At 41.3% G+C, this 106,518-nt stretch overlaps 2 protein-coding genes across 2 annotated transcripts; both read left to right on the forward strand.

Moving 5' to 3' along the window:
• Positions 1 to 6,853: 6,853 nt before the first annotated feature.
• Positions 6,854 to 25,362, forward strand: LOC117496444 (NACHT, LRR and PYD domains-containing protein 12-like; the record flags this gene model as incomplete). Its single annotated transcript, XM_034148114.1, has 8 exons — positions 6,854 to 7,696; positions 8,298 to 8,422; positions 8,868 to 9,052; positions 9,354 to 9,405; positions 19,936 to 20,109; positions 20,899 to 21,072; positions 24,487 to 24,660; positions 25,200 to 25,362. Coding segments are annotated over exons 1-8 (1,245 nt in total), but the record flags the coding sequence as incomplete, so codon positions are not given.
• A 2,088-nt stretch (positions 25,363 to 27,450) lies between these two features.
• Positions 27,451 to 90,888, forward strand: LOC117496464. The gene is made up of 7 exons (XM_034148139.1): positions 27,451 to 27,474; positions 31,380 to 31,426; positions 64,405 to 64,622; positions 65,436 to 65,695; positions 72,614 to 72,730; positions 89,308 to 89,449; positions 90,176 to 90,888. The coding sequence occupies exons 3-7, from the start codon at positions 64,463 to 64,465 to the stop codon at positions 90,583 to 90,585; spliced, it is 1,089 nt and encodes a 362-aa protein (XP_034004030.1). The 5' UTR covers positions 27,451 to 27,474; positions 31,380 to 31,426; positions 64,405 to 64,462; the 3' UTR covers positions 90,586 to 90,888.
• The last annotated feature ends 15,630 nt before the right edge of the window (positions 90,889 to 106,518 follow it).

Here is a 106,518-nt window from a genome sequence, read left to right on the forward strand (position 1 = left end):
TTCACGTAAAGCACGGTTAATGTATTATATTATTGAGGGAGAATTGTCCGGGGCTACAGAAAAAACATTCGGGGCTAAAGCCCCGGATGCCCAGGCCAGGCGACGCCACTGGTTGATACAGAGTTGGGAGTTTATTCACACGTCACAAACTACAGTGGGTAATGTTTTCAAGAAACATTGAACAGTGCTGCCACATATGACACAGGAAAAAAAGAAAAGACTGAACCCTTTCTTTGTCATTATATAAAAATAGTGTTGCTACAAAAGTATAAATTAGTTTTACTAATAAGACAACTCAGATCTGAAGCTACACAGGAATCTGCTGCCAGAGTGCAATAAAAAAGACAAAATTAATAGAATCAAACCCTTTTCTTTTTTTTGCATTTTAGTAGAGTATAAAAAGAAATGCCTTTAAAATAGGATGCAAGCAACACTAGTTTCTTAACCTGAATTGATAATAGACTATAATCAATTTAAACAGAACAGATCTTAAAGTTTGCATTCTTATACCATTTTGTACAATAATTATAATGAATAAGTTCAAACAAACTAAAACTTACAGCTGATTAATAACGGTATCTAACTTGAGTTTTTATTATATCAAAAACCTGTTGAAATGCTACTGTTATTTTTACTGTCCCCAAAAAGCGCGTCGGCAGCCTCCAGGAATGCTTCTTTCACAACCTCGCCGTCTTTGAAAGACTTCATGTGTTTTGCAAGAACGTGACTGACACGATAAGATGCTTTGGTAGCAGCCTTGCTCTTGTTGTTGGGCCTGGTGAAGATGGACTGCTGTGCATTTAGCTGTCCTTTCAGGTCCCTCACCTTTTGGGAGCGTAGGGCAGAATTAGGAGGGAACTCCGTCTCGTAGCGTTTGTGAACTGTTTTGAAATGCCGCTCCTAAATTACCCTTCTTCGATAAAGCCACGCTCGCATTGCAGATGAGACAGATGGACTTTGAATTGGAATAGATACAAAAATAATCATCCTCCCCACTCGGAGTGAAAATTATATATTTTGGGCTCTTTTGCTTCTGCCATAATTGTGGTCTTGTGTATGCGGACTGCACAGCAAACTAGTGCCCACTGCCTACCAGCCACGCCCCGATAAATCACAAAGCTTTGATGCGTTCAAGTGCATTATTCTGGCACAGGAAGATTATGTTATAGGACATTAACGATAAAACAGAATATTGTCGTTCTATTTTTAGACACATCTCGCGATCGACTGAAACACAGAGGACTGTTTGTATGATGGGATCACAGACACGCTGCAAACGGTGTCCGCCAAAAGTCGAGTCCAGTGTCTATGTAGTGTCATTTTTATTTGTTATAGTTTGGGAAGATTGAAAATCGGTAGGGAGAGTCAGCTAAGTCGGTAGGCGGTAGAAACATGTCAAAAGCGGTAGACTACCGCCCAAATCGGTAGGGTTGGCAGGTATGCATTAGTTGTATTTCCTTTAACTGGTGGATTATGGATATATAGTTGCTGATCGACAGCTGGAACACAAACCACCAAATACAACAACATAATTCAGATCCAGTCGTCATGACCAGTGGCGTTTTTATATGTACAAAAGTGGTGGGGCACAAAAAACTTAGATGTCTATATATAAGCTTCTGCAGTGACGTGCAGTGAGGTTCATGGCTGGTGAGGCACTGGCACTGACTCTTCAGGTTTACAAATATTATATTTTGACCTAAACCAAAATATAATATTATTTTCAAAAGCTTTTTTTGTCTGATGCTTCAATTAATTTTAAACAGACAGTTCAACAAAAGGATACCCAAAAAATGTCATTTTATCATTTAAATATTGAATTGTTCTCTCTTAGTAAGATCCCATTTTCAATAAAATGGCGGTCTTACCTTGACTTGAAGATGAAGTCCATTTGCCTATCCTTCTGGACAAACATTTCTATTACTTTTTTGTAAAAGTCCTCCTTATGTTCTTGTAGTTTCAAAAGTCTATCATAAATCTAATCCATAGATTTATGATAAAAAAATTATATAAGTAGGGTAGACATGTGGATGTTATCCGGCTAATCAAAACGTGCATTTATCTAACAGGTACGTTTCCCACAGATCTTATTTCGAGCTATTTTCTAAAATCCTCTGGAGAAATCTCATTGCTTTTTTGTGCTTACTTCCTGGTTTTAGGACGCGCCACTGCAGCTCTCTCGTCTCCTCTTCACACAGCACACTTTTCGCGGCACACGTACTTACAGCCAATCAGCTCTGAATAATTTGAGATGACGTATGGTGGGGATGGTAGCTCCATGCCCCTCTGGTCATTATTTTTTTGCCACACACATTTCATTACAAAATACTCTGAGCATGCGCAGTGAAGTTTTTACAGTCACCGTTGACTTCACAGCGAGAGGAAGGGGCATAATCAGGTTTTGTCCCACATGGCTCTAAACAGCTCAATAGGCACACACTGTGACTGTAGACACACTAATTAGAAGAACACAGACTAAAACAGCAATGTACAGACGAATCAGATGATTAAACATGATCTTAAAATATATTTTATATATTTTTTTATTTATTTTTTTGCATTTTTGTAATCATTATTTGTAATACTTTCTGCTGACACTAGGTGGGGCTGTGCCCCACCTGCCCCTAATGACCAGTTGCCACTGGTCATGACTCCACTCCGGAGGGATCCCCCCATCATTTCTTAGAGTTTCTCATCAAGCGGGTGTCTCCTGTCCCCGGGACAAACACAGTAGGCTTGTTTGAGACGAGCTGCGGCTCGCCTCGAAAGTAGACGAGAATAGCCGATCGCAGCCGGGGGAGGTCTCAAAAAGCTCGCCTGAAGTCGGACAGCTCGGAGTCGGCTTCTTCTTCTTCTTCTTCTTCTCTCGGTTTTTTGGCGGATTTCAAACAACTTTAAGGTGCATACTGCCACCTCCGGAGTCGGCTTGACTCGGTTTGCATTTATAAATGCACACGGCATCTATTGCACGTCTGTCCGTCCCAAGCAAGCCCCCAGGAAGTGCGCCGGACTCTGATGAAAATATTCGTGCTGGCCAAACGGCGGTACTACACTTCCTTTTGGTTGCCAGGCCCGGAAACACTTTTTCCCATTGACTTACATGGGGAAAGAGTGGTCTGTAACTCGTTGGATAATTTTTTTTAAACTAAATAAACTACCCAGTATGAACACTTGTATAGCCCTTATTAAAAACATTCGTTCCTTAAGTTGTAAAAATGTGCTAATAACGTTATTCTGAGAGTTATTTCCCTCCCTGTATTATGAACGCGCATCTAACCCATGGGACCGCGCCGCCCGGCACGTTCATGTTACGTGTTCAGCACTACATGCGTTTATCTTTACCCATGGATGTACAATAAGCACGGACCCATATCGCCTTACTGCCAGCCCACGGAGCTGTAATAATGGATATATTGCACATGTTTGCTGTAATTCATTTGTAAAATATTATACTACATGGGCTGTGTAGAGTATTCGCATTTGGTCTCTGTTGTCCTTCTGCAGACACCGTACCGGTGGTAGGGATCTACAGGCGGGGTTCGTGTATTGTGATGATAACAGCCATGTGGATATAATGTTGCTCCGTCACTAATAGGTTATTAAACCAAGTTCTATGATAAACATGACTCGTTTATAAGAACATCAAACAGGCTGTATGATTAAATCTTGTACCGTAAATGTTGTATTAAATAAAATTAATATTACCGACGTAGATTAACGTCCCTGTAGCTTCTTATTGCACTAAGAAGCTTTTTGCACTGTATATATATATACAGTGCAATAATTCTTTCATGCTAAATGAAGCTCTGTTGCTTGGATATCACTAGATCCTGTTACAGCGTAATATAAAAGTACATAACGATTGATGTGTAAATTAGCATAATTACTAGCTAACCGCTAGCTGCTAACTGCCGCCTCGTTAATATCAAATCTATCATAATAACAAACCATTACCATGCTGTCATGAACGTGCAGTGCTGTTACGTGTACGCAAATTGACGTGCTTGATGTGAACGAGCATTTTGGGAGGCATGGTTAAAGTTGCGCATGCGCTATGAGCGCACATACGGGTACTTCTCAGGCATGCCGGGTAATCTGTGACGTTTCGCTCTCTCAAAAGTTGGGCCATTTTATCATCATGCGCGAATGAGCAACTCTCATAGGAATGAATGAGGCCCCGCCTCCCACGCTGTATCCAGTTCTTATTATACATCCATGGTCCGTCCTGGGAGAGGGATCCCTCCTCTGTTGCTCTCCCTGAGGTTTCTCCCATTTCCCCTTTAAACTGTGGGTTTTTCTCTGGAAGTGTTTCCTTGTATGATGTGAAACGTAAGGACAGAAGGTGTCGTATTGTCATTCTGATATTCTGTACAAACTGTGAAGTCCACTGAGACAAATGTAACATTTGTGATATTGGGCTATATAAATAAACATTGATTGATTGATTGATAAAGATTGGACAAATGTGTTTAATCGTTAATGTCAGATATGTACTAAGTAAATATATTTGTTCCTGCTCAAGATTAGATTCAACTTTATTGTTATTGCACAGATTACAGGTACTGAGACAACGAAATGCAGTTTAGCTTCTAACCAGGAGTGCATAAAGCAGTAAAGTGAAAAGTAATGTACACAATCTACAGAATAAAATATAGAATGAATTGAATGATGAATAAACAGTGAGGGGTATGAATACACTATATACACAGTAGCCTAGCCTAGTATTAACAGTGTGTTGTATGAATATGCTAAGATATATAAAGTATGACAACGGTAAGCAGTGCAAGTATATACAAATATATAGATATTAATTTCATGATGATAAACATTGTGGAACAATGATGAAAAATGTGAATGGAAGTGGCGACGTAAAACTGACACAAAACAACAACACACTTTTGCCGAGCCAATGGAGAGTTTCATCCCCAGCACGGGGTAAAACCCACCAATGAGCGCTCAGCTCGAGATACCAGCAAGTCGTTTCCCATCAAGCATTTCGCTTCCGCAGCCCGTGGAGAGAAACTGCGCCGCCTCGCTCTCAAGTCTGCGGGCGTCTTTGTCCCGCGAGATTTCAACGTCTCATGTAGGCGAGCCTCCAGAGCAAGTCGGACAAAATGACTAACCGGGTGTTTCTCAATCGCGAGTACGCTTGCTTGGTAGCACATGTCTGCCGAGCATCTTGCTTCAGAAGCGAGTCAAGAATACTTCCTGGCATTCGGAAAACGAAGTGTGGAACACGCTAGCAAGTGTGCAGGTGTGCGTCATATGAGAGGCCCCGCCTTACATCTTCCGCCACAGATTTGGGGAAATTGGTCCGTGCGCAAAGCATTGTGGGGATTTTAAGACCGCGAAGTCTACTCATGTGCAGACTCGATATTTCTCCAAACGGAGTACGCCGGGCTCGGTAGATTTCCAAGTATACTGGAGATTGGAACAGTACTTCGGCGGCACTCGATGACGTCGTATGCTTGAAATAGTGGCTCTGAAGCAGCTTTACTCTCGATTGAGAAACACCCCCAATCATGCAACGCACTAGCAAGATGTTGATCGCAATTGCGCAGGTCTGCGCAGGTCTCGCTTGTCTCAAACAAGCCTACTGCCTGAGGAAGGTTATGTGTATTTTTTTTGTCATTAACTTTTTTCGGACCACTTTATTTATTTTGGTGACGATCCGACCTCCATGCTGCTACTCTGGTTCAAACTGCATCCACCAAACAATATGATTTATCTCGACCTCCCCACAAGAACCTAAATCTGACGCGGTGTGAGATGTCTTTTTTAGCTGTTCTATCGTCATTTCCTGCGATCTTCTTCATGCAGTCAGTCAGAATGAATGAATGAATGGGCGTTTCTTTGACTATTTATAGGCAAATATGGGCATTACGAGTCGATTGTGATTTATAAAGGGAAACAGGCGTAGGAAGTGCCGTACGCACTTCCCTCGTCGGTACGCAATGTTTTGTGAATCGGAAAATGGCGGAAAATGTATGTACCTATTTTTTTACTTTGTACTACGTAAGCAACCTTCCCACGTCAATCCTACGCAAGGCGTTATAAATGAGGCCCCAGGTGAGTGAGAAATAAACCTATCGATATAAAGAGAAAGTATTTATATTGACATTCAGAGTAATTATTGATATGTTCTGAGATATATTTGTCAATATTGACTTTTTTTAAATGTGTTAATATTGATTGAAACATTGTATTCGGGTCAAAGTTTAACCGTTGGTCAGTTAATGGTTATTTAGTTCAGCTAAAGTTTATTAGCAGTTTTATTAGCCTGTTTACTGTCAGGTTACTTTGATAATAGTTGTATTTTACAATGAATAGAGTTACTGACACCGGGCTTTTGTATTTCTCCAGACCTCGAAGTGCTTGTTAGTAATTTAATCATCTTTGAATCCTCGGAGCCGTTAGTATTTCTTGTTGGAGTTTAACGGTTTTTAAAACAGGCTGTCGGCTTTCGATCAAACTCCCGGATGTGCGCACTGCGCCGGCCGTTGAAGCCCATATTTGGAATGTCCGTTGCGGCCAAACGGTGGTATTACAGCGTCAGTTACGTCGGTAAATCAGCATATCATTTATTTTTTGAGCTAAATAAACTACCCAGCACGAACACTTCTGTAGTCCTTATTTAAATCATGAGGGGCTAAAAGCTGTAAAATGTTCTAAAATCTGAATCTGAGTTATTTTCTCTCTCCGTTCATCTGACTGACAGAGAGCGGGAGATCAGAGGCGGGGCTTTAAGGGATACTCCACTGCGCATGCTCTATGGGCCCACGTCCGGGTACTTTCTGAAGCTACAGTCGCTCCACTTCGGGCTTCATTCGCCACTGAGAAACTTTCACAGGAATGAACGGAGTATCCAGTTCTCTTTAATACATATTTAACAGGGTTACTATCCACTATTGTACTCCACTACATCTCAAAGGTAAGTATTGTATTCTTTTTACTTACATACATTTTCAGATTCCATTTTCTCATTCCCTTCCTGTCCAGTGAAAAACACTTATCTCCAGAGGACTTTGAATGGTTGTGATTAATTTAAGAATTATGTATTCATTCATGTGCTGTGAAAATGCTCCTTCTTCTTAATCTAAGTAAATTCTTTAAAAAGCCTCTTGGATCAGCTGGAAAATGCATCACAACAAAGCTGGAAAAAAAATGCATTTTCTTCTGAAATAATTGTGAGATGTTCTCACAAGACAGAGCTACAAACATTTGATGATTTTATATAATATGATGCATTGCTGTAGATTAAACAAGCCAATGGTTATCTTAAAAATAAAAACATCTAGAGCAATAAAATGCATCATACACATTAACGCAGCAGTAACATGAATCCACAAACATTATATAAAATATGAACCATACTGCACAGGGTTTGAATGCAGGATGTTTACTTGTACTGGGATGTTTTCATTCTGTGGTATTATGTTTATTTAAATAACTTCGTTGTGCTTGTTTTTAGCTGCATGTCTATTTCTGTTTTACTGACATGTGTACTTGGAACTGTTTTACTCTGAGAGCAGCTGAACATAAAAATAAAATCCCTGTATATGTACACATTCAGGTGACGAGGCTGGTTATGAAACAAGGGAGGAGCTGCAGACAGGTGAGGGTGTGGTGTGAAAGTAGGAAGTCAGACTGCCAGACTCCATTTTACACTTCGTCAGAGCAGGAGGAGAAAAACAGGGTGAGTGTCAAAATCAGGCTCTGCTGTTCTTTTTTAACACATGAACTATTTATTCTGTTGAACTGTATGTCAGAAAATACATATTCTATAAAATCTTCTATAAAAACCTTGGCGTCCAAGGTGATATCTTCAAATGTTGTAAACTTTTGCATTTCCTGGTTTGTGAGTCATCAAAGCAACATAACATGTTACATGTAGCAGCACAACGCAGTCAAAATGGAGAGCAGCCTGTCTGAAGTCTGACGGATTTGTTGTATTGTTACCAAAGTTTATCATTATGATGATTTTGATTGAAAAGTGTGTGTGTGTGTGTGTGTGTGTGTGTGTGTGTGTGTGTGTGTGTGTGTGTGTGGGTGGTGTGTGTGTGTGTGTGTGTTGTGTGTTGTGTGTGTGTGTGTGTGTGTGTGGTGTGTGTGGTGTGTGTGTGTGTGTGTGTGTGTGTGTGTGTGTGTGTGTGTGTGTGTGTGTGGGTGTGGTGTGTGTGTGTGTGTGTGTGTGTGTGTGTGTGTGTGTGTGTGTGTGTGTGTGTGTGGTGTGTGTGTGTGTGTGTGTGTGTGTGTGTGTGTGTGTGTGTGTGTGTGAGACCTGTTTTTTCTCTCAGACTGGAGTGATGAGTGATTTAAAAGACGAGGAAGAGGACAAATTCTCAGTCTCCAGCTGTCTGAGTGAGCGGTCTAAAAGGAAACCTCCAGACTTCAGAGATGAAGCTGGACCCTCAGAGAGGAAGTAAGAGTTTCTACTGTAACCTGACCTGAAGAGGATTCAGCTTTTATGTTATCTGATAATCTGAACTGTTCTTTAATAACAACATTCTTACAGTAAAGTAAACACTGTAGAGTACAATAAAGAAACACAGTTGATTACAGTAAAGAAGTTGAATTGATCTATTGCTGTGCTCAATGGTTTTACCAGCGATAGTAAATAATCTACTTTGGTAAAATCATTTTCACATTTGACATTTAAGACTTTGTGTTAAATCTGTTAAGCACGTCTCAAAAACAGAAAGTTCAGAGCAAGTCCAAAATTCGGTTAAACAGACATTAGACTAACAATATATTCCCAAAGATCTTGATTCTGTGATTAGAATCCTAAATACATAGCTATAATGTGGATTTTAGCAATTAGGGAAAACTAATGTAAAGTGCTTTAAAGGATGTGTTCATCTCCACAGAAGGAAGAGGAAGAGTCCTGTTCCTGTGGAGCAGCAGCTGTCCAGCTGTGCTCTGTGTCAGGACGTCCTGAAGGATCCAGTCTCTACCAGCTGTGGACACGGGTTCTGCAGACAGTGCATCACCTCATACTGGGAGCAGCTACCTCCATCACGAGACTCCTGCTGTCCCCAGTGCATTGTACAAAGTAAGAGGCCGAACACGTTCAGCATCTTTACCGCCGTCTGGGCGCTGGGTGTCTGCATTGTGGCAACTTTTATGAATGCATCGAACCATCGAATCTTCTTCTTGTTGTCTTTTTTTAAATTTTGTGTTAAAATAATTTTTGAGGAACAGCAATATTTTTTCATAGAAAGTGCTGTTTCTGGACGGAAGATGTCAGGCTCCTACTAGTGTCTTCACGTCCAGGATTTTTCTTGTTGAATTTTTTGTTGGGTTTAATATTTTGTTGAAAAGCATAGACATTAGAATATTTTATTTCATTTCAGATGAGGGACGACGGAGACTGATTCTAGCTGTGAGGAACTGCAGGAAGGCTGTGTGAGTCCAAATGTTATTAACTTTATAAACTCATTTAGATCAGAAGTTTATTTCTTCAAATAAACACTTTCAAATGTTTTAAATACTTTTTAGAGAAAAATAAAATGAACACAGTTGTATTTATTTATAATATTTGTTACCTTTTATAGTTTCTTCCCTTTGTATTACTTTGGATGGTGGCGGTGACACCGAGGCATGTCAAACTAATGAAGTACAGGGACTTCCGGGAACATCTTGAAAAAAGCAGCAGCTTAGAAGTGGAGCTCCGTCAGAAGTTATACAAAAATAGAGACAACTAGAGATATTATACGTTTTTAATGCAAAAAAGAGCACTCCTACATGATGAGCTCGTCAACCAGAAACAAAGGTCCCTGCAAACGGGACGTTTCGAAGGAAAAAAGTGATAAACAGTGGAGACCAGCTAGCCCAGCTAACGTTAGCTTAAAAAGTGATAGCAACATTTGCGAGCCGGACCATGAAGTAACGTTGCTGGAGGTATTCGGGAAACTACGTAAGGAGAACCTACCATAATCAAACAAAAAGAACTCTTTGGCGATAAGAACAGGCTGGACTGGATATAAAAGTCCAAATGGGCGAACATGAAGGGAGGATCGGAAAGTTGGAGGACAGAGTTGGCATGGCGGAAGATGTAGCGGGGCGGCAACACAGGGCGCTACGATACCTGCTACACTGTGACATTGCCTTTACAGCCGCCTGCAACGATCTCCAAAATAGACTGAGAAGGAACAACGTGAGAATCTTTAAGGTACCAGAGGGGAGTGAGGGAGGAAACATGGTTGAATTCATTAAAGAACTATTACACAAGGTGCTTAAAATACAGCCACAAATGGACATTAAGATTGAGAGAGAACACCGGTCACCCTTGTCTACACGCAGAGACCCACAGCCCCTCCCAGACCCATCATCGTGAGATTTTTAGATGCAGCGATTAAAGATATGGTGATAAGACAGGCATGGAGTCAGGGACAGGTCTTCTTCCAAGATAAGAGGATATATTTTGACCAGGACTACTCTCCTGAGTTACACAAGAAGAGGGCTAAAGTACATGCAGTCATCAAGCTTAAAAGGAAGGAAATACAGGCAAAGTGCTAATACCCAGCGCAGTTAAAACTCAAGCTGAGCACGGGGGAGAATACCTACTCCACGCTGGCGAGCGCTGCAGCGCTGCCGAAAGACCTGGGAATCGAGGTGCGCATGGAGAAAAGGAATGCACTGAGGAGGAGTTAAAGGAAGGATGGAGGAGCAGCGGGAAGACGAAGAAAGTCAGAGTTAGCTCTGTTGTACATACAGTAATGGTAACAAATATATAGTGAATATAAGATATTGTCACAATCTTATGAAGGACCCAAATGCAGCACTCGAGAAACCAAGGAGTATTAGTAATGTACTTTATTGGTAATAATACCAGAGCAGAGGAATACCAGCAGAACAGTATCAGCCGGATGATGTGCAGGCCGACGAACCAGAGGACAGCGGGCAGAAGGTGAGTCAGGGCCGGGCAGAGGGTCAGGGAGCAGGCAAGGCGGTCAACGTAGGTACAGGCAGGGTCAGACAGCAGGCAAGGCAGGATAGTCCAAGGACAGACAGGATCAGGGAACAGGCAGAGCAGGCAGGTCAGGGACAGGCAGGGTCGGAACCGGGTGGGCAATCTGGGAACAAACGCGTGAAAGACTAGCATGAAGGCAAAGTACGATCTGGCAATGGGTGTGTGTCTGGTGAGGGTTTAAATACTGGCAGTAAAGCTAATGGGTGCAGAAGAGAAAGAGAGTGAGCAAAAACGTGGGTGTGGTTAACAGGTGAGACGGGTGAATGGAAAACTACTGGTGAATGATGGAGCAGACTGTGACAGATATATAAGGTAGTTGTTCCTTATATAAATACTACAAAATAGGTTGTTCTCATAGGTTATTCTAAAATACTATAAACCATTTCTTAAGTTCTGGCGGTTGAGTTCGGAATGAGTGGATTAATGTGTTTTTGGTCATGTTTGCACTTATGTGCTTTTTCCCACTGAGAGGGTAGGTCACACCTCTCTGCCAAAAAGCCAACGGGGATCGGGCACAGCTGAGGTTCAACTGCTGTGGCTGATTGGACAGGTGGAAGTTCAGTTCAATATATATATACAGGAAAAATATCCTGGGACAATTAAAGAAGCTGGAATGTTCTGTAGCTCTGATTCAGGAAGCTCACCTAACCGAAATAGAGCACTTAAAGTTAAAGAGAGAGTGGGTTGACCAGGTCTATAGTGCATCATGTGGGAACAGGAAAAAAAAGGGGAGTAGCCATCTTATTTAAAGGGCCCATGTCATGCTTTTCCGGTTATTACCCGCCCCCTTTGTGTTATGAAGGTTTTTATGCATGTAAACGGTGTGCAGAGTCAAAACCCTCAAAGTACACCCTGTAGCGAGTAAAACTCTAACACAGAAAATACCTCCCCAAAACGCCTCGTTGGAGATACGCAGAGTTGGGTGTAACGCGTTACTGTAATAATATTACTTTTGTCGGTAACGGAGTAGTGTAACGCGTTACTTTTATAATTCAGTAATCACACTACAGTTACTAACATTGCCCCGACACGCGTTACTTCGTTACTTTTATAAAATCAGTCATCACACTGACAGACAAGAGGGGTTTCCGCCGCAGGTTTATATGTACGTAATCTGCGCGACTTGCACATCTCCACGTGCAGTGCTGCATAAACATGGCTGAGTCAGCGATAACTTTCGAGGGGTGGAGGTATGCCCATTATTTTGAGTTTGTCCGAAGAATAGACAGGAATGTGACGGTGAGGTGCAAACTGTGTCCAGGCCAGAAGCTGTTATCCACTGCTGTAAACACCACGTCAAACCTCAACAAACACCTGCAAAGAACACATGCTAAGGTGAAGCTAATAGCTAAGGACCCCCGAACCCAGAGTGAGGATGTTGTGAGTGCGCCGCCGCCGACTCCGAAGCGGCACCAATTAGAATTTGGAGGACCGGTAACCAAAGCAGAGATGGACAGGCTTGTAGCATCCTTCATAGTAGAGGTAATGTTGCCCATTTGCACAGTGGAATCACCATCGCATCGTTCAGAGATATACTGCGCAAAATACAGATAGCAGGAGACAGAGGACAGCCATAGTCAGAGCTATCTGGATCAGTCTTATGCGACAATGGAAACTGAACTAAAGAGAACATTTGAAACTTTAGCAGTCTGCGTGATCTGCCTGTAGGGAGGGGCGGGCCGGCCCTGCAAGTAAAGTAACGAGTAAAGTAACGAGTAAAGTAACGAGTAAAGTAACGAGTTACTTTATGTAGAGAGTAACGAAGTAGTGTAATATATTACTTTTTTTTAAAGTAATATGTAATATGTAATATATTACTTTTTTTTAGTAACGACCCCATCTCTGGAGATACGTCACTGCCCATTTGATTCTTCCGGGTACCGCATGATGTCATGCGGTACCCGGAACAAAATGGACCAATCCGGAAGAGCTATGGCCACACCCAGCGGCGCTGGCCGCACCCTCTGCCAGCCTAACATTTACTGTTGGGAGCTCTGGTTCAGTTCACAATCGATCCAGTCATGCCAATGCCAAGGACCTGTTTCCTGAAATGTGAGGAGAAATCTGAGCTGTTTGTCCTACTGACGGAAGAACCACGACGAAGTCAGTGGTTGAAATGTCTTTTTAACACTGTTCCTTCAGAGGTTCGAAGAACGTTACTGTGTGCGCGGCATTTCACAGACGAAAGCTTCCAAAACATTGCCCAGTTTGAGGCCGGATATGCACAGCATTTGAAACTGAAGGACGATGCTATTCCTAGTTTGTTTGGACCGTTTGGAGCAGGGGAAGATTCGGGTACACAACCTGTAAGTTTGCATTGTTATTTGTGTATTTATCAAACAAGACTGTTTAAATGTGTAAACTGTGTCGGACTGCTAAGCCATTGACACAGTGCTAACTGTGCTAACTAAGTTGCTAGCGTTTCCATATATCAACTCTAATATCAGCAGATGGCCTTGCATACATGTATCTCATAGCAGGAGAATGTCTGCATTCACACACGAAATACTCATAGACAGTATACTCCGGGTGATTTGCCGTACGGTCAGTCGCGAAACGTAATTACATTATAGCTGGCGTAGCGTGTATGCTACCGAGCTAACCAACGGAGCTAGACATGGGTTTGCTCGTGAAAACATTTTTGTTATGCCAGCTACAATGAATGTAGCAGACTACCCGTATAAGATTGCAATTGTAAACACGTTCTTGCTAACCTAATATGAATCACTAGCTTTTGTTCATAGTGGTTTTATTACACTAAACAAGCCCAGCTTACTGGGCTAACGACGTTGCTAGCGTTTAAATATATCAACTACAATGTCAGCAGATGGCCTTACATGTTTGTCATGGCAGGAGAATGTCTGCAGTCACACACGGAATACTCATACAGTATACTCCGGGTGATTAACGTACATTGTGACAGTACATGTACATACTGCATGTATAGCTAACAAGGCTAGCTATACATGCTAGCGGAATTTTTTTTATTCATGCCAGTTACAATGAATGACCGAACGTAGCAGACTACCCGTATAAGATTGCAATTATAAACACGTTATTGCTAGCCTAATATGAACCACTAGCTTTTGTTCATAGTAGTTTTATTACACTACATTATAGTTGCCGTTCCTCCGAGCTACCGTTCATATCGTGTTAGCTAAGGTAAACAAGAAAGCTAGGTTAGCATATTAGCTGGCAAGCTTACTGTGTTGATAAGATAGATGGATTAGATAGATCCACACTCCTACCACAACTACTACTAACGAATCTAAAACAACTAAGTTTCTCTAATATTTTGTGATTTGCATTTGATTTCGTCCAGCCAGATCCTGCCGGAAAATACATCACGGGGACGGGACTACCACACTGAGGCCTCGTCCTAAAAAGCCCCGGCTGCGATAGGCAAGATGCCGACAACGGGGAGGAATGGATGATATACCGTGTATATATGTATATTTATATTTATTTTGTACATTTCTAAAAATAAAGTTGAATGGAAATACTTAGTAGGCCTATCCTTTCTTCCCTGAATTATTTGCTCCTATAACAAATCATTCATATATAGCAAACCATGATTTGATTTCTCATCAAACAGTAGTAGTTTATTACAGGTAAAAATAACTTACTCTTTGTTATGACCGGCTCGTAGGCCACAACGGAAAGACGGAGACATACACGAGTTTACAAAACCACGGCACATTTATTGTGGTAAATGCAGAGATAGGTGGTCGAGGGGAGAGGATCGCCGAGTTCGTCCTTCTGCAGCCGCTTTGGAGAGAGACAGGGGCCGCCGTGTGACTCCGTGCAGCTGGGCTTAATAGCACCTCGGCTCCGGCCAGGTGATCGCGCTGATTAGCCTCTTCAGCTCCACCCCATCGTAAGACCTGCAACACACCTGCACAAAGGCCCTGGGGCCGTCACACTCTTCTATAACAACAGTTGTAGGTACAGTTCGGTTAGTTAGCGTATAAAATATACGGCTGTACCGACGCCATTATAAGACTGATGTTCCGAGAGCGAGCCGAAAAAAGCACTGTTAGACATGGGCGGAGCCTCTCTGGTGGTTGACTAATCAGAACAGAGATGCCGAGCTGACCAATCGGAGCACACTAGGCTCACAGGGAGGGGGGGGGCAAGAGCTCCAACGAGTCGTTTAGTGGAGAGAGTGAATACTGCTGAATACACATACTTTACAGAGATGCTGTATGCGAAACCAATGTGAGTTTGGAAAATTGCACAGTATAAATCTATTTTAGTATACCTCAACAATGTAATTATGATCAGTGGAAATGGCCATGACATGGGCCCTTTAACAAATCAGTATACTACAACAATGAGAAAGTCTTACAGGACATTGAGGGTTGTTATGTTATGGTGATTGGAACGATAGCAGGTCTAAAAATAATCTTAAATGTGTATGCACCAAATGAAGAATGCCCACATTAAAAATAAAAAGATTGCAGCCCTAGTGGCAGATAATGGAGAGGGAATAATGATCATAGGGTTAGGGTTAGACTTCAATTGTATACTGAACAACGAAATGGATAGATTAGCTGTAACGATGAGACCCCTACCTAAAATGTCCAGAAATGTGCTAAACATGATGAGGGAGCTGGGATTAGTCGACATCTGGCGTCATTTGCATCCAAGCGACAGAGACTTCACGTTCATGTCCCACGTTCATGTCCCACGTTCATGTCCCACGTTCATGGAAGTTACTCGAGAATAGATTACTTTTTTGTATTAAAAAAGGACACATACCGAATAAAAGATAGCGTAATTGAACCAATCACAATTTCAAACCACAGTCCTGTCTCTATGAAAACTAATTTAGGGCTAGATAAATGTTTTAAGAACTGGAGACTCAACGTCTCACTACTGGCAGATAACCATATAAAACAGGAAATACAATTGTCTCTATCCAAAAACTTTGCCTTGAATGATAATGGTACTGTCTCTCCTTCGGGGATGCGGGTAAGGCCACAATTAGGGGTAAAATGACCTCTATAGGTTCTAGATTAAAGAAGCAAAGACTTGCGAAACCCTAACCCTAACCCTAACAAGAATTGGAAACAGAAATTAAAAGGTTAAAGAGGGAACATAAGCAAGAAAAGTACTTAAAAAATTGAAGGAATCTAGAATGAAACTGGATGAAGCATTAACATACAAAGCAGACGGAGCCCTCTGGTTCATATAGAAAATATTATGAAATGGGAAATAAGGCTAGTAGATAATTGGCATTTCAGTTTAGGAAAGCCCAGTCCAGCCGCATTATCTCTAAAATAAAAAATCCTGAAACAAACCAGACAGAAACAGACCCTAAAAAATTAGCAGATGCTTTTGCAAAATATTACGCACATTTTTATAAAGGGCAAGATCAGGAATTTAAGAAAGAAAGAATTTGTGATTTTTTAAAACCCCCTCAAAATAAAAAAACTGACAATTGACGAAGCATCTAAATTAGCAGAGCCTATCGGAGAATACTACAAATCCACATAACAAACAATCAAAAATGAAAAAGGGTCGCCACTTATTATTATTTTAATAAAAAAGTAAAATAAATATTTATTTTTTATTTTTTTGGGTACCTGGCTGGCGCCCCCTAGCAGCGGCGCGCATATTTCAGCAGCGGCGCGCATATTTCAGCAGCGGCGCTGCGCCGCCACTATTTGTATATAGGGAAAACACTGATGAGGTAACTGGGCTCGGGTGGAAACAATCAGGGCAGGGACACACACAAGGGTTGCAGTCGAATAGTCCATTTAGCTTAGGAACCTTCCTAATGGAGTGAAATGACCCGGAAGTCCCTCAGTGGCAGCCATGATAAGTACCGTTCGAATTCTCTAAATGAAAGGAAAGGAGGTTTCAAACTTCCTTTATAACCTCCTTTAGCTTAGGAACCACTGGACCTCCCTCACCGAAAGGAGAGGAGAAAATGCTGCCCCACAATGCCTTGCGGCCGCAGCATTTGCCGTCACACAACATTCGGCCGTTCACGGAAACAACCGATTATGAACGAGAAATTATATCATGATATTCAATTCCAACTTTGGTCATGAAGAATATGTTTCTCTGTTGTCCCCGTTCATAAAGCATAAAACAACAGCATCAGAGCACGGTGCAGAGTCTCTAGATGAGTTTACAGTAGTCCCCTCGTTCTTATTAAACATCCATGTTGTAGTCCGCTGTATAGAAAACTGTAGTTTCCATAGTTTCCCCACAGCAGCAGACGCACATTTATGACATCCGCTGGCGCATTTGTGTGTGCTTGCATGCAAGGCTGTGTGATGCGTAGTGCAGTAGATCTGTGGTAGTAGTGCTTGTAGTTAGTGCATGCTGCTTCTGCTTGCTACTCTGCTTTCAGCTACTGCCGCCGGCTAGCCCTCCTCGCGGAGGGTGAAAAGAGGAGCCGAGTGTGTAAGTCTCCTCCTGCTGGTACAAAGCCGCTCCACCGCCAAGACTTCTGCAGTGCCTCCTCGTGGCCACACACGGTAACTGGGTACCGTGAGGTCCCAGGCTAAACTGTAGGGGATCTCGGAGCAACAGTGGGCCCCAGAGGCAAGGCGCGCAGGCCCACCGGTGTGTGGACACGCCCTGGCGCCTGCCAACCACTGTCCCAGCTATGGGCAAATAGCAGGGGCAGATGGGGCTCATAGCCATGGAATGCAACCCATCTAGGAGAAGGACACTCTGAACTAAAACCAGGACTGAGAGGAGTTGCGCCCCCCAGTCCTTAATCAGCATAGTAAAGCCAGCCATGAAGAACAAAGTCATCCCAAATCCTATACTTCCAGCGGCGGCAGTCTGCAGGAACATCGCAGCGGATGGTGATGTATGGAGAATCGGGATGACTGGAGCGACGATGGAGGGCTCGTCTGAGGACGACCTAGAGAGAGAGAGAGCTGGCGCATCATAAACACGTCGGATAGTGAAAGTGCAGTCGGATTCTCTAAAGTACCGCAGTCTCTTCTCCTAAGTCCTTTTGAATTATCCTATCCACTATCCCTTAACCCCGTGACGTTTCACACAGAGGTCAAGGGATAGACGATAGGGATAGACGTTAGGAGCTGATTTTTGGACTATTCGACCGCAACCAAGGATAGGGAGTCAAGGGACCAGAGGCCTGTACTACGAAGCCGGATTTTCGCTTATCGAGGTAACTTCAGGGAAAACTCTGGGTTTCCGGTCCTACGATGCTGGTTCACTTCTTAGCGGGCTAGATCTCCATGGTAACTTATGCTGAACGGCTAACCTGGTCCGGAGCAGGTTTGCTTCCAGGATAAGAAATCAACTCAGTGAAAGCACCGCCTGCTGACCAATCAGAGCTCAGTGTGCGGAGTTTAAAGCATATTACAGGAGAAAGGAAATACAGAAAAACTGCCGTTGCAGGAAAGACGGCCGGCAAAAATCAACTGACTGTGTGAACGTGAAAATGAATAGAATATCCCCTCCCATCTTCAGAGCAATCTGACTATTATAACATTAGCGTTAAGAAAGCTTACTTAAATATCTGCCACAACACAAGTAACCGGATCAAAGTAACATTACGTACAGTCCGCGGCACTGTGAGTGCAGACGTCGATGTGTCCCATTATCATTCATATCATATCACATCATAATGTATCATATATTTCCTTATCTGAGTCAGCTTCTTGAGCCGTATCTGGCCGTGCAACACTCACAGTGTCACATACTGTATGCAGAAGTATTATTTTAAGCAACACATTAAGTTGACGAAACACTCGAGTCAAATGTAATTAAAGTCAGATCCTGTCTTAGACGGGGCAGTGATATCATAAACCTGTTAATGTACGCATTCAAACACTTTTTCTTTTACCAGCTGTATTCACCTTGCAGGTGCAGCTATGTGGCTTTTATCCTGGATAAAGTGTTTAAGTCATGGATGTTTAAAGTTTAACAATATAGAAGAATATTTTATTAGTATTGCAGAAAAGTGCTTCCCAACTAAAAAGCATGTCTCTCACTTATGTAAGAGGCTCTTGGCGGACGACTCCCAAAATACCTGGAATGTTAGAGAGAAATGGGAATTAGAAAATTAGGTTTTTTAACACTCCCTTTGACGGCAAGTCTACAAATGAGAATGGACTCCTTTATCAAAAGGTGGAACGGTGTTAAAAGATACCTAGATGTCTAGCTAGTTGAAAAGGTTTTTAACTTAATTGAGTTTCAAAAGAACATTATGGAAAATGTCCCCGTGTAACCGATCCTGCTAAAGATGTCACTCCTTGTGTAAAATGCTTTTATTTATTTGTATTTAATTTACTATTATAAATGTATTTGTTATAATTATCTTATTTATTCCTTATTTTAACTTGTAACTATTTTACTTTAATTTATTTTTACTTTATTTTATTTCATATTCTGTTTTACCATATTATTATTTGTCATTTGAATGGAAAAGTCCTATGTCTAATGAAGTACTTTAGAGGTTTTGGTTCAGGTTTCATCAACAGCATTTGATCACAACATACAGCAGTATTTTAGAGTAATCTGTGATTTTAGTTATTAATATCTTTGCAGTTTCTTCATCTTTAAATCAGAGACTCGGGTAATACCCGATTTGACCACAATGCTTATTATGGATCTTGCTGAAAGAGAAGAGCATTAGAGTCCTCAGTAGCTCGCCATCGGGACACCAGCTGGGGTCTGATCAGCCCCGGCTGGGTCACCTGGAGGAGGGTGTAGAGGTTGAAAAACCCGAAACCCCCGATGATTCCAGAAACACCACTGAAGATGTGTTCTGATGCATCAGTAGATGTATGTTGAGAGTTTATAATAAGCTCTAACAGGCTGGCAATGCATTTATCATATAAAAAAATCTATTAAATGGACTAACAGTGAATGTTAATCAGTCAAATGTTTTTTATCAAATGCTTGAAGGTATTAAAACGTTTCCTCTTTTTTTTATAATATCACATGTTGTACGATATCTGATATTATAGACTTTCTGGCTGTGGACTCTCAGAAACTGAATGTGAAGTTGTGGCCTCAGCTCTGAAGTCTGACCCCTCCCATCTGAGAGATCTGGACCTGAGTTACAACAAGCTGCAGGATTCAGGAGTGGAGCTGCTGAGTTCTGGACTAAAGAGTCCAAACTGCAGACTACAGACTCTCAGGTCAGTTCACTGACTGCAGTTCATACAGATTTGTTTGTGTTTATGATTTAGAACATTTAAATTATTTCATATTCTTTCTGTTTTGCTAATGGTGGAATATTTAGCAGAATAACAAACATTATAGAAGGTCAATGTGTGAGAAGAGAGTGTTTGAGCTTCCACAGACTCACACTGTGCTCCATGAGTCAGTGAAGATGCTTTCAGTACTGAGGAGCTGAGAGGGAGATGAATGATTTCAGGTTAGGTCAAAGATCTGATGACAGAGAGAAACTGCTGCAGAGAGTTTGAGCTCAGATTATCTTAGATTTATATCTACGTCATTGCTGAAAATAACACACTGTTCAGCTCTGAACAGATTATTAAACTGTTAGTTATTTAAAGAAAGTTACATCATGTATTCTTTATTCAGACTAGTGACTCTCAGTTCTCCATCTTTAACTTCTGTGCTGAGGTTAATATGTGAGAGTTGTGTTGACTCTGAGCTGCAGACATCAGGCTGATATTACTCTGATCCTCACTGAGTGTCTTAATGCTAAAGTCTATCTTCTTCTTCTGTGGTTTAGTTCTTTGACTGTGGCAGAGCAATGACGAGCGTTAGATTTAAGGAAACATTCTACACTGCGTAATTCACTCTGAACCTCTAACACCTGAAATTCAATTTATATTTTTCATCATGTTTTAATTAAATTATATAAAAAATACTTAAACATAATTACTCCCTAACAAATGTATTCAGTATACAAACAGGAACATTGTTTTCTAAAGTTATATCATGTTTTCTTTATTCAGATTGTGGAGCTGCAGTTTGTCAGAGATCAGCTGTTCTGCTCTGATCTCAGCTCTGAAGTCCAACCCCTCCCATCTGAGAGATCTGGACCTGAGTTTCAACTATCTGCAGGATTCAGGAGTGAAGCGGCTGAGAGATCTTCTGGAGAGTCCAGACTGCAGACTGGAGACTCTCAGGTCAGTTCTTCATCTTTAACTTCTGTGCTGAGATTAATATGTGAGAGTTGTGTTGACTCTGAGCTGCAGACATCAGGCTGATATTACTCTGATCCTCACTGAGTATCTTAATGCTCGAGTCTAATTTCTTCTACTCTGGTTTAGTTAATTGACTGTCTCAGAGCGATGTTGAGCTTTAGATTTAAATATAACAAGAAAAATACAACACTGCATTTCACTCTGAACCTCTTAAACATCTTATATATATTCATCTTGTATTCTCTATCATGATTTTTAATAAATTACATTAAAATACATGAATACAATCCCACCCTAACAAAGTATTCAGTATTTTTTGTTTCCAGAGGTGGAAGAAGTACTCAGATTATTTACTCAAGTAAAAGTAGCAATACTGCAGTGTAAAAATACTCAGTTACAAGTACAAGTCCTTTATGAGTAAAAAGTTATAACATCCTTTCTCTGCCACTACCTGCTTTGATGTCTCAACTGTAGGGACACCTGTTTCGTCAACATTATAAATCAAGTTTGGAGAGAATGTATGCCTGTAAAACAAACCTAGCTGAACTATTGAATCATGTGATCTCTTTCACAAGCACCTGCTGAACCCTTGTCTTGTTGTCCAGTTGTTTGGTACAGGAATGTTGTTTCTGTCTGTAATTCAAAGGCCAGTTCACAACATCTCTTTGGAGTAAGGCCATGGAACTGGTCAGACATTTTTTTGTTCTAGTCTGCAAGCTACTCTTCTCTGCTGTTGGCACTAAAGCAGGGGTCTCCAACACGTCGATTGCGAGCTACTGGTAGCTCGCAAGCCCTCAATTAGTCGCTCACCAAACAAATCCAAAATGTAAAAAATACACCAAAAATAAAGGAAATGTAATTAAAAGAATCTACCCTATGCATAAACGAAACCTCAATCATAGCTAACTCTATCTACTTACTACAACTCTATATCTATCTAACACCCCTCCTCCCCCCACCCCCACAATGAATATCGACCAATCACGTTCTTGCTTGATTTGCGGGACCAGCGTTGCAGTCTGGAAGATATATTGCATATTTATTGCACTTGACGCACACACACGCATGGCGTAATTTCCACTGGGGACAGTCCCCCCCACTTTTCGGACTGGGTTATCTAAAGCCAGTTGAGTAGCATTTGAAATGTTTTGGCTCTATGAGACCTGATGTACTTATATGATTCTGTTTTCTTCAAGTTTGTATCTTCTTGGTTGAATGCACTTATTGTAAGTCAGCTAAATGCAATGTAATGTAATGTAATGCTGTTCCACTGTACCCTACTATTTCCACTTCCTGTCCTCCTTCCTTTTTAAGTATCTACTCAGGGTTGACCTGTCAATATTTCTGTCTTTTGCCACTGCTCTGATGGATTCTCCAGCCTTGCCATGAGTGGCTGCTCTCTCTATCTCCTCACTCTTTCTCTTGGACTCTCTTGGCATGATGGGTTTGATACAATGTTTAAAACATAAAAAACACATCAGTTGTGTAAAACTACATTTAAATACAAGGTTATACTACCGAGACTTAACTTAAAGGGGACCTATCATGCAAAATGCACTTTTGTACGTCTTTTATACATGAATATGTGTCCCCGGTGTTCCAGGGAACTCACCAAGTGTCAGAAAACACAACCCTCTCTATTTTCCTCCATACCCAAATCTCTAAAAAAGGGGCTGCAACGGATCTGATAAAAACTGATCCAGATTTGAACACTGTCCTGACGTCAGGACGGTGTAGTATATATGCCAGGCCTCTAGATGGTGCTGTTCTCACAGAATCAGCCCTTGCAAAAACAGAGCTAACATTTTTCAAATTGAGCAAAATGAGGCATGGCTAAAATGAATGATCTGTTTGGTATTTTGAAAAAAAAAAAGTATAAATATGCCTTATATAGGTATGGTCCTACACTATATTATTCAAATATAGCATGACAGGTCCACTTTAACTCCAGTGACTCAATGGGGGATAAGTATACCCACTGTCTCAATTTACCCACAGCATTTGGCTCCCTTTTCCCCACAGCCACTTTTTGGGGAAAAATACTGTCTAGCTTAGTCAATTCTGCTAATCTTAAACTACATTATTCATATGATTTTACACCTTGCTCAATAATTATACCTGACATGTTGAAATGTTACTTTGAAAAGTAAAAAACTTGGTTTATTGTGTAAAAAAACATATTTACCACTTTAACATGTGCTTCTCTCCATCACAGTGAAATATAAATGATGAATTTATGGTCACATGACAACAAATGTGCACAGTTGCCTAGATACAGGGGTGGGTCAATTTACCCACTGGCTCATCTTACTCCACTCTCCCCTGCTGGGTAGTTTAACTTTTATAATAATGTGTGTCGATTTATATTTGTTATTAACTAAATCTGCAAAGTAACTAGTAACTAAATATATAAAATAAGTTTAGGGAGAGACAAGTACAACATTTGCCTACAAAATGTAGTGGAGTAAAATGATAAAGTAGCATTGTAGGAGCCAAAATGCTTGTTTTGCCATTGCTTATTATTTCTATTATTATCTTTATTTGTTTACACCATGTTTAATTCTTATTGGTTATCACTGGGAATTGTCCCATGGGTGTGGTTTATTGCCATTAGGTCACCTGTTGGATAGCGGTTTTGTGTATGACTAAGAAGACAGGCTGAATATCTCTGACACTTTCTGTTGACTGTGAGGTCCGGACTTGGATATTATTTATTTTGTTTCATTATGAAACATTGTAAAATCTAACTACAGTACGGACTCTTGTATGGAACGCATCACAGTGAAGAGCAAAGTTTAAGCCTCTCAGCGGCATAACTCATAGGGAGTTTTGCTGCTACTAGCATAATGTTAAAATACTGAAGTAAAGTATAGGTACATATATCTTTTACTAATAAACACTACTTGAGTAAATGTCCTTTGTATATTTAACCACTGGCTTTTTCCAACATTTTTATGAAGCTACATGATGCTGATACTGACTGAAGATTTCAAACTGAAGATGCTGTGATTTGATGACTCCACTATTTCTAAAATAAATAATGTTGATGTTTTTCTTCACATTTCTTTAAAATTCATCCTGGCATATTTGTGATCTTTGTAAACGTTGTGATCTTGAGTTGAATCAGTTTCTGTGGGTTTTTATTTGTCTGGCTGCACATCATGAGTTAGTGTAGATGGAGCAGAGTTTCAGATGTGAAGTCTTTTTATTGAAGTAGCAGCACGTTGTCTTTAATATTAATGAGAGCTCTTTTTCTCTTTTTGTATCTTACAGTTTTTAACCTGTTTTGAGTTTGCACTTTCTAAACTTTTTCAGCTCTGAACAGATTATTAAACCTGGAGTTATTTCAAACAGGAACTTTGTTTTCTAAAGTTACATCATGTTTTCTTTATTCAGACTGACGGACTGCAGCTTGTCAGAGATCAGCTGTGCTGCTCTGGCCTCAGCTCTGAAGTCCAACCCCTCCCATCTGAGAGATCTGGACCTGAGTTACAACAATCTGCTGGATTCAGGAGTGGAGCTGCTGAGTTCTGGACTAAAGAGTCCAGACTGCAGACTGAAGACTCTCAGGTGAGTTCTCTGACTCTCTTACTGCTGGATATCTCATGTGTTTCATTAACAATTGAACCTGATACTTGTACATGAATATACTACATCCATACAATTGTATACAGTATGTAGTTTATTTCATATTTGAATTTGTCTTACTTTAATAATCGTACTACATTTAGTCTGCAGTCATAAAGGTTGACTGTTCCTTCAAGGAAATACAGTATGTTAGTGATCCACTTTTGGTTGTTAAGCAACATTTAATTTTCAATCTTTAGAATAAAGACGGTAATCAGAATTTATATTATTTTTGAATTGATAAAGTTTACTTTCTGAAGTATACATGTTTTTCTTGCTTCCCATTCATTTCAATGTGTTTTCACAGATAATAAACAGAAGGCTGATATTATGATGATCCACAATAACAGAATGACAGTCACTGTAATTCAGGGGAAAGTTCATTGATTAGGACGCAGTAATGTTGAGCTACACATATTAAACCTGAACATCTGATTGGATTATAAACTGATTTTTATCCTCATCATGTTTTCTTTATTCAGACTGTATAACTGCAGGTTGTCAAAGATCAGCTGTTCTGCTCTGGCCTCAGCTCTGAAGTCCAACATCCATCTGAGAGATCTGAACCTGAGTTACAACGATCTGCAGGATTCAGGAGTGAAGCTGCTGAGAGATCTTCTGGAGAGTCCAGACTGCAGACTGAAGACTCTCGGGTCAGTTCACTGACTCTCTGTTACTGCTGGAGATCTCATGTGTTTCATTAACAGTTGAACCTAATGCTTGTACATTTATTTAGTGTATGTCATATTGTTCATATTTTTATTTTTATTGTACTACATTTAGTCTGCAGTCATAAAGGTTGACTGTTCCTTTAAAGGGGACCTATCATGCAAAATGCACTTTTGTACGTCTTTTATACATGAATATGTGTCCCCGGTGTTCCAGGGAACTCACCAAGTGTCAGAAAACACAACCCTCTCTATTTTCCTCCATACCCAAATCTCTAAAAAAGGGGCTGCAACGGATCTGATAAAAACTGATCCAGATTTGAACACTGTCCTGACGTCAGGAAGGTGGCGCTACGGCTATTGGGCCAACTCCACCAATCAGGAGGAGACAGCCACGGCCATTGCCGTTCGAAAGCTCTGGAGACGCTGTAGTACATATGCCAGGCCTGTAGATGGTGCTGTTCTCACAGAATCAGCCCTTGCAAAAACAGAGCTAAAAAATGTCAAATTGAGCAAAATGAGGCATGGCTAAAATGCATGATCTGTTTGGTATTTTGAAAAAAAAAAAGTATAAATATGCCTTATATAGGTATGGTCCTACACTATATTATTCAAATATAGCATGATAGGTCCACTTTAAGGAAACATTTTAGATATCCACTTTTAGTTTTTAATGTAAATGTAGTTTTTCAATCTTTAGTAAATGGCCTCGTCTAAATAAAGAAGGTAATCTGAACTAATATTAGTTTGACATTGATAAACTTTACTTTCTGAAGTATAAATGTTTTTCTTGCTTCCCATCCATTTCAATGTGTTTTCACAGATAATAAACAGCAGGCTGATATTATGATGATCAAAGTCCTTCAGTTATTGGATTGGATTATAAATTGATTTTTATCCTCATCATGTTTTCTTTATTCAGACTGAGGTACTGCAGGTTGTCAGAGATCAGCTGTGCTGCTCTGGCCTCAGCTCTGAAGTCCAACATCCATCTGAGAGATCTGGACCTGAGTCACAACGCTCTGCAGGATTCAGATGTGAAGCTGCTGAGAGATCTTCTGGAGAGGCCAGACTGCAGACTGGAGACCCTCAGGTCAGTAAGGGGTCTCTGCTGGTTCAGCAGTATTGTATGAAACACAGGGAGGTGTTTCTCTCACTGGGGAATCACAACAGATCAGTCATGTTACCCACTGACTGCAGCTTATTTATTTGTCATTATTCCACAAATAATATATTGTAAACTGACAATGCAAAGCCACATACGTATTCAGATTTTTAACGGATATAAAGGATTTAACAGAGGAGTGAACAAGTTAGTCTGTTTTGTTTCCTGTCATGTTTTTAGTTTCTAATGACTGTTACTTCCTGTAATGCAGCTGAGAGCTGTAGCAGTCGTACTGTTTGCAGAGAAGATATGATGGGATGTAAAGCATGAGATCAGGACTCTGAAGCTGACTCAAAGAACAAACACTTATTTTAAACTTGATCCAAAACTGTTGGGTTGTGTTCATCCCTACAGGATCAATGGTGAGACGATCAGAGCCAAGATCCAGAAGACCTGTGAGTACTGAAACCATATCCTCCATTCATCAAGATATTGTACATTTTAAATCTGATCTTAAAAGCATGCCCTCATAGAACAACAAAACATTTGTTTTAATTCCATTTTCATTTAGTTGTTTAAAGGTGGGGTAGGTTTTTTGGAGAAACCAGCTCGAGTGCGCTAGGATTTGAAAATACACAGCCGGAAAAAATCTGCCACTTCCTTACAGAGCCCCTCCTCCAACACACACGAACGCGCACATGACCAATGAGGGCACGAGATAAGTTTGGTCGTGCTTTTTACAGTACTACGGCTTCCACAGATGAATTTTTGTTATGGATTTTTCTTCAGATATTCATTGCTATCGGGATGTTAAGAGCATTCCATGGAATATAACAAAAAGTGTATCTCGAGCCGGTTTCTCAAACTTACCTACCCTACCTTTAAGATTTCCCTTTCTTTAAGTTTTATTATTATAATTTTTCTCTGTCACTTCTTCTCTCAGGTGACTCTGATGTGGAACAGGAAGTGAAGACCGACAGAAAGGTGAGCAGTTATACAGAGTGAAGTTTATTTATTATTGTTTCATCACTGAATCAAATGTAATTATTGCTCATTATTGTTTCCGGGATCCAGAGAAAAATGCGAGCTATTCATAAACATAGACTAGAAAACAGTACATTTTGTAAAATTAAGAAATATATTTAATTATGTACCATTATGTACTCATCTGCTGTCCTGCCACAAAGTGCTGTGATTGGCTGGTGGGCTACAGTGGTTGCTCAGCGCTATCTCACATGTTAACCCGTTAATGACCAAAAGATGAGAGGAGCAGTTGTTGAGTTTATAGAGGTTTCACCACTGAATAAAATGTCATAGCTGTTCATTGGGATCCAGACAAATCTCAGTCTCTGTTTTATTTTATATTTTCTACTTTCTTGTTTATTTCTAGTCTTTTAATTGTTATTGTAAAATGCCTTGTCTTTGTATGCTGCTGCAACACAAACATTTCCCAAATTGGGATCAATAAAGTACTTCCTATCTTTATTATCTTATCTTATCTTTTAAAGGGCCCATGTCATGCTTTTCCGGTTATTACCCGTCCCCTTGTGTGTTATGAAGGTTTTTATGCATGTAAACGGTGTGCAGAGTCAAAACCCTCAAAGTACACCCTGTAGCGAGTAAAACTCTAACACAGAAAATACCTCCCCAAAACGCCTCGTTGGAGATACGTCACTGCCCATTTGATTCTTCCGGGTACGGCATGATGTCATGCCGTCCCCGGAACAAAATGGACCAATCCGGAAGAGCTATGGCCACACCCAGCGGCGCTGGCCGCACCCTCTGCCAGCCTAACATTTACTGTTAGAAGCTCTGGTTCAGTTCACAATCGATCCAGTCATGCCAATGCCAAGGACCTGTTTCCTGAAATGTGAGGAGAAATCTGAGCTGTTTGTCCTACCGACGGAAGAACCACGACGAAGTCAGTGGTTGAAATTTCTGTTTAACACTGTTCCTTCAGAGGTTCGAAGAACGTTACTGTGTGCGCGGCATTTCACAGGCGAAAGCCTCCAAAACATTGCCCAGTTTGAGGCCGGATATGCACAGCATTTGAAACTGAAGGACGATGCTATTCCTAGTTTGTTTGGACCGTTTGGAGCAGGGGAAGATTCGGGTACACAACCTGTAAGTTTGCATTGTTATTTGTGTATTTATCAAACAAGGTATCTACCATGACTGTTTAAATGTGTAAACGTGTGTCGGACTGCTAGCGTTTCCATATATCAACTCTAGTATCAGCAGATGGCCTTACATACATGTATCTCATAGCAGGAGAATGTCTGCATTCACACACGAAATACTCATAGACAGTATACTCCGGGTGATTTACCGTACGGTCAGTCACGAAACGTAATTACATTATAGCTGACGTTCCTAGCGTGTATGCTACCGAGCTTACCAACGGAGCTAGACATGGGTTTGCTCGGGAAAACACTTGACACAGTGTTTACTGGGCTAACGACGTTGCTAGCGTTTAAATATATCAACTACAATGTCAGCAGATGGCCTTACATGTTTGTCATGGCAGGAGAATGTCTGCAGTCACACACGGAATACTCATACAGTATACTCCGGGTGATTTACCGTACGGTCAGTACATTACAGTTGGCTAGCTAACGAGGCTAGCTATACATGCTAGCGGAAAACATCGTATTCATGCCAGTTACAATGAATGACCGAACGTAGCAGAATACCCGTATAAGATTGCAATTATAAACACGTTATTGCTAGCCAAATATGAACCACTAGCTTTTGTTCATAGTAGTTTTATTACACTACATTATAGTTGCCGTTCCTCCGAGCTAACGTTCATATCGTGTTTGCTACCAAGGTAAACAAGAAAGCTAGGTTAGCATATTAGCTGGCAAGCTTACTGTGTTGATTAGATAGATGGATTAGATAGATACACACTCCTACCACAACTACTACTAACGAATCTAAAACAACTAAGTTTCTCTAATATTTTGTGATTTGCATTTGATTTCGTCCAGCCAGATCAGGAAACTCCTGGCGTATCTGGCGGACAACACACACACGGGATGACCCACTCTGATGCCTCGTCCTAAAAAGCCCCGGCAGCCGATCGACAGCCAAAGCTGCGATAGGCAAGATGCCGAAAACGCCTATAAGGGGAGGAATGGATGATATACCGTGTATATATGTATATTTACACATGTTCATTTTGTACATTTCTAAAAATAAAGTTTGATGGAAATACTTAGTAGGCCTATCCTTTCTTCCCTGAATTATTTGCTCCTATAACATATCATTCATATATAGCAAACCATGATTTGATTTCTCATCAAACAGTAGTAGTTTATTACAGGTAAAAATAACTTACTCTTCTATAACAACAGTTGTAGGTACCAGCGACATGCAGTCAGGGGAGGCAGGGGAGGCAGAGCCTCACCTGTCATACTCCAATGTAACGGAAAAACAACTAAAGAAAAACTAAATAGTAATAATAATAAAATGTCTCCACTGATCTGTGTTGTAAGTGTGATTTATGTATGATTCCAATCGCTTTTTATAGTCAAAATCAGCAAATTTGCCGAGCTCCGCTACGGGAGCGATGACAAGTGAGGCAGGGACGTGCTCTGCCTCTCGTAAGCCCACAGTAACTTGCTGGAGCACGGGCACTAATTTAGCGCGGGCACTTATTTTGTGAGCGCGCTCCAGCCAGTTACTGTGGGGTGAGGTGAGGCACAGATGAGATCTGCCTCACCTCAGAATGCGTCACCCCACAGAAACTGGCTGGAAAGCGGGCCCTAAGCGCATGCCTGTTACCATCTCACTGTAGGTCACCAATGTAATGTTTGTAGATCCCTTTATTACATTTATCCTCGCCATCCATAGTCTCTAAATAACTTATTTCACGTATATATGATATTTAGGCCCGCTGGTCTCATCATACAACGGCAATAAAAAAAGCACCAGGGGAGGCAGCCATAACCTCTGCCGCACTGAAGGGGGCACACGTGAGCCCACAGGTTCTTGTTGACAGTAGACGCAAACAATAAACTAGACTTTTGAAACTACAGGAAGATAAGGAGGACTTTTACAAAAAAGTAATAGAGATTGTTGTCCAGAAGGATAGCATGGACTTCATCTTCAAGTCAAGGTAAGACCACAATTGTAATGAAAATGGGATCTTACTAAGAAAGAACAATCCAATATTTAGATTTTGGGTATCCTTTTGTTGAACGGTCTGTTTAAAATGAATCGAAGCATCAGACTAAAAAAGCTTTTGAAAATAACCGAATATTTCGATTAAGGTCAAAATATAATATTTGTAAATCTGACTCAGTGAGTCAGTGCCTCACCAGCCATGAACCTCACCGCACGTCACTGGTAGGTACAGTTCGGTTAGTTAGCGTATAAAATATACGGCTGGACCGACGCCATTATAAGACTGATGTTCCGAGAGCGAGCCGAAAAGAGCACTGTTAGACATGGGCGGAGCCTCTCTGGTGGTTGACTAATCAGAACAGAATGGCCGAGCTGACCAATCGGAGCACACTAGGCTCACAGGGAGGGGGGGGGGGGGGCAAGAGCTCCAACGAGTCGTTTAGTGGAGAGAGTGAATACTGCTCAATACACATGCTTGACAGAGATGCTGTATGCGAAACCAATGTGAGTTTGGAAAATTGCACAGTATAAATCTATTTTAGTATACCTCAACAATGTAATTATGATCAGTGGAAATGGCCATGACATGGGCCCTTTAAAAACCTGTTTGAAATCAACAATGAACAGAGAGGAGGAGGATCTTTTTTACTCATTTCAATTTCTGATTTGGTTTTCCGATGTTATGCTCTGGAATTGTAGTTTATGTTCATTGAGTTGAACTTGATTTCTATTTAAAATAACCAACTTTGTGTCTATCATAGCTCCAGGCTCCAGTTTCCTTCTCACCTGAATCTGAATCTTCATACAGGTAATCCTATAATCTGTTCCTACTACTTTTTTTATGTAAGTATTTATATAATCATCTTTATTTGATGTCATGCCTTTTACCGTGAGGTATTGCATTCAATCTCTGTCCAGGAGACATATATCTTATAATGGCTCTATGCAGAGGTGGGAGTAAGTCCTACATGTGCACGTCATGAGCAAGTCTCAAGTCTTGACCTACAAGTATCAAGCAAGTCCCAAATCACTGTGGTGAGAGTCAAGTCAAGTCAAGTCATTGCTCAGGTCAAGCAAGTCAAGTCAAGTCAAGTCATACGAAATTCTGATGAATAAGCCCAGCTTCCGCATTTAAATCAGTTAAAAGACAGTGGTTATGAAAATGGATTCAACCCACACTATGATCTTCATTACATACACAGTTAATCATTTGAAATCTAATTTAGACCAATGACAATCATATTAGATTCATATTAACCCTAGAACTGCAGACAATATAGCGAGGACTCAGTCAAAAAGTCTGTTCAAAAAGGCAGAATTCCAGGTAAGAAAATCGTATATGGCATTTGCCATTACACATATTTAATTTAAATGTCTGTTAACACTAGAACCGCCAACAGCGTCAGCACCTACATAGATATCATTTTCAAATCATTTAATTTGTTCCTCTTCATAATTTCCTTATAAATTAAGTAGGACGATTTAAAATTCACTTAATTGGGTTAATTTAGAAATTGCTTCAGTTTATCATCATAACAGATCAAAAAGTTCAGATTCATTTTACAATAAATCAAGGAATGATGCACTTCTACAAACAAAAACAACATAATTAAAACATTTAAACAAACTACTAAAAGTAGATGAACTACATTATTCAACAGTTTACAGTAACTTCTGATAATAACACAGGGGAAATAAACGAGGCATCTCTTTCCCTCTCTCTCTCTCCCTCTCTCCTGACAGCCCGTCAGTATCAGGGTTAGTCAAAATGAATCCCTTGGCGGTTCTAGTGTTCATTTACCGTTTTGTCTTCTCTTTGCAATGCTTAATCGATTTGAAACCAAGTCTAACGTAGCTTAAACTTAACGTTAGCTTTCTAGCTAACACAACACATTCACGCACCTTTCTCTGTGGGGTTTTTTGTAGTGACGAATGAAGTTGGATGTTGTGGTGGTCGTGTCACTGATCTTTATGCTGCAGACCCTGCATACCGCTGTTCTCTTCTTATTAGCGTCATCGACAACATAATCCTTGAATCCAAACTTCACTATTTGTGGAGTAACGCTAGCCGCTGCCATGTTAACTGACTCTCCTGCCGTCTAGTGGGTTGCCAGGTTTGCGCGCACAGCGCTATAATCACCCAATCACGTTTCGAAAAAACTAAATGTAATATCTCACTACAAAAACAAACGCAAATATTTAATTTGAAAAAGTCAAGTCCTTTCAAGTCATCTGTCTCAAGCTTAAGTCAAGTCTCAAGTCATGAATACCAAGTCAAAGTCAAGTCAAGTCTTTTATCAATGTTAGTCAAGCAAGTCTCAAGTCCAAAAATATGCGACTCGAGTCCGACTCGAGTCAAGTCATGTGACTCGAGTCCCCACCTCTGGCTCTATGTGTAAGATGGTAAACAGCAGTGGTTCTCAACATTTTCCAGTCTCAACCCCTCAGAATAATCCGGTCGGTGACCTTTCTCCCCCCCCCCCTGTTTTTCAATCTTTAGTAAATGGCCTCGTCTAAATAAAGACGGTCATCTGAACTAATATTAGTTTGACATTGAAAAAGTTTACTTTCTGAAGTATAAATGTTTTTCTTGCTTCCCATCCATTTCAATGTGTTTTCACAGATAATAAACAGCAGGCTGATATTATGATGATCAAAGTCCTTCAGTTATTGGATTGGATTAGAAACTGATTTTTATCCTCATCATGTTTTCTTTATTCAGACTGAGGTACTGCAGGTTGTCAGAGATCAGCTATTCTGCTCTGATCTCAGCTCTGAAGTCCAACTTCTCTCATCTGAGAGTTCTGGACCTGAGAAACAACGATCTGCAGGATTCAGGAGTGAAGCTGCCTAGAGATCTTCTGGAGAGGCCAGACTGCAGACTGGAGACCCTCAGGTCAGTAAGAGGTCTCTGCTGGTTCAGCAGTATTGTATTAAACACAGGGAGGTGTTTCTCTCACTGGGGAATCACAACAGATCAGTCATGTTACCCACTGACTGCAGCTTATTTATTTGTCATTATTCCACAAACAATATATTGTAAGCTGACAATGCAAAGCCACATACGTATTCAGATTTTTAAGGATTTAACAGAACAGTGAACAAGTTAGTCTGTTTTGTTTCCTGTCATGTTTTTAGTTTCTAATGACTGTTACTTCCTGTAATGCAGCTGAGAGCTGTCAGTCGTAGTGTTTGCAGAGAAGATATGATGGGATGTAAAGCATGAGATCAGGACTCTGAAGCTGACTCAAAGAACAAACACTTATTTTAAACTTGATCCAAAACTGTTGGGTTGTGTTCATCCCTACAGGATCAGAGGAGAGACGATCAGAGCCGAGATCCAGAAGACCTGTGAGTACTGAAACCATATCCTCCATTCATCAGGATATTGTACATTTTAAATCTGATCTTAAATGCATGCCCTCATAGAACAAAACATTTGTTTTAATTCCATTTTCATTTAGTTGTTTAAAGTTTCCCTTTCTTTAAGTTTTATTATTATTATAATTTTTCTCTGTCACTTCTTCTCTCAGGTGACTCTGATGTGGAACAGGAAGTGAAGACCGACAGAAAGGTGAGCAGTTATACAGAGTGAAGTTTATTTATTATTGTTTCATCACTGAATGTAATTAATGCTCATTATTTTCCGGGATCCAGAGAAAAATGCGAGCTATTCATAAACATAGACTAGAAAACAGTACATTTTGGAAAATTAAGAAATATATTTAATTATGTACCATTATGTACTCCTCTGCTGTCCTGCCACAAAGTGCTGTGATTGGCTGGTGGGCTACAGTGGTTGCTCAGCGCTATCTCACATGTTAACCCGTTAGTGACCAAAAGATGAGAGGAGCAGTTGTTGAGTTTATAGAGGTTTCACCACTGAATAAAATGTCATAGCTGTTCATTGGGATCCAGACAAATCTCAGTCTCTGTTTCATATTATATTTTCTACTTTCTTGTTTATTTCTAGTCTTTTAATTGTTATTGTACAATGCATGTCTTTGTATGCTGCTGCAACACAAACATTTCCCAAATTGGGATCAATAAAGTACTTCCTATCTTTATTATCTTATCTTATCTTTTAATAACCTGAGAGGGGGAGGATCTTTTTTACTCATTTCTATTTGTGATTTGGTTTTCCGATGTGATGCTCTGGAATTGTAGTTTATGTTCATTTGAACTTCATTTCTATTAAAATAACTAACTCTGCATCTATCATAGCTCCAGGCTCCAGTTTCCTTCTCACCTGAACGCACATCTGAATCTTCATACAGGTAATCCGATAACCTGTTCCTACAACTCTTTTATGTAAGTATTTATATAATCATCTTTATTTGATGTCATGCTTTTTACCGTGAGGTATTGCATCCAATCTCTTTCCAGCAGACATATATCATATAATGGCTCTATGTGTAAGATGGTATACAGCAGTGGTTCTCAACCTTCTCCAGTCTCAACCCCTCAGAATAATCCGGTCGGTGACCTTTCTCCCCCCCCCCCTGTTTTTCAATCTTTAGTAAATGGCCTCGTCTGAATAAAGACGGTAATCTGAACTAATATTAGTTTGACATTGATAAACTTTACTTTCTGAAGTATAAATGTTTTTCTTGCTTTCCATCCATTTCAATGTGTTTTCACAGATAATAAACAGCAGGCTGATATTATGATGATCAAAGTCCTTCAGTTATTGGATTGGATTAGAAACAGATTTTTATCCTCATCATGTTTTCTTTATTCAGACTGAGGAGCTGCAGGTTGTCAGAGATCAGCCGTTCTGCTCTGGCCTCAGCTCTGAAGTCTAACATCCATCTGAGACATCTGGACCTGAGTCAGAACGATCTGCAGGATTCAGATGTGAAGCTGCTGAGAGATCTTCTGGAGAGTCCAGACTGCAGACTGGAGACTCTCAGGTCAGTAAGGGGTCTCTGCTGGTTCAGCAGTATTGTATGAAACACAGGGAGGTGTTTCTCTCACTGGGGAATCTCAACAGATCAGTGATGTTACCACTGACTGCAGCTTATTTATTTGTCATTATTCCACAAACAATATATTGTAAACTGACAATGCAAAGCCACATACGTATTCAGATTTTTAACAGATATAAAGGATTTAACAGAGGAGTGAACAAGTTAGTCTGTTTTGTTTCCTGTCATGTTTTTAGTTTCTAATGACTGGTTACTTCCTGTAATGCAGCTGAGAGCTGTGGCAGTCAGTCGTAGTGTTTGCAGAGAAGATATGATGGGATGTAAAGCATGAGATCAGGACTCTGAAGCTGACTCAAAGAACAAACACTTATTTTAAACTTGATCCAAAACTGTTGTATTGTGTTCATCCCTACAGGATCAGAGGAGAGACGATCAGAGCTGAGATCCAGAAGACCTGTGAGTACTGAAACCATATCCTCCATTCATCAAGATATTGTACATTTTAAATCTGATGTTGAATGCATGCCCTCATAGAACAACAAAACATTTGTTTTAATTCCATTTTCATTTAGTTGTTTAAAGTTTCCCTTTCTTTAAGTTTTATTATTATTATAATTTTTCTCTGTCACTTCTTCTCTCAGGTGACTCTGATGTGGAACAGGAAGTGAAGACCGACAGAAAGGTGAGCAGTTATACAGAGTGAAGTTTATTTATTATTGTTTCATCACTGAATCAAATGTAATTATTGCTCATTATTGTTTCCGGGATCCAGAGAAAAATGCGAGCTATTCATAAACATAGACTAGAACAGTGATTCTCAAATGGGGGTACGCGGACCCCTAGGGGTACGTTGGGGTACTGCAGGGGGTACGTGAGATAAAAAAAATAAAAAGGTTAATTAAAAAAATACCATGCATGATTACAAAAATAATCTTAGTACAATAAATTAAATAGAAAACACAATTTTATATAAAATATTCCGAGAACCACTCAGGGGTCCTCATATAAACATGTTACATTTGTGTATTGTATTTATAGTTTTTCATAATATATCATTTTGTTCATTGGTTTGTTAAACATATATTACTTCAATTGAAAAACTCCTTGGAAAAAATACAAATATCCTTAGTTTGTTGTAATTCATGCATGAAGGAGTTAATAAATCAAACATCACTATATTGTAATTATTTATATAGGCTTTTTCTGTCAAAAATGTCCGGGGTCGGTCAGGGGGTACTTGGCTGAGAAAATATTTCAAAGGGGGTACAGTACTGAAAAAAGTTTGAGAAGCACTGGACTAGAAAACAGTACATTTTGGGAAATTAAGAAATATATTTAATTATGTACCATTATGTACTCCTCTGCTGTCCTGCCACAAAGTGCTGTGATTGGCTGGTGGGCTACAGTGGTTGCTCAGCGCTATCTCACATGTTAACCCGTTAGTGACCAAAAGATGAGAGGAGCAGTTGTTGAGTTTATAGAGGTTTAAAATGTCATAATAAAATGTCATAGCTGTTCATTGGGATCCAGACAAATCTCAGTCTCTGTTTCATATTATATTTTCTACTTTCTTGTTTATTTCTAGTCTTTTAATTGTTATTGTACAATGCATGTCTTTGTATGCTGCTGCAACACAAACATTTCCCAAATTGGGATCAATAAAGTACTTCCTATCTTTATTATCTTATCTTATCTTTTAATAACCTGAGAGGGGGAGGATCTTTTTGACTCATTTCTATTTGTGATTTGGTTTTCCGATGTGATGCTCTGGAATTGTAGTTTATGTTCATTTGAACTTGATTTCTATTAAAATAACCAAATCTGTGTCTATCATAGCTCCAGGCTCCAGTTTCCTTCTCACCTGAACGCACATCTGAATCTTCATACAGGTAATCCTATAACCTGTTCCTACTACTTTTTTTATGTAAGTATTTATATAATCATCTTTATTTGATGTCATGCTTTTTATCGTGAGGTATTGCATCCAATCTCTGTCCAGCAGACATATATCATATAATGGCTCTATGTGTAAGATGGTATAGAGCATTGGTTCTCAACATTCTCCAGTCTCAACCCCTCAGAATAATCCGGTCGGTGACCTTTCTCCTCCCCCCCCTGTTTTTCAATCTTTAGTAAATGGCCTCGTCTGAATAAAGACGGTAATCTGAACTAATATTAGTTTGACATTGATAAACTTTACTTTCTGAAGTATAAATGTTTTTCTTGCTTTCCATCCATTTCAATGTGTTTTCACAGATAATAAACAGCAGGCTGATATTATGATGATCAAAGTCCTTCAGTTATTGGATTGGATTAGAAACTGATTTTTATCCTCATCATGTTTTCTTTATTCAGACTGAGGAGCTGCAGGTTGTCAGAGATCAGCCGTTCTGCTCTGGCCTCAGCTCTGAAGTCTAACATCCATCTGAGACATCTGGACCTGAGTCAGAACGCTCTGCAGGATTCAGATGTGAAGCTGCTGAGAGATCTTCTGGAGAGGCCAGACTGCAGACTGGAGACCCTCAGGTCAGTAAGGGGTCTCTGCTGGTTCAGCAGTATTGTATGAAACACAGGGAGGTGTTTCTCTCACTGGGGAATCACAACAGATCAGTCATGTTACCCACTGACTGCAGCTTATTTATTTGTCATTATTCCACAAACAATATATTGTAAACTGACAATGCAAAGCCACATACGTATTCAGATTTTTAACAGATATAAAGGATTTAACAGAGGAGTGAACAAGTTAGTCTGTTTTGTTTCCTGTCATGTTTTTAGTTTCTAATGACTGGTTACTTCCTGTAATGCAGCTGAGAGCTGTAGCAGTCGTACTGTTTGCAGAGAAGATATGATGGGATGTAAAGCATGAGATCAGGACTCTGAAGCTGACTCAAAGAACAAACACTTATTTTAAACTGGATCCAAAACTGTTGGATTGTGTTCATCCCTACAGGATCAGAGGAGAGACGATCAGAGCCAAGATCCAGAAGACCTGTGAGTACTGAAACCATATCCTCCATTCATCAGGATATTGTACATTTTAAATCTGATCTTAAATGCATGCCCTCATAGAACAACAAAACATTTGTTTTAATTCCATTTTCATTTAGTTGTTTAATGTTTCCCTTTCTTTAAGTTTTATTATTATTATTATTATAATTTTTCTCTGTCACTTCTTCTCTCAGGTGACTCTGATGTGGAACAGGAAGTGAAGACCGACAGAAAAGTGAGCAGTTATACAGAGTGAAGTTTATTTATTATTGTTTCATCACTGAATGTAATTATTGCTCATTATTTTCCGGGATCCAGAGAAAAATGCGAGCTATTCATAAACATAGACTAGAAAACAGTACATTTTGGAAAATTAAGAAATATATTTAATTATGTACCATTATGTACTCCTCTGCTGTCCTGCCACAAAGTGCTGTGATTGGCTGGTGGGCTACAGTGGTTGCTCAGCGCTATCTCACATGTTAACCCGTTAGTGACCAAAAGATGAGAGGAGCAGTTGTTGAGTTTATAGAGGTTTCACCACTGAATAAAATGTCATAGCTGTTCATTGGGATCCAGACAAATCTCAGTCTCTGTTTCATATTATATTTTCTACTTTCTTGTTTATTTCTAGTCTTTTAATTGTTATTGTACAATGCCATGTCTTTTTATGCTGCTGCAACACAAACATTTCCCAAATTGGGATCAATAAAGTACTTCCTATCTTTATTATCTTATCTTATCTTTTAATAACCTGAGAGGGGGAGGATCTTTTTGACTAATTTAGATTTTTGATTTGGTTTTCTGATGTGATGCTCTGGAATTGTAGTTTATGTTCATTTGAACTTCATTTCTATTAAAATAACTAACTCTGTGTCTATCATAGCTCCAGGCTCCAGTTTCCTTCTCACCTGAACGCACATCTGAATCTTCATACAGGTAATCCGATAACCTGTTCCTACTACTTTTTTATGTAAGTATTTATATAATCATCTTTATTTGATGTCATGCTTTTTACCGTGAGGTATTGCATCCAATCTCTTTCCAGCAGACATATATCATATAATGGCTCTATGTGTAAGATGGTATACAGCAGTGGTTCTCAACCTTCTCCAGTCTCAACCCCTCAGAATACTCTCAGATCACTTAATAACACCTGTTCTGAGGCTAATGATGTCACCAGTACAGGTGAGTTATTTTTAGAGCTAAAATATGTGATTTTCAACCACTGTGCCGCGGCACACTAGTGTGAGATCGTCAGGTGTTCCGTGGCGTCTCTGCCTGCAATATAGTGGCTGGCTAGGTAATTAAATACTCTTCCATGCCAGGGGGTAGCAGAAGGTAACTTGTTAATTTAAGACATAGAATAGAATAGGAGGGATGAAACCCTCTTTAATGGTCACACATGCAGAGCACACAGCACACACAGTGAAATTTGGCCTCTGCTTTTAACCCATCCTAGTACCAGGCAGTAGAGTTAAGTGATGCACGGGAGAGGTTTCAGTGACAAGACGAACAGCAATGGATAAATATGAAATGCTAGGGTCATGGACACAAATCTAATCCCTAATCTTTTGTTTGGATTGACTTTCACCGTGGATCAACTGCACCAACTCTGTGACGCTCGGTGTTAGGGGAAATCTATCCAATAGTGCCATTGTACCAAGCAAGCCTAAACATAATCTCAAAACAAAACACCCGTCCCCCCCAAACATGCGGCTGCCTAAAAAAAAAAAGCGCAGCGTTTTCTTTCTGAGTGGTTCGGTTTTTTGTGTGGCAGCCCTAAGTTAAAGATAATTAACTTTTCATAAAGCGCTGGTGACGTCACTGTAGAAATCGGATGAAAAGCTTGTTTTTGGCCATGTCTGTCAGACGGAAACAATCATAACAAAGACCAAAAGGCCCCTTTGTTGGAGCAGTTTAACCGGGTCGACAACTGATGTTGCTGCCGGTGAGTGTCAGTGTATGTGTGTCTTCCACCAAGGGCGCCGCAGCGGCGGATGCCGCGGAACACTGTACAAATCCCGTTTCAATAATTCCCCTCTACTCTAAAGTCGCATCTAAACGCGATCTGATATAGCTGTGTATATTTTGTTATTTTTGATTGTTATATTCAATCTCATTAGCTACAGGCATTTTTGAAGCTTGTAAAGGGAAGATGACAGCTCGCCTCTCACTCGCCACTCTGCTGTTCCACAGCGCCGCTTCCCCTCCCTCTGCTGAAATTATGAATGTAAGGCGTATACAGTAGTAATCATATATAACACGGCAGGGTCCATTACAGTTTGTTTTTATCTGATTTCAAATAAACAAAGTCTTGGCTTTCAGAATATTAAACTTGTTTCGGCAAATTCAGATGATAAATACAGCTATGAAGCTTGTAATGGCATAATTACAAGCGGAGAACGGAGTAACGTAACGTCACTGCAGGCATAACAACAGCCGGTGTTTCTCGTGAGTGTTTTCCCCGGGAAACAAACACAATACACACAAACGCAAAAATACACAAACACACACACGCGTACAGATGGAGCCTCTTATTTTGGACCCCAGCATACAGCTTCCTGCCGACTGCCAGCCAGTTGCCTGCCAAAGACCAGTATTCAGGAATGTTAGGCCCTCCCACTATTCTCCAATTTCAGGGTTTAACCAGGAGATGGCGCTATATATTAAATAACTAAGACTTAGTTTTTCACAATAGAAAATGCAGATATTATATAAAAAACTAAAGTTAAAATCTTGTTTTTAATGCCCCAAGAGCAATAACATCTTGTCACAAGCTTTTTGGAAGAAAAAGACTGACCCAAGAGACCTGTAGTTGACTAATTACAGGCCTCAATAAAGTTCTGCCATTGGTTGTGAAAAACAACGGTGGACATAGTGGAAAGTGAAATTGACATTGTCGAATTTAATAAAAATACAAAATAATGTATCTGTGTACGTGTTTTACTATGTGATCTGCACTTATCAAACATCTAATTAAAGAATGGTAGCTGTACCTCTCAAACAACCTAAACTAGTTATAAATGTTTAAATGTTTAAAAACTCTGCCCGGTTCACCGACCCCCCTCTGAGTGAATACCCAAGATATCTTGGTTTGATTTGGAGAAGGCTTTTAAAGTATACTAACTCTAACTCTATTGTATACTAACTCTTCCCGTCAAGAATATGAATAGAACTTAGATAGATCACTTTACATTTCTGCAAATGAATAGCTTAGCTACTTGGCACTAAGAGTACAGATATGTCTACCCTTTCTTTTCAGAGTGTAATATCTGCATTTTCTCTTTTGGTTTGAATAGGAGAAGGGCAATGCTTATTATTGCAATATACAACTACACAAAAATAATAATTTTTTAATTTACTATATCAGTACTTTGTATGCACTCATTTCATAATACAGAGGCAAACTCTATACCTAAAAATAATTATTTAAAAAAAAATCCTCACAGAACCCCATATTTCGCTGTTAACGCAGTTGCAGGTGGGAATTATAAGACCGTGACACATCGAAGGCTGAAGGACAACACTAGAACTGTGTAACTTTTTTTCAATAAAATATTAAAGTCTTCCAGTCCGTGACTTTTCCTGAAAGTGTGTTATGTAGCACCCTATGTTGTTAAAAATTGTCAATTTATACCTATTTCCGCCCAGCGGGTCATATTGACCCCACCCCTTTTCATATAAACATGACGTGTTGCTATAGCAACGCCTTTTGTCTACTGCGGTTCCTTATAGATTGAGAGATAGATTGAGAGAGAGAGAGATAGATGGATAGATATATTGAGAGAGAGAGACCTCCGAGAGAGAAGAGGAGAGAGAGAGAGAGAGAGGATAGAGAGAGAGAGAGAGAGAGAGAGAGAGAGAGAATATAGAGAGCGCTCTACTAGAGTCTGCTCTCGCTCTCTCTCTCGCTCTCTCTCTCTAGCTCTCTCTCGCTCTATCGCATCTATCTCCTCTCTCTCTCTCTCTCTCTCTCTCATCTCAGACGATCAGACATTCTTATTATGAGTGCGCTCCCCGCTCACGGATACTTGCTCGCGCTGCTCTCGCTCCCCACCCGCTTTTGGCGAGTTGAAAGTACGTTAATGCTGGCCGCAGGTGTCTAAATAATGCTTCCGGGCCAGCGGGCCATTTATAATGTCGAGCCCTGAGATTATATTGGTATACGTTTCATCCCTGTGCTTTGATGAAGCCTAATTTGATAAAGTTTCAAATTAATTTCTGAAATATTTCGTTAATAAATATTTCATGAGTAATATAGTTGTCTTTGTCACATTTTATTTGGCATTAGTAAATAATTATGCACATTTACAGATATTTTACATGATATGAGTGATAACACGTGTTATAAGGGCTATTTCGCACAATAGGTGTGCCTTGAGATTTTTACTTGTCCTTTGGTGTGCCTTGGGCACAAAAAGTTTGGGAACCACTGCTGTAGAGAAATGTAAACGTTCACCATCCCCCACCCGCCTACTGTATGTTGCTTTTTGACATGTAAATGAGTAACTACCCCCCTCTGAGTGAATACCTGTTCGGGGCTAAGCCCATAGGACGATGCTCTGATGTCATCACCCTCGCACATTGGTCATATGTTTACAAAAAACGATGTTAACACTTTCTCGTTCTTAATACATGCTATATTTAGGGTCGATATGTGTTGAATTTACTTTAAAATAGCAGATCACTGTGATTCACTTCTCCGCGGCTCCTCCGTGCAGAGAGGCCCCCCCCGTTGACAATTCACGAGCGTCTAACTCTCTCCCCCCTGTGAAGAGATATCACAGGGGGGGTTGGGACACACACATTCCGATGGCCAATTCGTTTTAAACAAAGAGTAGGCTATACTCAACATAGTGGGGTGGGGGCTGGTGAACGGTATGGTCAATGTTTGTAAACACTGTGACATTTTGACTTTATTTGATCATTTCAGTTAAAAACTAACGTTCATATTTCATATTACTGTTTTGCCTGGCTGGACCTGTAATTTACAGGAAAGGAGTGCACGCTACTAAAGAGACACGCTACCATGGAAACCAAACAATGGTGTTGCTGTATTGAAGTCCGAGTGGAAACAGTCATTGGATGATTGGATGGTCATTATGGGGAAAAATAACACCCAGGGATCAAGATCCCTCCGCGACGCGACGCGGAGGGATCAGTAATTTTTAGTGAATTACTGAGTTTAGGCACGTTAATAACATTTTAATGAAGTTGAATACAGTATATTCATATTTGTCAGTGATTTCATGTCAATTCGGCGAACATAAACGATTAAATTAGGATTAAAAATCGAGAGCCGGCTGCTGTTCGTTACGGCAACCCAACTAGGACACTTGACACAGTGGCTTTTGGCAAAGCACACAAAGAAAACAAAAAAAAAACGAGAGAGATGAGTTATTGTTATTACAACGTGACTTCACTATTATTTAACAACTATTTGTATTGGGTTCTTTTATTTGGGGTTAAGTACATTGTCAGAATAAGTGAGAAATGGATTTAACTTCTGTTAGACAGCTGTCATACTGAATAAATATTTATGCAAAAATGTATGGCATTAATAATGTATATCTAATTACATTTAAAAATGTATGGCATTAATAATGTATATCTAATTACATTAACTGTGAATGTCTTTCATTTTATTTAAAATGAAATAAAATTACATAAAACATTTTCCATAAAAAAGTTGATTCAAGAACAAATCAGTACTTTTCTTATATGACTATTATTGCTAAATTTGAAAGGTCTTTACCAGCTTTGGAATTATATATATATATATATATAGCACCTTCTGCCATCCCATCTCTACTGACATATGGATCTTAACAAAGATCCGCTATACATTAGTACCAGATATACTGTACACGGACATTTTAGTGAACCAGACCAGCTGTTTCCGCCGGGTCTTCGCTTCCCGGGCATCACGTTGTTTACAAGTGTGTTCAGATGCTAAATAAAAGTTTAGCTTGTACTTTTGATACCCCGCCTCTCGGCACCACAACATCCAGTTTACTGTATTTCACATGAGCGATGTCGAACATTGAAAAGTCCTTATAATATAAAATCTCTGTTATTAGATCAGTACTTTTCTTATATGACTATTATTGACTTGAACACTGAGAATGTATTTATTAACTTCAGACATTTGAAATATTTGAAATCAGATGAAAACAAACTGTAACGGAGCCTGCCGTGTTATCTATGATTACTATGCCTTACTGTACATTCATAATTTCAGCCGGAGGTAGGTGGTAGGCGTTGCGGAGGAGCAGATTGCGAGTGAGGTGCCTGTTCTAAACGAACTATTCCAGCTGTTATAAAGCATTAAATAAAAAGTAAGCAAGGAATACAGAATGTTTCGTTACGTAACTTTGTTGAGAATATGGTCATGTACATGTAATACATGGGATCATTTGCAGCGACTTGGTCATTGTGGGGAAAAATAACACCCATCCTGATCGTTTCAATGAAGTTGAATACAGAATATTCATATTTGTCAGTGATTTCATGTCAATTCGGCGAACATAAACATCAATGATGATAATTAAATTAGGATTAAAAATCGGGAGAGCCGGCTCGTTCGTTTTTTCCGACTAAACAACATTATTAACAACAAAGAAGTTGATTTCACATGACTCCAGTGTGGAACCCCACTGCACCCCCTGGTGGATCAATGATCCATTGCAGCTGGCTTCACAATAATTAAATGTATTTATCATGGGGGCGGTATCAAGTCTGACTGGGGGCCGGCCGGCCATCACGGAACGTGCACGAACCGATCACGACCCTCGCACTTTAAACTGTCCAAAATAAGACGCTTCATCTGTATACACACACACACACACACTCGCGGGCTTCCCCCAGACCAGTAATCCAAACGACAATATCTTCCCTCCGGACTATTTTGATAATTTGCTCCGCTAATAATCAATCAGATCGATGGATTCCAGAGAAGAGGAAACTTTGAAGGCCTTTTTCTCAAAATGATGACTCTGTGACAGTCATTATATAATGTGACATATTTTGCTTAATATTTGGAGTACAACAACAATCCTGATATCATTAGAAAGCTAGGAATCTCCTCTTTCCAACAGTGTATACAACTCAAAATGTGTCTTCGGGTCAATGCGACTGATTTCGATGGAGCAGGTCACTTTGCATTAGGTAAAATAAAGCAGGCAGACATAACAGGAAGAATATGTACATTTTAACCCAATCAAATAGGACATTGTCACACCATTCAAATGTATCAATGTAAATTACAACCAATAAAAAAGCTTAGATTTGTTTATTTGTTACGTTGTTTACTTTATTTGTTACGTTGTTCTGTGTGTGTCAGCCGTTAACCAGATAGAAAGAATAGATACACTTGCAAACAAGTCGGAAGAACCAGCGCAGAAGAAAACTAAATACAGTCAATCTAAACTTAAATGTAAAGGTCCCATGTCATGCTTTTCCGGTTATTACCCGTCCCCTTGTGTGTTATGAAGGTTTTTATGCATGTAAACGGTGTGCAGAGTCACAAACCCTCAAAGTACACCCTGTAGCGAGTAAAACTCTAACACAGAAAATACCTCCCCAAAACGCCTCGTTGGAGATTGTCCATTTGTCCATTTGATTCTTCCATTTCGTTACGGGTACGGCATGATGTCATGCCGTACCGGGAACGAATTGGACCAATCCGTGGAGCCGTTACGTTACGTCCGCGGAGCCGTTACGTTAAGCCCCCGCTGATTGGTCCAAATTGACCAATCCACGGACTTCCTCACACACACATCTGTGTGCAGGGAGCAGGCAGCTCAGCTGATTTCTCCTCCCTGGCTGCAGGCTGATAACAGACAGTTGGGATCGCGGCGAAATTCTCTCTGCAGACCCATTCTCTCTGCAGACCCATTCTCTCTGCAGACCCATTCTCTCTGCAGACCCATTCTCTCTGCAGACCCATTCTCACAGCGTTTATCAACCTTTTTCTTACTCAATATCAAGCCACACTTATTGTTTTTACTTCGGATGTGACTTTGTGTGTGCTCAGGATGAGTTTGGCTGTGTTTCGCTATGTATCCTAAACAAGGAAACAACACCTCCACGGAGCTCAGCGCGATTCACAACGTCCCGACCAATCAGAGCACACTGTGCTCACAGGGAGGGTGGGGGCTGGAGCTATTGGAGCTACAACGAGCCGTTAAAGGCAGAGAGTGAAATTCAGTGAATACACGTAGTTTACAGAGATGCTGTTTGAGAAACCAATGTGAGTTTGGAGAGATGCTGTATGAGAAACCAATGTGAGTTTGGAAAATTGCACGATATAAATCTATTCTAGTAGACCTCAACAATGGAATTATGGTCAGTGGAAATGGCCATGACATGGGCCCTTTAACAACTGGAAGGTCACATCCCTGACATCCACGTCTCCGGAGCCTGGACCTTCATCAATCATAGAACCAGCGAAGCCAGATGAACCCAAAAGCAGCAGCTCTGCGGCCGCAGAGACTGTCAAAACTGCCGCCACCGTTGAACCGAAACAGGCTGGTTCCGACTGCATGGAAATTTGTTGTCGGGACATTGAGACGGGTAAAGCTGTACAGCTAACTCAAAAAAAAGGAGACCGCTAGATCGTCTGGGCAAAGAGAAAGGTACTTCAACGCAGAATGGTACAAAAACAGAGAGTGGTTAATTCTTTGCAAAACCTCTAAACGGGCCTTCTGTGAAATATGCAGATTTGCTGCTGTCAAACGGCTTGTAACTTTCTCAAAATGTGGAGATGATAGCTTTGTTAATACCGGAGTTAATAACTGGAAAAAGTGCCCAAGCCTCCTGGACAGCCACGAAAAGTCTCATTTCTACAGACAGTGTATTAAAAAAAAGTGCGCTTTCTTCAGTCAAAGACCAGTCAACATACAGATGTAGCCGCTTATTTCAGACTCCAGCTTACAGCTTCCTGCCTGCTACCTGCCAGCTACCTGCCTAAGACCAGTATCTGGGAATGTTAAGCCCTCCCACTATTTTCCAAGAGGGCGTTGCCAGATTTTCAATTTCAGGATTTAACCAGGAGATGGCGCTTCATTCACAAATACAGAAAGACAACTTTTCATGGACTTTCAGTTTTGTTTAGAAGAGCATTTGAACACATCAATATTTTAGATCAAATAAAGTATATCTAATCTTGTAATTCAATAATATATAGTCTTTATATATTAAATAATCATAATAATAATGTAAATGTTTACATTACACTTCTTTATTTGTCATGCGGTCTACCTACACTGTAAAATGTATTATCTCTTCGATTTACACACGGCATCTATTGCACTTCTGTCCGTCCTGGGAGAGGGATCCCTCCTCTGTTGCTCTCCCCGAGGTTTCTCCCTTTTTTCCCTTTGAAATGTGGGTTTTTCTCTGGAAGTTTTTCCTTGTACGATGTGAGGGTCTAAGGACAGAGGGTGTCGTTTTCTCATACTGATATTCTGAACAAACTGTGCTGTTGTATTTGCTGTAAAGTGTCTTTACTGTAGGGTATTTTTATTATATGTACAGCACTTTGGCTCGACCAAAACTCGTTTAAAAATGTGCTATATAAATAAAACTTGATTTGATTTGATGCTCATACTTTTACCTTTACAATCGTTTGCTTTAATATGCAGTATATTTTTTGTATATTTTTGTGTTTGCTTCCTCCTGCTCCCTTTCGGACACATACTGTATGATTTATTATTATTATTAATATGAAGATATTTTTAAGATAAGATAAGATAAGATGTTACTTTATTGATTGAACATTTTATTTTAGAATGTGCTATCCCACGATTATTCAGAAGGCTCACAGGTCACATTCCGACCATTATTTAAAACAATGGGTGCTTTCATAATAATGATGAGAAACTATGAAATAAGAAATGAATCAAATTAAAATGTAATTATCATATCATATATTATATAGTGTATTGTATTATTAAGTAATATCATACATTAACCCCATTAAGCAGATGCCACATTGAATGGATGAACACATTTATGCATCAATAATTACAACAGAGTATTTCTAAATACAAGTTGTAATCTAATCCTCTTATTTTACACAATTGACAGACAGTGTTATTTGTACGTCAATAGTCATATATTGTCATAACCTTTTTGTGTGAAATAATTCATATTATTATTATTTCCGCCCACTGTTTGGCGAGCTGCATGAGAAACTGACGGGCTGTCAGGAGAGAGAGAGAGAGAGGGAGAGAGGAAAAGAGAGGATCCGTTTCTCCCGTGTTATTATCCAAAGTTAATGTAAACTTTTGAATAATGTACTTATTATTATAGTGGTGAACATTAAAAACAAAGCACGTTGGCTGATTTTGGACCCCCTCACTATTTGTTTTCACTACTTTAATTAAATGTTTGATAAGTGCATGCAGATCACAGTACAGTATGCTCGTTCAGTAAAACACGTACACAGATAAATTATTTTGTATTCCAAAAATCAGGAAGTAAAGTCCCCTGGTTTGTGACAAGATGTGAAGTCAACAGATAGTCACTCAGAGGGGGTACTATTTATTTTCAAATGCATATAGGCAATGCCATTCATTTACATGTAGGCAACACTGCCCTTCCAGTCAAGAATTTGAATTTGAATGGGATGGGGAGACGTGTGTGATTAAAAATGAGTGGCCAAACTAGGACTTAGTTTTTCAAAAGAGAAAATGCAGATATTACACTCAGAAAAGAAATGGTACACATATCAGTACTCTAAAGGCCCTGAAACACCAGGCAGTCACCAGAGAACTCGCCGACACCGACACCGACAGTTCCATCGGCGAGTTCTCCTGTGTCTTGGCCGTGTGTCGCACTGGAAATCACCGCAAAGACTTCAGCCGAGCACGTACGAACTGCGCATGCGTGAGTGGCAATAACACTCCTTACCAGCAGGCGGCGGTAGTGTGTATACGTCATTCAAAATAGGCAACAACCGGAAGACAGAGAAGAAGAACAGACTGATATAAACAAACAAATAGCGTGTGCGTTCCATTTTCACTCTCGTCCATCGAAAACATGTTTTAGAATATAAAAATACATGAATGATGAAATGAGCACATAAAGTGCAGACATACTATAAAATCACAGTTAATAGACCTGCATCTGATGATCGCAGTGTTCTGGCGGGTGTGTAGTTTATTGAGTCAGCAATGTAGTAATGTATGTAATGTAGTAATGGCCACTTCTTGCTAAATTTACGATGAGATGAAAAACCGGACTTGACCAAACAAATCACGGAGCTCTCAGCAGAGGACAGCCGGGGACGCTCCCGCCGATATCAGAGATGTCCCTGCTATGTGTGGGAGGTAAGAGAGGACATTTAAGGGCTATGTTTGATGTCTTTTAAGTATCACCTGCTGGGGTTTAGCTGCTGTCCTGTGCCTTTTTTAATCGTTTGTTTACGTCCCTCACTTCCGTTTCGCTTCTCATTTGCTAGCTGAACAGCTGATCAGAGTGGTTTCTTGGCCCGATAGCTTGTGGCCGTATTTTGGCCAATTCAACATGTTGAATCGGCCGGGTGTCGACCGTGAAAGGCCAAATAAGGCGTGTCACGGCCGAGGGTTCGGGACACACCAAATTGACTTTGGGCAACAAGGAACCCGTTGTCGCCAGACAACACAAGACGGCCGAATACGGCCTGGTGTGTCAGGGCCTTTAGTGCCAAGTTGTCTCAGACAATCTGCATTTCCTAATGTGGGACAGTTCTGTGCAAAATGTGGGACACTGAAAAGTCTATGTTAAAAAGCCTCAGTCACCTTAATTCATGTAATGAAAACATCTCAGGTCAGTAACACTGAAAGCTAAATGTGCAATACCATGTTCAGCTATGTTACTATTTATAATGTTATTGTTGTTACAACAGAAGATGTTTTTCTTTATATTGAAGTTAAATGCATCAATCTGTGACACTTTTATTTTGTAAGATAGCAAGGGGGGGCATATTGTGATAACCAGGCCTGTCATAAAATGCACCCCACCCAAAAAGATGTTTGTATTAATCCCACCCTCAAGCATTTTTCAGGGTATAGTTGTAGGACTAGTACCAATGAATGGAGCAAGTTTCATGAATGTGACACTTTTATTATGTAAGATAGCAAGGGGTGCATAACGTGGCTTCCATGTGACTTGAGACCGCCCCCATGATAAATAAATGTAATTATTGTGAAGCCAGCTGCAATGGATCATTGATCCACCAGGGGGTGCAGTGGGGTTCCACACTGGAGCTCATGTGAAATCAACTTCGATACAGATACCAGTATGTCTGGTACTACTGTATAGCGGATCTTTGTTAAGATCCATATGTCACGGATAGGATCATAGTCTGTGCCAAATAAGAGACATGTAATCATTTACAAAACATCACCATGTTGTTATTTAACAAAATAATGTTGTTTAGTCGAAAAAAACGAACGAGAGGAAATGCAGCCGGTTACTCTGAGTGACAAGCTTACAGTTAGTGAAGTAACACTTTTTTTTTGTGAGTCACGACCTCGCTGTTTCATTCTAACATAACGCTCCAAATGCTACTGTTTCCACTCGGACTTCAATACAGCTACACCATTGTTTGGTTTCCATGGTAGCGCGTCTCTTTAGTAGCGCGCACTCCTTTCCTGTAAATTACAGGTCCAGCCAGGCAAAACAGTGCACTTCTCTTTCCCGCACTACTGTGACAGACCATGGGGCTGGGTCAGCCACTAACATATTCATATTGCTCTTCTCAAAAAGAGAAATATGAACGTTAGTTTTTAACTGAAATGATCAAATAAAGTCAAAATGTCACAGTGTTTACAAACATTGACCATACCGTTCACCAGCCCCCACCCCCCTGCCTACTGTAGGCCTATGTTGAGTATACTCTTTGTTTAAAACTAATTGGCCATCGGAATGTGTGTGTCCCAACCCCCCCCCTGTGATATCTCTTGTCCAGCAGTCTGTAGGTTTGTGTTCGCATATTTATGCTGTCGCAGTTCCTAAATGACACGTTTACACCTTAAAACGATGTTTAAAACGAAAAGTAAACGTTCAGGGTTTTTATTAATGGTAATTTTCAGACTGTGAGTTGTTTAGTGGTAGCTCATATAGTCTTGATTCTTGTGGTTAAACTTTTCGGTGGCAATGGTGTTTTTATTTATTTATTCATTTATTTAACAGGGACAGTGCACATTAATGAACATTTCTGTAAATGTGCCAGAGTTAGCCAAGAGGCTATTTTTCATCTGTAGTCCCTGGACAGATTTTAAAAGTCAATCTAAAACACATTTCATTTTAAACAAGTAAATACAATACATTTAAAACATGCAACATACATTACTGGGATACTTAAATAAAACAATTTAAAATACAGAACATTAAAACAAAACAAATAAAACAAAACAAAAGAACATGTTAAAACATGTTAAAACACAGGCAGGGGGTTGTAAGGAGCAGAAGATTGGGTCAGTGTTGGCAGAGCTGATTCCTCACTAACCATATTTTGAGTTTTGATTTAAATAAAGTGAATGTGGACTGGTCTCTGATTGGAGATGGGATTGAGTTCCATTGCTGAGCAGCTTTAACAGAAAATGAAGACTGACTGAAAGAACTTTTTCTGAGTGGAATAATGCAATCTCCTCTCTCTGCACCTCTTGCAGAGGTGGGAGTAAGTCCTACATGTGCAAGTCATGAGCAAGTCTCAAGTCTTGACCTACAAGTATCAAGCAAGTCCCAAGTCACTGTGGTGAGAGTCAAGCAAGTCAAGTCAAGTCATTGCTCAGGTCAAGTCAAGTCATACAAAATTCTGATGAATAAGCCCAGTTTCCGCATTTAAATCAGTTAAAAGACAGTGGTTATGAAAATGGATTCAACCCACACTATGATCTTCATTACATACACAGTTAATCATTTGAAATCTAATTTAGACCAATGACAATCATATTAGATTCATATTAACCCTAGAACTGCAGACAATATAGCTAGGACTCAATCAAAAAGTCTGTTCAAAAAGGCAGAATTCCAGGTAAGAAAATCATATATGGCATTTGCCATTACACATATTTAATTTAAATGTCTGTTAACACTAGAACCGCCAACAGCGTCAGCACCTACATAGATATCATTTTCAAATCATTTAATTTGTTCCTCTTCATAATTCCTTATAAACTAAGTAGGACGATTTAAAACTCAGTTAATTGGGTTAATTTTGAAATGGCTTCAGTTTATCATCATAACAGATCAAAGAGTTCAGATTCATTTTACAATAAATCAAGGAATGATGCACTTCTACAAACAAAAACAACATAATTAAAACATTTAAACAAACTACTAAAAGTAGATGAACTACATTATTCAACAGTTTACAGTAACTTCTGATAATAACACAGGGGAAATAAACGAGGCATCTCTTTTCCTCTCTCTCTCTCTCCCTCTCCTGACAGCCCGTCAGTATCAGGGTTAGTCAAAATGAATCCCTTGGCGGTTCTAGTGTTAATTTACCGTTTTGTCTTCTCTTTGTAATGCTTAATCGATTTGAAACCAAGTCTAACGTAGCTTAAACTTAACGTTAGCTTTCTAGCTAACACAACATTCACGCACCTTTCTCTGTGGGGTTTTTTGTAGTGACGAATGAAGTTGGATGTTGTGGTGGTCGTGTCACTGATCTTTATGCTGCAGACCCTGCATACCGCTGTTCTCTTCTTATTAGCGTCATCGACAACATAATCCTTGAATCCAAACTTCACTATTTTTGGAGTAACGCTAGCCGCTGCCATGTTAACTGACACTCCTGCCGTCTAGTGGGTTGCCAGGTTTGCGCGCATGGCACTATAATCACCCAATCACGTTTTTCGAAAAAACTAAATGTAATATCTCACTACAAAAACAAACGCAAATATTTAATTTTAAACAGACAAGTCCTTTCAAGTCATCTGTCTCAAGCTAAACAAACGCAAATATTTAATTTTAAACAGACAAGTCCTTTCAAGTCATCTGTCTCAAGCTTAAAAGTCAAGTCTCAAGTCATGAATACCAAGTCAAAGTCAAGTCAAGTCTTTTATCAATGTTAGTCAAGCAAGTCTCAAGTCAAAAAATATGCGACTCGAGTCTGACTCGAGTCAAGTCATGTGACTCGAGTCCCCACCTCTGACCTCTTGTTACCCTAGTTGCAGTTGTGCGTATGTTAATAAACTGTCTAAGAGGAGGTGAGGTAAGGCCGTTGACAATCTTGTAAAAAAGGCAAGCATTTGCATGTTTACTGAGGTTTTCCCAGCTTAGCAACTTGGCACTAAGACTACTGATATGTCTACCCTTTCTTTTATGAGGGTAATATCTGCCTTTTCTCTTTTGGTTTGAATTGGAGAAGGTCAATGGTTATCGATGGTGCTTTTAAAGCCTATTGTATACTAACTGTGTGATTTATATTGCTTTTCAAATGCATATAGGCCACCCATTTACACTGCTCTTCCCGTCAAGAATATGAATAGAACTTAGTTAGATCGCTTCACATTGAGGGGAAGAGGCATTTTCCCATTGGTCCCTGTCCAGTTGGTTCTTTTCACCATTCTCCCATATGTTACAAATGGCTGTCTAGCCCTGTTTGTTTTTTTGACCTTTCAGATGTTGTTGTATAGCCTCTGGAGCAGAAATGAAAGAGTTTTAAAAATGTTTACGTTTTGGTAAGTCTTTAGGGAAATGTTGTAATATTGCAACGTTGGCCTTAGGTGGGAGCAGAATTTCTGTATTTCTACTCACATTGTCTGAATAAATATATTGAACAACTAAGGGTTAATTTGCAGGATTGATTGCTTACTTAGCCCTATATCAGTATATAGCATGAATAATAATCACACATCACTCATATTTGTTATGAATAATCATTTATCATTTATTAAATAGTAAGTCGCTTTGGATAAAAGCGTCAGCTAAATGCAATTTATGAAAGCCTCACTCAGGATTTTTTTACCAAGTGTTTTTATTGCTCTTGGGGCATTAAAAACAAGATTTTAACTTTAGTTTTCTATATAATATCTGCATTTTCTCTTTTGAAAAACTAAGTCTTAGTTTGGCCATAGTTTGGACACTCATTTTTAATCACACACGTCTCCCCATCCCATTCAAATTCTTGACTGAGCAGTGTAGCCTACAGAACATGTAAATGGGTGGCATTGCCTATATGCATTTGAAAAGAAATAGTAGCTACCCCCCTCTGAGTGAATACCTGTTGACTTCACATCTTGTACTGTGATCTGCATGCACTTATCAAAACATTTAATTAGGAGCAAAACACACACTTCAAGTCAGATCATCACCCTTAGCTATTTTAATTACCTCTCAAACAACCTAAACTAGTTATAAATGTTTATTTTTACTGTCGGCCGGGTCACTCATTACTGGATCAGCTGCTGCATGAGACAGACACTGAAAAGTATTATCATCTGAAATTAATCATTATGTTATTAGTATTAAATACATATAAGTATTTTTACAGCTTGTATTTAGAAATACTCTGTTGTAATTATTGATGCATACATGTGTTCATCCATTCAATGTGGCATCTGCTATAATGGGGTTAATGCATGATATTACTTAATAATACAATACACTATATAATATATGATATGATAATTACATTTTAATTTGATTCATTTCTTATTTCATAGTTTCTCATCATTATTATAACAGTTCTGTTTCATATGAGTGTTGAGAGCTGTATCCATAAATCTCTTAATTTTGCCCTCAAAGTGCACCAGATTGATGCATTTAACTTCAATTTAAAGAAAAACATCTTCTGTTGCCAAAGTGCTGTACATATAATAAAAATACCCTACAGTAAAGACACTTTACAGCAAATACAACAGCACAGTTTGTTCAGAATATCAGTATGAGTATGAGCACCCTCTGTCCTTAGACCCTTACATCGTACAAGGAAAAACTTCCAGAGAAAAACCCACATTTCAAAGGGAAAAATGGGAGAAACCTCAGGGAGAGCAACAGAGGAGGGATCCCTCTCCCAGGATGGACAGACGTGCAATAGATGCCGTGTGTAAATCGAAGAGATAATACATTTTACAGCGTATGTAGACCGCATGACAAATAAAGAAGTGTAATGTAAACATTTACATTATTATTATGATTATTTAATATATAAAGACTATATATTATTGAATTACAAGATTAGATATACTTTATTTGATCTAAAATATTGATGTATTCAAATGCTCTTCTAAACAAAACTGAAAGTCCATGAAAAGTTGTCTTTCTGTATTTGTGAATGAAGCGCCATCTCCTGGTTAAATCCTGAAATTGAAAATCTGGCAACGCCCTCTTGGAAAATAGTGGGAGGGCTTAACATTCCCAGATACTGGTCTTTGGCAGGTAGCAGGCAGGTAGCAGGCAGGAAGCTGTAAGCTGGAGTCTGAAATAAGCTGCTACATCTGTATGTATTATTCCCAGCCTTCGTCCCCTCATGGAAAATATTCATGTTATGCTATATTCCAGGGACTGTGATGCGCCATTCGCATGGCGCAATAGGCATGGGTTATTATCTGAGCAGGTGGGTCTGTGCTTCTCGTACCGGGCGGACCCAGTGGGGCGCAGACTACATCTTGCTTCGCCCTTAACCCAATAGCGATAGCCTTAGAGGGCGAAGCCATATACGAAATAGAACTGAAGTTACTGTAACTCCAGCTTCTATGAGTATTGGCGTAGCCCTCTAAGTGCTGGGCCCCACTGGCTCCACGAATAGCTGAAGAAAAGTTGTTTTGTGTGGGAGCAGATTGTCTGGCCTGTGGGGCCCACCTCACGGGTGGGCGTGGACTACAATCAATCAATCAATCAATCATCAGTCAATGTTTATTTATATAGCCCAATATCACAAATGTTACATTTGTCTCAGTGGACTTCACAGTTTGTACAGAATATCAGTATGACAATACGACACCCTCTGTCCTTAGACCCTCTGTCCTTAGACCCTCACATCGTACAAGGAAAAACTTCCAGAGAAAACCCCACAGTTTAAAGGGAACATGGGAGAAACCTCAGGGAGAGCAACAGAGGAGAGATCCCTCTCCCAGGACGGACAGACGTGCAATAGATGCCGTGTGTAAATTGAAAAGATAATACATTTACAACATAGGTAGACCAAATGTTTGGAAATACATGTGTCTATAATAAGAAGATGAATCCACGAGGATATCCATCCAGGACTTATGATCCAGGACCACAGTAACAGGCACAGCCACGACTCAAGATCCAGGGCTCGCGATCCAGGACTCAGGACCACCGCAACACGATCAGCCACGACTCAGGATGCCGGCGTAGATAGACACCAAAAAGAACATTTGGGGAAGCTGGGTTATTCGGAACATGAGAGTACACAGGTACAGACAGAGAGAAGGAAGAAGTAAGGTGTCCCAAGACAAACTAAGCCTATAGCAGCAAAACTAGGGGCTGAATCTAATCAGCCCTAACTATAAGCTTTATCAAAAAGGAAGGTCTTAAGCGCACTCTTAAAAACGGATAGGGTGTCTGCCGCCCGAACACAAACTGGAAGCTGATTCCACAAATGTGGAGCTTGATAAGAAAAGGCTCTGGCTCCCATTGTACTTTTAGAGACTCTAGGAACAACCAACAACCCTGCATTCTGGAACGCAATGCCCTAGTAGGACAGTAGGGTATAATGAGTTCTTTAAGGTAAGATGGCGCCTTCCCATTAAGGGCTTTGTAGGCGAGAAGAAGAATTTTAAATTCTATCCTGTGTTCTATAGGGAGCCAGTGTAAGGCAGCCAGAACAGGAGTAATGTGGTCCCTTTTCCTAACTCTGGTTAGTACACGTGCTGCAGCATTTTGAATCAGCTGAAGCGACTTAACTGACTTCTTGGTACACCCTGATAATAAAGAGTTACAATAATCCAGCCTTGAAGTAACAAATGCATGGACTAGTTTCTCTGCATCGTTTTGAGGCAAGATATGCCTGATTTTTGCTATGTTACGTAGATGGAAGTAGGCAGTCCTTGAAATTGATTTTATGCGGGCGTTAAAAGATAAATCCTGATCAAATATAACACCAAGATTCCTTACAGTCTCACTGGAGGCCAAATTAATGCCATCCATAGTTCATATATCTTTAGATAATTTGTTTCGTAGATTCTTTGGGCCGAGTACAATAACTTCAGTTTTGGCCGTGTTTAACATCAAAAAGTTTAAGGTCATCCACAACTACAAGAGTTTCAGTGCTGCACGGGTGCGCAGGGGATTACCCAATAGCGATAGCCTTAGAGGGCTACGCCTATACTCATAGAAGCTGGAGTTACAATAGGTAACGTCGGGTTACGTATTGTAACCCTTGTTATATAAACACAGGCGGAGCCCTCTACTGGACTCTAGGGGTACTACCTTATCATGCAAGCATTCACCTACTGAGATTTCTATAGACGTAGCCGGCCCCGGGGCGGGCTTACCTGAATGCGTGCGCATCTCACTTCCGTATAAAAGGAGGCCTCGCCTCCTGACCACTATCCTACACCACTCTTCAGCGAGCGGTATAGGACAGACAGTGCCCCCAAGGTAGAGGGCTCCGCCTGTGTTTATATAACAAGGGTTACAATACGTAACCCGACGTTATATCTCTCACAGGCTCCGCCCTCTACTGGACTCTATGGGTACAGTGGGCGGAGCCCCGATGTATGCACGTACTGTCGTCCAGCACACCGTTCCACCTCACTGTCCCTGACCGGCTTTAGCAGCCACTGCGCCTCACTCACCTCTCCCTCGGTTGTAACCGTGGAGAAGTCCGGGCTGCGGCTGATAGAGCACACCCTGACGCGCTTGCCTCGCAAAAAAGTGTGCTCAAAAATAGTGCTGAGGACTCCCCTACATCTGCCCATAGACAGACAGGGAAAGTCTGCAGCCCTGTATGGGTTCACTATGCACTCTCCCTCCTGAGTCCCTAAAGAGCACGGGGAGAACGCAAGTGCCCCCTATGTCCCCCCACTCCGCCACTGACCCTGTGCAGAGTGTGTAGGGACAATAATATGGAGGGCTCTCCCCCTCCTGCCCCCAGGCAGGTGAGGGGAGCCCTACAGCCCTGTAAGGGCCCAGAGCGCATTACATCACCCCGCGACCCTCCAGGGGTCCGGAGAAATGTAAGCGCATTTACGTCCGGGGAGGGGGTCAGATGCCCACTGACCCACAGCCCCCCCCCTCCTCACCAGTCCTGTGTTGCCGCAGCAAGTACAGACGATGAGAAAGAGCCAGACATATCCAAGAGATAAAACTTTATGAAGGGGCCTGGCGTTGACCAAGACGCCGCCGTGCATATATCTTCCACACTCACACCGCTGAATAAGGCTGTTGATGCAGCCACAGCTCGTGTGGAGTGCGCACGGACCCCCCTGGGACAGGCTCTCCCTGCCTGCTTGTAGGCGTGTGCAATGGTTTCACAAAGCCAGCCTGCCAGGCGTTTCTTGGACAGAGCTTTTCCAGTCACCCCGCCCCCGAAGCACACAAACAGCTGTTCAGTGCGTCTCAGGGTAGCTGTGCGCTCTACATAATATGCTAATGCGCGCACCGGGCAGAGGAGGTGTAATTTAGCTTCTCTAGCCCCCCCATGGGGTGGAAGACTAAAACCCCCCAACTGAATAGCCCTCGACCTGAACTCACTCCTTAGGCTCTTGGGCACAAAGGAGGGGTTCGGTCTGAGTGTCGCCCCACTCTGGTCACCCCGAATCAATAAACAGCTCGGGTGCACCGACAGAGCGGTTAACTCGGACACTCTTTTGGCTGACGTTAAGGCAAGTAGCAACGCTGTCTTCCACGACAGTGCTTTCAGGGAGGAGAGCTCAAGAGGCTCAAATGGCCCCGTGACCAAGGCCTCGAGCACCAGCGGCAGGTCCCACTGTGGGGCGGAGGCGTGCACCACCGGGCGCAGCCTCCTGACCCCCTGTAAAAACCGCAACATCAGTGGATGAGAGAAGGCTGACCTGCCGTTGAACCCCTCATGACAGGACGAGATGGCTGCTGCATACACCTTCACTGTGGAATGAGCAAGCCCTCTGTCCACCAGTAACTGTAAGAAGGATAAAATAGAGCCCAACTCACAAGATAGGGGCTCTATTCCCCGCTCCTCACACCAATGCTGGAATCTCAACCACTTCGGCCTGTAACAGGCTGTGGTGGATCCTGCTCTAGCTGCCTGGATAGACTGAATAACGCTGTCAGACAATCCACCCTGTCTCAGCCTGTCCCTCTCAGGAGCCAAGCCTGAAGAGGACGGCCCAGAGTGGGTAACGCCCCGATTGCACCTGCCTCTTGAGACATTGCCCCCCAGAACTGGGGGATCGCCCAGGGCTGGCCCACCTTCATCTGTGTCATTTCTGAGTACCACGGAGCCCCGACGCGATCCGGTGCCACCAGAATGACTGCCAGACGTTCTCGCCTCACTCTCCCCAGGAGAGGGAGAATGAGACGCAGCGGTGGAAAGGCGTATAGCAGCTTTTTTGGCCATGGCTCGTGTGCAAACGCGTCCACCCCCAAAGGCGGGTCGTCGCTCAGGGCCATGGAAAACCACAGGGCACAGTGGCTGTTGCGCCGGCTGGCGAACAGGTCCACTTCCGCTCTCCCGAACTGGGCCCAGATCTGCTTCACCACCTCCGGGTGAAGCGTCCATTCGCCTGGCAGGGGGCCGCCCCTCGACATGAGGTCGGCCCCCCTGTTCTCCAGTCCCGGGATATGGAGGGCTCTCAGAGATAATACCACCTCTGATGCCCATAACCACAGCCTCTCCGCTGTGGCCAAGAAGGCGGCGGAGCGGACTCCGCCCTGCCTGTTGATATAAGCCACTGTGGTGCTGTTGTCGCTCCTGACCAATACATGTCTCCCTTGAATTAGGGGCATGAAATGCTGGAGGACTAACACTACCGCCCGTAGCTCTAGGAGGTTGCTGTGTCGTGTTTCTGTTAGAGACCAGCGCCCACCTATAGCCCTCTTCAGGCAGGTCCCTCCCCATCCTGTTCTGGATGCGTCCGTGAACACTGTGATGTAGGAGGTTACCCGCCCCAGTGGAGACCCCCTCCGGAGGCGCCCGGGAGACCCCCAGAACCGGAGGTTGCCCTCCACTGAGGGGGGGATGGTCACCAGCTGCCGTTTGTGCCTCTTGGGATCCAAACGCAGACTGGAAAACCACCTCTGCAGGCGGCGCATATGCAATAACCCCAACGGGACCACACCGTGAGCAGCCGCCATGAGACCCAGAGTCTGCATGACAGCTAAAGCTGTCACTGTTGCCCCTTGTTGCAGCCTGTGCACCGCCCTGAGAAGGGACGCACGCCTGTTCTCTGACAGGGTGGCACGCAGCGCGCCTGCATCGAGCCCCACTCCCAAATACAACGCCTGTTGGTGAGGTATGGGGGTGCTCTTTCGCCAATTGATCGCAAAGCCTAATTTGGTTAGGTGTGTGATCAATTGTGCTGTGCAACACATTGCCTGTTCCCGGGACCCAGCCATGACTATGAGGTCGTCTATGTAAAAGAAAACTCTCATGCCCTGGGCGCGCAGCGGTTGAAGCGCTGTGGCCACACATTTGCTGAATGTGCGTGGGGATAGGGAGTAGCCGAACGGGAGTCTGTTGTACTCGTAGGCTATCCCTTGAAAGGCAAAACGCAGATATTTCCTGTGCTCTGGCACAATCTCCACATGAAAATATGCGTCTTTCAGGTCGATGGTGGTGAACCAATCGCCCGGCTGCACTAGCCCCATTAACTGTTTGATAGTTAACATGCGAAATTTCCTGCGGCAAATGTGAAGATTCAGGCTGCGCAAATCTAGAATAGGTCTGAATTCCCCTGTCTTCTTGGAAACCAGGAAGTACATGGAATAAAAACCCCTTTCTTTTTGCTGAGGATGCACTACAGACACTGCCTGTTTCTGCACCAAAGCCTGAATCTCTGTTGAGAGGAAACCCATCTCCTCTTGGGATGATAAAATTACCTCTCGCATGCCTCTGAATGGAGGTGGGACGCTGCAAAACTGGAGTGAATAACCCCGTTTCAGCGTCCTGTCCATCCACTCTGACAGTACACAGCTGAGTTTCCATTCCCCATAATATTGAGTTAATGGACAAGCCCTTAGCTGTGGGGCCGCAGCTATAAAGCTGTGATACTCTCTGGTGACCCGTTCCGCCGCAAAATCCCCCGTGAAAGGAAGATTTGCCCATGGAGGGTCGACACAGAAAGGGCCGATTTTTTATTGAGGTCCCTGAACACACCGTCGCGCGCTCTTGTGTGAGCGCGCGCTCCACCCTAACGCTGTTCTCATTACCATGGTAACCAGCATTAACCGGAGTTTTTGTTGACGTATTGTGTTCACCTGAGGTCCCTGAACACACCATGGGCTCTTGAGAGAGCGCGAGCTCCGCCATAATGCAGCTCTTACCACTACGGTAAACTGTATTATTAGGAGCCTTTATTCTAGGCGTAGTGTGTTCCCTAACCATAATGCGCTGACTAGCAAGTCCCTGCACCCGCATAGCGCTACTATAGCACTTCCTGCGGTTTATCTCTCTCATCTGCGCATGCCCACTAGCTATCTCCTTTACAGGAGAAATAACCGGGGTAGCGAGTGGGGAATATGTACAGTCAACAATGTGTGTGAGTGCAGGATTGTGAAAACACATGACACTCAGACTTGGATACAGATCACCCTTTTCTTTATTAGTTTTCCTAATAAAAGGGACCTGGGCATTGAACAGGGAGGAGGTGGGATTCACCCTAGCGTCCTGGGTGGAGAGACCCGATGAGACGCTTCCTCCCTCCGCCAGTCAGCTGCGTTTTGGCGGAGCTCCCCACCCGGCGGTTCTCTGCTGCTGCTGAGACTGCCGTGGCCGGGCAGCCCCCCCCCGTGAGTGCCGGTACGCTGGCCCCACGGGGCTGGTTGAAGAAGCGGAGGGTGCTACCGGCACGGGACCTTCGTACCGGCGTCTCTCCCTCCGTCTCACCGTTGCACTGCGCTCCGCCGCCCGCGGAGGACGCTGCGACACCTGGGGAGAAGCTAGCGGCAACATGCGGCTAAGCTGCAGCCTCTCTTCCTCCAGACGGCTGAAACGCTGGGTGACCGAGGCTATAGACCCAAAGAGCCCTTCCGTGGAAACGGGGGCTCCAAGGAGATCTGCTCGGTCCTTTTTGGGCAGCGCGGTGAGTCCCAGCCACACATGACGAGACGCCACTGTGGCTAAGGACATCACTCGCCCGGCTGCGGTGGCCACTCCATGGATCAGATTATTCATCTGACCTATGCAGCGGTCCGGATAATCATCCGCGTCCTGAGACGGGAGAGCGCGGGCGTCTGCTCGAGGAGTAATCAAGGAGACGCCCAACACACCCAGATTATTCGCCGCAGCCGCCATCTGTGAACCGAGCCTGAATATTTTATCCAAATATTCTAAGGCTTCCCGGTCCCGCGGCAGCGGGGGCAGAGGTTTCTTCCCCTCCGCCCAACCCGCTGATCGTGGCAACAGATGGGCCGCCAGGCTCTCGTCGAGGGGGGGCACGCCAGCACACACCGTGTCTGATCGGCCCTGCACCCTGATAATGCCCGACATGGATGCTATGGCGGCCTTCGTCCTCAATGGACGCCGCCATGTCGCCTCCACACACTGCCAGATGTCTGGCAACGGGGGCGAGACGAAAGCCGGCTGCGCCGGAAGCACCGGGCCGTAAAACCCCTGCCTAAGGCGGCTTACAGGCCTCGGTGGCAGCGGTGGGGGGAGCGGTAAGCCTACACGCTCCGCTGCCTGGGTCATCACCCGCTGGGAAGTCCAGTCGCGCAGACCTGAGTGCTGGGCCCTCCTGGCTGTCGGACCCGGGGGTGTCGGACAAGGAGATGTCGTCATCCTCCGTGAAGTCGACCACGCGGTCCCTCGGAAGGACGAACTCAAACGGCACGTCCTTCAGGTCGTCCATTTCCACCACCTCGAGGTCCACATCCTCTTCCTCTCCGTGCACCTGCGGGCCAAACTTCCTCGAGAAGTACTCCGCACGATGCCGGCGGTTCAGCATCGGGATCGAGCAGCAGGAAACACAGGCCGGTGTCTGGCCTGCTCCCTGCTCAGCGTGATCCTGTCCCAGGCACTGAAAACATTGGCGATGCGGGTCTGCTCCCGCAATCAGTCCAGGGCACGACGGGCAACTGCGATGCTCCAGGAGTGGCTCCATTTTCAACAATATCTCTCTCTACTTCCTTTCTCCCACTTGTACGTCTCGGACTCAGTGCTAGGTTACCACCTCCGCTCGCTGAAGAGTAAAGGATAGTGGTCAGGAGGCGAGGCCTCCTTTTATACGGAAGTGAGATGCGCACGCATTCAGGTAAGCCCGCCCCGGGGCCGGCTACGTCTATAGAAATCTCAGTAGGTGAATGCTTGCATGATAAGGTAGTACCCCTAGAGTCCAGTAGAGGGCGGAGCCTGTGAGAGATATAACTTCAGTTCTTTAAACTAAATTAAATGTGAAGGGCTGATGGCTGCGGGAATTTCAACCCACAGAACAGAGAGGACAAACATGTGGAGGCTCTGAAGGCTTGCAGCCAACTCGACACTGTTGTCTGCAAGCCTTCAGGTTCATGGCATTTGTCTTTATTGTTGCTTTGGGACACAAACCAAGTGAAAATGCAATTCCATCAAAAAAGGCCTTTAATTTAAACAAATCAAACAATCGAAATGTCTGAAGATTTCTCAAAAGGGAGTGGACTGGTCCCCTGGTTGTTATCAGTGCTTACAACACGGCCCGTTTCCCTGCGCTGCACATGAACACACCTGTAGACCAACAGGCCAGTGAAGGCTTGTTGGAGTAACTTGTCCCCTGTGTGTCTACAGGTGCAGGTGTCCTGGTCCAGGTGTGTTCAAGTGTGCTTCGACTGGCCTGGTGTTCGTCATGGCTCAGGAGGCGGAGCTTCTGTACAGGACGGTCCCTTGGGAGGAGAGCCTCCTCCAATCAGCTGACAAGCAGGCAGCAGGGCCGCTGTTCAACGTGAAGAGTTCTGTTGAAGCTGCCGTCGTCCAGCTCCACCTGCCACACAGTGAGACAGAGGATGGTAAAGACATCTAGTGTTAACAAATATACTTATATAATGATTAGCACCTTATACCATCCACTACTGTTCAAGAGTTATGATGATATTGTTGGTCTTCTTTCTTTATTAAAACTAGTTTAACAAGGATAACAACAGTATAATTCAGACACCAAAGGTATTACTTACATTCAAAGAAATGTGTCCCCAAAAGAAGAAGACTGAAATTATTAAAACATTCAATTAGTCGATGTGTTACATGACATTATTGATCAGTTTTGAAATACTAAGTGAAACTTTCTTTGGGCCCACTGCAGTTTCCTCAGAGATGAAGATTTAAGTGATTTAAAAAGTGTGGTCAGCTGCTAACTCAAGACTAAACTTGTGTTTCTGTTGTGAAGTTTGAGGAAAAGTTATTCTAAGCAAGCCTGTCGCTTGTTAAAGGCTTTATTGTGCACCTGACACTGACACAGGAAGCTGTTCAAATCTGCACATGCACCTGGTGCTGTTTCTTTTACACTGTCAGTCTGGTTAAACTCTGTAAACAAAGATAATGAAAAAGGACACAATCACGTTTTTATCGCAAACGTTCCAGTGGTATTGTTTTCATAACAAATAAAGTTCATGGATAAGAGTTAATGCTCACATCCAGACATGTTACAGAACAATAATAAAACATTACAAATAAAATGTGAAGGATATAAACTGGTACATGCTTTGAAGGGTTCAAAGTCCTTGACAAAAATATATTTTACCTTTGAACTCAAGACATTGATTATGCAGAGATGAAGCTGTTTCAGCAGCAAAGCAACAGATGACCAGCTCTTTGCTCCACAGCGCTGCTCCTGGACGGCCTGTTGTCTGTCGTCCACATCACTGATGAAGGCCTGAGCATCTTGGAGCCGCTGGAGGTCACACCCACTCACGTGGTGGTGAAGGTGCCTCACCTCTCTTCCTTTGCCCTGGTCTGGGATCGATTGAAAAGGTTTCTGCTTCCACGGATAAAGGGCAAAATTCTGCTGTTCCTACGACCCCCGGGCAGAGAGGAGCAAATACTGGATGTATTTCTGCTGCAGAACAACGTCCTTAAGGAGGAGGTAAAGTCAGCCTCTATACATGCTCACTGTCAGCCTAAACACTTGTTTTTAACCACAGATGTTTCCACAAAGAGAGTAACGCAGTGTCCACACGGCGGCGTGCGTTGAAGCTTGCCGGTGGGCGTGTCTGAAACTCAACCAACAACCAATCACATGAATCTCCCGCCCCGGACAAACAAGCACGTGGTTTGATTGGCTAGAGCAGTGGTTCTCAACTGGTTAGGCCTCGGGACCCACTTTTTACTTGGTCAATACATCGCGACCCAACATTTTGAAGCACTCAAATCTATTCAACAAAAAATCGTGCTGTAATATATACGCTTTTCAGAATACAATATTAATAAAAGTGAAGTACAGTACATATATCCCTTCACAGAACTAAAGTATGCTTTTAAAAAAGGTTTAATGAGATGATGGAATCAAAGCTGAACTATATAAAAAGGCACACATGCTGAAAACCCAACCCCAGCAGGGGGGTCTGGGGGGATTCTCCCCCAGGAGATTTTTAGAAATACTAACATAAACTACGCATTCTGGTACACTCTGAGAAGAAAATAAATAAATCTATTACTACCCGACATATTAATAATATTCTATGCCATTGTTTGTTTTTCACTTAGTTCTGACAGCTTGCTGAGAGAAGAGTTGTCACGGCCCAAACTGTGTCCCTGTGTGTCCCTGTTTGTTCCCCTGTGTGTGTGTGGAGGGGGTGTGGTTTCCCTTGCAGGCAGCAGCCTGATTGCACTCACCTGGCCGACCGGCTCAGCTGTCCCTCATCAATCCAATCAAGACACAGCATATCTACTCCAGTCTCCCAGCAACTCACCGCCAGATTGTTTTCTACACCAGTGTACGATCCCTCAGCCATCGGCCACCAGAGCTTCCAGCCAACCTGCCTGCTTCTTCCTTCACCATACCTGCCTGCCCTGTTCTCAGTCCAGCCTGAACTGCCTACCTCCACTCCGGACCTCCATAGTCTCCAAACCCGCCTGAGTCTCAGAACAATAAACCTTTTAAACATCTCCAGTCATTGCCTGCGCCTGGGTCCTGTTTAAAACATAATCCTAACAGAACAATCTGGCCACCATGGACCCAGCAGGCTCGGACCCAATTCGTGAGGCTCTCTCCAACCAAGGCGTCCTCGTGGGCCGGCATGACCAGATGCTCAGAGAGGTTATGGATAACCTTGCATCACTAGCTGCCAACGTAGCACAGATGGGACATCACCTCAACCTGGTTTCAACTCATCTTGCTCCGCCTGCTCCTGAAGATCCAGCTCCCCCACAAGAGTTAGCACCGGTTCCAGCCCAGCCCGCTCTCCCTTCACGTGAGCCTAATATTCCCACTCCAGAGCGGTACGCAGGTGCCTTAGGGACATGTAAGTCTTTCATAATGCAGTGTTCTCTTGTGTTTGAGCAGCAGCCGTCTACTTATGCTAACGACAGAGCTAAGATTTGTTATATGATAGGTTTACTTACAGGTAGCGCCCTAGCCTGGGCATCAGCTGTATGGGAGAGTCAGTCCAACCTTTGTAATTCTTATCCAGAGTTTGTAGAGGAAATGAAGAAAGTATTCCACCACCCCGTCAGCGGTAGGGACGCTACTAAACGCCTCCTCTCACTGCGACAGGGCTCCCGTAGTGTAGCCGAATACTCAGTGGAATTTAGGACCTTAGCTGCAGAGGCGGGTTGGAATGACACAGCGCTTCAAGGGGTTTTTCAAACAGGGCTAACTGATTCGGTTAAGGATGAGTTAGCAGTGAGGGACGAATCAGCTAACTTGGATGAGTTGGTCTCTCTAGCCATAAGACTGGATAATCGCCTTAGGGAGCGCCGTAGGGAAAGAGCCAGCCGATCTCCTGGGTCACTCCGGTCATTTCGTGGACACATGCCCCCAGCGCCCAAAAGAGGGTGCTCGCCAGTAAAGGTGGGGATACTGGTGAGCAAGGCTGTTTCTTCCTCAACCCCCCAGACCCGCAAGCCACTTGAAGCCACACTGTTGTTAAACCAACAGTCTCTCTCTCTGCCTGTCCTACTGGACTCTGGGGCTGATGAGAGCTTTTTGGATGCCCAACTGGTTGCCTCAGCCGGCATCTCAACTCAACCTCTGACAGCTCCTCTCAATGCTCGAGGTCTGAATGGGAAGCTCCTGGCACACGTTACCCATGTCACCGAACCCCTACATCTCGTCCTGTCCGGTAATCACCATGAAATGATTCAGTTCCACGTCATGTCCTCCCCTCACACACCCCTAGTTCTGGGCCAGCCATGGTTAAGACTGCATAACCCCCACATAGACTGGTCGGAGAATCAAGTAAGGAGTTGGAGTACCTTTTGTCACTCTTCATGCCTGCGGTCTGCAATTCCCCCAGCAGAGGTCGGTATTCCCCCAGTTCAGCAGGAGCCACTCAACTTGTCCGCTGTCCCTCCGGTTTATCATAGCCTGGGAGAGGTTTTCAGCAAGCAGCGAGCCCTTTTTCTGCCCCCTCATCGCCCTTACGACTGCACAATAGATCTTCTTCCTGGGGCATCTCTCCCATCCAGTCGCCTGTTTAACTTGTCCCGAACTGAGCGTGAGGCCATGGAGACATACATCAAAGACTCACTCGCTGCTGGCATCATAAGACCCTCTTCTTCCCCCGTCGGAGCAGGCTTCTTCTTTGTATCCAAGAAAGACCGCTCCCTGCGCCCCTGCATTGACTACCGGGGCCTTAACAACATCACCATCAAGAACAAGTATCCACTGCCCCTCATCAATTCAGCCTTCGAACCCCTACAGAAGGCCACCATTTTCTCGAAACTCGACCTCAGGAATGCTTACCACCTGGTCCGCATACGTCAAGGAGACGAGTGGAAGACCGCATTCAACACCCCACTAGGCCATTTCGAGTATCTAGTGATGCCCTTTGGACTCACTAATGCCCCAGCTGTCTTCCAGGCTCTTGTGAACGATGTCCTCCGTGACTTCCTGAACCGTTCAGTATTTGTGTATCTGGATGATATTCTGATATTCTCACAGACCATGGAGGAACACACCCAACATGTGCAGCAGGTTCTACAAAGGCTCCTCGAGAACAAGCTGTTTGTCAAAGTAGAGAAATGCAAATTTCACGTGGATTCAGTGGACTTCCTGGGCTACATCATTGAGCAAGGTCAGGTGAGAACAGACCCAGAGAAGGTACAAGCAGTGGCACAATGGCCCAAACCTTCCACCAGGAAGCAGCTCCAACGTTTTTTGGGCTTTGCAAATTTCTATCGCCGGTTCATCAGAGACTACAGTCGTGTTGCCGGTCCTCTCAACCAACTCACCTCCCCAGCAATCCCCTTCTCATGGACTACTCAGGCTGAGGCTGCCTTCTCTGAGCTGAAGAGACGTTTCACCTCGGCTCCTATTCTTATGAATCCTGACCCATCTCTTCAGTTTATTGTTGAGGTTGATGCATCCAACACCGGTGTGGGGGCTGTTCTATCACAACGCTCAGTCTCCGATCAAAAGCTTCACCCTTGTGCTTTTTTTTCCCGACGACTGACAACCTCTGAGCGCAACTATGATGTTGGCAACAGGGAGCTGCTTGCTGTAAAGCTTGCGCTGGAAGAATGGAGGCACTGGCTGGAAGGCTGTGAACATCCATTCATTGTGTGGACAGACCACAGGAACCTGGTCTACATACAAACTGCCAAACGACTAAACTCCCGTCAGGCACGCTGGGCATTGTTTTTTGGCAGGTTCAAACTTCACCCTTACCTACCGACCTGGTTCTAAAAAACCTTAAACCTGACGCATTGTCCCGGCAGTTTGCAGTGGATCAGGACCCCATAGTTCCTGACACCATAATCCCTGCTACCAGAGTGGTGGGCGCTGTGACATGGGAGATTGAGAACTCAGTGAGGAATGCACAGAGAGACCAGCCAGATCCAGGAAATGGTCCAGATAACCGTTTGTTTGTACCTGACTCTGTCTGCTCACAGGTTCTCCTATGGACCCATGCTTCCCGCTTTGCCTGCCACCCGGGTGTGAATCGGACCCTGTCCCTCCTGAGACGACACTTCTGGTGGCCTTCCATGGAAGCGGACTCTCGAGCCTTTGTGCTGGCCTGCACTGTCTGCGCCCGTAGCAAGTCTTCACACCAGGCTCCTATCGGTCTACTCCAGCCTCTCCCAGTCCCTAGTCGTCCCTGGAGTCACATCGGCCTAGACTTTGTTACCGGCCTCCCGGTTTCACAGGGTAACTCAACCATTCTCACTATTGTCGATCGCTTTTCCAAAGCGGTTCATTTTGTGCCTCTTCCTAAACTCCCCACAGCCTCTGGAACTGCTGACCTCCTAGTCAATCATGTGGTCCGGCTTCATGGCATTCCAACAGACATTGTTTCCGACCGAGGGCCACAGTTCATATCTCAGGTATGGAAAGCATTCTGTCGAGCACTTGGAGCATCTGTCAGTCTCTCCTCAGGCTATCATCCGCAGACTAACGGGCAGGCCGAAAGAGCCAATCAGGACCTTGGAGCTGCACTTCGCTGTGTCACCTCCCGGAATCCCACCTCCTGGAGTTTACATCTGCCCTGGATTGAATACGCTCATAACTCACTGTCTAGTGCTGCCACCGGTATGTCCCCATTTGAATGTTCTCTTGGATATCAACCCCCTTTGTTCCCAGCCCAAGAGGACGAGATCGCAGTTCCCTCTGTCCAAGCCCATCTCCGTCGTTGTCGGAGGATCTGGAAGGATGCCCGCTCTGCCCTTCTCCGCTCCGCTGAACGCAATCGGCATATTGCAAACCGCTACCGGACCGCAGCTCCCCAGTTCCAACCAGGTCAGAAAGTTTGGCTTTCATCTAAAAATATTTCTTTACAAGCTGAGTCTAAGAAGTTGAAACCACGCTTCATTGGTCCCTATGTGATCGAGCGCATAATCAATCCATCTGCTGTTAGACTCAAGCTGCCTCCCTCCATGAGAATTCACCCTACCTTTCATGTGTCCCAGTTGAAACCAGTGTTTTTCCAGCCCTTTGTGCCCTCCAGCCATCTCCCTCCACCCACCCTTGTTATTGATGACCACCCGGCCTACACGGTCCGGCGGCTGTTTGGACATTCGCCGCCGGGGCCGTGGGGTACCAGTATCTGGTCGATTGGGAGGGTTTATGGTCCTGAGGAGAGGAGCTGGGTGTCCCGCAAGCTCATTCTAGGTCCCTCTCTCATTCGGGACTTTCACAGAGACCACCCAGACAAGCCTGGTGGTTCGCCTGGAGGCTCCCGTTGAGGGGGGGGTACTGTCACCGGCCCCAAACTGTGTCCCTGTGTGTCCCTGTTTGTTCCCCTGTGTGTGTGTGGAGGGGGTGTGGTTTCCCTTGCAGGCAGCAGCCTGATTGGCACTCACTCCTGGCCGACCGGCTCAGCTGTCCCTCATCAATCCAATCAAGACACAGCATATCTACTCCAGTCTCCCAGCAACTCACCGCCAGATTGTTTTCTACACCAGTGTACGATCCCTCAGCCATCGGCCACCAGAGCTTCCAGCCAACCTGCCTGCTTCTTCCTTCACCATACCTGCCTGCCCTGTTCTCAGTCCAGCCTGAACTGCCTACCTCCACTCCGGACCTCCATAGTCTCCAAACCCGCCTGAGTCTCAGAACAATAAACCTTTTAAACATCTCCAGTCATTGCCTGCGCCTGGGTCCTGTTTAAAACATAATCCTAACAAGAGTAAAGAGGAGAGAGTCTGTGTGACTTACTTTAAATTGTGGGTAAGGGTAGATAGCTCCCATTGTTCTGTGACTTGTCAATCATCAAACCGGGGGTCATATTTCATTATGTGTTCATTTTTATCTGAAGTTGTACCCATGGATGTATAAAGAATAGTTCTACCGCAAAGTTATTCTCCGTGGGGACTTCCGGCAACAATCTTGATTCTGATTGGCCAGAAGACTCGAAAAAACATCAGCAGAGATGTTTTATTGAGAAGATGATCACTACGTGACAGAAGTTTTCAAAACCATTTATGGTCTCCGGTACTTCCAGTCCAACGCCTACTGCGTGCACAGCATTAGAAAATCGGTCCTTCAAATAAAAGTTTGCATTTTTTCCCAAAAAAAAAAAAGAAATTCCAATTTTTTTTTTCAACTTTTTTTTCTTCACTCACACATCCGCGACCCACTTGAAACGGGTCCGCGACCCACTTTTGGGTCGCGACCCACCAGTTGAGAACCACTGGGCTAGAGCTTGTACTGGCATATGATTTGATTGGCTGACGCTTCCGTTGAAGCTTCAAAAGTAGAACATTGCTCTACTTTTGAAGCGAGGAAAGCGAAGCGACGGAACCACAATGCAGTTCGGCAAAGCGTGACATCACCCCATTCAAAGTGAATGGGCAGAAGCGTTGAAGCTTCAACGCACACCGCCGGGTGGACGGACCGTAAGATCTATCTGAACAGAATCTTCAGATGGTTCGATGGTTGTTGTTTTTTTTAATTCTCTCTCAGCTTGTATGTGTGTCATTTGTGATACTTAAGGCATTATGGTAATCACAGCACAAAACTGAAAGGCTTCCTGAGATGGATCACGTGATCTCATCCTTACTCGCCATGTGTTGACGCTCAGGCAGCAGTCTTTTGTGTTTCATAAATGTTATTAACAGAAACAGAATTCAAATAGATACGTGATAAGTATTCTATATTCCACATCCCTGTTAAAAATAACGGTATTCTTCAATAGCTTATTTCCAAGAATTAAAATAACTATTTTACATTTCCCGATACAGAGAGCAATAAATCCTTATTATTATGTTTGTAATTGATTGTATATATCATCACTCTGCGGAGCAGGTCCGTCACCATTTGTTGTTTTTAGATGTGATCTTTAAATCAATGTTCCCGGACTATGTGAGCATGAACTAAAGTGATACAAATATCCTGTTACTGAAGGTTGCTGTCAAACAAGGAAGTGCTGTGCACGTCAAGATCTCTTCCCGCTGTGAGCTGGACATTGATCACAGTTACAGTGTGCACTGTGAACCTGAGGGCTTCCTCATTCAGCCTGAGGTGAGTCACTGATACTCCTCTAAAGCAGTGGTTCTCAAACTTTTTCTGTCTTTGGAAAAAAAAAAATCAGGCCCCCCCCCCCCAACACAAATAGTCACGTAATGGGCCAAGTTAACATTTATTAAAATACATCAATATGAACGTGAGCATTCCTTTCAAAATAAAAAAAAAATCCCTTTGCTAGAACAGTGATAATAAAACAATGCTCCATAAGTCTGTGTGCTCCAAAAAATAAATACATAATACAATTGTGCAATCCCTTTGCTAGAACAATAAGTTATAATACTTTGCCACTTTGCAATCTGTGCAAATAAATGAAAAGAAAGAAAATGCTGATATTTGGCCAAAAGGTGTGTCTTATCACAGGTGGCTGCAATGAGCCTGTTTTGCTCTGCACATCTCTTCAAAACGGGGTTGCAGGCTCAGTGTCGGCGCCAGAGATTTATTTTGGGGGTGCTGTGGGGTAGCTTGACGTTTCATAGAGGGTGCTCAAACATCTAGGGTTTCCCATTAATGTACCGGGCGCTACAGTGGAACTTTCTACTGCAACAATCCCCACGCAAATACACAGTGTACCCACGACTGTTACAATGAAGGCTCGATAATCAGCTCACAGCATATAGGTGTAAGCAGGGGTAAAGTGCTATTTTATAAGTGGGAGGCGGACTTAACCTCCTCTAGGGGGGGTCCGGGGGGATGCTCCCCCGTGAAGATTTGTTTTTAAATATTGAAGTTAAATGCATCAATCTGGTGCACTTTGAGAGCAACATGAGAGATCTATGGATACCTCTCTCAACACCCATATGAAACAGAACTGTAAACAGATTTACTTTTTCTTTATGGATATTTTACAAATCACTCCCCTTTTAAACTGTATTCTTGTTTTACTGTCATATAGTATTTCATACCTGTTTTTCATTTATTCTCTCATTTTTTTATAACTATAATGATCATATAAACGTGTGCCTCGGAAATAATTGTTTACATTAATCGTGACCAAAACGTTTGAGACCCGGCCAGTAGCTCGCTAGCACCAGAAGCTAACAACAACGATCTCCGGTACCGGTGCGCTCTCTCTCTCTCTCTTGCACGCACACGCACGCACACAAAATGGCTTGTTCCACACACACACAGAGCCGAGCTTGAATGAAACACAGAGACCCAGACGTGCTTGTACTTTATCATATTATTTTCGAATCAATAATTCTTTGAATTATAATTAAAAAAAAAAAAAAAATTAAAAACCATTTTTCCTCCTGGTCTCTCGCCCCCCTGTCATGCCTCTGCGCCCCCCAGGGGGGTCGCGCCCCCCACTTTGAGAAACACTGCTCTAAAGAAACACAATGATCATTAACACACGTTTAGCTGCATGTGAGTAGTTATACAAATGCCACTTCAATCACATTAGTATGCATAAAAAGTGACAGGTCACATCCCCCCACTACTTATGCAAATGAGCCCCTTTGATATGCTAATGAGCCCCTTTGTTCGAGGTGTTATCGCGTGTAGGTGTGATATCACAGATAGGTGTGATATCCTTTGATGTGAGGGGTGAGGTGTCGTAACGTGTAGGTGGGATATTCCCCATTGTAGTAGATCCTTTGTTGTCTAATCTAATTAGCCTTTGATGTCTGACCCTTTGATGTCTATCCTTTGATGTGAGGGGTGAGGTGTTGTAACATGTAGGTGTGATATTCCCCATTGTAGTAGATCCTTTGTTGTCTAATCTAATTAGCCTTTGATGTCTGCCCCTTTGTTGTCTAATCTAATTACCCTTTGATGTCTATCCTTTGATGTGAGGGGTGAGGTGTTGTAACATGTAGGTGTGATATTCCCCATTGTAGTAGATCCTTTGTTGTCTAATCTAATTAGCCTTTGATGTATGTCCTTTGATCAGTGTTTGTAACTAGTATTAAGACAGTCTCTTTGAAGTTGTGTGAGACTGTCTCGCACCCCATCCTCCTCCCACCCCGTCCCCCTCTCACCTCTTCTGTCACCCCCCTTCCTTTTGCTGTGATGTCAGAAGATAGAGGTGGGGGTGGAGTTAGGTAAAAAAGAAATCTGTGCAAACTAGATAAAAAGCCAGTCATTTCCACTCACCAAGTCACCTAAACTTTCAAAAAACGAAAATGGCAAAGAGACGCATCGATATGGGTTTAATCAGCGAGACGTCTGTGACAACTTACCACCATCCGTCGGGAGCTCCAGTCAAGAAACGGATGCAGTATCTGTGCCGGGTTCAGACCCTCCGTCTGAGGCTCTTCATGAAAAATGGAGTCTGGATGTGTGAGACTGTCTCCCCTCCCTCCCCTCCCACCCCACCCCTCCCCTCCCCCAGCCCATTAATTTTCACCTAAAACTTTTATTGTCCTCTCTAAATTAGATTAGTTTTAATATGATTTGTGTTAACTATGGATGTTCTCTTAAGTTGTAGGGCTTGTGAACTAATGTTTAATTATTTACTAACTACAACAAAGTCTCTTTGAGAGGAAAATAATAATTTAAAGATCTTAATGACCCCTTGATCTTGTCTTTTTATTGTTTAATTACTTTATTAACTATAAGGAAGATTTACTGGTATGCTTCCCTAGATGATGTAAATAGTCCAAGTGCCGTGTTAGGGGGACATTACGGAACTCAGGAGTCCGCCCTTTGAGGCGTTGTTAACATTAATGCTTTTTGCTTTTGTTTTTGTTACTAAGATACTTTTTACATACACTTTTGAAGTGAGCAATACTTTACAACTGGTAGAAAGTTAAGTACTTTGTATGGAATTGGGTTTTCTTTTAGAGCTGTTTTCAGTGGGACAATGCAGTTTCTGATCATTTTAAGTTTTCAAGTTTCAAGGCTTTATGGCATATGCCCATTAGCTACAGTGTAGATATGTCAATGAAAACCATAGGTCACAGGCTCCTCCAACAGTGCAACACATATATATATATATATATATATACATATAGAGCACATAAAACAGATAAAATACTGCAATAGAGTGTTTTGATATGACAGATTTGTGCGTAATTCTCTCACAAAGGAACTGTAATATACACGTTTATGTATGGAAAACTTTATAACTTGGTAAAATATTCATTCATTTGTAATGAATTACTTGACTAACATTACTTTTTTTAAATATATGTTTTTAGATGCTTTACTTTTGATTTATTTCATGTTATTTTAACACAACATTACTTTTTTCATATTTTTCAACATACTGTGATATTTGTTTTTTTCTCTCCTTTTTCCATTATATTTTTGAATATACAGTGATTTTTATCAAAATACAACATGCAACTATTACATTATACAATATTAAGACTTTTTGCGATATTTTCAACACAATATACTTTTTTGTAGGGCTTCAGGATATTTGGCATGTCATGCATAAAACCGGTGTCATCTTTCCTGAAACTGACGTGCTGTCCATTTTACAAACAAGTTATCTTTCTGCTTCTTCACCCTCTGAATTTTCCTCCCCCGTCCCTCTTCCTTCAGCCATCACAACAACAATCAAGTCAGATCTTTGAAATTAAACACCTCTTCCCAAAGCGTGACTTCCCTATTGAGGGAGTGGGGCAGTAGGGCCTAACCCGATTGGCCAAATATACTAACATGCAGAACGTATGGTATGTTTGAAAAAAGACTAACCATCTATCCAGTTCAAGCTGTCTTTAAGATGTGACATTGCGCTCTGACTTTTTCCCCGTAAAATCGTGACAAACTATTACTTATTCTTAAATTTGACCTCTTGCTGCTTGGTTGAAAATGATAGATGAAAAATAACTTTTTAAAAAGAGTCAAACAGCGAGGGACATTATACGGGTGAAAGAAACTCTCATTTCTACAGATGACTCCCCCCCACTCAACGCAATAAGTCCCACCCCAATCAGCAAATCATCCAAAACTAAGGACCCCACTAAGACGACCGTTGAAAACTAGCCATGGATATGAGAAAAACCAAGTCTGATGTAGCCTACCCTTATTATCACCAGGATAACGGATATGGGCTTAATGACTGGATGTTACAAAGTAAGGGAGAGGATGTTCCCGAAGAAGAGCTTTCCTCTATATCATATCCATGTAAGGTCTTTAGGACAAAAGAGGACTATGATAAAATGACATATGAAGAATATCTTTCTTTAAAAGATGGTATTATAGATAACCTTTATAGAAACAATATATCTCATACAACTCGCCAAGATCGCAAACGACAATTAGCAGAAAAGAAAAGCAAAAGTAAAGAAAACCGAAGAAAAAGAAAAAGCAAAATGAAAAGGAGAAGAAAAATGAAAAGCAAACGCAGAATGCGAATGAAAAGAAAAGGGACAATAGGACGGAAAAAGACAAAAAGAAGGAAGATGAAAAGAAAAAGGAACAAAGTGAAGACATTTCAACTAACTATAGAGGATGCTGATAGTGTGTAGAGCCATTACCGGATCATAATAATCTTATAGATCATCTACCGCTAACCGACTGCTGCGAATGTGTTGAGCAAATACCAAAAGCAATGGCAGAGCTTTGCTTCAATATAATGAGAGAAAAAGCACGATACTGTGGAATTGCCCAAATTGGCGACAGTGCCAGAACATGTATTAAAAGACTGTTGGAGGATCTCTATTCTAGTATCGGTTGTCATTACAGCGAAGGATATGCCAAAACGTGTGATGACATAGACAAAGCTTTTGAAGACAATTATATGGTACCTGTCCTTACAGCTAAACAAATCCTATGCCAGGTATTCAACAGACCACAAGAAGCACAAGAAGCCCCAGAAAGGATTACATTCAGAGCTAATAATGGTGAAACCGAAGAAGAAACAAAGCAGATTATAATCGTTGCGGGTGAAAGGATAGAGAATTTGCAAGTGATGTTAATGCACTTATCTGATATAAAAAATGCATTCATTTACTTCCAAGAGACCCCTAAACATCTACTTGGGCAATGTGAATTGAACGATAAACCGATCACTGTAAATGAAACGCGGAGAGAAACAGCAGTGCAAATCGTTAAGTCTATTACCTTGTATGCACTACGACATTAACTTGGTCAAATGTAATATGTCTTTCTGAAAATGTGGCGAATGGTGTGTTTTTCAATTAAGCAACCATAACAAATGAAAATGTGTTTTATTTTTGCTTTCATATATAGTAATAGTATTAACTCCTTTGACTAGACTGTACTAAAATAAGACGTTTCACTGTTAAATAAAAATGGAAGTAGAAAATCGAGATAATGATGAGGTTCGTTATGTATCCAGTAACTATGAACAGCAGTTGAAAATGTTATTTAACCCTTTAACTCTAATAGACACATCTAAAATAGCCTCTAGCTTATCTATAAGTTTGTGATTTTAACACTTATTCACTGACACAAGGCAGATTTTGGCTTTTTTCTCTTGCCAAGATACTTTTAGACACACTTTGAGGTATGCAAAACCTTAAAACTAGAAAATGAAGTACATTGTCTGATTAGATTTTTTCTTAAAGACTGTTTCTCTAAAAGGCAAGTTTTGTGATTTTTAACACTTATTTACTGACACAAGGCAGATTTTGACTTTTTTTCTCTTTTCTTGTGTTACCAAGATACTTTTAGATACACTTTGATGTATGCAACACTTAACAAAAGGGTATAATATGAAGCACTTTGTAAGGAATGGGGGTTTCTTTAATACCCCGTTTTTTATTTTTAAAAACACTTGTACAGTTAAATAATGTAGGTTTTCTCTGATATTTTAGTTATTTTCAGCTACCAAGATACTTTTTTGATACACTTTTATGTAGGAACATTTGGCAACTGGTAGAATGTCAATTATTTTGTAACAAAATGTATTTTCTTAAAGACTGTGACTCTAAAAGGGAAGTTTTATTTTTTTCTCCCGTTGTCTATCACTTACTTTTTGGATACAGTTTTATGTATGACAACTTTACAACTGGTAGAAAGTTAAGTACTTTTTCTGAACAGATTTTCTTTAAGACTGTGACTCTTAAAGGTAAGACAATCCAGTTTTATGGAAGTAACTTAAATTATTTTTTGTTTTTTCTCCTACAAAGATACTTATAGTTACACTTTAATGGATGCAAAACTTTATAACTTGGTAAAATATTCATTATTTTGTAATGAATTGAGTTTTCTTTTTTGTTTTTGTTTTTCAACATACTATTGTACACAATGACTTTTCCATATATATTTTTTTTTTTCAGACAAACTATACTTTTGACTTTTTCCGTAAAATCGTGACAAACTATTACTTATTCTTAAATTTGACCTCTTGCTTGGTTGGAAATGATAGATGAAAAAGCTACAAAGCTTAAAGAACTTTTCTAAAAACTCTCAATTCTACAGATGACTCCCCCCACTCAACGCAATAAGTCCACCCCCCACTCAGCAAATCATCTAAAACGAAGGACCCCACTAAGACGACCGTTGAAAACTAGCCAGGGATCTGAGAAAAACCAAGTCTCCCCCCGCGAGTTGCAGCCAGGAACAAACTCCTGGACTACTATCGTCACCACCATTGTGGATACCCAAATCTTGCAGTACTACAGCTGCTGATGGGATGGATAGGAAGAAGACTAATAACCAGCGGTTGATTGAAGCCAGGGATTTTTTTCGATACTTTGACTTTTCTTTAAAGTAAAATAAAAATGGGTAACTACTATGGAAAACAATCTGTATATATCTATCAGAATGCAGTCAATACCTGTTTAATAAGTGTGTTGTTGATGACGATTGAAAACAGAATGAGTAGTGATCCCCGTGTAAACAGAACGGCTGAAGTTTGTAAACTAGAAGACATTTTGGATATCGTTCATTCTGGCAGTACTATTCCGGGTCATTGGGAAACGATTGTAAACGAAACATTTAAAGTGGTACTGGAATCTTCATTTTCCGAAACATTCTGTAACATTACCGAAGAAATGAAACAAACACCAAAAGTGTATCATGTGCTCGGATTGTATGCTCTGTTTTTAGATGTAATGCATCTTTGTGTCAAAAACAGCATACACATGAATATTTTGGCCGAAGTGCAAAAACTCCATTATAATATTTCCCTTCATCTGGGGGATTCTGTGCTGGAGAAGATCCTGGGGATGTTGCAATCAGTATAAATGTATTATTGATTCCTATGGGGTGAAAACAATAAATTGTAAATATGAAATTCTGCAAATAAAAAAAGTGTTTTTTACATTTTAAAAAACTGTTGTCTTCAAATCATAGTATAGTATTTCCTACATATCATTTAAAAAAAGAGTCACAGTGTAGAATGTCCGAACATTTATTTTAAAAGTACTAGTATAGTATGTTAAAAGTATCTTGAAAAAAGTCCAAGTATAGTATGTAGTTAAGAATTATATTATATAGTTTGTCTGCAATGTCAGTATAGGATCTCTAACGTTTTTTTTTAAATGAGAGAAAGTCATAGTATAGTCTGACAAAAAGATCTTGAAAAAGTCATGACATTGTGTGTTGAAATGGTTTTGAATAAATACATCAGTATTTAAAAAAGTAAAATTGTATCAAGTGCATCAGACAACTCAAATTACTCCATTTGAACCATATTATAAATAAGTAAAGAAGGGTCATAGTATATAGCAGGGCTGTTTAATAGTTTTCGGTGTTTCTGTGTGTCGGTGTTTCAGTGTTTCAGTGTTTTGTGTTTCTGTGTTTTTGTGTGTCAGTGTTTCAGTGTTTCAGTATTTCAGTGTTTTGTGTTTCAGTGTTTCAGTGTTTCTGTGTTTTTGTGTGTCAGTGTTTCAGTATTTCAGTGTTTTGTGTTTCAGTGTTTCAGTGTTTCAGTGTTTTGTGTTTCTGTGTTTCAGTATTTCAGTGTTTTGTGTTTCAGTGTTTCAGTGTTTCAGTGTTTTGTGTGTCCCTGGAAGGAATATAGCAGGATGAGAGAAAAACATTTAAAAAAACGTATCTTAGAAGTGGCTATAGCATTTGATGCAATTCCAAGATAGTCAGATTCCTAAAAAGTTACAAACGGATGCTGGAAAATAATTATTTGTTTCTTCAGCAAGGCTTAAAAAATCTTGTTAAATAATTCTAAAACACTGACACACAAAAACACAGAAGCACAAAACACTGAAACACTGAAACACTGAAACACAAAACACTGAAATACTGAAACACTGAAACACTGACACACAAAAACACAGAAGCACAAAACACTGAAACACTGAAACACAAAACACTGAAATACTGAAACACTGAAACACTGAAACACCGACACACAGAAACACCGAAAACTATTAAACAGCCCTGCTATATACTATGACCCTTCTTTACTTATTTATAATATGGTTCAAATGGAGTAATTTGAGTTGTCTGATGCACTTGATACAATTTTACTTTTTTAAATACTGATGTATTTATTCAAAACCATTTCAACACACAATGTCATGACTTTTTCAAGATCTTTTTGTCAGACTATACTATGACTTTCTCTCATTTAAAAAAAAACGTTAGAGATCCTATACTGACATTGCAGACAAACTATATAATATAATTCTTAACTACATACTATACTTGGACTTTTTTCAAGATACTTTTAACATACTATACTAGTACTTTTAAAATAAATGTTCGGACATTCTACACTGTGACTCTTTTTTTAAATGATATGTAGGAAATACTATACTATGATTTGAAGACAACAGTTTTTTAAAATGTAAAAAACACTTTTTTTATTTGCAGAATTTCATATTTACAATTTATTGTTTTCACCCCATAGGAATCAATAATACATTTATACTGATTGCAACATCCCCAGGATCTTCTCCAGCACAGAATCCCCCAGATGAAGGGAAATATTATAATGGAGTTTTTGCACTTCGGCCAAAATATTCATGTGTATGCTGTTTTTGACACAAAGATGCATTACATCTAAAAACAGAGCATACAATCCGAGCACATGATACACTTTTGGTGTTTGTTTCATTTCTTCGGTAATGTTACAGAATGTTTCGGAAAATGAAGATTCCAGTACCACTTTAAATGTTTCGTTTACAATCGTTTCCCAATGACCCGGAATAGTACTGCCAGAATGAACGATATCCAAAATGTCTTCTAGTTTACAAACTTCAGCCGTTCTGTTTACACGGGGATCACTACTCATTCTGTTTTCAATCGTCATCAACAACACACTTATTAAACAGGTATTGACTGCATTCTGATAGATATATACAGATTGTTTTCCATAGTAGTTACCCATTTTTATTTTACTTTAAAGAAAAGTCAAAGTATCGAAAAAAATCCCTGGCTTCAATCAACCGCTGGTTATTAGTCTTCTTCCTATCCATCCAGCTCGACATGGATCTTTTCAAGTCTCTCCTTGAGGCGTCTGCAGTTTTGAGATTGTGCAGAAAAGCCTCCGAAGCGCCTTGGATCCTCCATTCAGCCGTGTAAATGTTTTATCATTAAGACTCTGGTCAATCGCAGTAATGAAGTCGGCGAGCCAAAGTCTTTTCATTAACGCGTTGTAATTGTTTCTGAAGAAATATTCTGGAATGTCATTCAGACAATCGTGTTGCCTCTGGCCGGGGTGACTGACTCGGCATCCATTGCAGATTTCTTCTCTGTACCGATGCAGCACCCTCTCCAGAATATCAACCAACTCCGATTTCACTATGTTCAAAAACAGAGACGTCTTGGCCCCAGGAGTAACATCAGCAGCAGTAGTACTGCAAGATGTGGGTGTCCACAATGGTGGTGACGATAGTAGTCCAGGAGTTTGATCCTGGCTGCAACTCGCGGGGGGAGACTTGGTTTTTCTCAGATCCCTGGCTAGTTTTCAACGGTCGTCTTAGTGGGGTCCTTCGTTTTAGATGATTTGCTGAGTGGGGGGGTGGACTTATTGCGTTGAGTGGGGGGAGTCATCTGTAGAATTGAGAGTTTTTAGAAAAGTTCTTTAAGCTTTGTAGCTTTTTCATCTATCATTTCCAACCAAGCAAGAGGTCAAATTTAAGAATAAGTAATAGTTTGTCACGATTTTACGGAAAAAGTCAAAAGTATAGTTTGTCTGAAAAAATATATATATATGGAAAAGTCATTGTGTACAATAGTATGTTGAAAAACAAAAACAAAAAAGAAAACTCAATTCATTACAAAATAATGAATATTTTACCAAGTTATAAAGTTTTGCATCCATTAAAGTGTAACTATAAGTATCTTTGTAGGAGAAAAAACAAAAAATAATTTAAGTTACTTCCATAAAACTGGACTGTCTTACCTTTAAGAGTCACAGTCTTAAAGAAAATCTGTTCAGAAAAAGTACTTAACTTTCTACCAGTTGTAAAGTTGTCATACATAAAACTGTATCCAAAAAGTAAGTGAAAGACAACGGGAGAAAAAAAATAAAACTTCCCTTTTAGAGTCACAGTCTTTAAGAAAATACATTTTGTTACAAAATAATTGACATTCTACCAGTTGCCAAATGTTCCTACATAAAAGTGTATCAAAAAAGTATCTTGGTAGCTGAAAATAACTAAAATATCAGAGAAAACCTACATTATTTAACTGTACAAGTGTTTTAAAAATAAAAAACGGGGTATTAAAGAAACCCCCATTCCTTACAAAGTGCTTCATATTATACCCTTTTGTTAAGTGTTGCATACATCAAAGTGTATCTAAAAGTATCTTGGTAACACAAGAAAAGAGAAAAAAGTCAAAATCGGCCTTGTGTCAGTAAATAAGTGTTAAAAATCACAAAACTTGCCTTTTAGAGAAACAGTCTTTAAGAAAAAATCTAATCAGACAATGTACTTCATTTTCTAGTTTTAAGGTTTTGCATACCTCAAAGTGTGTCTAAAAGTATCTTGGCAAGAGAAAAAAAGCCAAAATCTGCCTTGTGTCAGTGAATAAGTGTTAAAATCACAAACTTATAGATAAGCTAGAGGCTATTTTAGATTTGTCTATTAGAGTTAAAGGGTTAAATAACATTTTCAACTGCTGTTCATAGTTACTGGATACATAACGAACCTCATCATTATCTCGATTTTCTACTTCCATTTTTATTTAACAGTGAAACGTCTTATTTTAGTACAGTCTAGTCAAAGGAGTTAATACTATTACTATATATGAAAGCAAAAATAAAACACATTTTCATTTGTTATGGTTGCTTAATTGAAAAACACACCATTCGCCACATTTTCAGAAAGACATATTACATTTGACCAAGTTAATCCGGCAGTGGCTCAGTCAGTAGGGGCTTGGACTGGGAGCTGTAGGGTCGCTGGTCCAAGTCCCCGACCAGACCTAAATATGGAGTGTGGACTTCTACTTGGAGAGGTCCCAGTTCACCTCCTGCCCTGCCGTGGTGCCCTTGAGCAAGGCACCGGACACCCCCCTTCCCCCCTCACTCCCATTGCTCCCCGGGCGCTGTACAATAGCTGCCCACTGCTCCTAGTACTAGACTCCTGGTACTAGGATGGGTTAAAAGCAGAGGCCAAATTTCACTGTGTGTGCTGTGTGCTCTGCATGTGTGACCATTAAAGAGGGTTTCATCCCTCCCTATTCTTCTTCTAATGTCGTAGTTCATACAAGGTAATAGACTTAACGATTTGCACTGCTGCTTCTCTCCGCGTTTCATTTACAGTGATCGGTTTATCGTTCAATTCACATTGCCCAAGTAGATGTTTAGGGGTCTCTTGGAAGTAAATGAATGCATTTTTTATATCAGATAAGTGCATTAACATCACTTGCAAATTCTCTATCCTTTCACCCGCAACGATTATAATCTGCTTTGCTTCTTCTTCGGTTTCACCATTATTAGCTCTGAATGTAATCCTTTCTGGGGCTTCTTGTGCTTCTTGTGGTCTGTTGAATACCTGGCATAGGATTTGTTTAGCTGTAAGGACGGGTACCATATAATTGTCTTCAAAAGCTTTGTCTATGTCATCACACGTTTTGGCATATCCTTCGCTGTAATGACAACCGATACTAGAATAGAGATCCTCCAACAGTCTTTTAACCTGTTTCACGCCTTCCCCCCGGTACCGGGCGGATAAACGCGTCATTTGCAGGAAACAACGTCTAAGGAATCTTAATATTGAATAAAACTATGAATGTGTTATATCCATGTAACGGGAAGAAACTCAGCTAACTGATCTTTTTAATTTTTTTTTCAAAAAAAACCCACAATGCTAGCACTCAGCCTCTGAATTAGCCTCGATCGAAAAAACGGGACCGACAAAGGCACATAAACTCACTCAGAACTCCCTTATTACTTATCCTAGATGCACAACCAAACACTATTTTTTGGTGTCCTGGAGACACTGAATCTAACGGTGCCCACCTCAACACTCAGTGATAAACATTCGCGACGCTATCAACGAAAGCGTACATCATCACATGTGGAGCCAAGAAGCTAAACATGTAAATATGGCTCACCTTGGTCAAAAGTGGTCTTCAATGGCATTAAAACGATAAAAAAACGATGCTGCAGTTAATCCATAGGTTCATCCTATGTGTCTGTGCCTTCTTTGAAATTATTTCTGATAATCCATAAGCAATACAACTGCGTTTTAGTTTCCAAACTCCAGAAGGAGACATTCCTCCAGTTTAGTTTCGCTTTCCACACGCGAAGCGGCAACATTTTTTCTTTATAATGTGTGTCTATGTGAGTCTCCTCCTTCGATTCTATTGGCTCTAACGGTCACAAGGGTATGTCAACCAACCAGATCGAGCAAGGGGGGCCAGAGATAGGTCAAATCCACCCAAATGACCCCAGATGGCCCAGTTTTTGGCTAAATCTCTCTAAAAAGGTCAAATTTCACTTGTTTTGCATCAATCTTGATACAGGGTACTTATTATATGTTGTACTTTGGATTCCTAAAGCTTTTAGTCTACTAACCCATCATCCAAGGGTAGTTTTCACTATCTGTAAAAAATAATTTTTGGACGGACACTATAATTTACAGTTTTTTACTATGTAAAATCTGAATTTTCTTTAAAATAAAAAACATTTATATTGATTCTGACACTTCTACATCCAACTCACAGGTTTATCATTACTTTGAGAAAAGATTATTAATTTAACCCTTTTAGAAGGGAAGATATGGTCATTTGTTCTGGGAATGTCATTTTCGAGCCTGAGACCTGAAAAACAGGCTCAGAGTGGAACAGGTTAATACATGTTCTGGCACTGTCGCCAATTTGGGCAATTCCACAGTATCGTGCTTTTTCTCTCATTATATTGAAGCAAAGCTCTGCCATTGCTTTTGGTATTTGTTCAACACATTCGCAGCAGTCGGTTAGCGGTAGATGATCTATAAGATTATTATGATCCGGTAATGGCTCTACAACACTATCAGCATCCTCTATAGTTAGTTGAAATGTCTTCACTTTGTTCCTTTTTCTTTTCATCTTCCTTCTTTTTGTCTTTTTCCGTCCTATTGTCCCTTTTCTTTTCATTCGCATTCTGCGTTTGCTTTTCATTTTTCTTCTCCTTTTCATTTTGCTTTTTCTTTTTCTTCGGTTTTCTTTACTTTTGCTTTTCTTTTCTGCTAATTGTCGTTTGCGATCTTGGCGAGTTGTATGAGATATATTGTTTCTATAAAGGTTATCTATAATACCATCTTTTAAAGAAAGATATTCTTCATATGTCATTTTATCATAGTCCTCTTTTGTCCTAAAGACCTTACATGGATATGATATAGAGGGAAGCTCTTCTTCGGGAACATCCTCTCCCTTACTTTGTAACATCCAGTCATTAAGCCCATATCCGTTATCCTGGTGATAATAAGGGTAGGCTACATCAGACTTGGTTTTTCTCAGATCCATGGCTAGTTTTCAACGGTCGTCTTAGTGGGGTCCTTAGTTTTGGATGATTTGCTGATTGGGGTGGGACTTATTGCGTTGAGTGGGGGGGAGTCATCTGTAGAAATGAGAGTTTCTTTCACCCGTATAATTTCCCTCGCTGTTTGACTCTTTTTTTAAAGTTATTTTTCATCTATCATTTTCAACCAAGCAGCAAGAGGTCAAATTTAAGAATAAGTAATAGTTTGTCACGATTTTACGGGGAAAAAGTCAGAGCGCAATGTCACATCTTAAAGACAGCTTGAACTGGATAGATGGTTAGTCTTTTTTCAAACATACCATACGTTCTGCATGTTAGTATATTTGGCCAATCGGGTTAGGCCCTACTGCCCCACTCCTTCAATAGGGAAGTCACGCTTTGGGAAGAGGTGTTTAATTTCAAAGATCTGACTTGATTGTTGTTGTGATGGCTGAAGGAAGAGGGACGGGGGAGGAAAATTCAGAGGGTGAAGAAGCAGAAAGATAACTTGTTTGTAAAATGGACAGCACGTCAGTTTCAGGAAAGATGACACCGGTTTTATGCATGACATGCCAAATATCCTGAAGCCCTACAAAAAAGTATATTGTGTTGAAAATATCGCAAAAAGTCTTAATATTGTATAATGTAATAGTTGCATGTTGTATTTTGATAAAAATCACTGTATATTCAAAAATATAATGGAAAAAGGAGAGAAAAAACAAATATCACAGTATGTTGAAAAATATGAAAAAAGTAATGTTGTGTTAAAATAACATGAAATAAATCAAAAGTAAAGCATCTAAAAACATATATTTAAAAAAAGTAATGTTAGTCAAGTAATTCATTACAAATGAATGAATATTTTACCAAGTTATAAAGTTTTCCATACATAAACGTGTATATTACAGTTCCTTTGTGAGAGAATTACGCACAAATCTGTCATATCAAAACACTCTATTGCAGTATTTTATCTGTTTTATGTGCTCTATATGTATATATATATATATATATATATATTTGTTGCACTGTTGGAGGAGCCTGTGACCTATGTTTTTCATTGACATATCTACACTGTAGCTAATGGGCATATGCCATAAAGCCTTGAAACTTGAAAACTTAAAATGATCAGAAACTGCATTGTCTCACTGAAAACAGCTCTAAAAGAAAACCCAATTCCATACAAAGTACTTAACTTTCTACCAGTTGTAAAGTATTGCTCACTTCAAAAGTGTATGTAAAAAGTATCTTAGTAACAAAAACAGGGAGGGGAGACAGTCTCACACATCCAGACTCCATTTTTCATGAAGAGCCTCAGACGGAGGGTCTGAACCCGGCACAGATACTGCATCCGTTTCTTGACTGGAGCTCCCGACGGATGGTGGTAAGTTGTCACAGGCGTCTCGCTGATTAAACCCATATCGATGCGTCTCTTTGCCATTTTCGTTTTTGAAAGTTTAGGTGACTTGGTGAGTGGAAATGACTGGCTTTTTATCTAGTTTGCACGGATTTCTTTTTTACCTAACTCCACCCCCACCTCTATCTTCTGACATCACAGCAAAAGGAAGGGGGGGTGACAGAAGAGGTGAGAGGGGGGACGGGGTGGGAGGAGGACGGGGTGCGAGACAGTCTCACACAACTTCAAAGAGACTGTCTTAATACTAGTTACAAACACTGATCAAAGGACATACATCAAAGGCTAATTAGATTAGACAACAAAGGATCTACTACAAGGGGGAATATCACACCTACATGTCACAACACCTCACCCCTCACATCAAAGGATAGACATCAAAGGGTAATTAGATTAGACAACAAAGGGGCAGACATCAAAGGCTAATTAGATTAGACAACAAAGGATCTACTACAATGGGGAATATCACATCTACATTTTACAACACCTCACCCCTCACATCAAAGGCGTATAACACGTCGGTGTGATATCACACCTATAGGTTACAACACCTCACCCCCCTTACATCATAGGACAGACATCAAAGGGTAATTAGATTAGACAACAAAGGGCAGACATCAAAGGCTAATTAGATTAGACAACAAAGTATCTACTACAAGGGGGAATATCACACCTACATGTCACAACACCTCACCCCTCACATCAAAGGATAGACAACAAAGGGTCAGACATCAAAGGCTAATTAGATTAGACAACAAAGGATCTACTACAATGGGGAATATCACACCTACATGTTACAACACCTCACCCCTCACATCAAAGGATAGACAACAAAGGGTCAGACATCAAAGGCTAATTAGATTAGACAACAAAGGATCTACTACAATGGGGAATATCACACCTACATGTCACAACACCTCACCCCTCACATCAAAGGATAGACAACAAAGGGTCAGACATCAAAGGCTAATTAGATTAGACAACAAAGGATCTACTACAAAGGGGAATATCACACCTACATGTTACAACACCTCACCCCTCACATCAAAGGATAGACATCAAAGGGTCAGACATCAAAGGCTAATTAGATTAGACAACAAAGGATCTACTACAATGGGGAATATCACACCTACATGTTACGACACCTCACCCCTCACATCAAAGGATATCACACCTATATGTGATATCACACCTACACACGATAACACCTCGAACAAAGGGGCTAATTAGCATATCAAAGGGGCTCATTTGTATAAGTAGTGGGGGGATGTGACCTGTCACTTTGTATGCATACTAATGTGATTGAAGTGGCATTTGTATAACTACTCATGTGGATTCACCATCAGGAAAGAAACAGATAAACTTTTAACTTCTGCTTCTGGTTTTCAGCATGAAAAATTTGAATCAATGTTTGGACCAGATTACGATCCGACATTTGAAGTTTTCCTGACAACAAGAACAGAGAGAGTGGTTTTGAAGGTCCAGGACCAAGATGGAAATGAAGTCTGGAAACGGCACGTGTCACTGGAAGGTACAGACTACATTTTTCCATCTCATGACGATCTCTATTAATGCTCCATGCAGTTTGCAGCGCATCATTAATACTTCAAACACACAATTACATGCTCTGCTACTAGAAGTCTCTGTATGCAAACAATAGTAAAAGCTGGAGCTTGTGGTGGTTCTGAAGCAGCATGGAGTTGCAGTCTTCAGCTTCTCCCGGTTAGAATACCTTCAGTGTTTCTGGTTCAGGATGTTTTTAATGCCTCCTCCTCTCCTCGTATATAGGCCGGTAAAAACTCTGAATGAATCAGTTTGGTGTTTAAAAATCACAGTTTCTCCCTGCATGCTGTTCGGCTGATGGTAACATGTCATAAGTGTATGGTGAAATTGTGGTTACAAACTGGATAAAAAGTCAGTTTATGACTTTTGGCAGATAAAATTGGCGCATGCCTAAAGGGAATACAACTCCGTCACAGGAGACCAGATGAAATGCACCGTAACCTTCATTAAAATATATAACAAAGGAGTAGTCGTTTTTAGACATTTTAATGTTACATAAAATAACTTTGAAGTGAAGAAAGATCCCCCATTGGGAATGTTGAGGAACATAAATGTCTCTTTATATCTGAGGGGGGAAAAGTCATTCACAGAGTAAATGTTATCTGTCAGAGTGAACACGTTTTTTTATTTATAACTTCAGTATTTTTTTTAAGTAATGTTACATAACAAAGTATTTTGCTTGTTTATCTTCCAGTTCCAAGACGGGAAATTTCCCAGAGAAATGTCCCAGCAGAGGATAGAGTCCCAGCAGAGGACAGAGTCCCAGCAGAGGACAGAGTCCCAGCAGAGGACAGAATCCCAGCAGAGGACAGAATCCCAGGAGGAGACAGAAGGCCAGCAGACCAGAGGCTCAGTGGCTCAGTTCGGACACAGTTCATTAACAGAGTGTCTCAAGCTGTTCTGAACCAGCTTCTGGATAAACTTCTTGAGCGGGAAGCGATCACTTATTCTGAAATGACGTCAGCCAGAGGGAAACCCCAAATGGATAAAGCCCAAGAGGTGCTGGACACGGTGTATCAAAAAGGAGCTGCAGCCAGCAGGGTTCTGATCAATGCTCTCAGAGAGATAGACCCTTGTCTTTACAGAGAGCTCTTCTTGAGCTGAAGCAAACGTGTGATAAGTGGAATCTCTAGATCAGCCGCCTGGTGTACAGTCTCACCTTTTGGTTCAAACGATAATAAACGATGTATGAATGATAAACTAATTGCGCTAGGACTATCACATCATCCTATGAGGAAAATGCTTTTCAGCGTTTATGATTTGGTTGCGGCTGTAGCTCAAATGCAAGTGATAAATGATATGGTGATGTAATCATTTAGTAGTAGACTTGTAAGAGTTTGTATCTTTGTGGTTTATTGCATTTACTCTAAGTTGAGAATAATGTAATGTTATATATATAAATAATTGTGAAAAGGACAGTTGGCATAGTGAGTACTTTTACTTAGTACTTTATGTATTTTTTTTAAGCTAATACTTTTATACTTTTACATAAGTAACAGTTCTACACTGCAGTATTAGTACTTTCAATTAAGTTCTGCAAGGATATGAACAGAAGTTTTCCATTTGGTGTCTTGCTGAAAGAAGAGCTTCATTAACGAGTCTGAAACACTAAACTGTAAACACACGACAGGTAACGATGAGGTTAATCCTGCAGGGGTCACAGATCTAATTGGTCTCATGTCAGATGTGAGTGCAGGTTCATTCCCTGACAGTGGCCTCGTTAGGCCCTGATTAAGCCTCGTTCCCTGTCAGCACAGAGGCCTCTAATTACCCAGAGAGCCTAGCTGTTTACATCAGCAGACAAGCAGCAATAAGTAGTCCATATCTGCTGCAGCAGGTCAAAGGCCATTAGAGGAGACGCTTCTTCAACTTCACTCAAAGTCACTTTAAAGGTGGGGTAGGTAAGTTTGAGAAACCGGCTCGAGATACACTTTTTGTTATATTCCATGGAATGCTCTTAACATCCCGATAGAAATGAATATCTTAACTACTTTAACAAAAAATTCATCTGTGGAAGCCGTAGTACTGTAAAAAGCACGACCAATCATTTTAGCCGGCCCGGCTAAAATAACTGGATGGCCTACCTGCCTGTCAGCCTTCCATCTGTGCACAAACTTATCTCGTGCCCTCATAGAGTGGCGAAGTCTCTCCCCTTCCGGTGGACCTCCATGGGACTTTATTTCGGAAAAATGATGTATTGAAGTCAATGGAGAGAGAAAGATTATCTTTCGATCCCGTTTGAATTGTGCCACGAATTACACATATGATGTTTGTCAATTTAAAAGATAATTTGCAAGTCAAAAAAAAAAGATGTGTCGTAAAACTGTGAAGTAACACATTTGTTTGTGTGAAACGCTCAATGAACTACATCTCTGGTTTCACAGAACAACACACGTCACCAAGATGGCCGTCACTACTGTCTTGTCAACAAAACGATTGACTACCCTCACTATCACCACAATGAAACACGTCCTGAAGAATGTCATGCAAAGCTGCCTGCCTGCCTTCCTTTGATTCTCTCTGAACTGCCTGGTCTTTTTAATGTTTAATGTCAACCATTTGTGCAGATAGCATGAAGTAGAGAAGATCGCCGATGCTACCGTTAGCGTTAGCATTTCTCCCCCGGGCTTAAATTGTGTATTATAGAATGATCACACCGGTGACAGTACTATTCAAAGGGTTCACGAAATATGACTACTACTCTTACTGTTTAACATTTTGGGTTACTTAATGTTACTTCATGTTAAGGCTAATACAAATGACAAGGCTGTAATGCTAACTAACGTGCTAGCTACTAGCTAGCTTGATCCAGACACTCCTGGTCCTTTCATCAGACGGGAAGCGAAAGAACGAGCAAGACCCATTGCTGGTATAATAACAACCTGGTACTAAGCACACAGGCATCTTGTTAAAGTTATCTTATCTTAGCCAGCGCCATATAGATAGATTATATTCTATGGCGCTGATCTTAGCTATCTCTTAGTGGAGGAAAACAATAGAGTGGCGAAGTCCCTCCCACTTACTTCCGGGTTATGGGACCTTATTTCGGAAAAATAATGTATTGAAGTCAATGGAGAGAGAAAACTTATCTTTCGATCCCGTTTGAATTGTGCCATGAATTACACATATGATGTTTGTCAAACTTAAAAAATCATTTCCATGTCAAAAAAGTCACAGTTTGTCGTAAAACTGTTGAAATATAAGACTATGAAAAATACGTAACTAGAAAGACTACAAATCCCAGAGTCGCGTAAGTGATGTCACAATTGTTTACCTCCACCATTCAGATACCTAAGATCAGCGCAATATAGATATAATCTATCTATATGGCGCTGGCTAAGATAAGATAACTTTAACAAGATGCCTGTGTGCTTAGTACCAGGTTGTTATTATACCAGCAATGGGTCTTGCTCGTTCTTTTGCTTCCCGTCTGATGAAACGACCAGGAGTGGCTTGATCAAGTTAGCTACCTAGCTAGTAGCTAGCACGTTAGTTAGCATTACAGCCTTGTCATTTGTATTAGCCTTAACATGAAGTAACATTAAGTAACCCAAAATGTTAAACAGTAAGAGTAGTAGTCATATTTCGTGAACCCTTTGAATAGTACTGTCACCGGTGTGATCATTCTATAATACACCATTTAATTCCGGGGGAGAAATGCTAACGCTAACGTTAGCATCGGCGATCTTTTCTACTTCATGCTATCTGCACAAATGGTTGACATTAAACATTAAAACGACCAGGCAGTTCAGAGAGAATCAAAGGAAGGCAGGCAGGCAGCTTTGCATGACATTCTTCAGGACGTGTTTCATTGTGGTGATAGTCAATTGTTTGTTGACAAGACAGTAGTGACGGCCATCTTGGTGACGTGTGTGGTTGACCAGAGATGTAGTTCATTTAGCGTTTCACACAAACAAATGTGTTACTTCACAGTTTTACGGCACATTTTTTTTTTTTTACTTGCAAAATATCTTTTAAATTGACAAACATCATATGTGTAATTCGTGGCACAATTCAAACGGGATCGAAAGATAATCTTTCTCTCTCCATTGACTTCAATGCATAACTTTTCCGAAATAAGGTCCCATGGGGCTCAACCGGAAGGGGAGGGACTTCGCCACTCTATTGTGACATCACTTACGCGACTCTAGGATTTGTAGTCTTTCTAGTTGCGTATTTTTTATAGTCTTATATTTCAACAGTTTTACGACAAACTGTGACTTTTTTGACATGGAAATTATTTTTAAGATTGATAAACATCATATGTGTAATTCATGGCACAATTCAAACGGGATCGAAAGATAAGTTTTCTCTCTCCATTGACTTCAATACATTATTTTTCCGAAATAAGGTCCCATGGGGCGGAAGTGGATGGGCGTGAATTCGCCACTCTATTGGTCATGTGCGCGTTCGTGTGTGTTGGAGGAGGGGCTCTGTAAGGAAGTGGCAGATTTTTTCCGGCTGTGTATTTTCAAATTCTAGCGCACTCGAGCTGGTTTCTCCAAAATGACCTACCCCACCTTTAAAGGTGAATGCATCCATTGTTTTAACCACTAGGACCACCAGGGGGCAGAACACGTCAGTACTTTAAAGGGCTCAGACTTTCAGAATTAGAAAGTTTTTCAGGAATTTGCTTTGGTGTATCATGGTGCAGATATAGAAACAGTAACACAAATTATGATGTTGTAAAAGAGCAACTATTGACATTTTATAAAATAAATATGATCTCTAGTGAAAGAGCCCATTTAAATCATTAGTTAGAACAGTAGTCAAAGTTTTTTAATCACAAGATACATTTTCAAGAGGTAAATGGTTATGTGTGAACTATTTCAATCCAAAGGTAACTTTAATTTAAAAAGTGTAGTGCCGAGAGACGGGAGTCGTAGGTGGTGTATCGAAGGTACTAAGTTAGCTTTATTGAGCATCAGAAACACACATGTTATCAGCTTGAAGCCCGGGAAGAGAAGAAAGGAGGGCACACAGTAAGTACAGTCAACATATATGTCCGTGCGGAACAATACCCCCAACCAAGGCTTGCTGGCTTGCTGTCTCCCAGTGCCGAAGCGATGTGGAAATAGCGCGCGTCGTCATCGGTCATTCCGCGGAGGGCGAAACGATCCTCAGTCTGTGCGAACGATGCAGCCGCAGACGTCTCCCAAAAACTCCGGCAGTTTGAGAAAAACTGCGTTTTTTGCCATGTTCGGTTCAGTCTCGGATACTTCTACGAGACTTATGTCGGGGTCACCAATGTAGTGCCGAGAGACAGGAGTCGAGGGCGGTGTATCGAAGGTACTAAGTTAGCTTTATTGAGCATCAGAAACACACATGTTATCAGCTTGAAGCCCGGGAAGACAAGAAAGGAGGGCACACATATCCATGCGGAACAATACCCCCAACCCACAGTTCCGTGGGTGAATTATGTCAATCACCACAAAAGACAGTTTATGATAAAATATGTATGTAAGTACAATTTAAAACCGAGTCTCACAGGGATTTTAGCCTTTGCAGACCATTTACATGCACTAAAACTTTATAGAACATACTACAGGAAAGGGAAAAGAGCTCAAAACTAAAAGCTTAAAGGGGACCTATCATGCAAAATGCACTTTTAAACATGAATATGTTCTCTCCACCTATCAGGGGAATGGGGGGTTGGGCCACGGCCATTGCCGCTCGAAAGCACTGGAGACGCTGTAGTACATATGCCAGGCCTGTAAGTGGCGCTGTAGTCTGCCACAAACGCAGCGAAGAGGACTTCTCACAGAATCAGCCCTTGCAAAAACAGGGCTGGAATACAGCAAATAGAGCGAAATGAGGCATGGCTAAAATGCATGATCTGTTTGGTATTTTGAAAAAAAAACTTCACAGACATGTTTTATATAGGTATGGCCCTACAATATATTATTTAAATATAGCATGATAGGTCCACTTTAAATTGCAAACAAGCATGGAAATGTTCAATATAGGGAGGAATTAATTACTCAATTAGTTAGTTATGCAAAACCCAAGCAAGAAGAAGAGATAACGGTACTATTTTGTCCTGCAACAAAACAACAAAACCTCAATGATGAAGGGTGCGAAATGCCTCTTGAACTGTTTAATTTGAACAAAGTAACCTCTGATTTCTGTTTACACTTTCAGACACTTAGCGAGGCTTTTACTGCGGCAGAGAAAGCATCAGCTGCTGCGTCTCTGGCATTAAGCGGGATAATTATAAGTGACGATATGAGCGAGGTCGGGAGTGAAAGTGAGAGGAGAAAATATGAGAAACAGAGTAGTAGTAGGGAGCCACAGTGCACTCAGATATCACAATAACAAGACACTAACACAAGCCTTTTGATTTTATTCTCCCTGCGTCACACTGCAGCAACAGGAAACATGCATGTTATGAAATGCGCACATTCAAGTCAGTGAAATAAATGCAAACATTCAGAAGGAGACCTGATGCAATGCTTAGAGGAATGTATTGAATACATATTTTTGGGCCCAATTCCAAACCGCCCCATACACTCTGCCACATTAATTTCCATTCCAATCTAACGAGTGTGGAGGACGAGTGTGTTATCAAGCCCTTCAACAGAGAAGGCTTGTTTGAGACGAGCTGCGGCTCGCCTCGAAAGTAGACGAGAATAGCCGATTGCAGCCGGGGGAGGTCTCAAAAAGCTCGCCTGAAGTCGGACAGCTCGGAGTCGGCTTCTTCTTCTTCTCTCGGTTTTTGGCGGATTGCAAACAACTTTAAGGTGCATACCGCCACCTACTGTACAAGAGTGTGTATCACCATATCATCCTGTCACCACTTGTGGAATTATACCACTGTATTTACGTTGTTTTAAATTATTCCAATCAATCCTGTTTCACTCAAATACTTAAGAATGGCCTTCCTGGTAGCTCTTACCCTTCTGTTCCCAGTGTCCCCATCAGGCTCCACTCCCTTCCTGCCTCTCTGACCCTGTCTCTTAGTTGTTCCCTCTCTGTTTTCTACATGTTGCAGTGTAATACGATGTGTTACACATTTTCTTTCACTCCACACCCCCTGCATTCTTCAACTTCGCTTTTTACCATTATAAACATTGTGCCGTTTAATCCTGTATGATCCAGTCTGAGTCTAGTGATGATGATCTCCTCCCGTCTGTTCCTTTCTGTATAGATCTTTGTTATGACTGATTTCTGTAACTTGTGGTATCTCCTCCCTTTCTGATCTTCCTCCCACCTTTTCTGCCATATTTCCATACCCTTCTTCTTAATTATTGCTTTTCCTTCTCCTTTCCCAAGTGAAACTAGTATTGCTATTTCCTTCTGTAACGTATCTTTTGCTAATTTATCAGCATGCTCATGCCCTTGAACCCCCTCATGTGCAGGCACCCAGCACATCTATTCCCCTCCTCTGAAGTCTCAGTAAGCAATGGTTAAGTTCAATAATGAAATCTTCTCTAACAGTTATTGTCGACTGTATGCTTTCCAAAGCAGATAGTGAGTCTGTGCATATCACCACCCTATCAGGTCTGACCTCTTCAACCCATTGTAGCCCAATAACTGCTGCGAGTATTTCTGCTGTATAAACTGATAAGTTATGTGACACTCGTTTTGAGATTGATATTTTCAATTCTGGTATATACACGCCTATCCCCACGCATTCTTGCTTCTTAGATCCATCTGTATACATGTTGAGGTCATTGTAATACTTTTCGTTCAGATACATACTCGTTTTAATTCCCACTTCATTTATTTGCCACTCTTTGTTCCTTTCTATGAAACTCACATCTATGTTAGCTTCTGGGGAAAGCCATGGGGGAACACTGCTAAATGGGCTTGCTTTGGCAAACGTGATGGTCTCCACTCCATATGCCCTCGTTCTCTCCTTACTTGTCCAGCCAAACCCACGCCCCTGGAACTTTGTATATTCCCAGCAATCCTGTAGTATTCTGTTTGTGATATTTTCCTCTCCACTTCCTTGTAGCCTGACCCAGTAGGCCTATGACAGAGCAAGTTTCTCTCTTCATGCACAAATGTGTTTAATCGTTAATGTCAGATATGTACTAAGTAAATACATTTGTTCCTGCTCAAGATTAGATTCAACTGTATTGTTATTGCACAGATTACAGGTACTGAGACAACGAAATGCAGTTTAGCTTCTAACCAGGAGTGCATAAAGCAGTAAAGTGAAAAGTAATGTACACAATCTACAGAATAAAATATAGAATGAATTGAATGATGAATACACAGTGAGGGATATGAATATGCTAAGATATATAAAGTATGACAACGGTAAGCAGTGCAAGTATAGTATAAAATATATAGATATTAATTTAATGATGATAAACATTGTGGAACAATGATGAAAAATGTGAATGGAAGTGGCGACGTAAAACTGACACAAAACAACAACACACTTTTGCCGAGCCAATGGAGAGTTTCATCTCCAGCACGGGGTAAAACCCACCAATGAGCGCTCAGCTCGAGATACCAGCGAGTCGTTTCCCATCAAGCATTTCGCTTCCGCAGCCCGTGGAGAGAAACTGCGCCGCCTCGCCGCGCCTCGCTCTCAAGTCTGCAGGCGTCTTTGTCCCGCGAGATTTCAACGTCTCATGTAGGCGAGCCTCCTGAGCAAGTCGGACAAAATGACTAACCATCATGCAACGCACTAGCAAGACGTTGATCGCAATTGCGCAGGTCTGCGCAGGTCTCGCTTGTCTCAAACAAGCCTAGAGTCTGCATCACCTGACCTGACACCGACCAACGCTGTGTGTGTCCGTTATGAAACACGCTAGGGATGTAACGATATACCGAATATCGCGGTAACGTGATAAATAAACGTCTCAATACTGTCGTGAGACTGACAAAATCTACCGCGACATTACATGGCTAATTATTATTATTTTTTATTTTTAAAGTAGGGCAAGTAAAAAATAAATACATTTCAAAATAAAATTTGCCCCAAAAACGTATAATTTTGAATTTTTTTTCTTTCAATATCGCGATAAATACCGTACCGTGGACTTGTTATCACCAGTGGCGACTGGTCATTAGGGGCAGGCACAGCCCCACCTAGTGTCAGCAGAAAGTATTACAAATAATGATTACAAAAAATGCAAAAAAAAAATAAAAAAATATATAAAATATATTTTAAGATCATGTTTAATCATCTGATTCGTCTGTACATTGCTGTTTTAGTCTGTGTTCTTCTAATTAGTGTGTCTACAGTCACAGTGTGTGCCTATTGAGCTGTTTAGAGCCATGTGGGACAAAACCTGATCATGCCCCTTCCTCTCGCTGTGAAGTGAACGGTGACTGTAAAAACTACACTGCGCATGCTCAGAGTATTTTCCCATTTAATGTGTGTGGCAAAAAAATAATGACCAGAGGGGCACAGAGCTGTCATCCCCACCATACGTCATCTCACATCATTCAGAGCTGATTGGCTGTAAGTACGTGTGCCGCGAAAAGTGTGGTGTGTGTGAAGAGGAGACGAGAGAGGTGCAGTGGCGCGTCCTAAAACCAGGAAGTAAGCACAAAAAAGCAATGAGATTTCTCCATAGCATTTTAGAAAATAGCTCGAAATAAGATCTGTGGGAAACGTACCTGTTAGATAAATGCACGTTTTGATTAGCCGGATAACATCCACATGTCTACCCTACTTTTATAATTTTTTTATCATAAATCTATCGATTAGATTTATGATAGACTTTTGAAACTACAAGAACATAAGGAGGACTTTTACAAAAAAGTAATAGAAATGTTTGTCCAGAAGGATAGGAAAATGGACTTCATCTTCAAGTCAAGGTAAGACCGCCATTTTATTGAAAATGGGATCTTACTAAGAGAGAACAATTCAATATTTAAATGATAAAATTACATTTTTTGGGTATCCTTTTGTTGAACTGTCTGTTTAAAATTAATCGAAGCATCAGACAAAAAAAGCTTTTGAAAATAATATTATATTTTGGTTTAGGTCAAAATATAATATTTGTAAACCTGAAGAGTCAGTGCCAGTGCCTCACCAGCCATGAACCTCACTGCACGTCACAGCAGAAGCTTATATATAGACATCTAAGTTTTTTGTGCCCCACCACTTTTGTACATATAAAAACGCCACTGGTTATCGCGATATTAACGTACCGTAAGTTTTTGGTATCATTACATCCCTAAAACACACTGTTTAAAAATAGTTCCTGCAATCATTTACTGTAAACTGCACAACAAGAGACATTTAATATCGACATACAGATGTAAACAACTTCATGTGACCTCGTATTGTTATTAATTTAAGGATTGTGGTGGGTTGACATAATTCACCCACGGAATTATGGGTGGGGGTACGGTTCCGCACGGACATTGTAGTGTACAGGATCTTCCTTTTCCGGTCAGTTAGTTTCCCGGGCTTGAGTGTTTACTTTCTGTTCCATGTTGAATAAAAGACTAGCTTTGTCTTTTGACACACCGCCTCTGACTCCCGTCTCTCGGCACTACATTAGTGACTGACTCACAGACTGAACCGAACATGGCAAATCACGCCGTTTTTCTCAAAATGGCGGAGTTTTGGGAGACTTCCGCGGCAGCATGCTTCGCACAGGCAGAGGCTCAATTCGCCCTCCGTGAGATAGTAGGGGACGACGCACACTATTTCCATGTCGTCTTGGCACTGGGAAGCTCCACGGTGGCCCGGACTGTGTGCTTTATTACTTCTCCCCCTGCTCAAGATAAATATGCAGCGTTCAAGGCTTTCCTACTCAAGACTTCCGAGTTATCACGGCCGGAACGAGCCTAACGTCTGTTCGCTATGAATAGCCTGGGAGACAGCAAGCCTTCCGAACACATGGAAATGATGCTGAACCTGCTAGGTACGGAAGAACCAAACTTTCTGTTTCTTCGGCACATGCCGCCTCATGTCCAGACAGCGCTCGCTAACACGACTATTACTGAGCCCTGCGCTTTCGCCGAAGAAGCTGACCGTATCTCCCTGGCCACCCAGCGTTTTGCTACATACTGATATACACCTGAACATCAGCAGGAGAGGACTCTTTAAAGTAGAGACACTACATACTGATATACACCTGAACATCAGCAGGGGAGGACTCTTTAAAGTAGAGACACTACATACTGATATACACCTGAACATCAGCAGGAGAGGACTCTTTAAAGTAGAGACACAACATACTGATATACACCTGAACATCAGCAGGAGAGGACTCTTTAAAGTAGAGACACTACATACTGATATACACCTGAACATCAGCAGGAGAGGACTCTTTAAAGTAGAGACACTACATACTGATATACACCTGAACATCAGCAGGAGAGGACTCTTTCAAGTAGAGACACTACATACTGATACACACCTGAACATCAGCAGGAGAGGACTCTTTAAAGTAGAGACACTACATACTGATATACACCTGAACATCAGCAGGAGAGGACTCTTTAAAGTAGAGACACTACCAGAGTTACTGTAATAATATTACTTTTGTCGGTAACGGAGTAGTGTAACGCGTTACTTTTATAATTCAGTAATCACACTACAGTTACTAACATTGCCCCGACACGCGTTACTTCGTTACTTTTATAAAATCAGTCATAATCACACTGACAGACAAGAGGGGTTTCCGCCGCAGGTTTATATGTACGTAATCTGCGCGACTTGCGCGTCCACATCTCCACGTGCAATGCTGCATAAACATGGCAAAGAACACATGCTAAGGTGAAGCTAATAGCTAAGGACCCCCGAACCCAGAGTGAGGATGTTGTGAGTGCGCCGCCGACGACTCCGAAGCAGCAAAAATGACCGGTAACCAAAGCAGAGATGGACAGGCTTGTAGCATCCTTCATAGTAGAGAAAATGTTGCCCATTTGCACAGTGGAATCACCATCGCATCGTTCAGAGATATACTGCGCAAAATACAGATAGCAGGAGACAGAGTGTGGGGGAAACTTCTGTGTAGCAATGCATTGGGAGTCACCGACTCAGGAAGGAGACACGGTGAGAGTTGGAGCTTTTGATGTCAAACACTGATGGGTTTATTCAGAGTATCGGCCGGAGGATTCACATCACAAGTCAAAGAGTCAGAGGTTCTGACTTCACGGTAGAGTTGCCACGTCAATTCTGAAGAGCCTCTCTCTATGCTAGACCTTTTAACTGGTTCACAGAGAGTAATCAACATCTCTGAAGGAGTAGACTAAACAGCTGGGAACACTGAGCCACCTGCGTCCGACACTCATGGCCTCAAAGATTTCACATCTTAGAGTCCACAAACACCGATAAAGAAGTGCCTCAACGTTCTCACAACAATTACCCTTCGTGCCAGACAAGTTGACCGGTCACAAACTGGTGACAACAACACATATGGCACCAAGGCCTTTCCTTAAAGGAGATAACAGACGTCAGAGTAGATCATAAAACGTCACAGAGCAAAAGGTTAGATATCTAGAAGAATTATTCCTTAACAGTTCCTCTCTTTTTATCATTTTTGATAAACTTAAAACATTAGTCTAAGAATAATTCTGGTCAATACTTAAATCAATAGGCGTCTTCAGATTTGAGTGCGGTCTCACCTTACATTCAATTACATCACAAAGTAGAATAAGATTGAAACATTCAATCACAATGATTGATACAGCCAATCATAATAGGAAAATTATCTCTCATCAGTGTTTGGAGCATCTTTTGTCAATAAGCACAATAATGAACACACATAAAACACAGATACATAATAGCAAAAATATTTGTCTTAAACTAATATCTTTTATCTTTTAAACCATTAGTTAATGTCATTTATCAAACTATAAAATCAAAACCAGCTTGCAGCTTAAAGATTTGCTTTAAGGCAATCACTAGTCAAAAGCATTTAAAGGGCCCATGTCATGGCCATTTCCACTGATCATAATTACATTGTTGAGGTATACTAAAATAGATTTATACTGTGCAATTTTCCAAACTCACATTGGTTTCGCATACAGCATCTCTGTCAAGCATGTGTATTCAGCAGTATTCACTTTCTCCACTAAACGACTCGTTGGAGCTCTTGCCCCCCCCTCCCTGTGAGCCTAGTGTGCTCCGATTGGTCAGCTCGGCCACTCGTTCTGATTAGTCAACCACCAGAGAGGCTGCGCCCATGTCAGTGCTTTTCCCGGCTGCTCTCAGCGTAACATCAGTCTTATCATGGCGTCGGTACAGCGGTATATTTTATATACATATATATTTTTAACTGTTGTTATAGAAGAGTGTGACGGCCCCAGGGCCTTTGTCTTACGATGGGGTGGAGCTGAAGAAGCTAATCAGCACGATCACGGACACCTCCGGACACTACGGCCCCAGTCTCTCTCCAAAGCGGCTGCAGGAAGACTAACTCTGCGATCCTCTCAACCACCTATCTTTGCATTTACCACAATAAATGTGCCGTGGTTTTGTAAACTCGTGTATGTCTCCTTGTCTTTCCGTTGTGGCCTACGAGCCGCTCATAACAAAGAGTAAGTTATTTTTACCCGTTATAAAACTACTACTGTTTGATGAGAAATCAAATCATGGTTTGCTATATATGAATTCAGGGAAGAAAGGATAGGCCTACTAAGTATTTCCATTAAACTTTATTTTTAGAAATGTACAAAATGAACATAAATATACATATATACACGGTATATCATCCATTCCTCCTCCTCTTGCCTGCGCACAGCCGGTGCGGTGCGGTGCCTTTTAGCACGACGCCTCAGTAGTAGTAGAATCCCTTCCCCGTCATGGATTGTCCGCCAGGATCTGGCTGGACGAAATCAAATGCAAATCACAAAATATTAGAGAAACTTAGTTGTTTTAGATTCGTTAGTAGTAGTTGTGTAATGAACAGCTTGCCTGCTAATATGCTAACCTAGCTTTGTTTACCTTGGTAGCTAACACGATATGAACGTTAGCTTGGAGGAAAGGCAACTATAATGCAGTGTAATAAAACTACTATGAACAAAAGCTAGTGGTTCATATTAGGCTAGCAATAACGTGTTTATAATTGCAATCGTATACGGGTATTCTGCTACCATACAATGTAACTTGCATGAATACATTGTTTTGCGCTAGCATACAGCTAGCCTCGTTAGCTACATGCAGTATATGTACGGTCACAATGTACGGTAAACCGGAGTATACTGTATGAGTATTCCGTGTGTGTGACTGCAGACATTCTCCTGCCATGACAAACATGTAAGGCCATCTGCTGACATTGTAGTTGATATATTTAAACGCTAGCAACGTAGCATCACAAAAATGTTTTTCTGACCAAAACTAGCTCAAGCTCCGTGTGTTAGATCGCTACGCCAGCTATAATGTAATTACGTTTCGCGACTGACCGGCAAATCACCCGCAGTATACTGTCAATAGGTATTTTGTGTGTGAATGCAGACATTCTCCTGCTATGAGATACATGTATGCAAGGCCATCTGCTGATATTAGAGTTGATATATGGAAACTCTAGCAACTTAGTTAGCACAGTTAGCACTGTGTCAATGGCTTAGCAGTCCAACACAGTTTACACATTTAAACAGTCTTGTTTGATAAATACACAAATAACAATGCAAACTTACAGGTTGTATACCCAGATCTTCCCCTGCTCCAAACGGTCCAAACAAGCTGTGCATATCCGGCCTCAAACTGGGCAATGTTTTTGGAAGCTTTCGTCTGTGAAATGCCGGTTCATCGAACCTCTGGAGGAGGAACACGCCGCTGCTGGTGTGGCCATAGCTCTTCGGGATTGGTCCATTTCGTTCCGGGTACCGCATGACATCAGGCGGTACCCGGAAGAATCAAATGGGCAGTGACGTATCTCCAACGAGGCGTTTTGGGGAGGTATTTTCTGTGTTAGAGTTTTACTCGCTACAGGGTGTACTTTGAGGGTTTTGACTCTGCACACCGTTTACATGCATAAAAACCTTCATAACACACAAGGGGACGGGTAATAACCGGAAAAGCATGACATGGGAGCTTTAAAACTTAGGATCATAAGAGATCCAGCTAAGGCATAACATTCACAGGTGATTTGATCAATCTGTAATCGGCAAAATTGCAGTGTCCTCAATTTTAGGATTACTTTACGTTTACTTCATTACGCTTTAGCCAAGAGTGAGGCACTTAGTCTTAGTAAAATCAATACATTCATTTTAGTCAAGTACATTGTTCAAAATCTGAAAAGGAAAAGTTAGGCAAATATTCAAAGACTTTTGTAAAAACCTGGAAAGGAAAGATTAAACATTCTTAAAACTTGAATTCATACATTTGTAAATGCTACCACCGATCTGTACCAAATTAAGTCTATAAATTATTCTTATTAGTCATACTTACCTGATCATCTACTGATGGTACTTGGAAAGGGTTCTTCTGTGTTTATCTAATGTTGAATATAGAATATCAATTTCTTTAAATTATACTTCTCTAATTTGAGAATCAAATATGCTACATAATTGTTATATGAATTATTATAAATATTTGTTTTGGGCCAAAACTGAAATTAATCCAGTCCTTGAAACATCATGTTAGGTCTGTCTGTTCATGGGTAATACATTACAGAGTAGTGTTGTTAAGCCTGATTGCTGGATGATTAAGGATATTAACATTATCTGTTATAATATTAGAAATATCTTATTATTCAATACCTTATAATCTGAAAATATGTATTTATTAATTTTGTTTAGTGTGAAAGTGTAAGCTGATCTGCCAAAATATATTTATCACCACTATTTAACACATGTCTGTTAATTGGAAATATAAAAACCAATCATTAATTGTACATCTTTAAACATCTGGTCATTCAATTCAAAGTTCATCTTTGTACGAGAGCTGGAAGAACATGTCCGTCAGTCTTCGTTCTCCTCCTCCCTTTATGACACCGAGTGTCTGGTGTGTAAAGGCATCGTGATACTGTAGATTAGCACTGAGGTGCTGATTGGCTCAAACTCTTCTTCATCAGAGCGCCATATTTCAACCCCCCAATTGCTCTGCTTTTGTGTGGCTCATTCAGTGAGCACTGTAGCTGATGCCCCAGTGAGACGGAGGCTCATCTGCCGGTATTCCTTCTGCTATCTGCTTGAGTACAACTGCGTATTCCTGATGCATCCAGGTGTCCCCCCCCCCCCCCCCCGTGATGGGAGAGGTTAGGAAGACATCAAACTCCTCCAAGAAACATGGAACCTTGTATTATAGAAGCCTCTGAAACCCTCGCTCGTCCTGCAGGGTTGTCTGCTAGAGCCCACCGAGCAGAAAGATGAAGAGAAGAACCCCCTCTTATCAGAAAGGTGAAGAGAAGCATCCCTCGTGCTTCCTTGCACGTGGCTGGGGGTGCTCTCTGCACCCGGAGAGTGTGACCCTCTCTCTCTGACCCTTGGCCTTGAGAGCTGTCCTAGTTATTGGGTTAACACCTGATAGGGATGTTTTTCTGAGTGAAGACAACTCAAAGTAATGGATTAGCACATTATCATTTAATTACAAAAATAGGATAGGCCCCTCAGAATTATTTGGGAGCCTTCCTGACACATGCACATTATCATTTTGAAGGTTTGTGTTAGTCATTGAACATGCAAGAATCATATACTCATCAGTCCATAGCAGAGACATGTTATTGTAAGTTAAAGGTGAGCTTGTCCCTGTGGATATAACCCCTTCTCAATGATTCTAAATGTCTATTAATTCACCATTTACCTTTTGATAAAATATTAGTTTATCAGAAATATTTTGTCTCTTCCATAAAACATAGGTTTGAGAAATAAATTACCCAATATAAAATAAATTACTACTCAATATAATTGACTCTTCCCTCCCTTTTCTTACATATGGTACATATGAAATAATAACTTAGGTATAGTTTATAATCTATTAATCGAGAAGACTCAGTATCACCTGTGTGCAGCTTACAAAAGACCATTGTGATAAACATATATTATGCAGGAAATTGATACATTTGTTGAAAAACAAAGCTTATCTGATTTGGGAGGAAAAGTTTCATCCCTTTAACATCTGTGTTATTACTGAAGGCATAGCATGAATGATATTGGGTGTCTGAGGGTGTCATT

The sequence above is a fragment of the Trematomus bernacchii genome, unplaced genomic scaffold, assembly GCF_902827165.1.
Source record: "Trematomus bernacchii unplaced genomic scaffold, fTreBer1.1, whole genome shotgun sequence".
Lineage (NCBI taxonomy): Eukaryota > Metazoa > Chordata > Actinopteri > Perciformes > Nototheniidae > Trematomus > Trematomus bernacchii.

Excerpts from the sequence above, each read along its gene's own strand:
- LOC117496464 (XM_034148139.1), top strand. The coding sequence starts at position 64,463 with ATGGCTCAGGAGGCGGAGCTTCTGTACAGGACGGTCCCTTGGGAGGAG. Across the intron at positions 65,696-72,613 it reads ACAACGTCCTTAAGGAGGAG|GTTGCTGTCAAACAAGGAAG; the intron begins GTAAAGTCAGCC and ends CTGTTACTGAAG. Across the intron at positions 89,450-90,175 it reads ACGGCACGTGTCACTGGAAG|TTCCAAGACGGGAAATTTCC; the intron begins GTACAGACTACA and ends TTTATCTTCCAG.